Source organism: Solanum dulcamara, chromosome 10 (assembly GCF_947179165.1).
Source record: "Solanum dulcamara chromosome 10, daSolDulc1.2, whole genome shotgun sequence".
Classification (NCBI taxonomy): domain Eukaryota; kingdom Viridiplantae; phylum Streptophyta; class Magnoliopsida; order Solanales; family Solanaceae; genus Solanum; species Solanum dulcamara.
This window is the reverse complement of record NC_077246.1, coordinates 70,502,887-70,646,534: the sequence shown is the minus strand read 5'-3', so window position 1 is coordinate 70,646,534 and position 143,648 is coordinate 70,502,887. Positions and strand designations below refer to the sequence as shown.

General features: G+C 33.6%; 12 protein-coding genes, 2 long non-coding RNA genes, 5 other non-coding genes and 1 pseudogene across 21 annotated transcripts in view; 10 read left to right on the top strand and 10 right to left on the bottom strand.

The window, feature by feature from the left end:
• Positions 1–4,951: 4,951 nt before the first annotated feature.
• On the top strand, positions 4,952–7,654 carry LOC129870410 (uncharacterized). The gene is made up of 4 exons (XM_055945195.1): positions 4,952–5,040; positions 5,172–5,214; positions 5,323–5,372; positions 5,483–7,654. The coding sequence occupies exon 4, from the start codon at positions 5,939–5,941 to the stop codon at positions 7,463–7,465; it is 1,527 nt and encodes a 508-aa protein (XP_055801170.1). The 5' UTR covers positions 4,952–5,040; positions 5,172–5,214; positions 5,323–5,372; positions 5,483–5,938; the 3' UTR covers positions 7,466–7,654.
• A 1,313-nt stretch (positions 7,655–8,967) lies between these two features.
• Positions 8,968–11,970, bottom strand: LOC129870007 (heat shock cognate 70 kDa protein 2-like). Its single transcript, XM_055944570.1, has 2 exons — positions 11,664–11,970; positions 8,968–10,895 (listed from the first exon to the last, which is right to left on the bottom strand). Exons 1-2 carry the CDS (start codon positions 11,875–11,877, stop codon positions 9,151–9,153), a joined length of 1,959 nt encoding a protein of 652 aa, XP_055800545.1. The 5' UTR covers positions 11,878–11,970; the 3' UTR covers positions 8,968–9,150.
• Positions 11,971–17,959: 5,989 nt separating this feature from the next.
• Positions 17,960–22,606, bottom strand: LOC129871577 (uncharacterized). The gene is made up of 2 exons (XR_008762270.1): positions 22,409–22,606; positions 17,960–18,144 (listed from the first exon to the last, which is right to left on the bottom strand). It is a non-coding gene; the product is annotated as an uncharacterized LOC129871577 (long non-coding RNA).
• A 5,008-nt stretch (positions 22,607–27,614) lies between these two features.
• On the top strand, positions 27,615–31,856 carry LOC129870479 (ubiquitin-conjugating enzyme E2 7). Its single transcript, XM_055945284.1, has 6 exons — positions 27,615–27,788; positions 27,887–27,989; positions 29,005–29,102; positions 29,209–29,309; positions 30,740–30,817; positions 31,409–31,856. The coding sequence occupies exons 1-6, from the start codon at positions 27,734–27,736 to the stop codon at positions 31,484–31,486; spliced, it is 513 nt and encodes a 170-aa protein (XP_055801259.1). The 5' UTR covers positions 27,615–27,733; the 3' UTR covers positions 31,487–31,856.
• A 1,008-nt stretch (positions 31,857–32,864) lies between these two features.
• Positions 32,865–34,432, top strand: LOC129870540 (CASP-like protein 4C2). The gene is made up of 3 exons (XM_055945352.1): positions 32,865–33,253; positions 33,753–33,888; positions 34,156–34,432. Exons 1-3 carry the CDS (start codon positions 33,033–33,035, stop codon positions 34,381–34,383), a joined length of 585 nt encoding a protein of 194 aa, XP_055801327.1. The 5' UTR covers positions 32,865–33,032; the 3' UTR covers positions 34,384–34,432.
• Positions 34,433–35,532: 1,100 nt separating this feature from the next.
• Positions 35,533–35,632, bottom strand: LOC129871839 (U6 spliceosomal RNA). The gene has a single exon (XR_008762313.1). It is a non-coding gene; the product is annotated as a U6 spliceosomal RNA (small nuclear RNA).
• A 719-nt stretch (positions 35,633–36,351) lies between these two features.
• On the bottom strand, positions 36,352–38,752 carry LOC129871625 (uncharacterized). Its single transcript, XR_008762281.1, has 2 exons — positions 37,464–38,752; positions 36,352–36,500 (listed from the first exon to the last, which is right to left on the bottom strand). It is a non-coding gene; the product is annotated as an uncharacterized LOC129871625 (long non-coding RNA).
• TRNAR-CCG (transfer RNA arginine (anticodon CCG)) lies at positions 38,470–38,542 on the bottom strand. The gene has a single exon. It is a non-coding gene; the product is annotated as a tRNA-Arg (tRNA).
• Positions 38,753–39,089: 337 nt separating the features above from the next.
• TRNAH-GUG (transfer RNA histidin (anticodon GUG)) lies at positions 39,090–39,161 on the bottom strand. Its single transcript has one exon. It is a non-coding gene; the product is annotated as a tRNA-His (tRNA).
• Positions 39,162–43,636: 4,475 nt separating this feature from the next.
• LOC129870183 (UDP-glucuronic acid decarboxylase 6-like) lies at positions 43,637–48,311 on the top strand. Of its 2 annotated transcripts, none has more exons than XM_055944840.1 (13): positions 43,637–43,749; positions 45,276–45,375; positions 45,472–45,558; positions 45,871–45,958; positions 46,148–46,239; positions 46,376–46,440; positions 46,507–46,595; positions 47,015–47,092; positions 47,199–47,292; positions 47,390–47,456; positions 47,541–47,604; positions 47,702–47,742; positions 47,929–48,311. In XM_055944840.1, exons 2-13 carry the CDS (start codon positions 45,295–45,297, stop codon positions 48,112–48,114), a joined length of 1,032 nt encoding a protein of 343 aa, XP_055800815.1. In that variant the 5' UTR covers positions 43,637–43,749; positions 45,276–45,294; the 3' UTR covers positions 48,115–48,311. The 2 variants fall into 2 exon arrangements, with proteins under 2 accessions (XP_055800815.1, XP_055800816.1); XM_055944841.1 differs by lacking the exon at positions 43,637–43,749 and adding an exon at positions 43,829–43,921.
• Positions 48,312–48,478: 167 nt separating this feature from the next.
• Positions 48,479–48,551, top strand: TRNAK-CUU (transfer RNA lysine (anticodon CUU)). The gene has a single exon. It is a non-coding gene; the product is annotated as a tRNA-Lys (tRNA).
• Positions 48,552–51,572: 3,021 nt separating this feature from the next.
• On the top strand, positions 51,573–52,050 carry LOC129870184 (histone H4). The gene has a single exon (XM_055944842.1). It carries the CDS (start codon positions 51,636–51,638, stop codon positions 51,945–51,947), a length of 312 nt encoding a protein of 103 aa, XP_055800817.1. The 5' UTR covers positions 51,573–51,635; the 3' UTR covers positions 51,948–52,050.
• Positions 52,051–53,809: 1,759 nt separating this feature from the next.
• LOC129871596 (uncharacterized) lies at positions 53,810–68,557 on the top strand. The gene is made up of 11 exons (XM_055946551.1): positions 53,810–54,226; positions 55,032–55,140; positions 55,556–56,446; positions 56,533–56,612; positions 60,213–60,425; positions 60,543–61,515; positions 63,640–64,158; positions 64,305–64,633; positions 65,362–65,460; positions 65,543–65,668; positions 66,610–68,557. The coding sequence occupies exons 1-11, from the start codon at positions 54,068–54,070 to the stop codon at positions 68,365–68,367; spliced, it is 5,256 nt and encodes a 1,751-aa protein (XP_055802526.1). The 5' UTR covers positions 53,810–54,067; the 3' UTR covers positions 68,368–68,557.
• Positions 68,558–69,316: 759 nt separating this feature from the next.
• Positions 69,317–69,388, bottom strand: TRNAC-GCA (transfer RNA cysteine (anticodon GCA)). The gene has a single exon. It is a non-coding gene; the product is annotated as a tRNA-Cys (tRNA).
• Positions 69,389–70,304: 916 nt separating this feature from the next.
• Positions 70,305–72,686, bottom strand: LOC129869935 (actin-depolymerizing factor 2-like; annotated as a pseudogene).
• A 1,688-nt stretch (positions 72,687–74,374) lies between these two features.
• Positions 74,375–79,714, top strand: LOC129870531 (ras-related protein RABE1c-like). The gene is made up of 9 exons (XM_055945343.1): positions 74,375–74,521; positions 74,614–74,745; positions 76,970–77,042; positions 77,483–77,583; positions 78,326–78,391; positions 78,719–78,816; positions 78,946–79,008; positions 79,099–79,191; positions 79,331–79,714. Exons 2-9 carry the CDS (start codon positions 74,673–74,675, stop codon positions 79,412–79,414), a joined length of 651 nt encoding a protein of 216 aa, XP_055801318.1. The 5' UTR covers positions 74,375–74,521; positions 74,614–74,672; the 3' UTR covers positions 79,415–79,714.
• A 2,383-nt stretch (positions 79,715–82,097) lies between these two features.
• LOC129870110 (uncharacterized) lies at positions 82,098–90,249 on the top strand. Of its 2 annotated transcripts, none has more exons than XM_055944713.1 (9): positions 82,098–82,254; positions 84,496–86,137; positions 86,422–86,648; positions 86,733–87,065; positions 88,013–88,259; positions 88,839–88,967; positions 89,047–89,262; positions 89,524–89,647; positions 89,780–90,249. In XM_055944713.1, the coding sequence occupies exons 2-9, from the start codon at positions 84,590–84,592 to the stop codon at positions 90,019–90,021; spliced, it is 3,066 nt and encodes a 1,021-aa protein (XP_055800688.1). In that variant the 5' UTR covers positions 82,098–82,254; positions 84,496–84,589; the 3' UTR covers positions 90,022–90,249. The 2 variants fall into 2 exon arrangements, with proteins under 2 accessions (XP_055800688.1, XP_055800689.1); XM_055944714.1 differs by lacking the exon at positions 82,098–82,254 and adding an exon at positions 83,242–83,259.
• A 10,042-nt stretch (positions 90,250–100,291) lies between these two features.
• Positions 100,292–105,052, top strand: LOC129871005 (WAT1-related protein At2g39510-like). Its single transcript, XM_055945871.1, has 7 exons — positions 100,292–100,580; positions 101,704–101,766; positions 101,864–101,980; positions 102,772–103,018; positions 103,316–103,480; positions 104,018–104,169; positions 104,672–105,052. The coding sequence occupies exons 1-7, from the start codon at positions 100,372–100,374 to the stop codon at positions 104,847–104,849; spliced, it is 1,131 nt and encodes a 376-aa protein (XP_055801846.1). The 5' UTR covers positions 100,292–100,371; the 3' UTR covers positions 104,850–105,052.
• Positions 105,053–126,099: 21,047 nt separating this feature from the next.
• LOC129870673 (protein SOSEKI 5-like) lies at positions 126,100–127,556 on the bottom strand. Its single transcript, XM_055945510.1, has 3 exons — positions 127,018–127,556; positions 126,855–126,924; positions 126,100–126,763 (listed from the first exon to the last, which is right to left on the bottom strand). The coding sequence occupies exons 1-3, from the start codon at positions 127,256–127,258 to the stop codon at positions 126,196–126,198; spliced, it is 879 nt and encodes a 292-aa protein (XP_055801485.1). The 5' UTR covers positions 127,259–127,556; the 3' UTR covers positions 126,100–126,195.
• An 11,337-nt stretch (positions 127,557–138,893) lies between these two features.
• The window catches only part of LOC129871767 (ABC transporter B family member 6-like), a 15,716-nt gene continuing 10,961 nt past the window's right edge, over positions 138,894–143,648 (bottom strand). The window contains exons 5-11 of the mRNA XM_055946752.1: positions 143,479–143,648; positions 143,085–143,395; positions 142,773–142,993; positions 142,344–142,684; positions 141,404–142,197; positions 141,018–141,259; positions 138,894–140,676 (exon numbers count right to left, since the gene is read on the bottom strand). The exon at positions 143,479–143,648 is cut by the window's right edge and continues 90 nt beyond it. Coding sequence (XP_055802727.1) covers positions 139,447–140,676; positions 141,018–141,259; positions 141,404–142,197; positions 142,344–142,684; positions 142,773–142,993; positions 143,085–143,395; positions 143,479–143,648 — 3,309 coding nt within the window. The 3' untranslated portion in view covers positions 138,894–139,446. The remainder of the gene's footprint in view (positions 140,677–141,017; positions 141,260–141,403; positions 142,198–142,343; positions 142,685–142,772; positions 142,994–143,084; positions 143,396–143,478) is intronic.

Genomic DNA, 143,648 nt, shown 5'->3' with positions numbered 1-143,648 from the left:
GCCACCTTGAGTTCAGAGGGTTCATCTGAATCCCCTTCGACGAAAAATTACACTATTTATATATGGTTAAAATAATTTTTTACATATATATAGTAGATGTCAAACCTCTTTCGACTAATTTTTGTGTCTATTCTTTAAATTTTGAACCCCTTGATGAAAATCCTAACTCCGCCACTGGAAAGATCATGGGGTCAAACCCCGCTCAACGAAAAACACAACAACGTCACCTAGTGGGCTTTTGTAAGCTATGGGCGTCAGTTTTAAGCCCAATTCATTTTTCTATTTGGGCCAATAGCTGAAAGAGGCCCATTTGAACTCTTAGATCACTAATTGGAAAAATTATTAGGAAAAATATTTTTTAATAAATAATTACTGATTTTAGCGATACTTTTTATTTATTACCATTTATAGCAATATATAGCAATATTATGATATATCTGACATGTATTAAAAGTGAATTATGCATGCAATATAAATGTATTATAAGTGTTTTAAAATATATTATACTTGTTTGGTAAGAAATTGACACAATGTATTATATGTGTATTAAAGTATGTGATAAATATATTATTTATGAATAAAACTTGTATTATATGAATTTTATAAATTATTCTCACTAATATGTATTAAAATTGTATTGTAAGTGTTCAGTGAAAAAAATACTATTACTATAAATGATAAATATTTTCTTAATGTAGTACATGTATGTAAATTTTCCTCACTAATTCGTGGCAAATTAAGATGAGTTTGGTTTTCTAGTTTTTAAATCTCTCCTTAATTATTACATTTTATTATAAAAAAAACTTTAGTACAAATAACATTGAACATACTTATAATATGACTCGATTGCACATATGCCCCTTGTCTTTTATAACCAGACACTTAAACACCTTACACAAAAAAAGTCTTTTTTTTTTGTAAAAACAAATTATTTTATATATTTTGGGCATCAAGGGCCAACCCCAACTCACCTCGCGAGACCGCGGGCTTAAAGTCCCGTAAACATTCAAAGCCCAACTTCACCCTAGTAGATTGAATCTGCCTGAATTCATGGGTCAAACTCATTTTGACGGCTCGTGATTTGCATAGTATTCTTGATATATAGGAGAATTATATATTGAATTTTGAAATGTAGATGATTTACACGTCATTAAGTAAATTAAAATGAAAGTTCTTACCAGCTAAAATATTGGAAACTAGGATAAAAAAAAAAGTCACCCATTTTAAACAAATATTAGTTAATTTTTTTTAAAAAAAAATAATCAATTATTGAATCTCGATTTATTATTATAATATGTAAAAAATATATTTAAAAAGAATACAAATTATACCATACTTGTGTGTCACAAATGAATGGAACATATGTTAATGCTTTGATCTATTGAAGATCTCTTTGTTTCTTTTGATCCAACAAATAATAATATAAAATCAATGTGTTTTTACGCACACACAAACTATATATAGTCTCATGACAAATTTGATTGGTAGGTTCAAGGACAATGAGTACAGGATTTATTAGTTCTTAATGACACGGAGGAAACTATTATTTTTTCAAAATACGAAATAGGGAATTTCACTAAATTGAATTTTAGAAAATGCTGAATCAGATCATTTGTTTTATGATGAATTTGATTGACAGATTCAATGACAATGAGAAGAAGATTCATTAACTCTTAACAAAGATGAATTATTCTTTTTACTGATATACGATATACAGAATTTCACTAGGTTCATTATTAAAAATGTCGAATCAAACCATCTATCTTTATTTCGACAAAAGTAGATTTTTAAAACTTAAAAAAAACAAACATTTCATAAGAATTTATTGATATTTCCAATTCATTCTTCTTGTTACAATGTTACTAGCTTTTTTATAGGATAAATTATACAAAATTTTGTTATTAATTCTTCCATAAAGAAACTCTTTTTTTTAAGTCACACCATAAAATTCATTTATGATCTTTTTTAATTTCACACAAAAAAATAATTCTATCTAAATTATATATCTGTAGATTAAAATGTACATCTGCCCTTCCCTAACAGTGGAATGTTTATTTATTTTTTACTATATCAATAAGTATATTTTAATAATATTGTTTTAAAGAGTTATGTACTTTTTAAGTACTCCAATTATTAACAATATATAAAAGGAAATTTTGCTACCCATCATTGAACATGTGTAAAGCAAAGATGTAAGAAGCATTGCATAATTTGAGATCTGTTAGTGCATCAATATGATAAGTTAATTACATGTTTACAAATGGAGTAGGTTGTATCTAGGGTTTGTGTAGGCCACACTCTATTACTATTTTTTTATTATTATTTTAAATTAAAATCGAATACAAAATTTTGGAGTTTTAAAAGTTCTGAATTTTAGAAAAAATAGTTTATTGAATTTTGCATAAGTTATTTATATACATTAAATAAATTTCTTAACAGAATACAGATGTTTTATCAAAAATTTTGAGGTTTCTCAAATCTGTAACATAAAATGTAGCTTTCATCCCAACTATCAATAATAACTACGCGTATTAATTCAGTCACAATCGATTATATAAATTCTTATTTCTTTATTCAATTGGGCATATCACCTCATTATTATTCTAAAACATATTCTCAATGAATAGCTATTTCTTCAAACTATAATACACATCTAATTTACACATCACGTATTGTGCCGCGATAATATATTAAGTAATCACACAAAGTGGTTAGCTTATCAAATAACTCACCTCATACTTTATTTGAATTAGACAATTAAACAATTCAATTATCTCCAACTCCAAAGATTCTCTTCTTCTTTTCTCTTTTTCTAATTATTAGTTCTATATTTTATTTTTGTGAGCTGCCATAAAAATAGGAACATTTACAATAAAGTAATATAGGGGTTTAATAGTAGTATAAATTAAAGTGGAATATTTCATTATTCAAAGACCAAAACAGAAAGTGACTGAACTAGATATAAGCTGAGTCTCAATATACTTATATTCAGAGAGAGTCTGATAAGGAGTTTTTAATGAATTGCAATTATCTCATAATTAAGTCTCCCTAATAAACAATTGCTCGTTTCGTTTTACTTGTCCTCTGTTAATCTGATACACCTTTAAATTTATTTTATTAATGATATTTTGTAATTTTACATTTTACTATTATTACTATTTTATCTACTTATTTAAGAATAGTACGAGAAAAAAACTCTCTTGATTTGTTAAAATAAACAGTAAAAAAAATATCTATTTTTTTTTTATAAAAAACAAGTAAAATTAAATGTAAGGAGTCTTAAATACTCTTATTTGGTGCTACCAGGGGCGGAGGGAGAGTGTTGACATTTTACACTAATTATCTCTTCCTTGTCTCAATATACATCTATATACTTTTCTTCTTCTTCTTTTTTTCTGTTGTTTTTTCATCCGATGTTCGATATTCATATTAAATCTCAATTAAATCTAAATTTACTCTAAAAAAGTCTCATATTGAAGGGTAAAACACTTTCTAATAAAGGCAACTCCGTATCCAGGAAAATTTAAATCCAAAACTTTTGATTAAGGATAAAACAATACTTATCACTCCACCACACAATCCTTGTTGGTATCTATAGGCTCATCCCCACCACCCCCTTACCAAAATATAAGTACTACTTACAACAACAAAACGCTCAATGTGATTCTACAAATAAAATTTGAAAAAATTATAAAATATATACAAATATTATTCTTATTTTGTATGAAATAGAAATATTATCTTTGATAGAAATACAATATCACTATTTTATTTTAAAAAGTTGTAAAATAAATTTTCTTTTCTACCAAATACATCCTCAAACCTTATCCCAACCTAAGGAGAAAGAAAGAAAGAGAAGGGAAACTTTAACAGAGAAAAAAGAAAGGAAAGTGTACTTATTTAGACTAGTTGTATGAATATGATAAATCCCCCCATATAAATATAAATATCAACATAATGTGAATGTAATAAAGTTAGTTGGACCATATATGCCACTTTTACTTTAATTTACTCATGTTGAGCTGTCCCATTGAATTCTTGACTTTATTCATTCATTCATTCAAGTTAAGTCACCTTCTTATCTTGATAAGTTCAATTTCATCTCTATACCTCATATCTTAAAAAAATCTCCTCAACTTGTACCACCTACCATCACTTACATGTGTCAATATAAATATATTATTTATCATCCATCTCAATTTATGTGATATAGATATAATTTAATTTAAAAAATATGACATGAAAAAACTTTGAGGTGTTTTAACTTGTGGTTATACCTAAAAAGTATTTCGCCTTTATGAATTTTTTACTCTCTTTATTCACATTTATTTATCCACTATACTATTAATACACCCTATCAAATTACCTCAAAAAACTAAGCATTAATATGATGAAAAATACAAGTCTTCTCGTATTTATTATTTCTTCTGTCAATCTGATGAAAATATAAATTTCAAAATATTAATCAAAATTTATATAATTTGAGATAAACTAAAAATGTTACATAAATTAACAAAGGAAGTACGCCATGTAAAAATTCAATTTCTTATTTAATTGTTCCTTAGGTGATTACTTTTTCATCTGTTTTAACATTAATAGACATATTTACTTGAAATCTATCATTAATTGAAAGGTGATATACATTACACACAAAATAACCCAAACGCCACTATTACAATAGAAAAAATACCATGTTTTTGTAGAAAAAGGAAGATTTTTCAAAAAGCGTTACAACTTTACCCCCAAATATTTTATTCATTTATTATTGATTTTGCTGTTTCAATAATTTTAATTTGACAGGTTATAATAATTGATTTGCTTTATCTTTTTGCTAACACCGTCAACGTTTTCTAACGGCGTTTGCTCCCTTTGTTTAACGGTTGTAACTAGTGCAGGTCCTTTCTCATCAACCCTTATCAAAATTATCTTATTAAGAAGCTCTCAATCAAAGTCCGCTTTTCTCTTTCATTCTCTTTTTACGTCACCGCCCCCCATAACTTTTTTTTTTTTTTTTTTTGCAGATGCACAGCATTCTATAAGGTATTCTTGAAAAAAATTTGGATCTTTACTTATTTTTTTCTACTGAAATTTGTAATTTTTATGTGTTTTATGTGTTATTGCTTTATGGGGTTCTGTTTTTTTCTTATTTTTTGTGATGTTACATATTGTAGGTTTATTTGGAATCAAGAATTGGTGTTCTGGTTTTGGAATCAGGTATTCTTGAAAAAAATTCATTTTGGATCTTTACTGAAAAAATTGTACTTTTTATGTGTTATTCATTTGTGGGGTTCTGTGTTTACTTGAGTATTTTTAATGTTACAGATTGTAGGTTTGTTTGGAATCAAGAATTGGTGTTCTGGTTTTGGAATCAGGTATTCTTGAAAATTTTCATTTTGGATCTTTACTGAAATTTGTGCTTTTTATGTGCAGCTCATTTGTGGGGTTCTTTGTTTACTTGAGTTTTTTTTTTTTAATGATACAGATTGTAGGCTTTGTTTGGAATCAAGAAATGGTGTTTTGATCTTGGAAAGGTTGAATCTTTAATGGGTATTTGATGTATTGTTTGATAAAGTTTTGAATTTTGTGCTATGGGTGTGTTTGAAATGCATTGGGAAGTGGTTTATATGGTTCTTTGGTTATCTGTTTTGGCTGGAATTTGAAGGTTTTTGAATCTTGAGTTGTTTGATTCAAGGTTTTTGAATCTTGGGTTGTTTGATCCTTTGTGGATATGTGGATGAGGTGGTCATGTTTATGTTACTTGGTTGTGGTGGGAATTTTGTTCCGAATAGGCGGATCCCGGATTTAGAATCGATTAGTTGGGAGTGGATTCCTTATAGTATGTATATGCATTTTCAAGATCCTTTTTCACATGTGTACTTGGTTAGAACCCCGTGTTGAGGGCTAGAAGCACCTCTACGACCACCCTGAATAATAGGAAATGCTTGCAAAGGGGAAAATGGGTGAAGATCTTCTAACAACCTTAACCATTGAAAGCAATCATTTGTCCACCCTCTTGTCCATGGATTCCGGTTCATCTTCTCATGATGAAATGGAGAGGGAGTTGATCCGGACTGTTAACCATTTACAGCCGCCTGATATCAATCTCCCACTCGAGCCCAGCCCTCCTCCTCCGTCGTGGAATGATACGTGTGATATGCTAGATGTAGGTCTTGGTCCCCAACATTATGAGGTTGAGACGAATATTAGTGTCACAAAGGTTGGGAAGAAGTGTGCTAAACGGCTTGATAGTATTTGGGGCGCTTGGTTTTTCTTCACTTTTTACTTTAAGCCAGCTCTGAATGAGAAGTCGAAGGGTAAGATTATTCGCGAGAGTAATGGGGTTTCTCGGTATGATAAATCGGATTTGAAGCAGGATGTTTTCCTTGTTCAGCATGATATGGAGAATATGTACATGTGGGTTTTTAAGGACAGGCCTGAAAATGCTCTTGGCAAGATGCAATTGAGGAGTTACATGAACGGGCATTCACGCCAGGGAGAGAGTCCCTTTCCTTTCACTGCAGAGAAAGGTTTTGTTCGATCTCACAAAATGCAGAGGAAACATTACAGAGGTCTTTCCAACCCTCAGTGCCTTCATGGAATTGAAGTTGTTAGGTCGCCTAATCTTACAGGTCTTGATAAGGAGGAGCAAAAGAAGTGGATGGAGCTTACAGGCCGAGACATGAACTTTTCAATTCCTTCTGAAGCCAGTGACTTTGAGTCATGGAGGTGTCTTCCGAATACAGAATTTGAGCTTGAGCGAGCTCCTGCATTGAAGAGCAACTCAATTCTCCGTCCAGAAAGATTGTTGAATGGATCCAGTCTGAATCTATCTACTCGATCTGCAAACCATGTAAATGGAGAAGGACTAAACATTTTGGCTGTCTGCAACAAGAGGAAGAAAAATGGATTTTCTCGAGGAAACAATGATGATTGCTGTTTGCCTAATAGTCAACATCCTGAGAGGCTTCCGGATATCCATCCAATTAGCCCACCCTGGCTAAGAGATTTTTCTGGTGCTATGCAAGTGGCATCTGGTCCAGTTACAGCTGCAAAAACTATTTATGAAGATGACGCTGGGTTCTTGATACTCGTTAGCATGCCTTTTGTGGATCTAAAAAGTGTCAAAGTTACTTGGAGAAACACCATCTCTCACGGGATCGTGAAGATATCTTGTATCAGCACTGGATGTATCCCTATCATCAAAAGACAAAACAGGACTTTCAAGTTATCGGATCCAGCTCCTGAGCACTGCCCTTCAGGGGAATTTGTCAGGGAAATCCCTCTTAGGACTCGCATTCCAGAAGACGCTAAACTAGAAGCATATGGAGATGAAACCGGGACTATGCTTGAAATTCATGTGCCTAAGCAGCGCATAGGACCAGAAGAGCACGAGGTTCTAGTGTGCCTTCGCCCCTCGCCTTGGACCACACATGCATATGTTGATTTGACAGAAGCAATGGCTTGAAATCAGTGGGTGCTCACCTCTCTTAGGTAGTAGTTACTATTATTTACTGACCTCAATGGAAATGATATTTATATTTTCTTCTAATTCAATCAAGAAAGATTCTTTTTCTTTCCGCTCATCAACCAAATGTAGAACACAAGATGCTGAATTTTGCATGCCCTCAATGTCCACACCATTTTGTTCCTGCTACTCTTGATCTTTTATTCGTATCGTTAACAACTTCATACTGTTTTTCTTATCGTTGAATGGTATTTGTGCTTAGATCTCCTGTCTCAATTCTTAATGGCAGTGTGTTTTGTTTTCTGTATTACACATATCCAGCCTTTAAGCTTTTGTTTGGCACTATCGACCACTGTCTAATATGATACTGCATTGAGATTGTTCATTTTCTGATACATCCATCCCTCATATCCTGAGAGGAAGTTGTTCACTGGTTATCAAGATAATTCGAACTGCAGCAATGCACACCAACTTTTTGTGTTTAGGAGTCGTCGTGAGTTATAAGGTATAATAATACAAGACAAAATGCTTATCCTGCATTTAGTTGGAGGTATTAAGTAGTCCTTGAATTATTTATCCTACCATTTATACTATAGTGATGGAATAAGTTATTCCGAAATAACTTGTTTCCAACCAAACAATTACTGTATCAAAAAAAAGTTATTTTTATATGTTTAAGGTTTCTGTTCGAATTTTTTTTGCTATAGGCAACTATGTGCTCGAGTCGCCCATGCCTTTCTGTCAAACACTTCATAGAGCAACTCCTATCAGTTCTGGCACTCCTATTGATTTAGCATTTCCGATTTATTAGTTATCTGTGATAAGAAGGGTTTGATATCCTTGCAACTTTGGCTATTTTGTGGGATATCTCAAAATTAAATTTGAAATGAAATTTATATTGTATCATAATATAAATTTGATCTCAAGCCTAATCCTTGAAATTGTTTTATCCCCACTTCTCAAGTGATATAAATATAATTTCGAAATAATTTAATCAGTTAATCAAACAATTAAAGTCGAATTTGGGTGCTAGTTGTCGAATTTGGGTACTAGTGGTTTCGGTATGTAAAACTGATCGGTACAGGTGAGAAATTAATGGTAGGATTATAATCCGAAAATTATAATTTTATAATATAACATAATCTATTTGAAACAACTTCCTCGCTTATGTTTTAATTATTCTTTTATCCATTTGAATTTTTCTTAAAACTTTCAGATGTTGAATGATTGATATGAAATTTTTCTTAAATTTTTGTGTGTGTCAGCTTCTGCTAAAGGAAACTTCAAAAGCCACCTCCAACAGACAATGTTCATTCAATCGAGCACCATTCTCTCTTTCTCAACTTAAAAAGAGGGAAGATGACTTTTTAAGAATGTCCATTGAGTTTCAAGTCGTTTGTTTGTATTCAAAATTGGTCTAATACTTTCTGGCTGCAGTATATACGAAATTTAGAGACGTATGGAAGTCTTTAAAGAAAAGCTTAAAAGACATAAAATGATCAACATGATAGAGAAGTTGCATAAAATTCATGAACTGGCACAGAGCAAATGTAAAACACAAACTGAAAAAGACTTGACACGATGAAATATCAAGGATATAACAACACATACACAAAACAAGTTTACATAACTATACTATATCTTATTACTACTACTTAGAAATAGACTCCATCATAATGTGGAGCTTAATCGACTTCTTCAATCTTAGGGCCTGCACCAGTACTGCTAGCACCAGCTGAAGGGCCATCTTCATCCATGCCACCAGCCATGTCAGGACCACCAGCACCACCCTGGTACATCTTTGCGATAATGGGGTTGCATATGCTCTCAAGCTCCTTCATCTTGTCCTCAAACTCGTCAGCCTCCGCAAGTTGATTTCCATCAAGCCATTGAATTGCTTGCTCAACCGAATCCTCTATCTTCTTCTTCTCATCAGGAGAAAGTTTTGAAGCGATCTTCTCATCCTTGATGGTGTTCCTCATGTTGTAGGCATAATTTTCCAAGGCATTCTTGGCTTCCACTTTCTTCTTGTGCTCTTCATCTTCAGCTTTGTACTTTTCGGCTTCTTGAACCATTTTTTCAATCTCTTCCTTGGACAATCTTCCTTTGTCGTTTGTGATGGTAATCTTGTTTTTCTGTCCAGTTGTTTTATCCTCAGCAGAGACATTTAAAATACCATTCGCGTCAATGTCGAAGCATACAGTGATTTGGGGGACACCTCTTGGTGCTGGAGGAATGCCAGTGAGTTCAAATTTACCTAGCAAGTTGTTATCTCTAGTCCGAGCTCTTTCACCTTCATAAACTTGAATCAAGACACCAGGTTGATTGTCGGAGTACGTTGAAAACACCTGCTCTTTCTTAGTTGGGATTGTGGTGTTCCTCGGAATCAAGGTGGTCATAACTCCTCCAGCAGTCTCCAGACCAAGGGAGAGAGGGGTAACATCCAATAGCAATAGATCCTGAACTTTTTCATTCCCTTCACCACTCAAGATTGCAGCTTGCACAGCGGCACCATAGGCAACAGCCTCGTCCGGGTTGATGCTCTTACAGAGTTCCTTCCCATTAAAGAAGTCCTGCAACAATTGTTGCACCTTTGGAATTCTGGTAGAGCCACCAACAAGAACAATTTCATGAACACCACTCTTGTCCATTTTAGCATCCCTCAAACACTTCTCAACAGGCTCCATACACTTTCTGAAAAGATCCATGTTAAGCTCCTCAAATCGAGCACGAGTAATGGTTGTATAGAAATCAATTCCCTCATAAAGAGAATCAATCTCGATCGTAGTCTGAGCAGTTGATGAGAGTGTTCTTTTTGCCCTTTCACATGCAGTCCTTAATCTCCTAAGAGCTCTAGGATTCCCACTAATGTCCTTTTTGTGCTTCCTCTTGAATTCTTGAACAAAGTGATTAACCATCCTGTTGTCAAAATCTTCTCCACCAAGATGAGTATCACCAGCAGTAGCTTTCACTTCAAAAATACCTTCTTCAATGGTAAGAAGTGAGACATCAAATGTACCACCACCCAAGTCAAAAATAAGCACATTCTTCTCCCCTGTACTGCTTGATTTCTTATCAAGTCCATATGCAATTGCAGCAGCAGTAGGCTCATTGATAATACGCATAACGTTGAGGCCAGAAATAATTCCAGCATCCTTAGTAGCCTGACGTTGTGAGTCATTGAAGTAAGCAGGCACAGTAACAACAGCATTCTTTATTGTTGTTCCAAGAAAAGCCTCTGCAATCTCCTTCATCTTAATAAGAACCATGGAGGAGATCTCTTCAGCAGAGAATTGTTTCTCTTCACCTTTGTAATTGACAACAATCATAGGCTTGTCAGCAGGTCCTGGGATGACCTTAAAAGGCCAAAGCTTCATGTCACTTTGTACCGATGGGTCACTGAATCTCCTACCAATTAATCGCTTGGCATCTGCAATCAAATATTGAAGAGTTTTAGCATAAAGAATTGTAGCCATATATCCCTAAAAAACAATTCACCAAAAAGTAGATCTAAATTCCACAAACTACAACTATCTATGATCGACTTTAAATTAAGCAGTATAAGAATTGAACCAAGAACAATAAGATATTAGAGGGGAGACAGTTTTAAATTCGACAGATTCCACTTCTTCAAGCTAAGTTAAAACTCATAATTACTATGGTACTACTATGAACTAACAAAAACCAGGGGCGGAGCTACAAATACGAGATCAACAGACCGTAAGTTGATACTGCAGAGATACAAATCAGGAACAAAAATATAGCTAATCACCGATAATTTAAGCGTCATATGTACAAGGCTTGATGAATTTGTTAAATTCCACTTACTAGAGCTAAGTCACACTCTCAGTATAATGGTATTTATGATACAGGGGCGGAGTAGGTATGCTTTCAAAAATCTAGCTCAATGTGTATAAATGATTAATTGAGAAGTCAAAGCTACCTTCACTCAAATTCAAAATACATAAACTCAAATTTCTAGCTCGAATACTCATATAAACTCGAAATCTAGCTCGAATACTGCACATAAACTCAAATTCCTAACTCGAATACTGCATATAAACTCAGAATCCTAGCTCGAATAAACTCAAATTCCTAGTTCGAATACTGCACATAAACTCAAAATCCTATCTCGAAAACTAAACAAAAGAGAGAATCGTAAATATAAAATGCCAAATCATAAAATTGCAAGGCTTACCAAAAACAGTATTGGTAGGGTTCATTGCAACTTGATTCTTCGCAGCATCTCCTATCAGACGCTCCGTATCAGTAAACGCCACATACGACGGTGTAGTCCTGTTTCCTTGATCATTAGCTATAATCTCAACACGATCATGCTGCCATATACCTACACATGAATAGGTCGTTCCGAGATCAATTCCTATCGCCGGTCCTTCACCTTTTCCGGCCATTTCTAAACCTTTTTCGTTCACAACAACAAAAAAGAAAACACAGAGAGTGATTACAGATTGTTTGTATAATAATGTGAATAAAATTGAAAAAAGTGAGCAGATTATAAATAGTTGAAATCGGATTACTCTAGAAGTTTCTAGGTAACCGTAGATTGGACAACTAAGACGGTGAGTTTTTGTGTGACGAAAGTTTTTTGACCAATTAGTTTTAGCTTCTGGTAAGTTCAGGAGATTTCTCTAAACCTCTAGACGTGTTTCATAATGCTTGGCTCAAATTTAGTTAATTATTAACATTTTAAATCAAATAATTTTTAAACTTTATTTTAAATTTAAGGTGTTATTTTTATATTTATAATTATAGTAAAAAAATAAAAGTCGTGAGCTAATATGATTAAATTAATTATTCTAATATAATATATTTATGGATTTTAATTTTTTTAAAAAATATGTTGAATATGCCAACAAAATTCATATTGCTAGTTGAGATAGCTATTTTTGTCTCAAAGGAACAGCGAAAATTATCCTATTGCAAAAGAACGATCAACTCCATCAATATTATAAGATATATCTTAAAATAAATAATATCACATCTTATTAACATTATTTTTAGATTGTTCTAACCAATAATTTGAACTTCAAATGATGAGCTAAAGTTCAAAATGTCATTTTATTCTAAATACCAATTATTATTACTATGTATATATATAATATGTTTCGATTAATCAAATATAATTTTATTACCTTAGCTATGCAGGCTGAAAAATGGAATTGGGCTCAAAGCCCAAAAATTCAGCATCGTGGGCTTGTGTAACACTTGCATACCAAAAGTTGAAATTGAAGGGGCATTTCAAGAAGGAAAATTTACACAAATGTACTATATTAAAAAAAATTATTTATCATTTATAGTAATAATATTTTTTTACTGAACATTTATAATATAATTTTAATACATATTAGCGAAAATAATTTATAAAACTCATATAATTGATTACTCTAATTAATAATTGGCACCACTTGAAATATAATTAAGCAGTAGTTAATTTTTAAGATAAAGTAAATATCTGAATAATAATATTTTATCTAAAATACAAAAATAAAATAAAAATTGATTACTCTTTATCAGATCCAAAACTTTAATAAGTGAAACTTTAACATAATCATGTGATGGAGTTTAATAATTTGCTCAAGTCACAAACTCTGAGAACGAATCATGAAGTTCAACATAAAAAGTTGAAAAATTCAAACTTTCACGATCTAAATATGAAAATTAACAAAAAAAAAATTATGTGATTTAACTATCGATATTAAAACAATAGAGCATGTTAGGTGCTAGATAATTTTCAATCTTTTTGGAGTATTAAGTACAAATCCTAAAGTGCGGAAGAAAAGCATACGCATGTTGGCATGTATCTTATGTGCCATCATTTAGATTATTACTTTTTAAATACGATTCTTTTCTCGTTTGATATTCTGTATTTTATTATTGTATAACTTATATTTAAGGATGATGTTTTTTATTTAAAAAAACTTCATTCTCAAAAACTTAAACTTTACATATCTTATTAAAAATAAAAGAATTTGAAATTATCTCATCATAATTCATATACATGTTACTTAAAGTTAGACGGATTCAAAATTTTAAATTATTAATAGATATAAAGTATCAATACGGGTTACTTTTTTGGGGAATTTTCGTATATAGTCATTCAAAAATATCTTAATTATGCTTCATAGCTATAGTTTGTTAATTACAATTCGTAGCTATAGTTATAGCAGTGTTTGTATAATTCGCGCAGCATTTGTATACGTTTGTATAATTCGCTATACAATTCGTATTTTTTGTATAACGTTTGTATATTTCACTATACAATTCATGCACAACGTTTGTATAATTCGCTATACAATTTGTAGTGTTTGTATATTTCGCTATACAATTCCATTCGAGCACAACGTTTATATAAATCGCGCGAATTATACAAAACTCAAACTGTAATTACAGATGTTTGCCGCGAGCGATAATTAATTCAAAATATGACTACATAAGCTAATTAACTAGTATATATTTATTTATCCGGGTAATTTTTCCTACTTTTTTTTTGTGACAATAAATGTGTCCAGATCTACTTCTGCATGCCCATGAAAAAGTTGGTTAGCTCACTCAACCCCTTCCTTCCCAATTACTCTATGTACCATTTCTAAAGTGAATTAATATATATGTACTAATTCATCATTACTTACTTGGTTTTAGGTTACTATATATTAAATTTGTTATAAATATTTATTTGTTATTGTAGATCATTTTAACTTGGTGATGCAAAAGAAATTGTTATACTATTAATTAAGATACAAAAATTAAGCTACATTTTAAATGGTCAACTGATCATCATTTCATGTTTAATATTTTCTTCTCTTCTGTGAAATATATTTTTTTATTAGTTTTTGTCAAATATAGGTACTTATTTTGGGGCTAAATTAATTGATTTTATGTAGAAAAATCATTTTAGAGATAAAATATTATTCGTCAAAGATAGCTTTATTCTTAAGGGTTAGAGGTCAATTTAGAAGTTTTAGCTTATAGGTTCTAGATAAATTATTTTTATCCATTTTAAATAATTTACTCGTACAAACTATATTGAATTTATGTTAAAACTATTAAATTTTATCAAACTCATAACTATAACCATGTCTCTGTCTATGTTCAAGGCTCGAAATCGAAATTTGCAATCAAAAGGTATTTCATTTTATGTTTGATTTGGGGTATTAGTTAAAATTTGAAATTAATATATCCCATAATTATTATCTTTTTGGTATAAAATTCATCCCATAATTTATATTAAATAATTGAATTATCATATCATATAAAAAAATAAAAAAATTTTATTAAATATCTCGATTTATAAAATATTTTTATTTATTTTATTACGCGTATCAAACGAGCCTTTATAAGCACCAAAAGACACACCCTTTAGCCATCAATAATAAGAAGAAAGATGCACTTTACGTTCGTCAACTTCAAATGGGAACCAACGTCTTCGCACTTTTTTTTATTTGATATTTATATTAAAAATTAAATAAAATATTTTCTTATAAATGTAAATTTACATTCAGAACTTCAATTCAAATCTTCTGAATAAATAAATATAAAAAAAAATTACCACTCTACAACCGCACCCTTATTGATGCTCTTTAATTTGCACTTCAATTTCAATCTGTTAACTCATAAGACATATTACTTCTAATTTCTTTCTTTTAAATCTTTGTGGTGTTCATATTTCAAGCTAAAGTGGCAATATTCCTCAAAAGTTAAAAGCAAAAGAACCATTTTTTTTGTATACATATATAGTAACAAAAGAACTATATATATCAAGTCGAGATCATAAATTCCTCACTTTTTGACCATTAAAAATCAAAGAAAGGCCACTTGAAATAGTTTTTATTTCCTTTATTTATTTACATTTATAAAAGTTACTAGTATACTTTCTTGTTTCAAATGATGAAGTTAAAAATATTTGCTTGGCTATCATTATTATCAAAAACTTTATTATAAACTGATAAAATATTGAATCTCTGAATATTATTAAGTCTTTTTTCCTTCTAAAAAAAGAAGAAGTCTCCTTTATCCTTCCTTAATTTTTTCTCAATATATATGAGAATATTACTTGGACCTTCAAAATATTATCGAACGGATGTGTATTGATCAAAATTATAGTATGAGTGAAATAACATTTTGAAGAATTTGAGCAAGACAAAAGATAATTAAAGACAACATAATATGTGTACATTGTTGGAAATATAAAAAGGGAGGTGTGATAAAATACTTTCTATGGCTGCTGAAGAAGGTCCTAATTATGTTGGAGAAGACAGACAGAACAAGAAGACTAAAATACAAAAAATATTTCAGACATAACATAGTTGGATCATGAACACTACACGTTATTGGGCTCGTCTTGGGTCCCTAGTATATAAAACCGGACTACTTGTTCTTCAGCCTAGTAAATGTAGTACACAGTATAATTAAGATACACTCTAGCATACAGTATAAATGGCACTTGGATGAGAAAAAGTTGGTTAGGATAGTTTACAGATTTATTTTATTTATTTATATTCCTTGTAAGTATAGAATTTACATTTCCAGTCCTTGATCTATAGTATAAATAGATATAGCATTGTATACAAGAGATTTAGAGAAATATACAGGAGAATATTTTCAATCGTGTTTGTTTGATTTCTCTCATTCTTTCATCGGTATCAGAGAAACTCTAAATACAGATCTGTTTCTTCAAATTTTCTTTTCCTTCTTCTCTCAAGTTTAAGATGAAAATACAGATGTGAAAAAACAACATTTGATGTTGTTCTTCCTAATCACCTCTTTTATTTGAATCCCTCAGATTCACCTGGAATGATTTTGCTGAATCTGGCTCAAGTTACGATAACTGGAAAAAGAGAATGTTGATTTCACTCTCAGCTAAAAACAAATTGTACTTTATAAATAAGAAATTAGAAATTTCGAATGAAAACTCACCTCTCTTTGATCAGTGAAAAAGATGCAATGACACATTGCATGGTTGTTGAACTCTTTGTCGAAAGATATTTCAGAAAGTCTATTGTATTCACAAGCAGCTTCAGATTTGTGGAATGAATTGGAGGAGAGATATGAACAGCCAGATAGTTTAAAGTTATTTCAAATACAAAGAGATCTAAACAACATTACACAGGGTGCAAGTGATATTGCAAGTTATTTCAACAAATTAAAGAAGCTATGGGATCAGCAGAGAGTTCTCAACATATTTATGGGGTGTACTTGTGATTGCAAATGTGGAGCAAAGAAACATAATCACAAAATGAATGAAGTTACTAAGCTTATGTAGTTTCTCATGGGTTTGAATGAAGCATATTCAACAATTAGGACAAATATCCTCATGATGAAACCATTGCCTAATACAAGTCAAGCTTATTCAATCATGTTAAATCAGGAATCACAAAAGGAGGTGCATTTTGGGAATATGGCTATACCTAGGGGTGTTCATGGTTTGGTTTGGGTCGGTTATTGATTAAAATCATAACCAAATCAATTTAATAGATTTTTAAATGTCTAAAACCATAACCAAACCAAGTAAAATAATAACCACCGATTTGGTTATTGTCGGTTTGGTTCAGTTTGGTTCAATTTTACGATTTATGACTAGCTGGGATAATTTAAATATTATCTCTCTACATTTTTCAAATTTCTTATGAAACTCTTTTATCCTCACGGCCCACAAGGATGAACTTTGCTGCATATTGAGGGAAAGACATGCTAATGGCAAATCAGGTGGACCAAATTTGCAACGCAGTTTAGATTTAAAAAACAAGTCAAACAGAGGTTTCAAAATACAAACAACTTTGTCCATTAAAATGAAAAAATTACATATTTAAACTAAACTAACTAGAGAATCCATAATATAATCAAAAGTAATTCGACCATCTTAAATTAATAATTAAAAGGTATAAAATATCTTTAATTATTTATGAAAAGTTAATATTATACATATAAATAGTTATAAATTTTATGTATATAATTATCTGTTTGGTTCGGTTATTTATTCGATTATTTTTTACTATAACCATAACCAAACTCAATATTATCGGTTTTTCAAATTTAAAACCAAACCAAACCAAATATCGGTTTTTTATTCGATTTGGTTAAATTTTTGGTTTGGTTTTGATTTTAACCAAAACTATGAACAGCCCTAGCTACACCTAAATCATCTACCTTTAATGCCAGCAAATGGGATGATCCTAGGATCTTTAACTCCAAAAAGGAAAACCCATAATATCCTAGGAATTTTTAGAATAACAGCTCAGAAAAAACTTATTCTGCACTTATTGTAAAAAGACAAATCATACTAGGCAGGGATGTTATAGGTTAATAGGTGTCACGACTCAAAAATTGAAGTGATGACGGTATACATCCCAAATCTCATTCCGATGTGTAAGCCTCCCCCTCCTAAAAAAAAAATCATACGAGACTCCCAAAGAAAAGTCAGGCTACAATTAAACACAATAAATGGACAATAATAAAATGATCACAAAACCTGAGTCATAAGTATAAAGAGCATCTAATAAAAGGTTCGAGTTTGAAGATACAACATAAGTCTCTGAATGATACAAAAGACTGAGAATTAAAGATAGACTAATGACGATCCAAAATCTAAGACCTCACCACTAATCTGAGAATACACAATCCGCTAGAATATCAGCTGCCACGTGAGGTAACCTGACTAGTATCTGCATAAAAAAGGTACACAAAAGTAGGAGCGAGTACAATCCACATGTATTCAGTAGGTTTTAGCCGACTGAGTATATAGAATTAATCAAACCTATGAAATACACTAAGAAACGCTTCCACCTGCATATAGAAAAGTCCCGCTCTAACATCGGTATCGCCAATTTATATAGAATGACGCGAATAAATTAATCCCATAACAACAACTCGTAATCACAATTAACTAGATAATTCAAGCAGTAAAGATATCAATGCAATGCAATGTAATATAATGATGCAATAATGTAGTGGTACAGTGAAATTAAGACTGTCGCATAGCCTATCGTATACACCTGCCGAGCTGTGCTACCAAGCAGGACCAATGGGGGTCTCGCAGACTGTATACCTCAATCATAATATCTCATCATCCTTGCCACCTCTTCGTGGTTAAGGGATCACAATGTATCTACTACCCTTCCGTAAAATTGCCCTGGTCAGGAACTCAAGATACAAAGGTTTAAAACAGTTTCATTTTTTTCTCAAAAAGAATTTTTATATTTCTCAATTTCCCGTGTTTAATGACATGATGAATGAGGATGAATGCATCAAAACATGTATGGCATGAAAGTATTATTCAACTCACATGTAGTACAAGGTTTAAAGTTCTCAAAACTTAACCTACACATGATATTGAGCCTAAATAAATAGTAATGGGAAGGAAATACTTCAATTTAAATATTCACCCCTTTCTCAAAACCCCAACTCAACCCCTCAGGCGGGCACCACAAGTCAAATAATATCCTCAAGTCTCTTTTACAGGCAAATCATGAATCACGTGCTCTGAAAGCAAATAAGATAATAAATAAGGCCCCCACACGAGCTATGATACAAATAAGCCCCCACACGGCAACACATTAATATATAAGCCTCCACACGGACATCACGATATATATAACATTCTCAACTCATACTACAACTCCATACCAAAGTCCATAATATATGAATGACTAATTACCCCATCTTAGTCTCAAAGAAGGATAGCCAAACCTATCTCAATTGTCGAAATCGCACCCGAATACCTCCATCGAACAAGCAACTCTTGAATTCAACGCCCGAAATGACAAATCCATTATCAACAATGAAACATATACATCATAAGGAGTCCAATGAGACTCATATTGATAGATTTCAGAATCGGGGGTAAAATTGCCTAAATATTAATTATTTCCAAAAAGGCTCAAATTTGAAAATTTATTGGACAATCACATTCTATTGGTAATAAGAAACTCATGGTTGAAAAAATCATAAAAATAGAGCTAAAAAGAGTTAGAAATCACTAATTTCCTTAAATTTAGATTAGGGAAAAATAAAGATTTTTGGAGTTTGAAACTAAGATTTAGGAGTTAAAATAATCAAATACTTAATGAAAAAGGAACGTTTTAAATCAAAAATCACTTATCCAACACTTTGCCTCGAAAATCTCTTCTCAAATCGCCTCAAGGAGTTCAGAAACTCAAAACAAATGATGAAAAATATTGAGATGGAAAGAAAGGGACATTTTCTGCCAAAAAAATTATTGTTCATGCGTGTTACTTCACACGTGTTGACTATTGACCATGCATTGACCACAGTCTCTTACCCCACCACCCTTTAAAACATGTTTTCAACCCATAAAACTCATTCGAAACCCTATAAATATGAACCAATAGTGCAAATTGATCAAAAAACACGTTACGGAACCAATGGAACTAGCAAAATTACCATCCAACTCTCAAAATTTGATTTGTTAATCAAAGTCAAACTTAGCTCATTAAAATTAAATTTTCCAACTCAAGACCTCAAATCCATGTATTAACTCCAAATGTGATTCTGACAACTCTCCTAGACCGATTTCTATATTTCGTAGCTGATGGAACTGACGAAACCCCATTTCAAAACCCGTAGCTCTAGTTGGTATGAAAACCACTTTTTAACACTTAAAGCTTATGAAAACTCAAAAACTTACACAATTCACAACCTATTAAGATTTTAACAAAACCAACAACACAAACAAATCAAATAACACTCAATGACACTAAATATAGAGGTAAAATAGTAATTTTGCACAAATTTTCAAAAATATCCCTCAAGGTCATCACAATAGGGAACCCAACGGATTTTAAATTCACAAACAAAGAAAAGAAGCGTTTCAACAATGCCAGAGAAAATGTAGGTGTAATTGAGGACCTGAGTTCAGGACATGTTCCTACTTCACAAGATAGGAATGTTGTTATGAGTGATGCACAAGGAGCTAGGTTGAATGGGAACAACAAACCTTCTAGATTTAATATCAGAACTTCTCTAAGGACCAATGTGATAACTTATTCATATGTTCAGATCAGTACAAAATGGAACTATAAACAACACAGTGCAAATATGACTGGTATTTCTGCTTTCTTTACAGCATACACCTCCTATCTTATAAGATTTCTATCAAACCCGATAATAGACACAGATGCCTCACATCACATGACTTTTGACAAAACTCTTTTTCACAATTTCAGATTATTGCCTAATCCTATTTTTGTCACTTTACCAAATTCATACAAGCTCAAAGTCAAATATGTAGGAGATGTTATTCTAACATAATACATTACTTTGGTTAATATTTTCTATGTACTTTCTAAAATGGGGTGTTTCATACAGGCCCATACAATGCAGAGGAACAAGATTTTTGGTGAAACTATTGGAGGTCTATATTTGCTGAAGAATGACACATTTACATCCATTCCTTCAAAGTTTTTAGTTTCTTTAAATAGCAAGTCTAGTTATTTTTCTTCCAATAGTACTGTAGTTTTTAATGTTGAGTCTTTTCCTTGTTTACCAAACACTTTTTCTAGTGAGTGTACTCCTACTTTCATCAACTATGTGAATTTCAGTTTAGAAAACATTACTTCTAATAGACTTTGGCATCTTAGATTGGATCATTTGCCTTATGCTTCTTTGAAAAATACGCATGGTATTAAACTACAGCTGTCTAAATTCTATGAATTTCCATGTGATATATGTCCCATGGCTAGACAATCCAAGTTATATTTCCCTACCAGCAAGATTTCTTCAATGATTGTTTTGATATGATTCATATAGAAGCATGAAGACCCTACAAAACTCAAACTTATAAAGGGGAGAAGTACTTTCTTACTGTTGTTGATGATTTCTCTAGAACAACTTGGACATACCTGATGCTTACTAAATCAAATGCCTTCCCAATTTTGAAATCCTCTTTAGTCCATGTTGAAAGACAATTTGGAAAGAAAATCAAGATTGTGAGATCAGATAATGCATATGAATTGGGTCTGGAATTTTGCCTACTAAATTCTTTTCTTCTCAAGGGATTGTGCACCAAACATCCTGTGTTGCTACCCCATAGCAGAATGGGGTGTCTGAAAGGAAACACGAGCACCTTCTAGAGATATGTAGGGCACTTATGTATCAATCTCAGTTGAAACCAAGACACTAGGGAAGCACTATTAACAACCACCTACATTATTAACATTCTTCCTTTTAAGGCTCTTAACCACCTCACACCCTATGAAAAACTCTTCCACAAGCTTCCCAGTTACACACATTTAAAGACTTTTGGTTGCTTAGTTTTTGTGTCAACATTGTTTATAAATAGAGACAAATTATCTCCAAGAGCTATCCCTGGAATTTTTCTAGGGTATCCTTTCAGAAAAAAAGGTACAAAGTTCCCAGTCTTATTACCAAACAAGTCATTGTTTGTCGAGATGTAAATTTTTATGAATCCATCTTTCCTTTTGCCCATACTGTGCCTATGTCACAACTTTTTTCTGGTTCTTTTAAGTCTGATGTTTCCATCCCTTTTGATTCAGTAGTAAATTCTTCTACTTCACCTGCTGATTTGTCTAATTCTACTCACTCACCTGATTCTCCCAGGAATTCTTCCCCTCTACCAGCATCTAGTCCTCTACCTACAGCTTTCTCTTAGTTCAGTCCTTCTCAATATTCACCTCAAACTCTTGATACTTCCCTGCATCATTCTACCTCTATCTCGCCCTGTACTCCTACTCTTATAGTGGATATGTCATCTACAGTGCAAGACTTGCACAGAACAACCAGAAAATCCGTTTTCCCTTCTCATTTGTTTGATTTTGTATGTGATAATGCTTTTTCAGTCATTTCCCCTAACCCATCTATTTTATCCCTGCATTCTGTTTCTTTTGCTTTCATAAGCACAGACAACCAATAATACATTCCATTAAAAAGATCACGGAACTAGTTACTTACCAACAGGCCATGTGTCATCCTGGTTGGAGAATTGCATGGATGATGAAATCCAAGCTCTGATCTCTAATTTTACTTGGGAAGAGGTAGTCTTGCCAACAGGTAAGAAACCGTTACCCTGCAAATGGGTTTATAAGGTCGAATTGAAGTCAAATGGAGATTTGGAAAGATTGAAAGCTTATTTAGTTGTGTGAGGTGATATCCAACGTGAAGGGATCGATTTTACTGAAACATACTCACTTGTTGTTAAAATGACCACCATACGGTGCATTTTTACAGTTGCTGTCAAAAAATCTTGACCTCTATTTTAACTGGATGTGAACAACACCTTCTTACACAGCGATCTAGATGAAGAAGTATTCATGTGTTTTCCTTCTGGCATGACACCACCTTCCCCCTCACATGTGCCTCGTTTAAGAAAATCTCTTTATGGACTAAAACAAGAATTGTGCCAATGGTATGCAAGGTTGTCTTTCGCCATGGGATCTCGGAATTTCACTTTCTCATAGAATGATTATTCTCTTTCTTACAAGTATTCTGGCAATCTAGTTATTATACTTGCAGTATACATTGATGATATACTCTTGATTGGGGACAATCAACAAGAACTCAGTGAGCTTAAGCTTTTTCTCATCAATGAATTCAAAATCAAAGATATGGGGAGTGGTAGCTACTTTCTAGATATGGAATTATTGCACTTAACTCAAAGGAAATTTGCCATGGATATTCTTTTGGAGTATCCTGATCTCCCTTCCCACCCTGCTTCCACCCCCTTAGACCCTACTCTTAAACTCACCTTTACTTCCGGTGACCTTTTGCCAAACCCCACTGTTTACCATCGTTTGTTGGGTCAACTCAACTTCCTCACCCATACTCTCGCTTTTGCAGTTCAATCTCTCAGTCAATATATGCAAAACCCTCATACTGATCACCTTCAGGCAGTTTTCCACACCCTTCGCTATCTTCGTAAAAATACAGGCTTGGTTTTTTTTATGAACTTTTCTCCTTCTCTCCAATTCTTGGGTTCTGTGATGCCAATTGGGCCTCGTGCTCCTACACGAGATGCTTTATTATTTGCTTTTACATCAGTCTTGATGACTCAATGATATCTTGGAAGTCCAAGAAACAATTGGTTGTTTCTTTATCTTCAATGGAGTCTGAATACCGCTCTACGCGTCGTTTAGTTGCCGAGATTTCTTAGATTGTTCGTCTTCTCTCAGACTTTACCTCTCACCTTCTCTTCCTGTTCCTCTACATTGTGATATTAGATCCGCCATCCATATCTCCAAAAACCCTATTTTTCACAAACGAACCAAGCATATCGAGCTTGATTGTCACTTTGCTTGTGAAAAACTCCTTGGTGGTCTTATCTATCTTTCTTTACTTCCCTTTTCCTCTCAAATTGTTGATCTTTTCACTAGAGCCCTTGTCGGTCCTCTTCATCATCATTGTCTTGGCAAGTTGGGCATCTAATCACCGGACGCCAACTTGAGGGAGGCTGATGAAATACTTTCTATGGCTGCTGAAGAAGGTCCTAATTAAGTTGGAGAAGACGGACAAAACAAGAAGACAAAAATCAAAAATATTTTGGACATAACATAATTGGATCATGAATATTACATGTTATTGGGCTCATTCTGATCTTGGGCTCGTCTTGGGTCCCTAGTACATAAAATTAGACTACTTGTTCTTCAGCCTAGTAAATATGGTACACAGTATAATTAGGATATACTCTAGGATACAGTATAAATGACACTTGGATGAGAAAAAGTTGGTTAGGATAGTTTACAGATTTATTTTATTAATTTACATTCCTTGTAAAGTATAGAATTTATATTTCCAGTCCTTAGTCTAGTAGTATAAATATACCGGAGAAAATTTTTAATTGTGTTTATTTGATTTCTCTCATTCTTTCAAGGTAGGGCATGTTTATGTATATATATTCAATAATTGTTATGATCTATAATTTCTGATCATACTTCAATTCACATCAAATTCAAAAAAAAATTATGGATGTTCATTTAAGTAGTCCTACGACTTCTTGAAGAAGCTTGCAATCAGGCACACAATTTGCAAGTAGTTCAGATAGGCAACTTGCGATTTGCTTCCGAAAAAATCTCACAACAACTTTTTGAGCTTACAATCAAACAATAGCTTATAAGTAGTTCAGATAAACAACTTGCGATTTGCTTCTTGAAAAATTTCACAACAACTTTTTGAGCTTACAATCAAATAATAGCTTATAAGTAGCTTAAATAGTTAAGTGAAACATACTTGTGAAATGATGTGTCGATATGGCTAATGTCTAGGGTTATCCTTTTCCGCCTTTTTATTTGGTGTCCATAATTTATTTTAAAATTCCAACTAATTCAAACTCGCATCGTCTAAAAGGAAGCGATCTCTTCATTCTTATGATTTGAACTTAGGTTTTTGATTAAGAAATGGAGGAATCTTTTTTATGTCTCATCATAATCCTAAATATATTATTACAATCACACATTTAGTTGTTGTGTTCTTTTTATTTTTTTATTTGATGTTTTCAAATTTTGAATTATCACGACCCAAAAATCGAGGTCATGATGGCACACATCTCAAAACCCAATCTGATATGTAACCCTAAAAATAAAACTCAAACCAGATTCCCAAAGGGGAAAATAATGCCACAATTTAAATTAAAAAACAATAAAGAGAAAATTATCTCAAAACCTAGTGTCATAAGTATAAAGAGCATCTAATACAAGGTTCGAATCTGAAGATACAACATAAGTCTCTGAATGATACAAAAGACTGAAAAATAAGAATAGACTAGTGACGATCCGAATTCTGGGACCTCATCACTAATTGAGAATACACAATCCTCTAGAATATCAACTGCCACGTGAGGTACTCCGACTAGTATCTGCATCAAAAAGGGATACAGAAGTAGGGGTGAGTACAATTCACGTGTACTCAGTAGGTTTTAGCTGACTGAGTATAAGGAATTAATCAAACCTATGAAATAAACTAAGGAACGCTTCCACCTGCATACAGAAAAGTCCCACTTCGACATCGGTGTCGCCAGTTTATATATATAGTGGCGCGAGTAAAGTAGACCCATAATAACAGCTTATAATCACAATTAATCAGATAATTCAAGCAGCACAGATATGATATCAATGCAATGCAATGCAATATGATGATGCAATGATGTGGTGGTACGGTGGAATCAAGACTGTCGCACAGCCTGTCGTATACACCTGCCGAGCTGTGCTACAAAGCAGGACCCATAGGGGTCTCGCAGACCATATACCTCAATCACAATATCTCATTATCCTTGCCACCTCCTCGTGTTCAAGGGATCACAATGCATCCACTACCCTGTCGTAATACTGCCTCGGACAGGAACTCAAGATACAAAGGTTTAAAAGTGTTTCATTTTCTTTCTCAAAAAGAATTTCCATATTTCTTAACTTCTATGATGAATGAGGATGAATGCATCAAAACACATATGACATGGAAGTAATATTCAAATCACATGTGGTAGAAGGTTCAAAGTTCTCAAAACTTAACCTTCACATGATATTCACCCTCAATAAATAGTAATAGGAATATTCATTCCTTTCTTAACAATATTTCAATACTCAAGCATTCTCAAAACCACCAACTCAACCTCTCAGGCGAGCATCACAAGTAAAATAATATACTCAAGCCTCTCTCTTAGGCAAATCACGAATCACATGAGGCCTCCACACGGGCTATGTAATATAAATAAATCCCCACATGGCAATACATTAATAAATAAGCCCCCACACGGGCATCATAATATATATATAACATTCTCAACTCATACTACGACCTCATCCCAAAGTCTATAACATATTAATAACTAATTACCCCATCTCAATCTCGAAGAAGGATAGCCAAACCTACCTCAATTGCCGAAATCGCACTTGAACACTTCCACCGAACAAGCAACTCTCGAATTCAATGCCCGTACTGACAACCCACTATCAACAATAAAATATACACATCACAAGGAGTCCAATGACACCCATATTAATAGGTTTCGAAACCGGGGGTAAAATGGTCTAAAAAATAATTATTTCCGAAAAAGGTCAAATCTAAAAATTTATTGGACAATCACATTCTACTTGTAATAAGGAACTCGTGGTTGAAAAATTCATAAAAATAGAGCTCAAAACGAGTTAGAAATCACCATTTTCCTTAAATTCGAATTAGGGAAGAAACAAAGATTTTTGGGGTTTGAAACTAAACTTTAGGGGTTAAAATCATCAAAAACTTAATGAAAAGGAAAAGGTTTTAGGTCAAAAATCACTTACCCAACACTTTACCTTAAAAATCACTTCTCAAATCACCCCAAGGAGTTCAAGAACTCAAACAATTGATGAAAATATTGAAATGGAAAGAAAGGGGAATTTTCTACCCAAAAAGTTACTGTTCATGCGTGTTACTGTTCACGCGGGTTTTGTACAATTTTTTGAAAATCACCCTCAAGGTCATTACAGTCTAGGGTTATCCATTTCCTAAAATGTTTTCTTTCCTTTTTTTTTGTTTTTGTTTTTTGTTAATAGTTTCTATTTTTCCTTTTTCGCCTTTTTATTTGGTGTCCACAATTTATTTTAAAATTCCAACTAATTCAAACTCGCATCGTCTAAAAGGAATCGATCTCTTCATTCTTATGATTTGAACTTGGGTTTTTGATAAAGAAATGGAGGAATCTTTTCTATGTCTCATCATAACCTTAAATATATTATTACAATCACACATTTAGTTGTTGTGTTCTTTTAATTTTTTTATTTGATGTTTTCGAATTTTGAATTATTCAAAATCATATCATGTAAAGCTTATTAAAAGAAAACATTTTCTATCAAATTAGATGTAATATATTATAATTTTGTATCATACTGATATCTTATATGATAATTTTGTGTCCTACGTGACATGTTACATATATTATATTATATAAAACAAGTATGTCTACTTATTCAATTTTACACAAATTATACATATCTAAAATAAAATCAAATTAAATACCATATTTATATATTATTATGTCAAAATTAAATATTGAATCCGTAAAATTTAAATTCTACCAATTTTTAACCCTCCCCTTACTTTCAATCTTCCACAAATGGTTCCAACAGAGAGACTTTTTGACCCCCCAAAATTTATACTGCACCGCCCCTGTTTGTATAAATTCCATAAATCTCTGTTTCTCTTCCTCTTTGGCTGCCCTAGAACCTTCTTGAGAGAAACCCCTTTTTGTATTCCTTAGCTTTCTCTCTCTCTAGAAGAATTTCTCCCTTCTCTCTCTCTCTCTGAAGTCGTATGGCTTCAGGTTCACCTTCACAAGCCAGTCTTCTCCTTCAGAAACAACTTAAAGGTACCCCCCATTTTTTGGGTTCTTTGTAGTTTTTGCTGAATTGGGGTTGTTTTAGTTTTTGATTTGGTATTTAAAGATCTATTCTTTTTTCCTTGTAGATCTCTGTAAACATCCAGTTGATGGATTTTCGGCTGGATTGGTTGATGAAAGCAACTTGTTTGAATGGAGTGTCACCATTATTGGACCTCAAGATACTTTATAGTAAGGGGTCATCTTGTGTTTTCTTGATTTTGAATTTGGGTTGTAGTTAATTTTGTTTCTTGAATTTGTTGTTGTTCGGTGTGAATTTGTGCTTAAATGGCTGTGTGGTTGATTCAAGTAATTGGGTTCTGAACATTTTCAGGATTCTGTTGAGCTGTAATTCTATTGATATTTCTTGATTAGTGAGTGTAACAGCTTCTTTTATGATAGATGACAAGATTTACTCTAATTTTTTTCTTGAATTTTTTGTTGTTTGGTGTTAATTTGCCCTTGAAATGGCTGTGCAGTCGATTCGAGTAATTGGGTTCTGAACATTTTCAGGTTTCTGTTGAGCTGTATTCTATTGATATTTCATGATTTCATGAGTGTAACAGTTTCTTTTGTGGTGGATGATAAGGTTTAGTCAATGTTTGATTTAGTCCCGTTTTGGTTTTTTTTGAATTTCTGCTGAAGCTTTGAGCTAGAATACATGAATGCTATCTTGTAAAAGTGGTATCTTTCTATCGGGATTAAAGGGAATATAATTACAAGATTTTGGAAAAAGTTTCTGGGTTCCCGGGAAGCCATACGCCCGCTACTGTAGATCCGCCCCTGGACTGGGAGTTCTGCCTATCTCGATATAGTCTATGATTGTTATGAAGGACATCTTGAGAATTCAAGCAATTGCAGTAAATAGATTCGACATCTTGCCTGGGGAAAGGCTACATGGAGAGGATGTACAAATGAAGAATCTGGTTTTACATGAAATAGATAGTTTTCTTTTCCTAGACACTTGCTTAAAATAAGAATCGTAAAGTAATCTGTTTCCAGCTAACTTTGTGTCCTTGGTGTTCATGGTTTTGAGAACTCAATTTTCTAGAGTTTACATTCCTCATTGATTAACTTTCTTTTAATCTGTGATTGCTGTATTAACTTTTCCTCTGCTTCTTGGGTCGCATGACCTTGGATATGCTAAAATATGACAGGTTTCGTATTTTATTAAGATTATAACATTGTGTAATTGTTACAATTGCAGTGAAGGGGGTTTCTTTAATGCTATCATGAGCTTTCCTCAAAATTATCCCAACAGTCCTCCAACTGTAAGGTTTACCACAGAGATCTGGCATCCTAATGGTTTGTAGCTACATATCTATTTCGAGGCTTAATAAACTGGACGTTCTTCATTACCATCGTCGGCACTGATTTTAGTTTTTGCTTTGTATGTTGGTATGACATACAGTTTACTCTGATGGAAAGGTTTGCATCTCAATTCTTCACCCGCCAGGTGATGATCCAAATGGCTATGAGCTTGCTAGTGAACGTTGGTCTCCTGTCCACACGGTATGGCTATATCACAAACGTCATTGTGAATTGTGAATGCAGAATATCTGTCTTTCTTCCTATTTTTTCTAACCTCCCACCAACTGCATGGAGGAAAGTTTTGCTTTGTCTTTTCAATTTGCTTACTGCAAAAAAAAAAAAAAGAGCTTACTTAAAGTGTACACAAGGGGGCTAATGTCTCTCCAAGATTTGGCTACTATTTCTTGTTTTTGTTTCAACTCTCAAGATCTTCTGACTTTACCAAATCAATAAAAAAGGAAACAAAACAATTGAAAAGGTTTGAAGTTCTTCTGTGGTGCTTATCTTAAGTGTTACCAAAAAAACAAAATTAACGAGCTTTTGATTCATCACATTGCTCTCCTTCTTTTGAGAAGGCAATGTATCACCTCAAGAACCTGGATATTCTTGATCCCTTAGCCTTATATTAGTGATAACTTCAATTAATGCTTAATATCTCAAGACATCCTGGTACTTTGCAATTGTGTAGGTCGTGGAATTCAAAATGGCCTATGTCTTTAAATCCTTCATTCCTTTGTCAAATGCATCGAACTGTTTGCTGTCTTCATTCTCAAATGCACATGCATGAAAAGAATGCTCCAGGTTTCGTTGATTGAAGGATTTAGTCTCTTTCGAGGGTCCCCCCTAAAAAATAGGGGGGGGGGGGTGCTTTTATGTTCTCTGATCTAACTCCCTGCCTATTGGCTGATTATCGATTATATTGAGGTTGAATTATTTGGTTCTTGAACTTCAGTCAATTGATCAACTCATCTAATCAAAATGAAGAGTGTTCATAATGCCATGGGTTAACTAGACTAACATTTCTAAAAGCAATTCTGCAATGCAAAAAGAGAACAATCTCTGGCTCTTTGCTTTACGGTCTTTTAGTGTAACAGAAATAACTTCTTTTGGGGTACCAAAAGTTGTCCATCCAGAATTGGAGAGGAAGAGATAGTTCTCAGCAGGTTTTACTTGATCGGACCATTCGAACAGTTTGAAAATTGACCATTCAGCAGGGTTTTTTTTCTGTTCAAGAAAAAAGTTGTACTATATAATATGATTCAGTTTCTATTGATGTGTTAAATTTCTAATGCAGCCAACAGGGTTTTATATAGGGGGCTAGAACCGGTTGACCAATGCTTGATATAAGCATTGGCATTGCATTCCAACATGTTCTGTGTTCTGCTAGAATTAGAATTCTTTGTTTGACACTCGTGCTTGCCAACTTGAAGATGCATGTCAAAGTGAGGACGCCACCTTTGACAATTTTTTTCTTGTGGTTTCTGCATTATTCTGCTTTACTACCTCTGTGTAAATGCTTCAATTCTTATATTCTGTCCGGCTTCAGTGCTTCTTTATTTATTGCTTATTGACGTGTGCAATAGTTGAGATATCTCTATGGAATCACAATTGACTTTCGAGAGTCCTTGCAGGTGGAGAGTATAGTTTTAAGCATCATATCCATGCTTTCAAGCCCTAATGATGAGTCTCCTGCTAATGTGGAAGCTGCTGTAAGTAACTTGATTTCTGAATTCTTTCTCATTGATCCCCTGTAAATGAACTGCCTAACTTGGAGGTTGGAACCCCACGGACACCTCCTTGTGATTCATACTCCTTCACACATTCATTTTTTTTTTGGAGTTCTACGCATAGTAATATCCCCTCATCTATCTCTCTATAAAAACATAATGTCAGTAGATATCTCGACTTGTGGGAGTTAGCTTAAAATGCAGTTAAGTCTGTGTGATGATAATGATCAATCAGCCGGTGAAAGATATTTGAGTTTGTTAGAATGAAAGGTGCTGATAAAATCGAAAGCACAGGACATATGTAATTTTTCTTTATAGTTGAAGGAAGCTGTTTTGTACATTAAGGGTGAGCTATAGACATATTTCTGAATCACTCTTTTGTTTCTTTCACGCTTTTTAACCTTTCCATCGGTGGTTTCTCTCTTCGTTTCTTTGACACTTCTATTCGTTTCATTTGTTGCCCCTTTCAACTTCGTGGACGAACGACTCAATCTCGTTAAATCACTTGTTCTGCCCGGTACCCTGAAGCACCTTCTAGTATCTTATTAATGTCTCGCTTATGGTCTTTTGCAGAAAGAATGGAGGGAAAAAAGAGATGAGTTCAAGAAAAGGGTCAGTCGTTGTGTAAGACGGTCACAAGAATTGGACTAAACACAGAAATGTTCCAACCCATTTTATGATAGAGCTGAGGGAGTGCCTCGTCGTTCTTTTGGCTGGATGTTCATTGCTACAAAGTGCAGAATTTGTTGACCGTTGAACATTATGTATTGTGCCTTTCTGGTCTTGGGGGTTTTGACATTTTTGTTGATCTTACTTTGAAGGTTAATTGCCATTTATATTTGTTGGAAAAACTTTATAGGTTGCTGAACCCTGTGTTCTTTGGCCTTTTACTTTTTTGATGTTATATTAGCTTTATGTCCATTCCAGCCCTGTCCCAATCAAGAAATGAAGAATGCACATTAATGAAAGGAAAAAGTGGATGGGTTGATATTTGGTTGTAATATAAAGTTACATTTTCCCATTGTGTGTGTGTTGCATTTGTGTCAAGTTCAAATGATAATTTAGACTTTACAATCGTATAGGTAAGGTCTACGTACAATTTAAAATTGTATGCAGATTTCACAATAATTGCTAAGTATGCGGAGATTGAGGTTTCACAAGTGGTATTTCATCGGACTCTAATCGCTAGTTCATCCTTTTTCATAATTGTCATATCGAATTCTAACCGTTAGTTGATCTTTTTTCAATTAAGTTGTCGGACATTTTTCATCATACCCTTTTTAGACTTTTTTTGTGGGCTTAAAATTGTATTAAAATTTTACAAAGATAGAAGTAATATCTATATAGTTGATGAAAAAATTGTACCTATAAGACATGTTAAAGTTCTTTTTCCAAGCTTATTCAATTAAAGACAAAAGGATGTAGCACATGAAGAAAGCAAGGAGTGTATGTACTTTGAACATTGAATCTTTTTCAAAGTAAAGTGTCTAAAAAAAAAGGAAGAAACAAAGAAAGCACCACATATAACACGTAAAGAACTTGACTATGATCTTTTGTGTAAAAACATAAAATTCAAAAAATATTTCTTACTTTTGAATTTCTGCGACCTATTAAATTAAGATACGTAAATTAAAATGAAGGTAATATAAAATATTAATAATTATTTATCCCAAAATTAAAAATTCTAATTAAATATTGAATAAAGCCCACATATTCCCTCCTATTTCCCTGCCAGACAACCACTTATTAGTATTTTTTTTAAAAAAAATTGTATTTGAAATTAAGGTCCAATTAATTTTGAATTGAAACGATACAAAGTTTATTTCTGGGAATAGCTTTTATAGACTTAGACTTTTATTAATCATCGTGCAACACTCAATAATTTATTTACACAATAAAAGTGTAAGTTAAGTTTGACGCAAGGCTTTCAACAAAAAATTTTCAATTTCTAAAAATTCAAAGGTAAAGACTTGGGATAAAGAATTTCAACGATGCCGTCACAATCACGTTGTTTTTCCTTTTGTCTCACCTTTTCCTCACTTTATCTTAACAAATATATTCCTTCTTTTTCCCTCTCTCTATCCTGTAAGGGGAATTATGCCATGTAATTGTCCTGTAACTTCAAAACCCTACTCCATTGAGCCAAAACAGTATAAGCTTCGAAACGGCACCGTTGCCCTATTAATGAACCGTTGAGATGATGAGATCACCTCAGGTTCGAAACGGCGTCGTTGAGACTCCATCGCCGTCGCACTTCCATTCCAGCGTCTCCGTACACAAGCTCAGGCGGTTCAACATTTGGATTGTCGTCTTCCGGTTTGCTTCCTTCTGCTTTTCTCTTGCCTCCGCTATCTTCATGTTCACCAATTCTCATCGCGGCGCCGATTTGCCTCAGTGGCACCACTTCGATGCTTTCAGGTAATAGTAGTAGTTTTTCATGAAACGGCGTCGTTATGACGGATTTTTATCTTCCGGTCATCAGCAAACTCTTAGACGTGATTCAACTGGAAAATGAACACTCCAGAGTTGAAATTTGATGGATTGTTAGCTCATTAGAAGAAAACCAAACAAATTGGAATACTGATAAAGCGACATCGTTGTAGTACTCTGGAGTTCAAATCTGTTGATTTGTTTTGCTTTTACTGATAAACGCAACGATTTTAATGTACCGGAGTTGAAATTTGAGCAAAGAAATTTGGAATACTGAAGAAATGACGTCGTTTTAGTTCTCCGGAGTACAAATTTGCTCATATTTTTTTTGCTTTTACTGATAAGCTCAACGATTTTGATATTCCGGAGTTGAGATTTAATGGAGGTTTTTCCCCTTAGCAACAACAAAAAAAAGTTGAAATACTAATAAAGTAATGCCGTTTTAGTTCTCTGGCGTTCAAATTTGCTGATTCGTTTTACTGTATAGGTTTGTGGCTGTTGCTGGTGCAATTGTTGCATTATATTCACTCTTCGAAGTAGGAGCATCCGTTTGGGAGATTTCAAGAGGCGCTACTGTTTTCCCTGAAGTCGTTCAAGTTTGGTTCGATTTCGGCCACGATCAGGTTCGTAAATCCTTCACTTCAATGGCGGTCGTTCACCGTTTTTCTTCAGAAATTTGTGGAACTCGAAGCCAATACTGCATCATTTTGCGTGGGATTTCGATTTTTTGAGTTTCATAATTGAACTATTACGAGATAGTAATAAAACAATTTAATAATTTATTAGTGATAGTTCAATCAGTAAAGGGCTAACTTGATTGTTTAGATATGAAATTCGAAAAATTAAGTTATTTTAAATGTGTTTTTGATCATTAGCTTTTTTGGCCATAGGTTTTTGCATACCTGTTGCTGTCGGCGGGATCGGCGGGAACGTCGTTAGCTCGGACTTTGAGGGAGATGGACATGTGTACGGTTAGTAATGCATTCTGTGTGCAATCGGATATTTCAATAGCCTTTGGATTCGCCGGATTCATGTTCCTGGGCTTTTCTGCACTCTTGTCGGGTTTCCGGGTTGTAAGTTTTATTATCAAGGGCTCTCGATTTAATGTGCAAAATTAAAAATGTAAAATATATTAATATTTTAAAATGATTTTTTCCTTTTCGTTCACATCAATTACAGTTGATAATTCCTAAAATTTGACTAAAGATGCGTAAACAAAAAGTTGAACGATGTGGCTATAATATATATATTTTTCCTCATTCGGTATTTGATACCGTATTAAATCCCGATTAATTTAAATTTATGCTCTATAGCACTCATTCAGGGTATCACTCTTAATTAAAAAAAAAATCATATTCAAAACTCGAAATTGAGCACACGACATCTTTAGCAGTATGGGTCTAATATTTTTGCTACTGCTTTTCTTCCTTGTTTTGAGTGCAAATTATAGACTCTGCAATTCGGATCTACCAGCAGATAATAAAAGATGTAATAAATAGACGTTTCATAAATACCATTCATTTTGTTCTTTTTTTTTTTTTTGATTTTCCACGTAATGTCCGGAGTCCGTGGAGCCCTGATTAAATTCGGATCGCACACTGCAAGTCCCATTTGGGAGTGACGCTTTAAACAGGATTCATTTCTAGCGCTCGAATCCGAGACTTTTAGTTAAGGGTAAAATAGTCTCACCACTGCATCACAACTCATGTTGGTCATTTTGTTCTATATTAACTTACAATAGAGGTATATTATTCGTTACTTGTGTTGATGAAAGATAATTGATTATACAAGTTGGTTCGGACATCATAATTATTAAAAATACTTAAAGGTATATCTCAAATAATGATATTTAGACTTCTTAAATATATTTTTGGCATGACGTAAATATAAATACTACTACTATTTTATTTGTAGAAGTAATCATCTCTGGTTCATCGATGATAGTATGAGTTTTGGTAAATTGACAATAATTCTACGTTTGCATAAGTTGTTAAGTAAAGTCGTGTGGAATTTAGGAATCTTCTGGAAGTGTTGAAATTTCATTCATCTTCCAAGTCTTCAACCAACATTATTTCTGAGAAGTTCTCTGAGAATCAATTGGCTCCTCTGGTTGAAGTATCGAGTCTCTTTTTACGTAGCGGATAAATCATAATTCGTGAAAAAATACGCTTCGTCATGAATTAATTCATTTCAAATCCTTGGTACAATTTGAGGATTTGAAGCTTGTATTTGGTAGTCTACTTTTTAGAACACATGATATATGAAACAAAAATCCAGTTATTAGTTACATACTGAATTTGTTTGTCATCATTGTGCATGCTAATCTTCTCTGTATCCTTCCAATTTATCTGATGTCCCCGAAGGGACATTCGAATTTGATTTGCTGTGTAGGAGAGAGCCAATTGCTTCTAAGATTACAAAACCAAAAATATATGCAATCAAACAAAACCAATGAGAGAAGTATAGCCCATCAGATATAAAGGATTGGAAAAGTTGTTCAAGAAAATTATAATTTACATCTTTCAACCTAAACAATCAAATGAAACGAGTATTTCGGAGCGATAATAGCGGAAAAGGAACCACAAGTTAAAGGTGATTGTCGTTTAAGCTTATAAGCATTTGTGTTGTTCACCAAACACGTAGATAAGCCAAAAAGGAGCTTATAAGATAATTTGATGAGCTTATAAGCTTTCACTGAACATCCTCTAGGTTCAGACTCAACTACTACAACAACAACATACCTAGTAACATTCCACAAGTGATCTAAGAAGGGTGGAGTGTACACTACCTTACCCCTACCTATAAGGGTAGAGAGGTTATTTCCGCAAGTGATCTAAGAAGGGTGGAGTGTACACTACCTTACCCCTACCTATAAGGGTAGAGAGGTTATTTCCGATAGGTCTAGACCCAACTATCAGCACATTTTCTTCAGAATATTTGCATTAGATCAAATGCTATCAGGTTCACAAAATGCGAGAGATCAAGTAAAACTTCGACTCTCTCAGACCAACAATCCGATCTCATAATATTCAGGCAATAACTGGCTGGTGACAATAAACAATAAAAATGAAATTCATCTTGAGCTCATTAAAAGCTACTCACTATGGATGATCGGCATCAGTTAGTTGCCCAAGTACTTCGGATCAGCCACTACATAATGATAAGCAATAACAAATACGAAAATAAAGATGCCAAGAAAGTTGGCAAAGAATCCTAAATCTTGATCATCCATTATCTGCAAGAGAAAGTTGAAGAGCCAAATATTAGAACCAAATGAAAAACTATTACATTGGTTTAGTTATGCAACATTAAGTCTGCAAGAACAGCTTTATGATTTCAGAAACTAAATCAGAAATAAGGTGCAAGAAAGTTTAATAGATGCTAATTGAAAGCCCATTCAGGAAAGCTATTGAACTAAAACACAGAAGTTCAGTAACTGCGATAATCTTTACTTTTTTATCAGTCCCAGTTTCAAATTACTAGATATAGTTAATAAAATGTGAGTATCATGAAACAAGCAAAATTTGATTCTTTTTTTTTGGGGGGGGGGGGGGGGGGAGTCAGAATATTGGTATGGCACAAAACAAATACTAAGAATTTCAACCCGTCTATGCATCACTAGATGACCTTTTTATTTCTCTTTTGAGGACTAGCTCTCATGGAATACTCTCTTTCTTATTATTATTTTGATTTCCTATGCTACATAGTTTTTTTGTAAATCTTATTTGTTTGAAAATGAGTTCAATTGATTTGTTTATCGCCCTACATTCAAAGGTTGGGTTATTTTGCGGGGGGTCATCCACTGTACATCTTCTCTTTCAAACCTACACTTGACTTGGGGAGTGATCTCATTGCGCTCGCTCGCGCTCTCTGTCTCCTGCTCTCTCTGTATATTCAATACTCTGATGAGAGTACGTTGCTGACTATCACGGAGGATTACAAAGCCAAGTTATTGAAAAGCAATAAGTGAACAATTACGTCAATGTTCAATGACAATTTTAGAGTTATCCAATCATGAAACTACCTCTAGATAGTCCTCCTCTTTACCACTAGAGAAAAGACTCATTGGACAAGTTAGGTACCTATACCATCCACAACATTTTGTTCAGCTCAAAACTCTAAAGTTTCACATCCTCTTTACAAATGTTGCACAATCTAAAACCACTTTGATACCTTAAAATTCATTGTCTCAATGTACCTGATGCATCTTCCACAATCAGACGTCAATCCAACTGTAACAGCCCAACACTTCTGTGGGGAATGATTAAATCAAATTCACAAACCCAGGATCATGGTAAACATACTTACTGAAAATGTTGAGGTGAAGTTGTTCCTATTCCTACAAATACTCAAGTAACACCCTTGAGATTTTCATGTACCCCCCCCCCCCCAGATAAAGTAAGACTGTTGCAACATGTAACACAAACAAACGCTAAACCAATAAATCAAAAAAAAGGAAAACTTAGCCTCTTATTTCACTCCATAAACATATATCATGCCGAGGCAATGATTATAGGAATAAAACCATCAATCAAGTGAAAACCAACCTGCATTTGCAATAGAAATACCTTGGTCGCATACTTTACCCATGTCATTTAGTAAAACGCCCCCAATCAAGATGAAAATTACATAGCAGTTGCACCAAGTTCATAACTATTATGCATATGCAGTGGAGGCAGCTAGTAACAGTCTCAAACCAATTACCTCAAGCTTAATGAAACCAAGAAAAACAAACCCACAAACTTTAGATCGTGACACAAAAATATGAAACCAAGTAAAACAAAACAGGTGCAAAGGAAGGCATGAAGCGATCCCGGTGGGATACAAAACCACAAACTTTAGATCGTGAGTCTAACACAATATCCACTCCGCTGTGAGATCACTTGTTACCATCTTCTCCATTCCCTTATACATTTCAGTATTACTATTCCACTAACATTGAAAAGGACAAAAGAACAGATAACAAAAGCAAGGTTTCTGCAAGAATCTAACTAAGCTAGCGTTTAGCCATAAATTTAGTTGAAACTTCAAAAGAAACATTGGGCCTCCTTTTCAAAAACTGACCAAATTTCATGAACAAACAATGTTTTCAAAAACAAAGTTGAAAATCTATGGCCAAACAGGAGCTAAATCTATGTAAATTCAGATAATTAGGCAATCAATTTCCAAAACCAAAAACAAAATATGAAACATAAAAAAAGTAGTGATCACAGTGGGAATCGAACCCACGACCTTTAGATTCGGAGTCTAACGCGATATCCACTCCGCTATGTGATCACTTTGTTACCATCTTCTCCATTTCCTCTTACTAAACTAAATTTCCAGTAACATCGAAAGGGACAAAAAATTCATCAGAAATGGGTACCACTTCACCGATCAAAACTCCATTCACGTACGAAGCAAACAAAATCAAAATGAATAGCAAAACGACACCCAGAACAACAGACAGCAAAATCAATCTTTTCCAAAAATCTGAAATCATGTAAATCCAGATCTCTCTCTCTCTCTCTATATATATATATATATATATATATATATATTCACATGAACAAACACAAAGCTATACAGTTGTAAACATCAAAACTTTGTATAAACTCAATAGATCGAGATCTGTACCTTCGATTGAATAATACGTCGAATGAGATCGGATTTATTGGAAAACTTTAGTAGCCTTTCGATCGATCTGATGGCACAGAGAGAGAGAGGAGAAAAAAAATACTCAAATAATAATGGGATTTGAATTTTATATTAAGCATCCAAATTCTAAACTGAATTAAAAATACGAAACTGAAAGCGAAAAGGGAAAAAAAATATTAACAATAAGTGTGGCTGCTGGGATTCGAGCCCAGGTCTCCACGGCCACAACGTGGAATTCTTACCACTAAACTACAGCCACTTTATGTTACCCATGCAACAAGAAACAACATAACAATTATAGTCCTTGGTTTTAATTTATTTATCTTAATTTGTAACAATAATATACTTTGTGTAATTCCACAAGTGAACTCTAAGGAGGAAGTTGTCTACATAATCTTATCACTATCTTGTAATCAGTGGAGAATTCAGAATTTAACGGTCGTGATTGCTTATTTTCTTTAATATTATAATCACTTGCAATCACATAATATAAATGTATAGCTACTCGAACATGCAAAAATAAAAGTAAATGATAAAACAACGATTAATGTTATCATCACCAAAAATAATTTATAATCACAAGTCATAATGACCTACTAGTTATGATTTAGCAGGATTTGAACTTCAAAGTTCAAGACACGAAGAGTTACGAACGAAAGTTTAAGATGCCGTTTTTTCGTTTACATTTTTAGTATTATTTTGTTTACTTACCTTTTTATTTTAGTTTGTAATAATCTTGTAAACTCTACTCTGCATAATAATAAATAATTAGGGAATGCCTAAGGAGAGGGGAATCTATGTGCTACTTATATTTATTTTTAGGTTGTCCTGATCTATATGTATGTGTCGAATAAATATGGAATTAACTGATCGTAATTATTAAAGTCATGTTAATTCGCCATTTAGACTTAAATAATAATTTATATGTGATTTAATAGACATTGTTTATAAGCATTCACTTTACTGTCTATCGTGCATCTTTAAAATGGAATAAATCTAACTTTAAATGGCCTAAGCATATATTAATGAACTGTTAAATCCTTATATATTCTTCTTTGTTTTGCCTAATTCTATGTTTTGTTCCTAAAATGAGATAATAATTTGTAGTTACATTATTAGTTTTCACGTACATAAAATTGATAAATATTATTAATACATGAATTCATATAAAAGGTCAAGTCTTTAATATCTACTTACCTTAACATATGCATCATATTAAGCATATCAGTAAACAAATTTGTAGGAATTATTCAATATTTCGGTGTATCTTAGATAGAAGTCATGCTTATAGACTATTTATATAAATATTTCATTACGTGCTTGAAAATTAGATATCATGTCTATAGGGTTGACGCATTTCAGCATGCTAAGTAATTAGAAACCATACTTATAGGGTTGACATATTATATTATAATATATTAAACCACGCTTCCTTAAGTGTCATGTAATATTTTCAGCATGATAAAAAAAATTATTATCTTAATATGTTTCATCATATCGTTGAGGTATAGAAATTGTGTATGTAGGTTTAAACTAATACTTTGGTATATCATGTGAATAAAATGTCATATTCATAAAGTTCCTTAAATTTTAGCATGTTATCTTATAGAAATCATGCCTGTAAGATTTTCATAAATATATTTTTTAACATGTTACATTACCTAGAAACCATGTTCATAGGTTTTAATAATAATTTCAACATGTCATTTAGATATAAAAAATTATATTTAAGAATGTTGTTTTATGTTAGAAATCATGCTCGTAGATTAAAATTGACCTTGCCGGTTAAAATCATGTCCCATACAATGTGATGTTATATCAGTCTAGAAATCATGCCCATGGGTTTAATGATAATTTCTCAGCATGTTAAATTTTATAGAAATCATGCCTATATGATTTTAATAAATGTTTATCTTAATACAAGTCATGCTTATAGATTTTTAATTAGTTTTCATTTATTTATTTTTTTCGTTAGAGATTATACCTATAGAATTTTAATAGATTAATTATGGATCATGCCTATATTACTCGCTATAAATTTCAACATGTTATTAATTTGAAACCATGTTCATAGGATTTTATTAAGGTCTTTAGTTAATAAATCAATTTGCCAAGAATGTCTTTCTCTACTAGGACTAATCTAGTTTTTGCATTACTCTCTTACATTTGATTATTTGCACACACTTAATATTTATTTTAGCCTTCACAACTTGTATGTGTTTTCAAGCATGTTAATTAATTAATTTAGAGGCATGCTTGAGATTTTACGTGCTAAATATCGTCTTATTTGTTTTGTTTGACGACATGTCTAATTAAGAAACCTACATTTCCTTTTAGTCTAAAACCTATCCAATTAGTAAATTCAATGCCTCTTGAATATAAAGTTGGGACGATAGGCACGCTTTAGGATGTTAGTTTTTATTTTTTTTTAGATCGTTTTAGGATTATAATAACAAATGAACATAGGAGGGGTAGGGGTAGTTAGGCCCTTCGAAAATGATGGAAGTTGACCTGAGCAGAAAAACAGCGAAACTTTATATATTTTGTCTTCTTATTAATAAGCTGATGCTGATCCGAAGATGGTAAGAATGTAGATATTTTATTTCCTGTTAACTTTTAAATATTTTCGTTTGCATATATTTGGGGTAGTTTAATATTTCTAAAACTTGATAATTTTTAGGCATCATTAATTTTATTTTAAAGTTTCACCCAAATTATATATATTACATATCCATATATCTACACTTATCCATTATTTCATTTACTCATTTATTTTATTTTCTTTTATATCACATATACAAATAAAGTAATCAGTCCTAACACTCGACATTCATATTAGTTACCATAAATTTAGGTAAGCTTATTTACTCATGATTTTAAACATACGTTTGTATTTCAATACATAAAATTTTCATAGATTTCAAGTATATTTTGCTATTATTTATTTTTACCGTACGATAAATATATTACTATTAACTTTGCTCCATTCATATTATAGACGTATATATAGCATGCCTTGTATTTTCCTCTTTATTTCTCGAATCAATGAATATTTTCTTAACATCTTTTTCAAAAGCAAATAAATGAATAAATATTCCTAATCATTTTTCTAAAACTAAATTTAAGGATTATCTTTGGATAAGGCTCTGAGGGATGTCTAATACCTTCCCCTCGAGTAACTAAAATTCTTACCTAGAATCTCATCGGTTTCGCAAATCAAAACAGAGTTTACATTTATAATTTTCAAAAAATAGTTTTCCTAATATTTTTCTTAAAAATTAGGTGGCCACTCTAAACATTTTTCAACATCAGAGGCATAGCCATTTTATGTTGTGACTATTTCGACCAGTTCGAAAATAGGGTATGACACTTTGGGAACACATCATTTCATTTGTTGGAGCATTTTCTTAAATAATGCTTCAACCATCTTGATCAATATCTCCATACAATTGCAAAAGTTCAAGAAATATACCTCTATTTGAAGAAGATCGATTCTCATCATGGCCACAAAATGATAATTCTAGTCTCAAGAGAAGTCTTGTCACATCGATTGAAGCACACGTCGAGACTCACTTTTTTCTTTCTTGAATTGCTTGTCAAAGGAAGTGTGTATTGACAGTGATTGATTCATTAAATCAAGCATTCTGTTGAAACATTTGTTGTGGATGCATTTACATCTCCAACATGAGCTTTAAATCTTTCAAGAGCCTTGTTCCAATTTCTGAAGCCAGTTTTTGTAAAAGCAGCATCATTCATATTTTTATGACTTTCATATTCATTTTTAAATAAATAGTTGTTAAAAGAGATTATCCTCATTTGGACTGAAAGATAAAATTTAAGCAGTTCATAAAAAAAGAAAAAGAAGAAAGTATTCTGAAGCCACGACACAAACAAAATGCAGCATCTTTTGTTATGCTGTACTCCAACCACATACGACCTTTGAACCACTTAGGACAAAATTGATGCATTTCCTTTCCAAATTGAGTTTTATGAAAATCATGTTCCTAAGGTTAGCAAGGTTTTTTTAGGATATAATATCTTCTAATATCGTCACGTATATTAGGATTATATTCTGCAATGAGCTTTCTAATTCCTGGATCAGTTTCAAGAGATTCTAAATCAAACTTTAAAATAAATATTTTTCTTTGAATTTCTAGAGCAATAGATGAACCTGCAGATGAATGAGTAGAACTAAAACTTGGATGCCCAATTTTCAATCTTGTTACATATTTATCCATCTTGATTCATAAAGATAAATTCATACAAAACAAAATTCAATACTATTCAATTTTATCATAAATTTAACCTAATAAATCAAATAAGTTAGTGAAGAGATTTATATAATCCAAAATTTGGATTCATATATAATGTTTTACAGCCCTCTTTGGCAGTGTGTACAATCCCTTTCCAAACTCCTAAAACCTTCCACGTATTTCACAATTCATATAATTCAAAATTTGGATTCGTATATAATGTTGTTGTGTTGGCAGGACTGCTTCACTTTTAATCATAGTTTTTGGATTTGAGTCCTGAAATAAAAAAAATTATGTTGGAAATATTATCCTCAAAAATTTCTGTAATGTGCGATTTGAATTTAATCAGAATTTCATGGCTCCTGACATCAAATTGAAAAAAAATAAAAAATCGTACCAAAGAGTCCATAGTTACGCTTCTGACATGAAACCAACGTGGCAGAAAAATCATAAAATTAATTGTTTCATTAAATTTCACCACATTTATTTATTTATCTTCCTCCACCATCGACCCAATTTCTGTGGTTTTATATTCTATCTCTTCATTTTACACTAAGCTTCATCATTTTCCTCAAGATTTCAATATTCAACCAGGTAATGTATAATTTAAAATATTTCTGCCTAATTTGATTTATTTTTTTTGAGAAAAAATAGATTCAGATCTGTTGTGGGGTCTTTTTAGAGTTGCTCATAAGCTTTGATTTTTTTCACTTTTTTTTTTATGTTCAAAGATCACTTTTTTATTTCTCCCATCTCTCTCTAGCTAGTATGTGATTAGAGATCTTGAATCTTGATATACGTGTTTTTTACGTTATTTTGCTCTGAATCTGTATGATGTTTCTTCTATAAATTTATGCATTGAGCTTGGAGTTGTTATTATTTCTGTTTTACATAAGCATTTAGAGACGATCAGGTGATCCAAAAATTGTTTATTTTTGCTGAATATGGAGTCAAGTTGTTAGCTTTTTTAAAGTTTTGTTGATGAAATTTGATCTGGGTGTGTTCATTCTTTGGAAAGTTTGATCTTCTTTTTCTTCTTGATTTGGGTTTGTTGTTAATTTTATTGAGGTCGGGGTGGGGGGAGGAAGACATCTTCTTTCTGTTAGAAATTGTGATTGATTTATAAAGAGGATCCACCACCTTTGGTGAAGGGGTGAGATGGAATGAATGTCAAAGGTTCTTCCTTTTTAACTAGAGGTCGCGGGTTTTGAGTTGTTAATTTTATTGGGGGTGGGAGTAGGGAAGACATCTTCTTGCTATTAGAAATTGTGATTGATCTATAAAGAGGATCCACCACCTTTAGTGAAGGATGTGGTGGAAATGTTAAAGTTCTTCATTTTAACAAGAGCTCGTGTGTTTTGAGCTTGGAAATGGAGTCGTCTTAGGTAGAGAAACTTAATACCAATGTTGGGTTTTTTAGTGGGGCTAATCCGGATCAGTTGGACTAGAGGATCTTGAAGAGGAAAAGAAAGAGAATAAAAAGGATTAGTCGGAAATTGTATTTAATGGGAAAGACATCTTCTTAGAAATTGTGATAGATCTACAAAGAGGATCCACCACCTTTGGTGAAGGGGTGTGGTGCAATGTTAAAGGTTCTTCCTTTTTAACTAGAGGTCGCGGTTTTTGAGCCTGGAAAAGGAGTAGTCTTAAGGCAGGGAAACTTAATACCAATGTTGGGTCTTCAATGGGGCTAATCCGGATTAGTCGAAGTAGAGTTCTTGAAGAGGGAAAAAAGAATAAAGAGGATTCTTATAGTTGACATCAATAATCTGAACCCATCGCCGAAAACTTACAATGCGTCATATGGTCAATTTCTTGAGTGTATGTATTAGATGTTGAATCCTCGTAGGTTCTTTGCATGTTTACTTCTGTTATTGTTTGGATCCCCTTGGTGGAAGTCTTGCCTCCACATTATGGTGGTTCTATTGTTGATATGTTCTGGCTATTCGAAAAGCTGATGATGTTTATTCTTATAATATTTTGTATTTTTCTTTGTACACGAGTGTTAATTTTGTGGTAATCTTGGTTTGGCCTTAGTTGGCTCAGTTGTAGATTGCGACAGTTTGCTTGAATCTTATGTGATTTTTGGTTCTGAACTTTTGATTTGGTCTTGGGTTTAGAAATTGATTTGATCTAGAAATGGCTTCCAATGGAGACAACAATGCTTCTGCAAAACCTCCTCCAGAACCATCACCATTGCGGAAAGCAAAGTTTTTCCAGGTTCGGTAGAAATGGCTCTAATGAGTCTTTTAGTTTGCTGCTTATATCTTGATCTTATGTTTTACTGTTTGTCATCTTTGAACTTTCTGATTACAGGCTAACATGAGAATTTTGGTGACGGGTGGTGCTGGATTTATTGGCTCTCACCTCGTTGACAGATTGATGCAAAATGAGAAGAATGAGGTACATACTTTTTTTAAGTTTTAGGCCTGGCTTCACATCATATGTTTTACTTGACAAAGGCAAATCCATGATTTGAAGTTTATGTGTTTCTACTTAATATTAACTTGGTTCACAAACAATTTTTTATAGATATTTGTGGATTTCTTATTATATATACATGATCTGGTGGTAAAAGCTGCTAGGTTCACGTGAACCCATCAGCGACCATCTAGATTCACCTCTGCCACTAGATACTAGCACATTGATGCTATATAAAATGAGAAGGTTAGAAATATGATTGTGTTTACCCAGACTTGTTGTGTTTATGCTTAGGTGATTGTTGTGGATAACTACTTCACTGGATCAAAGGATAACCTAAAGCAATGGTTTGGCCATCCAAGATTTGAGTTAATCCGTCATGGTAAATCACTCTTCCTTATTTATCTACATTTCTGCTTCCGAAAGTTCTTATTTACCAGAATTATCTTGCAAGTATCTCGTGAGCAATTTCTACATAGGTCCCCTCCGCAAATTGCTTTCAAAGCTCTTCTCTGTTTGCTTCAACAAAGAGTTTCCATTGATTATCTTGTTTTATCTTTATAATATGCAGATGTTACTGAGCCATTATTGGTTGAAGTTGACCAAATTTATCATCTTGCTTGCCCTGCTTCCCCAATCTTTTACAAATACAATCCTGTTAAGGTCGGTAATGAAGATCCCCGTATTGCAAAGTTTTCATCTTTTCTTTATATTATCACTGTGTTCCTTTGAATCTAGATAGCCCCAAAAATGTCGTGTGGTTTCTCTTGATATTTTACTTGCTATATGGTAATTGCAGACGATTAAGACGAATGTCATTGGCACTTTGAATATGTTGGGACTTGCCAAGAGAGTTGGGGCAAGGTATGAATCTGCTTGTATCGTCAATTATTCTTGATAGATCTTCATTTAACTTCATTACTTGAGCAGGATTTTACTGACATCAACCTCTGAGGTTTATGGAGACCCTCTTATTCACCCTCAAGATGAGAGCTACTGGGGAAATGTTAACCCAATTGGTATGCATTTTTAGCTTTTTGAAATTGCAGTATCTGATGATATGGCACTAAACAAATCTTCGATAATGAAAAACAACTTGTCGAAGGTCATACAACTCTTGAGAACACATCTAACAAGATATGACTCACTTCTTTCATTAATAATCTCCTTTTAGAATTTGCAAGAATCGCAGCGAATTTTGGCTGCACTTGTGCCTTAGTTAAAATAATCTGGTCAACCATACTGTCTATGCAGAAACTGTGAATTCTATCATATGCTCTCGCAGAAATTTGTTTAATCTTTATCTTTGTTTTAACTGGAAACTACCTTCCATGAATATAGTGCGCTACTGGCAGTATCTGCCAGATATTTATTTTTCCTCACTTTTGTGAAATTCATCGTGCTAGATTCGTGGTATAATGGAGCTTGTGTATTTCAGGAGTTAGGAGTTGTTACGATGAGGGGAAAAGAGTGGCTGAGACTTTGATGTTTGATTATCACAGGCAGCATGGAATCGGTATAGCACTTCCTGCACATATGTGTTACTTTCAAACCTATTTAGTTTTCTTTTGTAAAATTCTGCATTCTGAAAAATTTGTTTTGCATATTTGAAATGGTGCCAGAAATACGAATTGCTAGAATCTTCAACACCTACGGTCCACGAATGAACATAGATGATGGTCGTGTTGTCAGCAATTTCATTGCCCAGGCAATTCGGTAATATTCTGAACCTCATTATCACTCTTACCCTTCCATAATTAATCGCATTGTGAGAATTACTAATGGCCAACCCCCTCTTTGTACATTTTCACAGTGACGAACCCTTGACTGTTCAGCTGCCTGGAACACAAACTCGCAGCTTTTGTTATGTTTCCGACATGGTATATTACAGTCTATGAGCCACTATATTTGAAGTTCATATTTTGTCTCAGCTTTTTTCTTACCTTCCTTTCTGAATGATGAAGGTTGATGGTCTTATTCGTCTGATGGAGGGAGATAATACTGGACCAATTAACATCGGGAATCCAGGTTAGCTTCCGTTGATTTTGGTTCTTGGCATATCCAATCAAAACCCGTTCTTCCAATTTATTACTTAACTAAAAACAAGTCATCTTCTTGCAATCAGGTGAATTCACAATGCTTGAACTTGCTGAGAATGTGAAGGAGGTAATCCGCTGAACTTGCCTCGACTATGTATTCACATAACATGTTTACAAGTTCAGCCAAATCCAGTATCTTCACGGAGCATGATATACACACACACGCATATGTATAATGAGTTCAATGTTGAGAACCTTATAGGTCGAAACCATCAAGTGAAATCCGCCTTTGACTATAGTAGTTGTTTTGCAGCTTATCAATCCAGGAGTGCAGATTATCACGGTGGAAAATACACCAGATGATCCTCGCCAGAGAAAGCCAGACATCACAAAGGCAAAAACACTACTCGGATGGGAACCAACGATCAAATTGAGCGATGGTATTCCCCTTATGGAGGACGATTTCCGTGGCAGGCTCGGTATCCCCAGAAAGAAATGAACTATTATTAGTCTTGAGTGATGTGGACACACTTGTTAAAAGAGATGTTTTCTTATGTTTCCCTTATGTGACAAGGGATGTTTACATGGTCCTGAGTTTTTCCACTCACTGTCTTATTGCATGGTAGGTATGACTTCGTACTATATATACACAATTATCTCAGTTTTAATATATGATTATCAAATATCTTTCGTATATATGTTTTTTTATCTTTATGGGTCGATACATAAAAATTGTGGACAACTTCTGGTACTAGAAAAGCTAATATAATGCTTGATTTAGACGGACTTAAAGAGAGTGACATCGCAACTTATGACGACAATAAATAAAACTTCTATCGATTATGTGGGGAAGAAGAACAATAGCCCGTCTTGCTCAGTTGGTATAGCGCAAGGCTCTTAACCTTGTGGTTGTGGGTTTGAGCCCCACGGTGGGCGTGTCTAGCTCAGTTGGTAGAGCGCAAGGCTCTTAACCTTCTGGTCGTGGGTTCGAGCCCTACGGTGGGCGTCTCTTGCCTTTTATCGAAAAATCGACATAAAATAGTTGTCCAGCAAATATATATTTTTGGTACATGTTAACATATGATATACATTTTTTTAATGCAAAATAGTCTAGATATTTTTGTATATTTGGCTAATTAATGTAATTATTTTGGGCCTTCAGTCAAATGTAACTTGACCACTTCGAATATTTGAAACATATGTATTGTTAATACAAAAATAAAATTTGAACAAACATGAAACAACGAGTAAGAGTATTGACATTTGACAGTGTGGTGTAATATTGAAGTTTCAAATTCCATGAATTTCAAAATTTTATCAGTTCAATTTCCAAAATCTATTTATTGTATTAGTAATACGAGAGTTTTTAATGCATGCATTAATATATTTGAAGATATAATCATTTCTCATAAAAATTTTCATATTTTTTCTATCGTATTTGTATAGAAAAAATTTATAAACAAACATTTAGTTTTAGAAATTCTGTGATGCATGTTATTTTCAATATACCAAATCAAGTAGTGCATAAAAATAATCTCAACGAGTTAGGAGCATTGATAGTGTGTTGTAATATTGCCGTTTCAAATTCCATAACGATCCATGAATTTCAAAACTTTATCAGTTCAATTTTCAAAATCGATTCATGGTATTAGCAATGTACGAATTTTTAATGCCTGCATAAACATATTTAAAGATACCATCGTCCCTCAAAAAAAATTATATCTTTTTCACCGTATTTGTATAGAGTTGTTTTGTAAGCAAAAAATTAGTTTTAGAAATTTTGTGACACATGTTATTTTCAATATACCAAATCAAATAGTGTATAAAAATAATCTCAATATAATTAAAGCCAAAATAACTAATATTAACTAATCGCAACATTACTAATACACCATATTCAACACTATTTTTATAGATCCACCAAGCAACCCTTCACTGTTTAATTTATTCCAGCTCATACAATATTGACAATGAAAATTAGATAATGCTCGACTATCTACTAATTAATCTCCTAATGCTAAATCTCGACCTACATAACATTAACCTCATATCTACGGGAATGTTCAACAAATATAATTTTTGCTCTTATATATCAGTAGTTGAGAATTATCATTTCTTCACAGTCGTTAACAATCACTTAAAGTATTGGAAAGAACAAAATATGTGGTTCCAAGTCCTTGGGTTGTTGAACACAATCCAACCACATCGAAATGGATGGTACAAAGTTATGTCTTATCTAATCACCTCTTCTCGATAATTCTTTCACATACCTCTAAATTTTCTCGTACTCATCATAGTCAACCTCTCACACCTCTTCACTGAAACATGTGTGCATCTCTTCTTCATATACTCGATCTATATCAAACTCGCTTCTTTCATCTTATCCATCATAGAGACAATTCCTATCTTATCCTGAATATCGTTATTTCTAATCTAATCTCTCTTCGTATACCTACACATCTATATTGACTTGCTCATATTTTTAATAATTTAACACCATACATTCATATTTTTATTCGTTAGAATGTTATCTCGAAAAAAAAATAATTTAAAATAAATAAATGTTTCTTTTCAAAAGAAAGAGAAAATGAATTACAATAACCTACTTTTTTCGTTCCTTTTTAGTTGTCATGTATACTAAAAATAGTTGTTCCAAAATATTCCATTCGTCCTATATTAGTTGTCATGTATACTAAAAATATTTGTCCCCAAAATAGTTGTCAATTTAAACAATCAAAAGATAATTATTTTTTTTTTAAATTTTTCCCTTAGCATTAATTATTTTAGAATTAAGAAACACATAAATAGATAAAGATTAAAGAATTAATAAAGGGTGTATTTAGGGGTGTTCATGGTTTGGGTAAAAAATGATCCAAACCGAAAAACCAAACCAAACCGATCAAATAAATTGATTTTTTATTTGATTTGGTTTTACATTTTTAAAAACCGAACCAATAAATTATATACATATTTTTGTATAATTATATAGATATAGTATATTATTTTTTATGCAAAAAATATAGCTTACTAATTTAAAATAATAAGATATGATATGTCTTTTAGTTGTGCATTCATATCATTAACTTATGTATTAATTAGTAAATTTATGTTGTTTAGTACATTGGATTAACTAACAATATAAAAAGAAAGTTAAACATAATTAAAGTTATGATATAAGAATTATAATATTCAAAAATGACACGAAAACAATTTATATTTTTTGAATGAATTATTATCTTTTCTTTTCTTTTAAATGAATTATTTTTTTTATATGGTTAATAACCGAACTAAGTTAAACCAAAATCGATAACAATCAAATCGATAGATGTATATTTGAATTGGTTTGGTTTGATTTTAATAATTTTAAAATCGATTAAATTGATTTGGTTTTGGTTTTGACCAATAACCGTCCCAAATCGACCCGTGAACACCTCTAGGTATATTAGTCAAATAACGCTTCTAATTAATATTTTTTAAGGATTGTGCACAATCTTATCATGACAACTAAAGTAAACTTAAACAATCAAGAGAGAATTAATTATCTTTTTTCAACTTTGCCTTTAATATTAATTATTTTAGAATTAAGAGGCATGTATATATATAAATATTAAATAATTTATAAGGAATATATTAGTCAAACAATACTTCTATTTTTTTTTTAAAGATTGTGCCAAAACTTATTACAACAATTAAAAAAAACGGAAGGAGTATTAAATTCGACTTATTATAAATTAGTTTGAGCTGGAAAGCACAATCCATGTCATCGATCCATATGAGAAGTATAAAACAATTACCATCCGTTGAATCCCACTCAATCAACGGTCCACAGTAACCAATAACCAATCACGCGGATCACAATCAGCAGCCGTCCATTTCAAAATTCGCAAAAATTCAATCAACCGCCAAAATTCAAAATCCCTCCAAAAAGTTTCCCCTTTATATAAACCCTAGCTCAGCTCACTTTACCATCATCAAAATTTCTCAAATTCCCTCTAATTCCATACACAAAGCTTCTCAAAAATGTCAGGCCGTGGAAAGGGAGGCAAGGGATTAGGAAAGGGTGGAGCAAAACGTCACCGTAAGGTGCTTCGGGACAACATTCAGGGAATCACCAAGCCTGCGATTAGGAGACTGGCGAGAAGAGGCGGAGTGAAGAGAATCAGTGGGTTAATTTATGAAGAAACAAGAGGGGTTCTTAAGATCTTCTTGGAGAATGTGATTCGTGATGCTGTGACTTATACTGAACATGCTAGGAGAAAGACTGTTACTGCTATGGATGTTGTTTATGCTTTGAAGAGACAGGGAAGGACTCTCTATGGGTTTGGTGGTTAAGTCTTTAAGATTTGGATTATTGGGTATCTTTTTAGTTTGTTTATGTAATTTACTATGTTTCTGAATCTATGAAATATCTTATTTCAGTTTCGATTTTCGCTCATTTCTGGCTCAATTTACTTGTTTATGTATTTCTTTAGCTTGAAGGTTAGTAATTTTTGGTATCTTTGATGATAAATTGTCTAATTATAGTCTGAAAATGAATTAAGTATATTTTTGTGATTTTCAAAGTACTGCCTTATGTTAATGTAGTTGGATCTGTTCTTGCATCCAGAAAATCTTTGTTTCAATTTCAATTTGGTCTTCAGTGACTCTGAATGCTGTGAATTGTTCTGTTTTGTTTGAAAAGTTATGATTCAAGTAATTTGTTTCAATTTTAGTCATTCTGAATGTGAAAAATGACTTTCTTTTTGTCCATCTCCATGAATTCTGCGTGAGAAATTTTAATTAATGGTCCTAATGTTTGGAATGTTTTCCATTTTATGAGCATAGTATTTGTTTGTTTGATGGGTTCTTTTATGGTATTGAAAATCTTATTCGGTTTGTGTTTGATCATAGATTTTGATAATTTGAATAGTTTTTCAATTTTTTTTGTTAAAAGAATATAAGCTTTTGGTATTGTGTTTCTATAGCTGGGTGTCTTTTTTATTTTGTTGAAAATCATTGCAGCCTTATCCACAATGGTGTTGTCCATAGGTCAAATATTTCGTGAATTGGATTTCACTTGATTGTTTACTGTTCCAGTGTGTGCTTTTGTGAGTAGATACTTTTTTCAGTATCTTTAAAGAGAAAGTATTTATTTAGAGTAATTTAATAATAGTGGTATTGAATTTCAATGTAAATATCGAACATTAGTTATATAATTAAAATTTGTCAAAAATTATTCTTTAGTATCTATGAGGATGTGGCAAGTTCATTTCAAACATTTGAATAAGTCATGTCCTTAGTAAGATTTACTTTGTTCAAAGTTTCAAAAATGCAAGGTCTCTTTTGCTAAAAGTAATAATTTTATAGCTTTAAAAGTTTAAATTTAAATATTTAAATAAAAAATCGTGTCAATTTCAAGTGTATTTGTATAATTTAATCTTTTTAGTGTATGATAGTAAAGCACATATCATCCAACTAATTAAATTGATCAATTTATAAAAAACCTAAATAAAATTGACCTTCATGCCAATAAAGATCAGAAACTTGGGGTCTATCACCACTTGAAGGGCTACACATCCTTTATTCTTAGACAATTTGGTTAAGTGATACTTTTACTTTGATTTCTTGCATAATTTTCAAGATTAATTATTTAGTTAGGTGAAAAGTGTAAATACTTACCATATACATCCTTCATTTCATTTTATGTATTTAGAGCATTCGATACTAATAAGTAATTTTCTTCTTTTTTATTTTCGGTTTTAATTTATTTGGACACAGAATTTAGAAAGTAACAAAAGCATTTCAATCATAAATATGATCTTAAATATAAAGTATCAAAATATCTTTTGAATATTATGATTTTAAACATATTAAATCAAATATGTGTTAAACTAAAATACTTACTAAATGTAAAAAGTACTTCCTTTCTTCCAATTTAACTGTTTTATTTTTTTGTTTTGATTTTTCATAAAAAGAGTTTCTCTTTCATATTTAGTAAGTTTTCCAATTTAAGCATTCTAAATAACAAGTTTAAAATTACAAGATTTAAAAAATTATAAATATCTTTTATTTAAGACAATAAAATTCAAAATTTATTATTTATTTCTTAAATTCCTTATCAGTTAAATTAAGTAAAATGATTGTATTTAATAATTAGCATAAATTACAATTAAGTGATAAATTTTATCTTAATTTATCACATTTGACAAATAAAATTAAACACGTATTTTTAATATAACAAATAAGTAAAAATAAATGGAGAAATTAGTTTTTTCTTTTATATTACTAGTGACCAAAATGGTCCAACCTGACACATTAAAGGACTATTTTGATAACTTTTTATTAAATACTTCAGAATTTTTCATCACCTAAATTCCCTTTTCAGAAGCCTTCAATTTCGTCAGCCAGAGTTTCCCCGTAACCGCCATTTCAACAGGAAGAGAGAGAAAGCTAGAGAGAGAGATTGTTCTCAAATGGCGATTCTCGACGAAGAGAAGGAGCAGATCGTAGAGCATTCGGTAAAAAGACCTACTGAAGAACTAGGAGGAAGAGGACAATCTTCGTTTCCGAGCAACAACAATAATTCCTCAGGAAGCAGAGAAGAAGGAGAACTTACTGCATCTGATAACGATGTAAACATCTCTCATTTACCTTTATATCTATTCATGACTATTGATTTAACTCCATTTTCTCGAAAACGCAGCTCATTTTTGCTTAGCTCTATGTTTAAACTTTAAATTCATCATTTGCAGATGTATACTTGCATATTTACATTTACTACTGTTTTTTGTTTGCCTTTTGAAGTCTTCCTAGAAGGTTAAATGCTGAGAAAATATACCTCAATTTCAATTTATTTTTTAATCCTCAATAATGTGTCTTATAAGATTAATTAGGGTTTATATCCGGTATGTGTGCTGGTAGGAGGTAGCAAATACCCGTGGAATTAGAAGGTGCTTGCAAGTGGTTATCGAAGAAGGATTACTTAGGGTTTATATCCGATACCTGTGCTGGTGCGAGGTAGCAAATACCTGTGGAATTAGTAGGTGCTTGCAAGTTGACACAAAAAATCTCTACATTTTCTATAAATCTCTAAACAAAAATGAAAAGATTCTAGAGAAGCATCAGGCTTAAAGTAAAGTTCAAAAGCAACCAAGTCTTAGATGTGAAGGTTTTCCCCCTATATTCTGTTCTTTCACAGTTTGTGTTGCCTTATTATCCTCCTGATTTTAGTTATTAGTATTGCCTAGGTGTGAAGTAAAAATTCTTTCCCCATGTCTCTTCTTTCACCTCTGTGTTGTCCTTGGTACCTCCTGAACTGTATTTGTTGTTGAGTTTCTACTATGGTGAGTGTATACGAATTTTATGGGGCAAATAGAAGCTATTGTGGGTTTATCAAGCTACAGTAGTATTGAGTTGATTGAGAATTGTTTTCGACAGGATCAAAATGTTTGCTCTGCCGATCAGCTTACGAGCAGTGTTGCTGCTCCAGAGGAGCAGCAGGTTCCCATTGATACAGTGAATGAGAATTCTCAGGATACCCTGGCAGGTATGTCGTAAAGTTCGAGTATTAAAACATTTTTTTGTATGTTGAACCTTCGGTTTCATCTACCTACTAGGAATGACTGGTGACAATTTTTTTGATCAAACCATTCATCAGCATATATGCAGATTGTTGTTAAGTTCATTTTCCATGCATGGCTGTTAATTGATTGACTAACGCTGGTGTTTTTTTTGTTCTTTTGGTACAACTCTTCTCCTTTCTTGATTCATAGTATTTTTTCCGTGTATGCATTAAGGAAAGGTAACTAGACAAGAGGTTATAACACATATTCTTCTAGTTCTATATTCTATTTAATCTGTGGAACTTACTACTTATTTTGTTAGGTCTGTAATTACATTCTTGCTTATCTGACTTTCCCGTGACTTATTTGCTATAATATTTTTTCCTGCGTGCTTTGCAGCAAAACTTACTTCTTCCAGCAAAATGGGTCACTCGATTGATCTGCCTTCTAGAACTCCTCAAGAATCAGATCATCTGAAGAGTTCTAAAAAGAATCGAGAGCATTTTGTACCATTTCTAATAAGTTTCTCAGATGACAGTGGCAGTGACTGTGAAAATTCTGAACAGAAAAAGATTTCAGCAAGTAAAAACAAAACATTGGCTGCGGATAAATTTATTAGACCACCAGCACCTGCTCCTCGAAGGCCTCAGAAATTGCAAAAGATTACTAGAAATGAGGCAAAGTTGATGCCAAACAAAGGGGCTGTAAGTCACAGAGTGTCTTCTTTATTGACCAAACCTAATAGAAGCACTTCTGGAAATGCTGGGCACTTGCATAGTTTGAGAAAAATCAACAACTCAAATAAGGTAGCCACCCTTGACCATGGGAAAAGAGCAAATGTTCATCTGAACTCTAGTAAACTTCATGACTTGCGCCAATTGATCGCGATTCGCGAAAATCAATTGAATCTTGAGAGATTACAGAATACCAAAAAGTTAAATTCAGCTTCGTGTAGGGATGTAAATCTTGTCAATAAAAGGAATATGGATGTGAGGGCATCTAGAGAAACTACTTATGATAATTTGCAAGAACTACAAGAACCAGATATGAAACGCCAAAAAGTTGTTTCGACGAATCCAAGTCGGGGTTTCTCAAACTCCCAAGATATTTTGTCTATGGTTATAGGATCAGAAAAGTGTGCATTAAAGGATTCCGATCAACTAGAACCAGCTAATCATAGAAGTTGTGGAGAAAAATATCCATCTTGCTCAGTCACTGCTGGACAACTGAAACAAAAAGAGTATCAGGGCTCTTCTTCTTCAACAAATCCATCTCTCACTCTCAAAGATGGTACGCGTACTCTGTTTTGTGTATATGAGCAGCTTTCTTTTAATGACATTAGTGGATGTCTGATTCAAATTAGCTTATTACCACAGGTATAAATGCCATAAGGAATCTCAATCAGAGTTCCAGCAATTCGTCAAAAGATGTTGCAAATAAAGCTGCCAATAAATTGGTAAATTTTTGAGTATATCATCATATCCCCATCTGGTTGTCTATATTTTAACATTAGCCATGAGAATGGGTATTGAATGACTGGTTCAGTATCGTTTTGGCTCATGGAGCCTTTGTTGAATATTTGAACTTAGTTTCACTAGCCTAAAAGTCCTTCATTTAGTAGAAGTTCTTCCTTCTATTACTGCAACTATTGCACTTAGAGGACGGTATTCTTCCAGAGGTACGATAGTGAAAATAAAATTTCTGTGCCAAGTGGATTGAAATAATAGTCTTGGTCTTTTGTCAAAAGATGCTTAATCTAAGTGTATATGCAGATATTATAAAGTATAAGGTGCTTGTTTCCATATCGGTTTAATACTTTAATAAACATTGATAGATCCTTATAATAGCCTTGGAATAAATATTAGTCAGCAGTTTGATTTTTTGGTTTGGCCCCTCAATGCAATAGTGTTTCCTTTTGGAACTGGAAGATGCATCTTGAAAATACTAAAAATAGAGGTTGTACTTTCTCCGTCTTGTTCTTCATTATCAGGTTCTCCTAATTAGTTTTCTTTTCTTGTTCTTCATTATCATAAATTGGTTGTATACGAACTACCTGGGGGCCTGTGATAAGGGGTTGATGGGTTAGAATGGTAAGGAAAGAAATAGAGATGGAATGGTGAATAAGGTACTGTCTTGACTTTTAAGTGTAGTCTCATTCAAAGCACTTAATCCCTAGGATCAAGCATTATAAGTTTATTGTTGACAGTTTCATTCAAAGCACTTAATCCCTAAGATCAAGCATGATAAGTTTTGATATTGTTGACATTCCTTCTTTGCTTATACCAGGAGTATGTGCCCATCCAGGACTGTATTACCTCATCCATGTTCTTATTTATTCCTGCCTATATTATCTGTTGTCATGACTTCAATTTTTTTTATAGTTAAGCTGCTCCATTGCCTCATTAGAAGAGAGGTGTTTTTTTTTTCAAAAGGGAGCCCACACAAATGATCTACCTAATTCATTTGGAGTGAAACTTTTAGCAAAGTTAAAGGTGCAATTCATTTGAAATAGGATGGATCGACAAGCTAAAAAGACGTGTCCTACCAATCAACCTTTCTTTAATTATGTAATTCCTAAATGATCGAGGTATATAATCTTGTCCTGTTAACTTTTGTTTCCTTCTTCCTGGCCACTACTACAATTTGCCTAGTAAGGGTCCATTTCGAAAATGAAGGATAATGACTATATGATGAGATTTGATGCTTTCCATTCCAAATTTGTCATTTAAGCCGAGGTTTTGTATTATTCATGGTTAAAGTTGTTTCCTAGATTTCCTCATCCAGGAGCTAGCATGCTTGTATATGCAACATTCAGATACATTGTATATAATATCACTTCCATTGTATCGATTCTGGTCAGGCATTTATGAAATCTTTCTTTCCCTTGATTTGTTTCTGACTTGTGAACTTGACCATTAAGCGATCATGTAGTTGAGTATAAACTACCTGATAACGCCAACTTCCTCTTGGATTCTGTAAGTGGACATATGAATTTACTCTTTTTGTTGTTGTTGTGAGAAGGTGGATATATGAAAGATCATTTTGTTTTCAACTTAGTTTCCACGGCATGATTCTGAGGTGCAAACTTGTCAAAAAAATTAAAGCTATCCTTCCCTTTTTCTAACAGGAAAGATAACACAGTAGGAAGGCTTGATTTTTGTAATTGTATTGTTTAAGCTGTATATAGTGGTGATAGCGTAGGGGCTTTTGTGAGTGTGTGGTGGGTGGGTGGGTGGGTTGTTAGTCAAAACATGCTTTCTGTATTGCATCTATATTGATTTTCGGGGAACTTAAGAACAAGGGAGACATTTAAAGCTGCAACAACTATAGAGGTATCAAGCTGCTAAGTCACACTATGAAAGTGTGGGAAAGGGTGATGGAAATGAGGGTGAGGAGAAGTGTGTCTATTTCAGAGAACCAGTTTGGATTTATGTCGGGGTGCTCGACTACAGAAGCCATTCATATTGTAAGGAGATTGGTGGAGCAGTATAGGGAGCGAAAGAGGGACTTACACATGATATTCATTGACCTAGAAAAGGCTTATGACAAAGTGCCAAGAGAGGTCCTATGGAGATGCTTGGAGGCGAAATGCATACCTGTGGCGTACATTAGAGCGATTAAAGACATGTACGTTGAAGCTAAGACCAGGGTAAGGACGTTAGGAGGGGACTCAGAGCACTTTCCTGTCACGATGGGGTTGCACCAGGGATCGACTCTTAGCCCGTTTCTATTCGCCCTGATGATGGATCAATTGACAAGACAAATACAAGGTGAGGTGCCTTGGTGTAAGTTGTTTGTGGATGACATTGTCCTGATTGACGAGACTCGCAACGGAGTTAACGACAAGCTGGAGGGCTGGAGACAGACGTTGGAGTCTAAAGGATTTAAATTGAGTAGGACCAAGACAGAATACTTGGAGTGCGGGTTCAGTGGCCTACCATGTGAGGCTGATGGGGAAGTGAGGCTTGTTACCCAGGCCATTCAAAAGGAAAGAAGCTTCAAGTATCTTGGGTCTATTATACAGGAAGATGGGGATATCGACGATGATGTTGCATACCGTATTGGTGCAGGGTGGATGAAATGGTGGCTCGCCTCCGGAGTGCTGTGTGACAAGAAAGTGTCATCAAAACTCAAAGGCAAGTTCTACAAAGTGGTGGTTAGACCGACTCTATTGTACGGGGCGGAGTGTTGGCCAATCAAGAAACTTCATGTCCAGAAGATGAAAGTCGCGGAAATGCGAATGCTGCGGTGGATGTGTGGTCACACTAGGATGGATAGAATTAGGAATGAAGATATCCGAGACAAGGTGAGAGTGACATTGGTGGAGGACAAGTTGCGGGAAGCGAGACTGAGATGGTTTGGACATGTGAAGAGGAGAGACACAGATGCTCCAGTGCGGAGGTGCGAGAGGTTGGCTATGGACGGTTTCAGGAGGGGCAAAGGGAGGCCGAAGAAGTATTGAGAAGAGGTGATTAGACATGATATGGCACAGTTACAGCTCACTGAGGACATGACCTTAGATAGGAGGCTGTGGAGGACTCAGACTAAGATAGTGGGCTAGGTGACTTATCTTTTCTCCATAGTAGTCGTAGTTTTGCTCATTTGTTTATTAACATTTGATTCCTGCTTATATTTGTTGGTCCGGTTTACTTTGGGTATCCTATTTATCTATAGTAGTTAATGCTCCTTTCTTTCCGGTCTTTCCTACCCTGACTTTCTCGCTCTCATTTCTCATATTTTTATATTGTTTTCGATATACTTGGCTCTACTGACCTATGTCTTGTTTTCCTTGTTTCTCCTCTCTTGTTCTTCTCTCTTAAGCCGAGGGTCTTTCGGAAACAACTGCCCTACCTTTCAAGGTGGGGGTTAGGTCTGCGTACACTCTACCCTCCCAGGCCCCACATGGTGGGACTATACTGGGCTTCTTGTTGTTGTTGTTATATTGCAGATATTCTGTTGTCTCTTGTCAACTCGTGTTAGCTTCATGTGCATTTGATTGTGATATTGTACTTTTTCATGGATTATTATTTTCTTTTCCCCTTTGTTTCATTCTAAGGACAAAGCAAAGTATGCAACTGAACTATGTAGTCAGTACAATCAGCCTCTTTTAAAGAAGAAAGTGAGTTCTGGGCTTGCTGGTGTTAATGTAGCTGAAAAGAGTGACAGCCATCTAGTCAGATCTAATGAAAACACACAGAAGCCATCTTACGATGGTAACATTATTGCAGCCTCTACCCATGGTGCAGGCAGCAATGCTGGGGCCAATGTTGTACGTTTCTGCCTTTTTCTATCTTCCTCTTTCATAAGTTTTTCTTTCCCCCTTCTTTTTCTAAAACCAAAGCTTCGAATTGCATATTTCTGATAGTTCTTTTTTCCCTTGTGAAAGACATCTTTGAACTTTCCGAGCTTCTGGAACTTCTGTGACAAGCCAAATATTAGTGGAAGCAACAGCATAGACTTGCAACCATTGTTGAATTTAGAAGAACTTCAAGATAAAGAACTGGAAGAAGCACAGGAATATCGCCACAAGTGCGAGATTGAAGAAAGAAATGCTCTGAAATCTTACCGAAAGGCTCAAAGGGCCTTGATTGAAGCAAATGCTAGATGCTCTCACCTATACAGTAGAAGAGAACAATATTCAGCCCAGCTTCGTGATCTTATGATGGGAAATCCAAATTTGTTACTGTCTTGTCGGTCTCCTGACGAAACTGGAATTGGGTTGGGATCCTTTCCTGCAATTTCTGATGTTAATTTGCATTTAATTCCTACCTCAAGTTGTGCAGTTCAGCCTACATTTGACTTTAACAATCAACATAGATCCAATTTAAATGTCCATCCAAATGATGTCGCTCTTCAAAATGTCTCCAGTGTTCAAGAGCATTACAATTTGGCATCTGATCCCTATAGTGAGCCTGATTGTATCACATTCAAGCCTCATAAGGAAGATAATGGTGCAAATAACATGTGCTCCCCTTCTGAGGATTTCAGTATGTCTCAAAATGAGGATGAAGGGACATTTCTGTTTGAAGATAAATCTCCAGAAAACCATCTGGACTATCAAGGAAAGGAAAAATCCAGAGTTGACATGGACAAGAAAATGAAGAATGCATCAGAGGGGCAATCAGCAATAGATGGTTCTCAGGATTCTTTACTCCTTGAAGCATCTTTGCGCTCTCAGCTTTTTGAAAGACTCAGGATGAGAACTTTGTGCCAGAAGGAGAGCCCACAAGAGAGCCTGGAAGCTGTAGCTGAAGGAAGAACAGAAAAAAATGACCTTGTGGGAAGGGTGGTAATAGACGATAGATTATGCTCCGATTCAGAGCGAGAGATTGAGCGACATCATGGCTCTGACTTGCAAGGTAGGGTTCCTTTATGGACGTCTTTCCCTGCAGTAGCTCATCTCTGTTGATCACAATTTGACCTATGCGTGCATATGATCTGTAAATCAGAATTTTTTTAAAAACTAAAATACCTTTTTTCGGCTATTTGGTAGTGCAATGCTTTTAGATAAACAACAAATACTTCTAATAGAATGTAATAAATGGATTTAGTAAGATGCACAATATCCTGTGTACAAGGACATATACAAGTACTACTCAATAGTTAATTGGATGTTGTAGCTGAAAAATGTCAAACAATCCATCAACCTCAATGCCAAACTAGTTGGGTTCAGCTATGTGAATCCTTTCTATTTATTGTGCTCTATTTGGGTCCATTTCATTTCAATGAGTACTTCGTTTTCTTAAATAATTTAAAGGTTTTCTAAAGCCAGAGGTTCTCTACATCCTCGAACTTATTCTGACACCGACATACAAATCTCTAAAAAGACTGTTGGCAAATAGCAGATCTAACGTAAGTGTAATAATAACCAAGTCGTTATCGTGAATTAGCTTGTATTGCCTATATGGATTCTTTATTTTATTGCGTTATGGTCTTTAGCTAAGTCTGCATTATTTACAAGAGATTGTATGTTTATGTGACAACATCCTTTCATGTTATTTTTTTTTTTGTGAGAAGGTAACAAGTTGTATGTATTAATACCAAAATAGTACATGAGTTGTACTGAGACCATATTTACAAGTGAGCAAAAAGAACAACAAAACCAATCTACAATTCGAACAAGAATCTAGTATGTCTAGGATAGATTTAGCATCTTCTGGATAAGTGATTGCACCAAAAACAAAAAGTAGAATACACTTATGTTTGATCTTTGATCTTCTTCACTTGTATTGCTACTATCCTCAAAACATCTAGAATTCCTTTCTCTCCACATCGTCCACCAAATGCAAGCAGGGGCAATCCTCCATCTAATATCTGTCACTTTCTCCAGCTCCAGCCACTTCCGAACTAAATGGAGCTTCAGTAATCTTGCTAGGCATTGTCTAAGCTATGCCTCTAAAATTAATAAAGATCTTCCACAACTGGTCAGTTAAAAAAATAGATGACTGACTGTCTCCACCTCCTTCTCACATAAATAACATCTTGAGCAAAGTGACATCCCTCTCTTGATTAGATTATTATGTGTGAGCACAGCTTCCTTTGCAAGTTACCATGAGAAGCATGCTAGGGATTTTAGTCTTCCAAATGTATTTCCAAGGTCAATTTTGGTGATCTGAGGTTCACGTTGATTTATATTTTGTTGCATTAACTCTGAACTTTCCACTGCCATCTTAGTGTGTCATCTCCGTTCTGTAGTCCTGTGAAGCATTCCAAATGTTTGTAGAATTCAATCATTCAAACCTCTTCTAAGTCTCAGCTCCCAGCCTTGAGGAGACCACATTTCAGCTATAGATTTCTGTTGATGTTGGAATAGAGCATAGATATGAGGGAATGATTCCTTCAGAGCTCCATTCCCCAACCAATTATCATTCCAGAAGGTCCTAATGCCATTTTGGCACTGATAGAAACTTGGTTTTTTAGAGCAGGCCATAGTACCCTGATACACCTGAAGGCTATAACACCACAGGTTGTGTTAACTTGTTTTATCATCCAGGTGTCTTCCTCATATTTAGTTCTGATCACCTTGCTCCATAAAAGTTGAGGGTCTTGAGTGTACCTCCATTGCCATTTCAACTTGAGAGATTTGCTGTGATTCTTCAATCTTCAGGTTTCTAATTCCAAATCCACCTTGAGCCTTGCTGAGAATTAAAGATTATGTGGTAAGCTTAGCTGTTTTTTCCCCCCCACTATATCCACTATTTGATGTAGTTTCCTGGACAAGCAAAATTCATTCTGTTGCATCACTTGTACGGTCGTACCAGTTATTAGGAGCAACTATATTCTATCTTATTTTTGTACACTTTTGGTGTCAATTGTCCAGAATGGTTATCACAAAGTCGTATTTTTGGAAGGTCATGATATCCATGCTCTTTTGGACATCATATAACAACGAGATGTCATAAATTATCATTTCTGAGATTGACACTCTTTATTCTGTTTGAGCCAACCTTTTGATTTCTCTTTCCTTTTGAACTTTTCATTAGGTCGTGACATGATGAGTACAATGTTTAAGATGCCTGCTGAGGTGGACCATCAGTGCAACAATGAGAAGTTTGGTTCTAATTCTGCATCCCCTTCATCTTATTTTTGTTTAGATGGTTGTATCACCACAGGCGATGACAAATCTCAGTTCGCGAGCTCGGTCACGTTTTCATATCCTATTTTGAAGAGTGCTATCTTAGACTTTAAGGCTTCAGATTCCATGGATTTACTCAAATTACAGATTAGAAATTCCATTGTACAAACTTCTCATGGTGAGGGGGAAGACAATTTTGGTAGCAGTACCATTCCAAGCCTTTCAAGTGCGGTCTCAGTTGAAGCTGGTTCAGTGGATTTATTTGACAGTAAGAGTGGGTCTTACTCTTGCAATCTTACCATTGACCCGCTTTGGCCACTTTGTATCTTTGAACTTCGGGGGAAATGCAATAATCCTGAGTGTTCTTGGCAACATGTTAGAGACTACTCTTCTGACATTAGCATGAAAGTGACATTGGATAACGATGGTATGGATCTTCTGTTTGGAATGCGTAAGATATCCTGTCAGGATATCTTTTTTATTATTATTATTTTTCAATTTCAAAAGGATATCCTGACAGTTCCTTCATGTGCAACATGTGGTGAAATTTTCATAACTTGTTTTCTTCTGTAGACAAGGTTGGATCACCAACTCAAGGACAGCTATCCTCTGCCAAAAGAACTCTTACCAAGTCACTTGACTGCCTTGGTTTGGCTCCCCCAACTTATTTGGTTGGCTTGGATGTTCTGAAAGCTGATCTACAGTCATGTAAATCCTTTCTAAGTCACGAGTACAGCCAACTGTGGGTGAAGTGCTTCAGTCATTCCTTTGTTCTCTCAAGTCAGCTGCCCACTGATCTGCCATTTGATGGGCCGTTATTTCATGGCGCTAATGCTCGTGTTGAGGTCCAGGGTGGTTGGAATAGGCAATCACTTTATTTTCAGAGCAGAAATGGATCATCGGTTTGTCGAATCATCCTATTCTTTTCTAATAATGCATGGGGGGTGGGGGAGGAAAAGAGGGAAGGAAAAAGGTTGAGTTTTAGCTACTTATATGACGCTTTTGGAAAAGCTGAATTTTTATTTTTATCAACTATTATAGAAGACTTGCCTTTGAAAAACCAGTGCATCTGTGGAAGTATTAATTTTAATTTTCAATCCATGAATCAAGAAAAATTATTTTGCATCTCCTTGCTGTTTACCAAAACACTGTCTGTATGAAGAATTTGGTGATTGTACAAACTCTGGAACTTGAATATATTTTAGTTTTTCTGGGTAATATTCTATTTCTATTTTTACAATGCTTTTATTTTTCTTTTGGGAACGTTTGCAATTACTTGTCGAGGCATCTGAATCTATCTAAAGAATGTAAATGCCGTGTTATTGGTTATGACCTTTTATATCATGCTACTAGGTCCTTCCTTGGGGGGAGGGGGGGGGGGGCGCTCTTTTACCTTCCCAATTCACTATAATGCTCCTTGCCTTCTTCCGCTATAGGAGTTTCATCACCTGGTTTTCTTAGTTATCAATGGTGGAATATTCCTTTTTGTTTCCTGTCATTGTATAGGCTCAAGTTTGCTATGCAGCAATCAAGGTTTGTTTCAACCTTCCGTTGAAGGCAGATAAATAGTTGCTGCCCTTCTTTGGAACATGCTGTCAGTGCTGTAACTTATCTTCTAATAACTTACCAGGGTCCATGCAAGGAACTATCTGCTGATGATGACCAGATTGTGGAGATGGCTCTTCTTAATCTCAGTCAGGAAGCTAATAAACTGAAGGGAAGGTTGCAGGTATGTTTCTTGGTGGTGATTATGGGTTAGATATTTGGATGGTCAGTAATCTCGTCCTTCTAATTTTTGCAAAAACATGTAGGCTCTTAAACTCCTTGCTCGAGCTTTGGAAGCTAATCCTCCATCAGAAGTTGTGTGGATTGTTTACTTGTTACTTTACTATAGCAGTCAGAATTCCATTGGAAAGGATGACATGTTCAAATATGCGGTAAGCAGTATTTCAACATTGAATTATACTACTGTTAAAATTGAATATTTTAGTTGGCTCAAGGTGTTCATACCATAGGAAATTTATGCGCTGAAAAACATTTGTAGTTTTGTACATTATAGGCATAGGAATATGGTAGCTAATTGGCTCTGATGGTGCGCGAATTATTTTTTTAATGGCATCAGAGACCAGTTTGTTTTACGCATTATTTGGTTAAAACCGAGAAAACCGACCAAACCCTTTTTTTGGGGGGGTTCAGTTTTTTGGTTTAAAGTTTCCAAAATTTTGGTTTTTCGGTTCGGATTCGGTAGAAAGTCCGATTAAACCGAATAACTGAACTTCTGCATACATATGCTATTTCTGATTTCGTTTGCCTCTCATCGTTGGAAATAATGTTTCTTTTGCAAAATGAGCAGTAAGTTTATTATCATGCCTAACTGTTTGTATTTTGCATTTTATATATCGTCATTTAATTTGCAATAATGTCTCACAAAAAAATATATATTTAAGTTTATATTTGAAAATATTCCTTTTCCAATGCCTATTTGACTTTAGATATATTGTTCTACTGCATTCTACTGTAGGAGTATCTTTTCCATTCTAGAAATCAAATGTAATTATCACATATCCTTCTCAAATTGATGTAATTTTCACATATTCAAAAACCCAATATAAAAGGTACAAACCGAAAAACACAAACCCAACCGAATTAACTTTGGTTCTGTTTCGGTTTTCCCTTTTACCAAACCGAACCAAGTGCCCTCCCCTAGTTTATTCCCCTTCTCCAAGTTATGTATTAGCCTTCATCCTAATAGCCAGGCTTCCTGAAAAATTGTCATAAATCCACTTCAGCGGAGGTTTTACTTTGACTTGTGAGTTTGTCTATGATTCACTTCATTATCCACATAGGTACTGATAACTCTTCTTATTCTGCATTCCAGGTTGAGCACACTGAAGGGTCTTACGAACTCTGGCTTTTATATATAAATAGTCGAACACAGCTGGATGAGAGGTTGGCTGCGTATGATGCTGCACTCTTGGCCCTGTGTCGCCATGCATCTGCATCTGACAGATATGCTCTTTTTGCTAGTGATGGCATATTGGATATACTTTTGCAGATGATGAATTGTCTGTGCATGTCTGGGAATATTGCTACAGCCATTGATAAAATCAATGAGCTACATCCCACAGGAGAGAAATCTGATAGCCCGTTCAGACCGTCTCTTCCTGATATCATTACATGCTTAACAATTTCTGATAAATGTGTTTTCTGGGTCTGTTGTGTCTACTTGGTTGTGTACAGGAGACTTCCTATTACCGTTTTGCAGCGATTTGAATATCAGAAAGAACTTTCTTCCATAGATTGGCCGTCTACTGACTTGACCTTTAATGAGAAGCAACGTGGTGTCTCTCTGATGGAATTAGCAGTAGATTCTCTAGCGTTATACATCGATAGAGAGTCTCTTGAAGATGAAGCAAATCTCAGGGCGGCACACCTGTTTTCGGTCAATCACGTTAGATGTGTAGTGGTGCTTAAGGGTTTAGAATGTAGTAAGAGTTTGTTAGAGAACTATGTCACGTTGTATCCGTCATGTCTAGAACTTGTTTTGATGTTAGCTCGGGCAGAGTATGATGTTGCTGATGGAAGTTTTGAAGGTTTTGAAGATGCTTTAGATAACTGGTTTGATGAAGTTCCTGGAGTGCAATGTATTTGGAACCAGTATGTCCAATGTGCACTCCAAGATAGGAAAAGAGATTTTGTTGAGGGATTAATGGCTCGATGGTTCCAGTTTTCATGGAAACACAGATGTTCTCAAGATAGTTGTCTGGACCCAGTAGATAGTGACAACTCCCTTTCTTTACCACAGTCTGCTTCAGTATCTGATATTGCTGCTCTCTTTTCCAATTCTAGCCCAAATGATTATGTATTTGGGATGCTGAACTGTTCCATCTATAAGCTATTACAAAATGACTACACTGAAGCTCAATTAGCCATTGATAGGGCATTGGAGGCTGCTTCTGCTGAGAGTTACAATCACTGTGTGAGAGAACGTCTCTTGTTCCCGCGTGCAGAGAATTTGGACAATGATGGGCAAGTATTGAGACTTCTGTCTGGTTATTTGGCTGATAAGCGTGCTTCCATCACATCTGAGCCATTGTCCAGACAATTCATACAAAAAATTAAGAAGCCTAGAGTCCGGCAGCTAGTTGGCAAATTGTTATGTCCAGTGTCATTGGAGCCTTCCATGGTCAACACAGTTCTGGAAGCATGGTATGGTCCATCTCTCTTACCTGAAAAGAAAGACGGACTCACCAACTTTGTCGACATGGTTGAGAGCTTAATGGGTATACTTCCTTCCAACTATTATCTGGCAATTTGTGTTTGCAAGCAGTTAACCAGAACCTCAAGTCCAGCTAATGCCTCTGGTGGCGTCCCTTTCTGGGGAAGCGCTCTCTTGATAAGTGCATTATTTCAAGCTGTTCCCGTTGCGCCAGAATATGTATGGGTAGAAGCTGCAGATATTTTGCATGATCTTACAAGCTCCCCGTCCCTATCCGTCAGCTTCCTGAAGAGAGCTCTGTCTATATATCCATTCTCTATAATGCTTTGGAAATCTTATCTCAATTTGTCTGAGGCTGAAGGTAATTCAGAATCCCTTAAAGAAGCAGCAATGGCAAAAGGTATTAAACTCCAGTGACTAATACACACCCCCCGAGGCAAATTTCGGGCCAGTTTTTTTGTGTGTAATGAGTTGTGTATTTTGTAGAGAACTAGGGAATTGTACATGTACAGGAAAATCATATAGGTTCATGTTGCCAAAGAGTTTTCTTTGAGAAAAACATTTTTATTCAGTAGCTTATGAATATTTAGAGTAAAATTACTGTAAATGGTACAACAAAAGATTACTTACATTTCTTGAACTATTATATTTTTGCTTATTACTGTTCTTTTTTCAATCATTGAATTCTATTCTTGAGTTGAGCGTCTATCCGAAGTAGCTTATCTTCCTTATACAAGGTGTTACACAAGGTAGGGGTAATATCTGCGTACTCTCCACCATCTCTAGTTCTCACTTATGAGATTATACTGGATATGTTGTTGAATCATCGAGCTCTTATCGTTTTTCGAAACTCATACACATACACTGTTGTCATTTTGTGGTTACCTATGAATAACACCCTAGTTTAGTATTAGCGACCACTTCACTGAGGGAAATTGGTGTATCAAGGTATCCTTTGGTTAATAAGGATTACATGAACATTAGTAATTTTTCAAACGTGATTAATCAACGATGAAGTTGAGTAACAATTGTTTTTCCATTATTAAGAACGTGTCTCTTTGGATTGTTTTTCTTGAGTTGGGGTCTATCGGGAGCAACTTATCTACCTTCGAGGCAGGGTAAAATCTGCATACATTTTATCTTCTCTAGACCTAACTTTGCGAAATTACATTGGATTCATTGTTATCGTTGTAATATTAAGAACCCATTAAGACAGATAGGCAGGGAAAGATCGTATTGATTTCATTTATAAATGTTCTCTATTTCTTTAAAAACGAAGATTATTTAAAAAAACATTTTACTGTTTAGATGATGTAGCATCAACGAAGCAAAAAACGATGAACACGAAAAAAAGTGATGAACGATAAGGGCCCAACCGGGTTCGAACCGGTGACCTCTTGATCTGCAGTCAAATGCTCTACCACTGAGCTATGGACCCCTTGGTGATCATATTGTCAAGAATTATTATATTAAAAGTTTATAATATTTTAGAAGCTATTCGCATATGTAAACAAACATAGAATGAGAATGACAGCGAACATGAAGAGTTACCCCACTCAATGGAGTTTAGTAAGGAACTTTGGCTTCGACTCTCGTTACCTCAGCCAATTCTACAGTGAGAATTTAGGTTGTGGTGTTGTAAATGAGTAAAGAAATACCTTTTGTAACCAAAATAATAATAATAAAAACATGATCCGTATAGGTATATTTTAAATTACGTCGTTTGATTGAGAATTTCACTTTCCTATTTGAGTAAGGAAATACATATCGGACCCTACTAACGTTCAATCAACGCCTGAGCCGCTTGCGACTTTTCCTATTTTAATTTGGATTGCAAATACAAGACATGAAAGAAAAACAAATTGTTCAACCTTTATCAAACCCTACTAAGTAAAATGAGATGCGTTGTTCTTACTTTTATAAAATTATGCATCAATCTCAAATAAATTGAAATTTGTTTAGATGAATCCCCCCTCCTCTAGTTATATGAAAAGAGACCATTTTTTTTGTTCAGACTCCCCCCAAACATAATCCAAACCCATCTTAATTTACACGAGTCCGCTTAAATTGAGAAACATGATTGGTGATAATTCATATAGCAATTCCAACTTTCTTGGGATTTAAACTTAATTGTATTGCACTAAATACTATGCAAAAGCATGGAGATTATACCATTTCAATTCCAAATCAGGTAACTACCGAGTTAGGAGCAACCTCAAAAAACTAAAAAGAATATATTATGCTCCTTATTCATTATTTTTTGTCCACAACAATTACTAGAACACCTCAATTTCAAGTCAATAGAATCAGCTACAAGAATCCTCACTGTTCATGTCGTTCAATTTCCTCTCTGCCTATTCATGTTCCCTTTCTTCATCTTGACCGAAGTACAACCAACTCTCATTCATCTGAATTAATCCAATTGCTAATACCAAATACTTTTTGAATGGGAGCCAAAATTTTCACCCCCTTGGGAATATAGACTCTTTTGAAAACCTCCATGTTCTGTAATTCTGTCATGCGGCTATTGACATATGTATAAAGACATTAACAATAACTACGCCTCAGTTTGAAACAAGTTAGAGTCAGATATATGAATCCCGACCCCACATAAAGCTCAACTCATGTCATCAGGATATCAATCAAATATCACATATATGGATCTTTTTCCTCAATTTTACCCTATCTTTAGAAAAATCTGCATGTATGTAAAAAGACATGGTTCAATAAAGAAAAACATGAAAGACCTACCTTTCGACGATCTTTCTTGTACTCTCTGTTACCACTCATCTCTCACCACATACTCATGAGCATATGTAGTAACATTAGGTTCAGCAAGTTTGCTCGTGCAACTTAAAACTCAGATCATTTGTTGCTTAAGTAAGTTCAAGCCTACTTGTTATAGATTCTCCAACCAAACACACAAGACGGGCATGCACAATACTATTTCCTAGAGCAAAGTAGTTTCAGTTAATAGGAATCTCCCATTAGCATGACAATACAGTTTAGTTACTTAAGCCACGACTGAAAAGACATATCGTGCAATAAGGCAACACAACCAAGGGAATGACGAGAAGTAGCTAAACATACTGTGTTTGTGTGTGTGCGCGTGTATACTTTGTACCTCAATCCAGGCAGTTTTTATTTTCTTTTGGGGGAAGGGTGGAGAAGGAAGCAACTCAAGTGTGCTATGGTAAAGAAATAATGATGCTCAAAATGACAAGATGTTCCTGAACTTCATGAGTAATAATAAGAATGAATTAAAGATTATTGAGGTTCTCCGAATAGATGAGACTTAGAAGAGAAAGATCAATTAAAAGAAAATACTGATGTTCAAAATAACAAGATAGCTCCTTGATTTCATGAGTAACAATATAACATAGATTAAAGAGTATTGAACCTGGATTCCATCAAGCTCTCTCTTGAACCTGTCTTTGGAACTTGCATATCTCATCCTTGCTGTGTCAGGTGACCTTCAACAAAATACAAAACAAAAGATCCTGATAACCAAGAGTATAAACCGATAAGATGAAAGTTTATATCATTAAGTTTAAGTAATACATACCAAGCAATGAAGAATATTCTGCTCTTCTGGGAGTTTTCTTCTGTCATGAAATCAAAGTCATAGAGAGCATACCGAAAGAGGCGTATCCAGGATTTTGATTCTGGACCGCGAGAGTTATTTCTTTCGATCTCCATCTTTTTACCCGTAATAGGTATTGGTATATACCCCGATTTCGTTCTTTCATTAGCAGTTGACAAGGTCGAAGTTATTCTATCTAATTTGTTTTATAGATAATTGGATGACTGAAAAAAAAACCTATGTTTGTTTTTAAAAACATTCTTGGCCAATGAAAAAACGTCTTCTTTCCAATGGACCACTTAGAATAGACCGAATCGAAGGCGGTAAGCATTCTGTAATCATTCCAAGTTTTTCAGGCTGCCCATTCTCTTTGTATAAAAAGTAGGAGTAGGAAATGTCGTAGGTAAAGCCGTCCAGTACTACATCCGTAAGCCTTCCATCTATTGCATTCGTTCGTCGGGGAATCCCTATGTTCACTCCCATCAAGGCTGGCATGACTTTGAGGTTCACTCAAGATCCGGATTCCCTCTGGGATTATTAATTACGTATACATAAGGTTCGAGAGTATGGGTGCACTATTACGAAAAAATGGATCTAAGATATAAATTTGATCCGTTCGATTTTTAAGTTCTTAACACTGCACTATCAAGAACAGATGACTCTAAGATAAAAATTTGATCCATTTGACTTTTAGGTTCTTAACATTGAACCTGTTACAGTGCTAAAAAATATTAGTAATATTTAATGTGACACACTTAAGGTTTTTGAAAGATTAAAACAAAAAAACAAAAGAAAAATTAATTGAAACGCCAAAAGTGTTACCGATTACCACCACTTGGAGAGGTGTTACTAAACTTTAGAAAGAGAAAAAACAAGATAGATATAACACTGCTATATATGATCTAAAATGGGGAGCATGGGTTAACGTGAACCCACGGAACACCCCTAGATACGCCCCTGCATACCGACACTCATCAACAGGGAGGCCTACAGCGAAATCCTCATAGCTTTCAGTTGGTTCACCAAGCTTTTCCACAACAACCTACTTTTGCTTCTCTTCAATCTTATAGATGATGAAACGGTAAGTTCTTTTTGCCTTCAACTCTAAAAACTTCAGCTTGCAATCATCTTGCACAGCCATCCCAGATGCTGCGCTAGCCTACAATTTTTTATGATATACAATATTACTACTATAAGGCGACAAATTTAAAATAAATACAGGGGAATAATAATGGGATAACTATCCTATCTAGATCAACAAGTTTGTCTTACACATATACAACATTAGGTTAAAATTATCCAATCAGTCTAATTACATTTCAGGATACTCCTCCTCCCCTAAAGAAAAAGAATCAACAAATAATCAAGGCCAGCGTCCTTCCATAAATTTCAAGTCAACCTCAATAAAATTCTAAGAATAGAATAAAGCACTGAAAGAACATAGTAGGTATTTCGACATACATAATTTGCAAAATAATGTGTGGTTTACAATTTGCCTATTATTTTAACTTCAACTTGAAATAACGTTCAACATCTGGTTTAGGAGTATTTCAAGTGAAAAAATGATTTCATTCCAGCTACAACTTCAAAAAAAAAAACAATTCCAACTTCAACTTCAAATATTCATTGTTCATTTGATTCTTTTTATTTATTTATTTATTTATTTATTATGTTTAAGATGTCTCCCCGTCTTTTAAATATAATAGAATTTCTTCACCATTAGGAGTGATGGGATAATAGACTTATTTTTTTTTACATCAAATATTTTTAGTAGAAAATACTTAATCGCTTGAATATATTTTTTTCAAAAATATGATCAATCTTATTTTAAAGTGTGTTATATTTTTATAAGATGCGAGATTTGAGTCTCATATCAATACTATAATATATTGATGTGAGGTTTATATAGCTTAAGGTTCTTTCATTTCAATAACTAATTATTTTTTTGTAATTTTTTCTAGACTGTATCAATGATAATTAGAGTTATCCTCCACCCTTTGTACCCAATGCATCATGGATGGTGACATCGATATTATAGTATGTTATATTTCGTTACAAGATGCGAGACTTGAGTTTCACGTCAATATTGCAATGTGTTGGTGTGGGATTTATATAGACTTAATTCTCCCATTTCAATAACTAGTTTTTATTGTGTAATTCTCGATTGCATCAAAGATATGCCATGGATGGTGACATCTATATTGTAGTCTTCCCTCAAGTTGAGTAATGTCTAATGCACAATCAATAATGAATATTTAACACTTGACTTAAAAATGATTATCAGGGAGAGATTTATCTATTCGTGGCATAGTAAAATTTTTTCAATGTGAAATTATCGAGGATGACGAATGTAGAACGTGATGATTTATTATGCTCTATTACAATATACGAGACTTGAGTTTCACATCAATATTTATGGCCAACTCCCACAGTGTGATAGGTGGTACATACAAAGCCCAAATACGAATTTACCATCGTACGATTGTTCGACGATTATTAGCAAATAGACTTTAGACAAGTTGCAGCCTACAATTCGAATTGATGACAAATTTTTAGGGTCAGAATCGCTACCCTTTATCTCGGCTAGCACCATGTCGTCCATTACATAGGGACATGATGACTTGACATCATCCTCACTTTCCTCAATGTACGCTGACATGAGGTTTATATATATATTTTGGACTCTCGTGCCTCAATAACTAATTTTTAAGACATGGTTCTCTTTTTGTTGTGTCAAAATGAATATCAAACACCAGATGAAAAATTAGAAAAAATATATATATATTTTTTTTAAAATAGATTTGTAGGAACAAATGGTCCACTTCCCCAAATAATACAAATACCAATACAAAGCTAAAGTTGCACCAATCCACGCTTGGGCTTGGTAGATTTTTTCTACCATTTCACAATAAATATTTTTTTCCCTTCAGCCCAATGTCGCCGGCGACTTTCTGATTGCTCGATAACCTCCATCTCTCTCTCCGTTCGGTGCGGTTTTGTTGAATTTTGTTGAATTTACGAATTTCATTCTTATTGTATACATACACAGGCTGATTCATATGCATTTTGTGTGTTTATAGAAACGAATTTTCTAGGGTTTTGGATTGTCGATTCAAATATTTATCATCGGAAAAAGAAGATGGCAGCTCCACCAGCTAGGGCTCGAGCAGATTATGATTATCTCATCAAGCTCCTCCTCATTGGCGATAGCGGTTAGTTTGCTTTTTTTGTTTTCTGTTTTTGATTTTGTTCCTTTTCTTAACACAAGTTAATCGACCCCATTTTCAGACAAATAGGATTCTAGAAAAGAAAGAAAACAAATTGGAGCTTAGGAATGAGGGAAAAATTGGATCTTTTCGTGAAATTGGTGAGATTTGGTTAAGATGTTATGATGGTTTTTGGGTAATATGTGGTAAACATATTTCTTCCCTTATGTCAAAGGCTCGGTGGACAGAGTTTCCCGGTGATTGTGTTGGTCGGAGGTAGCAAGTACCTGTGATGATTTAAGGTGTTTTTTGACATGTCACAATAGAAAAGAATATGTTAAATTGACTTATTTATCTATACTAATGAAAATGGAAGAGAATGTTAAAGTAATGGTTGTGAGGTTGATTTAATGGGCCAAACATTATATGTAAGTTCAAAATTTTTAGTAGTTTAATCTAATTTGAAATTTTGAAAGTTGTATGGAAATGGAGTTGCGTCACATATATTAAAATATTATGGAGTATGAAAAGTATCACATAAATTGGATCAGAGAGAGTAAGTTTTATCATTTGTTGTGAGGTGTTCTCTCATGGTCTGGAGCTCCTAAAGAGCACCATGTGTCATAGTGCTGCTCCAATTCAACAATTTTTCCGATCAAGTGCTAGTCCAATTTGGCATTCCTATGTTCCGTTGCTTTTGTAAGTTAAGCTCATGCTAAATAGTTCTAGTCTTTGCTTGTGGTTGAGAGGATGGTGTACTGATAACTGCATTTTCAGCAATCTCAGTTCATATGTCTCCATTTTCCTATTATCTCAAAAACAATGTCTCCATTTTCCCAGTGAAGCCCCTTAGCCTCAACTGCCCAGAGATGTGTACTGATTAGTTCATCATTCTTGGCTTACTTTTTCTTCTTTCTATGGCATCTGAGATTAATTTTGTTGTGTTCTCTTAGAAAAAAATTGAAATATGGTTTGGGATGGCATTCTGTGAAGTAAGTTCAAAAAGTTTATTTGGTATTTTTTAACTTTTTAAATCAAAATTTCAAAACTGTGTCTCATGGATGACGAGACTTATTATTTCTGAAAATTTATTGGAGGAAGAGGAACATGGGATATATTTCAAATTTAGCAGTCTTAGTGAAACATCAAGGATGCTGCATCTAGTTCTGAGTTCACCACCAGCCTCCTTACCTTTCTCCTTTTCCTTTTTCGGTTTCTGAGAAAAAATGGACAGGGATATGACAATCACTCAAATTTATAGTGATATTACATCTATAAATTTATACTGCCCACCTCAGTATCTTTGGACTTTTGTTCTTTCACCATACTTCGTGGATCACTTTGATAATATGATAAATGGATGTCTCACATCCATGTTTGGTTAGCTTGATCAGCTTCTACCAAAATGCTTGATTTGTTCATTGATTCAACATTAAGTGCATACTGCATAGAACACCATTTTCACTCCAGCCCTCATTTATGAACAGGAACACCTAAGAGATAAAAAGGTACTTGTAGGATTCTTCCTAGGCTGAACCTGGTCAAATGAACAATCCCCCGCTCCCCCAGAACACACACATTTCTTCTGCTATGCATTTCATTTTCTCCTTTCCTTATTTTAATGACACTATAACCACCATACCCCATACCACAACCTCTACCTCTTTATGCCTCATCTGTAACTGAATCTAGAATGTACAAATTTATTGTTGAACTTTTAGAGAGTTGCTGAAACATAAGCGTTCCCACTTAAAATAGTTGCGAAATTAATTGAAAATATAATTTCAGTAAGTTGTTACTATATTTCAGAAAGTAACTAGAGTACTATTAGTTACAGGTTGAACTTTAGGTACTTATCATTGTTAGGCAAGAGCTTCCGTGAACAGGCTTCTAGAAAGGATTTCTAGTTAAGATGCAAAATTTGAATATGAAGGTTAAGGCCACAACCTTTCTTTAAACTTATTTTAAAAACCTGAAATATATTCGCTAGAGGAGCGAGGATGGTTATTTTGTCCATATTTATAGAGGGGGATTGGGTATAAATATGGTCAAACTCTCAATCTAAGCACATGAGACTCATAGTTGAATTGGAAGGAAAATTTAACAGTTTCACTTCATTTCTTGACTCTGAGTAGGTTATTTATTTATTTATTATCAAAGAATAGAAGATATTTTTTATATATAACATCTATTATCAGTTCCTTACACTTTAGGATGGTTATATTTATAGGTGTGGGAAAGAGTTGTTTGCTTCTGAGATTCTCGGACGGTTCCTTCACAACAAGTTTCATCACAACTATTGGGTTTGTATCCTGGACTGTCCCTCACTCCTCTGGAGCTACTACTTAGATTGTGTTTTAGACATTAAAGTACATCTTTTGGAATTACTGCAATACTATGTCAGCAGTTAGTTCTTTTTCCTTCGGCAACACTATCGTTTTAGTCAAATGATGCAGAAATTTGAGGTGTAACTCTGATAATTGAAGAAGTTTTCAAGAAACTGAAAAAGTTATACGTCAGTGATCTTTGAATTGTAGCAGGAAAGATTGTGTTGGAAAAAAAGTAGAAAAAATGTGCTCTGTTGTGCAGGATGCTAGATGAACTGTCTAGTTTGGGATTGTCATTCTTGAAAAATCTTGTAAATTTATACCTCATCCCACTGTTTACTGCCTCCTCTCAACCTTTTTCTCGGCCTTTATATTTTATTCTCCTTCAAATTTACCAGATTGCTCTGCTTTTACAGAATTGATTTTAAGATAAGAACAATTGAACTTGATGGCAAGCGGATTAAGTTACAAATTTGGGATACAGCTGGTCAGGAGCGTTTCCGTACTATCACAACAGGTATATCCAAACCTAGTGTGTCAAGTGTTGTTGGATTGGAAAATTTTCCTGTCCTAGCTTTTTGCAAGGGTGAAATGAAACAAAGATTACTAGTTCTGGATCTGCAGATGTCCTAGGATGAAATGAAACAAAGACTCTTTTGTTGTGTAACTTTTGTCCTTAAAAAATAGAGTTTGTTAGTTAAGTGTTCCTCAAAAAAAAAAAGAGTTTGGAGCGACTACATGTAGTGGCCGTATTGATTTGAAGCTTGTCAGTAGTTAATGGTGAAAGTTGTGACATTTAATTAGTTCTAAGTTATGGCGCAAACTAGGAGTGGACCTAGGATTTTCATGAAAGGGGGTTTAAAATATCTGTACTGGGTATGTTATTGTTGGGGTTCAAAAATATCCAGGTAAATGGTGATAACAGGGTTGGAACACAAGATCTCATACAAATCTTGAACCTCCTTGAACATTGCTCTGAAAAGAATCATTTTATCAGGGGGATTGGATAACTTGTACAAGCACATACCTTTATATTTCAAAATGTACTTTACCGTATAATTGGGAAGTTCTCGACAATGGGGATTTAATTGATGCCTTTGGGCTACATTGGCCTGCCCCTGTGCAAGCTACTCTCAGCACTTTGAGGTCTTTGGAATAAAATTGCTAGGAGATTGAATTAAAAGGCCTCTTCAAATGTGAAATTATCTTTCATTTTCTATTTTCTTCTCTCAATCAAGTTTGAATTTGGTTGTTCACAGCGTATTATCGAGGAGCAATGGGCATTCTGCTGGTGTATGATGTCACGGACGAGTCTTCTTTCAATAGTAAATGCTCTCACTAGCTTGCTTTAGTGTCCTTTTTATTTTATTTTGTTTCTTTTCTTGTAACTTTGATTTTGTTCTCATTTGGAGCTCATTGATTTTTTTTCACCTACTTATATATGTAGATGTTCTATCCTTCAGCGCGATTTTTTGGGTTTTCTTTTGCTGAGAGATGTGATAATTTTGTTTCCCATTTCGAGGTTTAGCTGGTTTTATGGTCTTAATTTGCAGTTGCATGACCACCTTTTAAAAATTGCTGCTTGCATGACCACATTAAGCATTACAAGAGCAGATTTAGCTTATTGTTTAATGTTTAACTGAACCATTCAGACATCAGGAACTGGATTCGTAACATAGAGCAGCATGCTTCTGATAATGTCAACAAGATTTTGGTCGGGAACAAGGCTGATATGGACGAAAGCAAAAGGGTAGGTTATCATATATATCAAAATTGTTACCATTGGAATTTCTTGTCCTTACTTCTTTGATTAATTACTTCTATTCTGACTCACAGTTCCCATTAGATGCTATTAATATTATTCCTTTTTCTTATCCAGGCTGTGCCAACGTCCAAAGGTCAAGCTCTTGCTGATGAATATGGCATTAAGTTCTTTGAAACAGTAAGTTCAAGTCATTCTGATGTGGAAATTGAAAATTTTGTTGGATGGAGTAAAGTTTGGGTCACTGATAAATGATAATATCTACTGCAGAGTGCAAAGACAAACCTGAATGTGGAAGAAGTTTTCTTTTCAATTGGTAAGGATATCAAGCAAAGGCTTTCAGAATCTGATTCCAAGACTGAGGTATGCAGATACTTCCTCCGCCTTTCATTATTCTTTTGTTTCAATGAACTGGGGTTATCAATTTATACACACCTAGAGAACGTGTCTAATTTAGGATCACTTCATCTCGTGTATAAATATGTTCTCTCTGTTCGTGCAGCCTCAGACAATCAGGATCAACCAATCCGATCAGGCAGGAACTGCCGGTCAAGGTGCCCAAAAGTCATCTTGCTGTGGTTCGTGAGGCGAGTTGGTTTGATTGCACTTGGATGTACAAATTTGGTGGGGATGAAAAACTGTTCCTTGTGAACTTCATTACCATTTATCTGCCGTTGGATGGCAAGTTTGGTGTGTCAAAGGCTTTTCTACTTTATATTTGGAATCTATTATCATATACAGCTTAATAGAGCCTTTGTTTGGTCATTGTTCTTTGTTATCTATGTCCTCTTAGGATTTCATCTCCTTTTCTTTTAATCATGAAATTGTTAGCTTTTGCTTTGATGTAGAAGTTGAAAGAAAAATATAATGCATGAATTCTTACCTATTTTTTCTTCTCTTCCTCACTTGCATTTATGGTCCAGCAGTTTCAGAAATAAACTTGTTATTTTAAATGTATTTATGTGATGGAGTATCCATAGTTGTTAAAAGAGTCATTGCAAAGATTAATTCCTGTTCTTCAACAGTTATCTTTCTCTTCTATTTACCTCTCGTATTGTCAATTAAATCTTAAGACTAATAATAGCTACGCTTCAGTCCTGAGCAAGTTGGTTTCGCCTATATCAATTGTTAATATTTTATTTAAGCTCAACTCATATTATCATCACACCTAGTGTATGATGAAGGCAGCTAGCGTCAGCTTGTGATCTTGCTCACTTTGTTAGTCTCGAACCTAGATAAAAGAGGAGCGTTTGCAATAGGTTTATAGTTTGCGTAAAACTTGTCAATTCGTGATAAATTTAGACCTATATAGGAATTTACATCTATTATAGATAGAATTCTTTCACTCATAATTCATTTTTCAGTCTCGAAAATGGAAAAGCTTGATAAAAAACATTTATCTCTTTAATGGACCTATGAAGCGAATTGGATTAGTTGAGTTTCAAAGCAAGCGCCGGATATTGATAGAAAATAAAAAAATATTAAGTAATATTCGTAACTCTATAAATAAAATAGGAAAAAAGCAAATTGAAATAGAACTAATTTATCAAATAATAAAATAAAATGTGTGTACCTTTGACAAGTATTATTTTCCAGATCACTTTGTGGCTTAACACGCACAGGAAAAGACCATTTACATGGGGCAGTTTATTTTGAAAAAGATGGATATTGTATTAAAAAAAGAAAAATTAAATAGTTTTTGACTAATCAAAATAAATTTATAATACTTATATAAGAATAATATTCCAACCATAATAAATAAACAACACCCACACATTACATAAGTTTTCGGTCCCTACCTTTTAACTTAGTGCAACTTGAAATGGTAAAAACTTATTTTCAGTGTTTATATCAAATTAATAAATATATAATAAATTTACTAAATCACTTAATTATTAAAAATCATAGTAAATGAATAAGATTTTCCATCCTTATTCAATTTTTTCGAGCTAAAAGTTTAAATCTGTGATTTTTTAATTTTTTTTTATGATAGCAAGTAAGTGCAAGATATATACAAGGTTAAATGATTTACCATATTTTTTCTTAATATTTAATTATTAAAGTTAAAGTTATTCGGTTGGGAGTGTCACTCCCAAATGGGTCCTGCAGTGCGTGATTTGAATTTAATCGAAATTTCATTATCACCGAAAATCGAATAAAAAAAAATAAAAAAAAGGGTGAAGTTATTCGTGTAGATATGCCGTACGTGTAAATCTTTTAGTAGATATTTTATTTTATATTATGATAAAAAGTTTTAGTAGTAAACTATTAAAATTGTTATCTTTGTATAAAATCTAGTGAAAAGGGTTAAAAATGTCCTTAAACTATTTGAAATGAACAAAAAATGTCTTCCGTTTATAGTTTGGTCCAAAAATTGCCCTTGCCATCAATATTTTGGTCCAAAAATGTCCTTATTATTATTTAATGAATTAAAAATGCCTTTATTATTACAAAATGGGTCAAAAATGCCCTTTTCCGAATAAATATATTTTATTTTTTTAAAAAAACAAATCTTATTCCTTATAAAAATATCACTTTTAAGGAACTATATTCTTGTTTTCTTTATTTTTAAACCACTTTAAGTAATAAAAATGTAGGGAGTTATTTTATTCTTCGTAATCTAATTTTATCAATTAAAAAAGAATAATTTCATGTATTCTAAGTTTTAACGAATAATCTATGTCATATATATAAGATCATAATAAATTCATCATTAATTTTTATTCAAATAACGATAAAAATAATTATAATAAAATAAGAAATATTTTTAATTTTTTCTAATTGAAATAGAATAAAAATTTGTTAATAAAGAAATATTATTAGGAAAAAATGTGTTCAAAAAAATATATTTATTTGAAAAAGGGTATTTTTGACCCATTAAATAATAATAAATATATTTCTGGACTAAAGTATTGACGGCAAATATTTTTTTGGATCAACGTATAAACGGAGAATATTTTTGTTCATTTCAAATGGTTTAAGAGCATTTTTGATCCTTTTCCCTAAAGAAAAATTTATATATTTGACAAATTATATCTTTCTCAATTTATGCGACATTATTTTGAATTTAAGAGTCAAATTTTTTAGTTCTATGTTAATTCAAACATATAAGTCTTTAAGTTTTTTAAAATAGAATTCCTGTAGTTAAATCTTGTTATTTGTAAAATATTGAAATTAGACAAATAAAAAAGAAAGTTAAAATGGAGCAAGAGTATAAATTAGTGGTATAATATTATTTAATTCGGACAAGTAAGTAATTTTTGACTTCTTTTGCAAGGAATAATGGTGAGGGTGAGGTTCGAGAAGATGGGAAAAGTAGCTTAAAATATAAGTGCTGATTGCTCAACTTTGAACGTGGCTTCCTCCACTCTCTAGAAAGTCATCATATTCGCTATGCTCAATCCATAAACTTCTTCAATCTTCAAGGTATTTTTTTCGAATCTTCTACTTCTATATTTCTCATGTAAGTTTCATTTTTCATTCATCATTTTCAATGCTGCTCCTAATTTTTTACAATTCAGTGTAAGCTTTGTTCGATTTGAATTGTTTGATTGTGAATTTTTTTTACTGTAAAATATGCTTTGTCCAGTTAGTTTTTTTGTATTTTTTGGGAGATTATAGTTTTAGATCATTTTCAATGCTGCTCGCATTATTATTATTATTTTAAAAAGTAATTATGATTCACTGTGTTCGATTTGAATTATGAGATTTTGAATTTTTACTGGAAAATCTGCTTTTCCAGTTAGTTTTTTGTAATTATTATTTGGAGATTAGAGTTGTAGATCATTTTCAATGCTGCTCGTAAGTTTTTTTTATTTTTTTAACTATATATATATATATATTATGATTCACTGTGTTCGATTTGAATTATGAGATTTTTAATTTTTACTGGAAAATCTGCTTTTCCAGTTAGTTTTTTTGTATTTTTTTTGGAGATTAGAGTTTTAGATCATTTTCAATGCTGCTCGTATTATTATTATTTTAAAAAATAATTATGATTCACTGTGTTCGATTTGAATTATGAGATTTTGAATTTTTACTGGAAAATCTACTTTTCCAGTTAGTTTTTTTGTAATTTTTTTGGAGATTAAAGTTTTAGATCATTTTCAGTGCTGCTCGTAATTTTTTTTTTTTTAAAATTATGATTCAGTGTAAGCTCTGTTCAATTTGAATTATTTGATTGTGAAAATTTACTGTAGAATCTGCTTTTTCCAGTTAGTTTTGGTCTTTTTTGGAGATTAGAGTTTTAGATCCTGTTGCCTTTGAGTTACTGTTGCAGGGAGACTGCTGGATCGTAAAATTTTAACTTGGATTGGTGCTTAAAAGTTCATCTTACCGCATTCGTATTCTACATAGATTTTCTATGTTCTCATGTATTTTCATTTTCCGGTGATTATTTTCAATGCTGCTCGTAATTTTTTACAATTCAGTGTAAGCTCTGTTCGATTTGAATTATGAAATTTCGAAATTTTGCTGAAAATCTGCTTTTTCCAGTTAGTTTTGATCCTTACTGTAAAATCTGTTTTTTTTTTCCAGTTAGATTTGGTCGTTTGTAGAGATTAGGATTTTGGATCCTTCAGCATTTAAATTGCTTTTGCAGGAAGACTGCCGGATCGTAAAATTTTGCTTTTATAGGAGTAGTGCTTAAAACTTCAACTTACTGCACTCTAACGCTACATAGATTTACTATATTCTCATATAATTTTGTTTTCAGTTGATTATTTTCAATGCTGCTCCTAATTTTTTACAATTCTGTGTAAGCTCTATTCGATTTGAATTATAAGATTTAGAAATTTTACTGTAAAATCTGCTTTTCCGAGTTAGATTTGGTCGTTTTGGAGATTAGGATTTTGGATCCTGCAGCGTTTGAATTGTTTGTGCAGGAAGACTGCTGGATCGTAAAATTTGCTTTTATAGCTGTGGTGCTTAAAACTTTAAACGGTGAAGGGATCTGGTTTCTACCAAAACTAAAATTCAATCAATCAACTGTCTGAATCCTCTACAAAATTTTCTTTTTTGATAACCGTGGTTCTTGCATGCAAAGAGAATGGGCAGCCTGGAAAACTTGGAATGATTACAGAATGCTTACCGCCTTCCACAGTACCTGCTACCTCACAACTAGTACCTGTTCTATCCACAAATGCTTATACGAATGCGAAGAAATCATCTAGTAATTTTCTCTTTTAAGATTTGAACCTGGGATCTTATGGTTGTCAATCCACCTCTAAGCCACACCTTTGGGTGCTGAATCCTCTATAAAAATTGTGCTTCATTTGGGCAGATTTCATGCTGATACTTGAAGCTAAACTATTCAAATAATTCAACCAAGGATACCTCGATCCCGAACTAGTTGGATTGATTGTATGAATCCCCGGCTATCATTTTGCTCTATTCTGTCTCATTTCATTCTCTGAATGCCCGAAGCTATACTATTTTATCAACCAACCACACCTCAATACCAAACTAGTTGGGTTTGACTGTATGAATCCTCAATAACAATTTTGGGCTATGCGGCATTTATCCTAATACTGCAAACTAGACTGTTGAAATTACTTCAATTCTAGAAATTGATTTTGAATGTTGATTAGTTTCTGTCTGTTTGCTGCTGTTCCATTCGAATTATTGATTATTTTATTTTCCTGTTGTTCCTACTTGGTTATTTCTCAGGGTATAATGATTGTGTGTTGAAGTTTTGTTCGTTGAGGGTTCATTGATACTTTTGAAGACTTTTAAATTCGATTTGAGGGCTAGATTTACAGCAATGGCATGGTTTAGAGCTGGGTCTAGTGTGGCAAAGCTTGCCGTTAGAAGGGCTGTGTCTCAGGGTGGTTCTTATGTGCCAAGAACTCGCATTATTCCATCTCAAAGTAGATATTTTCATACCACAGTTGTCAGGCCAAAGGCGCAAGCTGCACCAGTCCCGAGGCCTGTACCACTTTCTAAGTTGACTGATAGCTTCTTAGATGGTACTAGCAGTGTCTACCTTGAAGAGCTTCAGCGGGCTTGGGAGCAAGATCCAAGTAGTGTAGATGAATCTTGGGACAACTTTTTCAGGAATTTTACTGGCCTAGCTGCTACATCTCCCGGGATTTCTGGCCAAACAATTCAAGAAAGCATGAATCTTCTGTTGCTTGTGAGAGCTTATCAGGTTAATGGTCATATGAAAGCCAAATTGGACCCATTGGGTTTGGAGGAGAGGGACATCCCAGATGTTTTGGATCCAGTATCATATGGGTTCACTGAAGCTGATCTGGACCGAGAGTTCTTCCTTGGTGTTTGGAGGATGGCTGGTTTCTTGTCTGAGAATCGCCCCGTGCAAACCTTGAGGGCAATTTTGACAAGGCTTGAGCAGGCTTATTGTGGCAGCATTGGTTTTGAGTACATGCACATTTCTGATCGTGATAAATGTAATTGGTTGAGAGAACGAATTGAGACTCCTACACCGAGGGAATACAACCGCGAACGACGTGAAGTTATTCTTGACCGGTTGATGTGGAGTACTCAGTTTGAAAACTTCTTGGCCACCAAGTGGGTGGCAGCCAAGAGATTTGGGCTTGAAGGTTGTGAGACCTTAATTCCTGGCATGAAGGAGATGTTTGACAGATCAGCAGATCTGGGAGTTGAGAGCATAGTGATTGGGATGCCACATAGAGGTAGATTAAATGTTTTAGGTAATGTTGTTCGAAAGCCACTAAGGCAAATTTTCAGTGAGTTCACCGGTGGTACAAAGCCTGTGGATGGAGCTGGTTATGTGGGAACTGGTGATGTCAAGTATCACTTGGGAACTTCTTATGATCGCCCTACTAGGGGTGGTAAGAGAATTCATCTATCATTGGTTGCAAATCCAAGCCACTTGGAAGCTGTGGACCCAGTCGTTGTTGGAAAAACTAGAGCAAAGCAATATTATTCTAATGATGTGGATAGAACAAAGAATATGGGTGTTTTGCTCCATGGTGATGGTAGCTTTGCTGGGCAAGGTGTTGTTTATGAGACATTGCATTTAAGTGCTCTTCCAAATTACACAACTGGTGGGACCATTCACATTGTAGTGAATAATCAAGTGGCCTTTACTACTGATCCAAAGGCTGGAAGATCTTCTCAATACTGCACTGATGTTGCCAAGGCTTTGAGTGCTCCAATTTTCCATGTCAATGGCGATGATGTCGAGGGCGTTGTTCATGCCTGTGAACTTGCTGCAGAATGGCGGCAGACGTTTCACTCAGATGTGGTGGTTGATATTGTCTGTTATCGTCGATTTGGTCACAATGAGATTGATGAACCATCCTTCACCCAGCCCAAGATGTATCAGGTTAGTTGCTCTTGAAGTCCCTTGTGCTTTATGAAGAATTATATTCTCTTCTGATTTTCGGGCTGAAGTTACTCTTTTACCTTCTTGGAGTTCCTTGTGCTTTATGCAGAATTATATTCTCTTCCGATTTTCGGGCTGACGTAACTCATTTACCTTCCAGTTTTCAGTTATAACTGATGCAATTGAACAGTATATATTTGTTTTTCTCTGGGATCAACTAGTCTTCTTCTGTTGCTTTTGACTGCAGTCATAGCATAATACTTTGTTCTCAATGGTTGTTATAGGTCATCAGAAGTCATCCTTCTGCATTGGAGATCTATCAAAACAAACTCCTACAATATGGTCAGTTGACAAAAGATGATGTGGAAAAGATACATAACAAGATCAATACGATCCTTAATGAGGAGTTTGTTGCTAGTAAAGACTATGTCCCTCAAAAAAGAGATTGGCTTTCAGCTTTTTGGTCTGGATTTAAGTCACCTGCACAGCTTTCACGTGTTCAAAACACTGGGTATGGCTTTTACTTACCATTTTTCTGTGAGTAATTTAATTTGAACCTTGAATTATGAGACTCAAGATAAAGACTGATTTGCAGTGTCAAACCTGAGATCTTAAAGGATGTCGGGAAAGCAATCACATCCTTTCCAGAGGATTTTAAGCCTCACAGAGCAGTAAAAAGGATTTTTGATGACCGTAAAAAAATGATTGAGACAGGGGAGGGCGTTGACTGGGCAGTGGGAGAAGCTCTTGCTTTTGCAACATTACTTGTGGAAGGAAATCATGTTAGGTTGAGTGGTCAGGATGTTGAGAGAGGTACTTTCAGTCACAGACATTCTGTTATTCATGATCAGGAGACAGGGGCAAAGTACTGTCCTCTTGATCATGTTATGATGAACCAAAATGAAGAGATGTTCACCGTGAGTAACAGGTATATTCTGATGGCTGTTTGTTTCATATCAGTGCTTGCAGTGTTTTATCTTCATATATGCCACTCTCTATCTGTATATTTGTCTATGAATTTGAATTTTGAGTTTCTATTTGATGCTGCTGAGTGTATCTAGTTGGGTTTACATTCATCCTGATTATCATCTGCTACTGTTAACCCATAGTCGTCCATGTAATCTCAAATAGTCAATTCGTTTATTTGCTTTGTATTGCACGCTCGAAGCATTTGTTATATAATACTTGAGTAATTAATGCAAAGTGCCTATGAATGATTGATTTCATTAAAGCAGCCGTTAGTGTCAACAATAGAAGGTGTCAAGGATGCATTTAAGATTGATCTTCCTTTAGGTAGTGGCACTTATTTAAGCTCTAGATCTTAATAGGATTGAACAGATAGTGCACTGAATCTGCGCTGTCTAGCATATTAGTAATTCCACTATACCTTTCTCAGCCTTTTGGCAAAATCAAGAGTATCTATGTGTATATTATATTACATTAGTATCAGAAAGGCCAGCACATAAATTATAAAGTAATTCCAATCAACATTTAGAAAGTAGAGCATGAAAGCACAGAGCATGGGAATGTAGACGTTTAAGAACATAGTCAATAGACCAACAGAACTAAAGACAGAACTGCCTAAAAACTAAACAGATCCTACAAAGCTTTTACATCAGCAAAATTCTCTTTGTACTTGGAATTCATTTTTTTTTGTACAACAGACAAAAATAAATAAGTAATAACATGTTAGAATAATTTCAACTTTGAAAAATAATAAGATTATTCTGAAATTATTCTATTATACATTTTGAATGCCGACCCCTATTAGTTTAGGACTGAGGCATAGTTGTTGTTTATACATTTTTTGGTTATGTCTTAAATTGCCTAATATAAGGGCTGTAATATATGACTCTCCCTTGTACTTTTGTGCAGTTCTCTTTCAGAATTTGGTGTTCTGGGATTTGAACTGGGGTATTCTATGGAAAATCCAAATTCTTTGGTTCTTTGGGAAGCTCAATTTGGTGATTTTGCCAATGGGGCTCAAGTAATATTTGACCAGTTCTTGAGCAGTGGAGAGGCCAAGTGGTTGCGCCAGAGTGGGTTGGTTGTGCTTCTACCACATGGTTATGATGGTCAGGGCCCTGAGCATTCCAGTGCACGTTTGGAACGTTTCCTCCAGGTACTGTAGCTAATTTCCATTTCCCTTTAGAGGAATCACTTCTTATCTAAAGACTTTCTCCTTCCTCTTTGGTTAAGGAGACTTAACCCAGTCATACGAAATAAATATGATTTGACATGCTAACGTTATGTGAAAGAAAAAAAATCAAGACACAATAGGTCAAGGGCATGTGAATCTGATGAAAGAAATCATTCCGTGATGTATGCTAGATAGTAATAAGGTCCAAATGGATACTACATCAAAGTTGATGCATTTGTATCCTATAATCCAAAACAGTTTTGAAGAGTATAGAGTTTTGGTCTTCCCTTCTTTATGTAGTTGCTGCATCTTGCATTGTTTGGTTACGAGATCTTTATCTGTCTTTTGCTAGTGATCAGCTACATGTTACTATGTTATTTAACCCTGTGATACAATTGCAATTAGCCACATGGTGGAAAATGATGCTTGGGTTCTATTTATCTTCTCCTCCAAAAGTGGGAAAGATCCAGGGCACCATGAACATGTGTTTCTTAGATGGTTCTAGAAAATGTTGTTAATTTCGTCCATTGCTCAATGTTATGCAATGATTTTTCATGGCAGATGAGTGATGATAACCCCTATGTCATTCCGGACATGGAACCTACATTAAGGAAACAAATCCAGGAATGTAACTGGCAGGTGGTGAATGTGACAACTCCTGCAAATTATTTCCATGTTCTCAGGCGTCAGGTATGTCTGATTGCAAGCTGTTTAATTTTTTGAGCTCATACATGTTTGTTTTTCTCATGTATTATCGCCACCTTCTCAGATTCACAGAGATTTCCGTAAACCTCTCATTGTAATGTCCCCAAAGAACTTACTTCGTCACAAGGACTGCAAGTCAAACCTATCTGAGTTTGATGATGTCCAAGGCCACCCAGGTTTTGACAAACAAGGTACCAGGTTTAAGCGCTTAATAAAAGATCAGAACGACCACTCAGATCTTGAAGAGGGTATCAGACGCCTGGTCCTTTGCTCCGGAAAGGTGGGTTACTTTGTTGTATACTTGTATTTCCTCTTTAAGTTTGTCGATGTTCATGTCGGACACAAATAGTTGATTCATTTAGCATGTTTAGATGCAGAGTGGATGACAGAAGTTCAATGGACAGTAGTTTTAAAGTTTATTTGACTTGTTTCACACTTTTATTGGATATCCCTGAAGGGACTGTTGTGCTTTTGTTTGAACACTGTTCATTTGTGCTCACAAGTTGCTAGCATTGAAGTATGCTTTCATGGCTTCTCCCAGGTCTACTATGAGCTTGGTGAAGAGAGAAAGAAAGTTGAGGGGAAAGACGTTGCAATCTGTCGGGTGGAACAACTCTGTCCTTTCCCATATGACCTCGTTCAACGTGAATTGAAGCGATATCCAAGTATGTTCTCTGAAATAGCCTTAAAACATTCAGAAATCGATTAGTGTTGTGATACATTCAAATTGTTAGTGCGATGTTACCTGTAATACTTGGTGAAACTAGTCCGACATCGTTTAATTTTCATGTTATCAGATGCGGAGATTGTTTGGTGCCAAGAAGAGCCAATGAACATGGGTGCATACCAGTACATTGCACCGCGTCTTTCTACCGCGATGAAAGCACTAGGTAGAGGTAACATAGATGACATAAAATATGTCGGCCGTGCTCCTGCTGCTGCCACAGCTACTGGTTTCTACCAGGTTCACGTGAAAGAACAAACCGAGCTTGTCCAGAAAGCCTTGCAACAGGATCGAATTATTAATTCTCCATTCTGAAGCTGAGGCAAATTGTATTCTTTGCACAAAGTACCAAGATTGATGCTCAAATAATTTTTTTAACTCCCCATTGTATTTTGAGGGTGGAGGTTTTGATTTTTTGGGAAATAGGGACATATTATTTGTCCTCCTTTTTTCTTCTTAGAACTGTACAAATAAAATGTCAGAAACAAGTCTCTGTTCCTCCCTTTTTAATTCTTCTGAGAGAATTAAGTCCATGATTGGTTTGCAACCTCTTTACCCTAGTTTATCGGAAACAATCTCTCTACCTCTCAAAGGGAGGGGTGAAGTTTGCGTACAACCTACTCTCTCCAGACTTTACTTGCGGGACTATACCGGGTATGTTGTTATTGTTGTGTTTTACTGTAGTTTATCATTGACCAATTTAAAAGAAAAAAAAAGAAGTAAGCTATTTTTGTTCTTCTATAATTTGTATCATCTTTTTTCAATTGTAACCTCTTTAGTTTATCGAAAACAACCTCTCTACCCTCAAAGGAAGGAATGAAGTTAGCGTATAACCTACTCTCTCCAGACCTCACTCGCGGGACTATACCGGGTGTGTTGTTGTTGAGTTTTACTCTAATTTATCATTGACCAATTTAAAAGAAAAAAAAGAATGAAAGCTGTGTTCTTCTATAATTTGTATTATCTTTTTTCAATTGCTTGTTAGTTGTTGTGTCTCCAATATTTGGGAAAAGCTTGTATAATAGTGTTTCTCATTACTCACTAGCATAAAAGATATTTTTCTCTTTTTTTCTTTTTGTCAGTTGAAGCATATGATGCGCAACAATAGTGTAAAAGAGTACTTTGAAAAAGAAACATAGAGATGTTAATCACCTTTCTCCAACTACAACATGGTGGAAAAAAAAGTGATAACTTCGGTGTTTGATACGGAAAAAAAATATTTTTTTAATTTTTTCATTTTTGGTTGGTAAATTTTTTTTAAAAATATTTTCTAAAAAAATTAGTTTCTTAAAAACGAGGAAAAATGACTTTTCTAATGAAGGTAGGAAAAAGAAGTTTCACAAATGTGTTGCCATTAATGATAGTTTCTTCACCCATTCCCGTAGCTCTCATTCCTACCACCCCATACTCCCTACTCCATCTCTTCACCTCACAAAACATTCATCTGGATTATACACAAATATTTTTAAGATAACGTTTCATACACCCTTAGTTTTCAAATAATTCCCTTTTTATTGATTTTTGAAATATTAATATCTATCAATACCATAGAAGATTAGACTTATAATTTATGATATTAATTTGAGAAATTTGATAAAAGTTTGGATCGAGCTTGTGGCACCGGGCTTGCCTAATGCAGGTTGCCTCTCCTCTCTTTTATGTGATTTGCGAGCTATTGCATAGAAATGAAGTTTTTACTTTGTGCGCATTCAAAAAATAGCGGATTTGAGATGCTCTTGTCATTAGTGTATAATTACTACATACATTTACATTGTCACCAATCACATAATAGGTAATTTAAGCACGGATATCATTACAAGTGTTCAACAAAGCTAAAGAGTTAAGAGGGATGTGAAACTTAGCTGAAATATGTTATTTATTTGTATGTCTTTTTTGAAAGAACCATTAAATTAAGTTCTAGTTAGATGCAAAAAAAAGTTCTAGTTAGGTGAAGGAATTATAATCATCTTATTAATAGTTGAAATTTAATCACAGATATTTTGGCTTATACCAATTATAAAATATTATCCTCGCCAGATTATTAAGGTAATTTTTTTTTCTTAGTATTTTCAAGAAAAATGAGTCATGCACGCTGAGTAAATCTGTTGTTTTTATGCAATAACTCATAAATCACATAAAAGAATGCAGACCGTATTAATAAATTCGGTGAGAAAAGTTCAATGAAGGATGAATCAATTCCTAACCTTTCTTATAGAATATATATCACATGCTGCATCAATTCAACTGCTTTTTACGAATTTTAGTAATTTTTTTTAATAAGCATTAATTTACATCAATAATGTAAATATTTTTTACCATTATTGTATATAACTTTTTTAAGTCCAAAAAGGAAGTAACTTAGTCACATCACACATGTATAACCTATGGAGGGAACAGATAGAATTGCATCTCTGCTCGCAGCGTCACTTATTAAGGATAAATAAATAAAATATAATGTCATGGTGTACACCATTTAGGCTAAAAATATATATCAAATTCACCTTTAATTTCTAGCCCTACGTTTTCTATTATTTTGTTGGATTCAATAATGGCAAAAGTGCTTTGTTTCTATACTCGTTTTGGACACGACTAATTTAAATTTACGTTGAAAAGTTTCTCTTTGAAAAGTAAAATAATTTTTATTAAAAGTGATTTGGTATTTAGAACTTAAATCAAACAGTTTTAATTAAAGATTAAGTAGTATTTATCATTTTATCATAATCTTTGATAACGTAGGTCTTTGCACATATTACTTTGTTTGAACTATACATAAAAGTGAACTTAGAATTTAGGAATTTGAGAGTTATTGTGATCTATATTCTGTGTATATTAGTTAAAAAAAGTAAATAGAGAATCCTACCGACCATTTGTTGTGTAGACATACATGCATATGCATATGATAAGTGAGTTCAGTTGAAGTCATTACATGTGGAAGGTTATATCCACCAAGAATTATACACATTAATTGTATATTTAATCACAAAAAGTTGTGTGTGGATTAGTAATTTCGATTCATTAGCTTTAAATCTTAAATTTATTCAAATATATAATTAAAATTTTGCATCATGAACAATATCAACCTATTGTCACATTTTAACTTGTTAGTGAATTTGAACTTTGAATCTAAGATTGTTATGGTTTAAAGATAGTGTTAAGCTATTAATTATATCTTTTTTTGTTTTTTGAATGTTCGATATTTATATTGGATTTTGATTAAATTTGAATAACATATTAATCATTTTCGGGGCAATGCTTTCAATAGAATTTTTTCTATCTTCGTGATTCGAACCTCTTATCTCAGATTAAAAATGAAGAGACCCCAGCTACCCATGTTGATGTTAGCCTATTATACACATGCATATTATTTTTGAGAAAATAGTGCTATTTATGCACATACATTTTTCTTTTGCCAAGCAGCATCGCATGATCGATAGCCTCACTAAAGGGGTAAAAACTTATTCGCATTGATTAGGTATTTATATTAAATCTTACTGAGAATATGTATCAACTAATCATGATTTAAAAGAAAAAAAAATCTATGCACAAGTATACGTCCGTCGTGTATTTATTGATTTGATATAAAACTTTGTACACATACATTTAAAAGTGTCTCCGCTTGGAGCGGAAATGAAAATTACATTACATATTAAAGGTTAATTATTTTTATTATGTTTATATATTAGATGTTGAGTTTCCTCAAATTTTTTATGTGTTTAATTTTGTTATTTTTTTAAAAATTTCTGCCTCCGTTACTGATCTCCACTAGACGCCTAGTGGTGCTTTTACTTTTTACCTTTTTTTTTTTTTGAGATTGTTTTACAGTGGAATATAGGCATCTGGTTTCAACAGAATCCAGCAAATGTCATTGCAGTGAGTGCATGCCAAAGTGAAAGGGATCTGACTAGGAACTCCAGCTAAAATGATGACTCAAAAATTATTTGTGTTTGCCCACAGCTATTGTATTCTCAAACTGTTGCATTAATTTGTGTGTTTGTTGGATGATGTCTGTCTATTGATGAATATATAAAATTATTCTTTTTTCTTTATTCAGATTTTGATACTAGTTTTTGAGATTTTAATTGATTTAAATTCGCTCTATATAAATTTATTAAAAGAGAAATGTTTCAATTAACAACAAGATTTTCTTTTTTATTTCAAGAGCTCGAACATGAGATTTTCATAAACCACTTAATTACATTTGGAGTTTGTTCCTAATGCTTCTACGACCTCGAAAGTTTTTGCATTTTTTCGTTTTCACCTGGTCAGAAACAGATCGAACATTTAAGTTTTATGAGTTTAATCCTTCTTAGCATTTGCCTATTTGTATTTCTAAAGTTATCATGAGCTCATACCTATAACGATTTGCAATTTAATTTAGTGCCCTTTTGTGCATAAATTTATGCTTTGTGTGAAAGTATTGAGTTTAGATGAACCCGTTACCACTACTTTGTCTCCACTACTGCACTTAATATTTGATACTCGTATAAAGATCCGACTAATTTGAATTTGTGTTGCATAAGATTCATCAAAAAAGAAAATACTCCATTTTACCTTCTTTTTTTATATTGAGAATTCTATTCCAAAACTTCTTATTAAAATTATATAAAAAAAATTACCCATCCTATCACAGTCGTACTACATTTTCCTCTTTTTTTCAACATGACAAGATAATATGAAAACTTGTACATCATATGTAAAAGCACTTACCTAATTATCTACGAATCGTTGTTCCTAACGAACTAATATAAGTCAACACATTAATTATTCCCCCCTCCCCCATTTTTTTTCTCTTACAAAAATTATAAAATGAAAAAGGGGGTTAAAATTTAAAATTTATAAGCTTGAGTTTGAAATTCTATTATAGTTCATTTGATTTAATTAAGTTTGAGACTGATTATTTGTACTCGTTTAATGAACTCCTTAACGAGTTAATTTTACGTATGATGACATAACTTTGTTTACTATATCATAGTTAATTAATTCACAAATTTATTTTTTGTTCTATTAAAATAATTAAACTTTATTTACTATAATAGTAGTAAAGTCACAAAAGTACTTCACCTACAATAACTTTAAAGTCACTAAACTATTTTTATCAAATTAAAGTAACTGAATTTTACTCAATATAATAACAAAATGACTAAATTTTAAATTTTATCCAATATAACAACAAAACCTCGAATGTGTGAAGTTTTGTAATTTTTATTTTAATAGTGGTTAAAATTTTGCGACTTAAATAAGTAAAGTTTAGTGATTTTATTATGACCAATTTTCTTTATATTTATTTATTTATTTATGATTTTACTATTATAATTGATAAAATATAGACAATAATTAAAGTTACCATCATATGATGAGTGGCATGATGAGCTCATGTCATAAAACAAGTTTGAGATATTGATACTTTACCTTTTGAAAAGAGTACAAGAAAGTTTATAATGAAGTTAGCCGAATACATCAATAACTTTTAAATTTATTGGTAAATTTTAATTAAATATCTAGATTATGATCCGTTTTGATTGCACATCTGAATATAAGTTGAATCGTTTTCATAATATCGACTAAAATTTTAAAAAACTTTCGTGCTTATGTGTTTTTTAGCATTTACTAATGTAAATAGGTTAATCATTTTTAATATGATTTGGTGGGCTCGTATTGATATATATATATATATATATATATTATGCATGTGTACTTTTATTCCTCCTTGAGTTAAACTTGAAATTACCTTCAGAAAGTAGCAAAAGGTCTCTTCAATAAATACGTCAATATTATTCACTTTTCTCATGTAAAATACAAGTACTACAAAAGAATCAACTTGATAATGACACAATCTTTTTAAACCTCCAATAAATATACTGGTTTTGATTTTAATAATCCATTTCAAATTAATAGTATTTTTTATTTTTCAGTTATTGATAAATTCTAATTTTAGTTCTTAAACTATCCGACTCAATATATTTACATTCAATTATTTAAAATATGCACTTTTGATTCATTTACTTATGAATATTCACAAGTTTCATAATTATTAAACGTTTCACAATTTAATTATGTGATACGATTTAAATTTCGAGAGTCGATCTTTTTATTTTGACTTTGATTTGGGACATGAAATCCTTAAATTTCTTTAAATAAAATTTATAAATTTGAAAATTATGTAAAAACTACTATTAAGTTTTAACAATTTACAACTCCATATTATAAGGAAAAAGATCACGATCAAGAAAAATTCTTCTGACTCTTGAAATTCAAAAGATTCCGCATAAATTATAATAGAGAGATAATATACTTCTAAAAATAGTCTAAATATAACATATTTTTTAATTAATAAATGTCACGCCCCGAGAGGGTACCCTAGGCGTGGCCGGTACTCAAAAACCATTTCTGGCTTCCGAGAGAACCACTTGGTCTCATTTCTTATTTATTCATCAGCGAAAGACTTAAGAATACTAATGTGGGCTAGTCATAATCAAAGGAAAAATAGATAATTTTTATAAGAAGTAGTTTCTAAGGAGAACTACTCCGATTACATCATCAGACTCTGTCTATGAAGCCTCTAATACTCTTAGATGGTGCCAATGACATGTCCATGGCTACCTCAAAAGAAACATCACACTCAACAATAATAAAAGGATAAGGAGTTCCTTCGAATACAAGAAGGACTCACCAAATAGCAAAAAAGAAATGATCTTCAACGACGCGCCTGTTGAGGATCTCTAATACCTGTATCTGCATCATAAAACGATGCAGGTCGAATGACGTCAGTACGTGGAATGTACGAGTATGTAAAATGGCAGGAAGGTAAGGATAGATATCAATAAACTCCTCTCAAGAAAACTCATCTCAAAACTCAACATCATCTCAACATGAATATGTAATGCAAGTTTAAAAATATAATAATAAAAATAATAGTAATAAGCAATGCTTACTCAGTTGGGAGTTTCTCTAACCGACAACCATCACTTATGAGCTAGCGATGATACAACGAAGCGATGTCGTTGCCACATCCATCCAATACCTTGCTAGGGTAAAGGACATCACCATCTTGGATCCACTCATCAAAGTCCTCTTTTTGGGACTTAAGAGGCATAGCCTCCATCCTACGCTGGCTACGTAGTTCTGGGGTTTGAGTAAATTAAACTCTTACCCAACTCGGTGCTCAATACTACTCCCAAAATATGTGCTCATATTAAACTCATCATCTAGTCTCATTGGACTTTAATTTAAATCATCAAACTCATCTCATTTCATGTTCATCAATCATTATACTTCCAAAAAAAACATCATTTACATCTCATCAAAACATCTTGCTCAAAATATCATTTTTCTCAAATTCATTCAAATTCAACTCTTTTGCTCTTTCAAAACTCAATAAAATACATATATAGTATTAATTCATATAACTTTCTTTTTATCAATGAAAATAATAAAAAGCCAACATCTTTACTCAAAACATATGTAAAAATATTCATGAACATCAAATCAATTAGGATTCATGAGAAAGTAGCCATGAACAATAATTCCAATAATATGAGAGATAACAATAATAATAATATTAATGCATAAATATATCAAACTCAATAGAAGAAGAATTAATTCATCTAGAATTCAAGATTTGGATAAAACTCAACTATAACTCAATTATAATAAATTTAAATATTGGGCGCATGGACGAACTCAATTCAATGCTATGAAAGCCTTACATTCCTTAAATCCGAAGGTTTACTCCGAATTGGAACACTCTTGGACCCCTAGCCTTTTCTTCTCGCCGGAGCGTTTTGTGTACTACCCGGAGTATAAGAATCACCGGAGTAGTATTTTTATACTACTAAAACTATATTTGAGAAGAAGTATATAGAGAGAAGAAATGCTTAAGAAAGCTTGATGAATAAAATGAGGAAATAAGGTGGGTATTTATAGGTGGGAAAGAGGGACCTAACAATAAATAAAATAATTTTAAAGAAAAATCTGAAAATTTAATGGAATATATTGATGTCATGGATGATGTTAAATGGAGGACAATTTATGTCATGCATGATGTCAAATGCATCTAGATGTTTCCATGGTAGGTAAGATGAGTTCTTTTTAACACAATACTCGTTTTCGAAGCTGCGTTTGAATAAGATAAATTCCTTATTAGGATTTGGTGTCTTCATAAGAATTGTAGATATGGAAGTCTAGTTTCATATCGTTCAAGAATCAACCAATTTGGAGCAACCTACAGTGAGATATGAATTTTCTTCTATCAACACTCAATTCCGTCACAGCACTATATCTTGCAAAGATTAATTTATTTGACCTACTTATACTCCGAATATGAAGTTATGTTCTTCATAAAAGTTGTAGGTAAGGATGTTGTGATGACTCAGAAATTTGAATCACCTAATTTGGACCAACCTATGAAAAGTTATGCCCAAAATACAGAGGCTGTATTATTTTCGTCGAGAATTGAAATACTGACATACAATATTTTAGGGGTTGTTATAATAAAATTAAAAACAAATATTTTATAAATTAATATAAGGTTAAATACGTGGAGTTATACATTAAAAGGATCAAAATCATAATTGAGAGTGACCAAAAGTGTGATCCATCGTCATTTTATTGATGATGCATATGACAAACCCCATAAAGCATTATTCTGATTTGCTATTTTCTATTATTCTAAATAATTTACATATTTAATCCCATCTGAGTGTCCACTTAAATGAACATGCTTGCTTAGTGCAATGTAATTAATGAAAGTATTTTTATGTTCTATTATATTTTATGTTGAAATTGCCACCTGTTTTTTTGGTTATTTTGCCCATTGTTTTTCAATAACAAAAAAATAGTTTTTTTTTACTCAGTGTCACATTTGCACGCACAAGAGAAAAGTGTCAACTGATCATGTAAAAACAAGAATCTAAAACATATTGTAAATTGTACTCTCTGTACATAAATGACATCTTATTAAAAATATTTATTTCATATTATTTGATCACTTATTAAATTAAGATATAATTAATTAAGTTTTTCTCATTTTACCCTTACAATTGATATGCTTTGGAAGTTTAAACAAATTTTGAAGATCCAATTTTTTTTGTCAAGAGGCTAATTAATATGAGCAAAGAGCAAATTACTAAAGTTCATTAATTTATTAATAATTTTTTAATCAACGTGTAAAATATAAAGTGTGTCCATCTAATATGAGACGAAGGGAAAAATAGGTACTATTGAATTTATGTGACACATTTTTTCTTTATCATCTTTCTTTTTTTTAAAGAAAAAAACTATTTGACAATCTTGGCATTCCTACTTTTACTCGTAATGACATGGCTTATTACGACCTAGCTACTTGAAATAAAAGATCATGTTACTTAAAAAAAATGAAAAATTCCATCGAACATTTTGAATGAGATTTTAGATGAAAAATGTTAAATTAAAGAAATGGACTTTAAGTCTAACTCAGCCTTAAAAGTTAGTTCAAGATGTGAGAACTACGTATCCGAGTCATATTAAAAACCATCCATCCCCTAAACAATCGATTTAGAACTCTTTACAAAAAGTCCATAAAAAATATTTCTGACAAGCAAATTTTCCATGATTTTTCAAAATTTTATTGAATATTCATGTTCTTTTTTAGTAGTCTCATATTTTTATAAGAAGAAAAAAAATTAAAGGACATGCAAAAGCATAATGCCAATACTTTACATATACTTAAGTGACATGTCGAAAGGTATTTTTAATTTCTTAAATTCCATATTCCAATCAAACACCTTCACAATTTATTAAAATAAAACGCAACAAATACTTGATTTCTTGAATATAAGCCCACATGCAGAATGTAAAAGAATATTGTCTTTCAACAAGTTCAAACTCTTAGAGAAATATATAGAAAATTGTTAGTTAACCTTTTCATAAAAACACCTTTTAATAGTGAAAAGTTTGTTAGAAGTGTTTAAATGAACACTCCCATTATACGTAATAAAGAAATAAGATAGTGGAATCCATAGGTAATTAAAGGGTGTGTTTAGTATGAAAGAAAACATTTCCAATTTTTAAAAATATTTTATTGGTCAAATTTTTAGAAAATAATACAAGTTATTCGAATATAAGAAAATTAACTTTTCGATTAGTGGCGAATCCAGATTTCACTAAAGAGATTCGAACAATAAAAATATAGTGCCTACAATTTGAACTTAAAACCTCAAGGTGAGTTTTGAAACCCATAGACCACTGAGCCATCCTCTAGTCTTATACTTAGGAGATTCAAATCTTTATATAATATATACGTAAACAATAAAGATATTATCTTATATATATAATATACATTTTTCGTTGAGGGGGTAGATCAGGTGAACATCCTTGTGCCCTCCTAGATCTGCCCCTGAATATATATATAAATACATATAGAATAATATTTTTTTACTTATTTATCAAACACAAAAAAATAAATGAACCCACTTATTTTTGTGGAAAATATTTCCTACCTACCTACCACACCTAAATTGGATGATACGTAGACGTGCTAAAATCACTTTAATTTTTCTTGTACCCTATAAATATGCTACTCAAGTGAGAAGTTTGTTATAAATTACACAAAACAATTAAAACAATATAAGCATTTGTTCATCAATCAATCAATCATATTGTTTTTTATTTTTATTTTTAATTTAAATAATGTCATCAAATACTAAGGAATGTTTATCGAAGTTTGTGAAGAGATCAAAGCCATATTTGGCTGTAATTTTCTTGCAATTTGGTTATGGAGGCTCAGCCATAATAGCTAAAACTGCATTGAATAATGGGATGAGCCATTATACTTTTTCTGTCTACAGAAATCTCTTTGCTGCTGTTGTATTTGCTCCTTTTGCTGCTGTCCTTGAAAGGTGATCATCTTTAATTTAATTACTATCCCCTCTTCAAACACCCCCCCCCCCCCCCCAAAAAAAAAAAAATTTTTTTTTTTTGGTTCACACATTTACAAACATGAATCAGTAAATTTAAATACTATGTTGGTAGGGTTAGGGGCAGATCGACGGAGCTACGTTTGGTTTGGTTATGTACCCGTACGAAAAGTGTGACTAGTGAAATATCTTTCGTCAAAAAATTATAATATATGTATAGGTCAATATATATGTATACTTAGAAGTATTCGGTTGAATAACACTATTCGCTGAAAAATTATAGTTTATGTATATAAGTTAAATATTACTTTTTTCATATATATTAAATCTTGAAAACCTCTTAGTAATTTTCTTGGCTTTGCCAAAGGTCTTGAGTTGAATGATCGCGTTTTAAAATATATATTTAATTATATTCAATGTTTTATTTTACACATATAGACATGTACTCACAAAAACAAACCATTGGTGGATCTAGAATTTAAATAGGAAAAATGACCTAAATACACATCTACTTTAACATAATTTCAAAAAATTTCTATCATTTAAAAAAAATTCAAAAATCCCTTCTCGAATACATCACTCCCCTCTCGCTGATACATTTCTATCTCCCTTCCGAATACATCCCTCGCCTATGTATCCGGATGTCCTAGTCCCTTTCTGATACATCTCTAGCTATACCCTCTCTGATACATCTCTCTCCTATGTATCCGGATATATGCTGATATATCCGAAAGTCCAGTGATGTATCCAAAATCCATAAATTTTAAGGAATTTTTGTAATTTGTAAAAAAGTATAGAAATAATGTAATTAGCTCTTAACATTATGTGATTTATGTAAATTACACATTTAAATATGATTGGGCTTTCCGAGAAAGGGGCCGGGCTACATACCCTTAGCGAAGGGCTTGCTAGAAAATAAATATATATATAAGTCAAATATTACTTTTTATATGTATATATTAAATCTTTAATAAGCTTAACGTTTTTTTCTGACTTCACCACTGATTTTAATTTAAGCATTGAAATATATATTAGTTTATTTAGATGAAGTATTTGGTTAGAAACTAATTAATCTCATCTTTTGTTGTTTTTAACATATATACAGGAAAATAAGGCCAAAAATGACACTATCCATTTTCTGGAAGATTATGTTGCTGGCTTTGTTGGAGTAAATATTCCTAATATATACTACACATATACATAATATTTTTTTTCTTGATTTAATTTAATATTTTAATCTAATTATTTTTCAATTTTTTTTGCAGGCCTGTTATAGACCAGAATTTATATTATGCAGGGATGAAATATACCACTGCTACTTTTGCAACAGCAATGTGTAATGTTCTACCAGCCATCACTTTTTTGTTAGCCTGGATACTAAGGTAATTAATTAATAGGCCATTTTTTCAAATTAATTAATTTGTCACGTGATAGATCAACAAAAAAAAAGAATTAAAAAGAAAGTACTTTGTCCCTATCAAATAATTATAAATAAAAAGAAAAGTGTGTATATATATATGCATGTTGGTGGATCAGGTCAATATTTCCAGTGTTATGGGATAATTTTTTTTAAAAAAAGTTGATAGTGTTAAGAGTTTTCTTTTTCTTCTCAATTATCAAGTCATTTAAAGTATAATGAAGCTAAAAATTTACATAAGAGAATTCAATATCTAGGTAGGATTTGAACTGTTTAATATATATAAAAAAACTTTTAAACTCTTTTGCCACTTCATTAGATTTTTTCCTCTTATGTCTTAGAAAATTCAATAACTTATACATAATTAGAGAAAACAAGTTTTAACCTTATTTGCATATATAGTATGATTTTTCAACAAAAGATGAATCAATTGATCCCCCTTTCTTTCTGCTAACACCAGTACCCTTATAGTAAGTGAAACTAATACTCGAAAGTTTTAACTCGATAGTATTAAACTACATTGAAAATAGATAAATAAAAATTCATTAGAATATCAATGAATATAAATAGTTAAAAGATTCAACAAGTTCAAGAAAAAATTCATTTTTTCCCCTTAAATTTTATGTTCAGTCAAACACTGTAACATAAACTAAAACAATGAAAATACACAAACTCACGTGCCGATCATAGTGTTAAATGTCATAATATTATACTGTAAGTCGATATAAGTTAATCCATTGAGTATTCTATGTGTAGGCTTGAGAATGTGAATGTATGGAAATCACCTAGCCAAGCAAAAATAATTGGGACAATAGTAACACTTGGAGGTGCAACAATTATGAGCCTTGTTGGAGGGCCAACAATTGGATTACCATGGACCAAACATCATAACAATGTTCCTAGTACTAGCAATGTTGTTTCTCCTAATGAGCTCAATCCTGTTAAAGGTGCCCTCTTCATTGCTGCTGGTTGTTTCTGTTGGGCTTGCTTCTATAATCTTCAGGTAATACTAGAGCTCGTAAAGTTACTGTCATGTGATCAGGAGGTTACATGTTTGAGCTGTGAAAATAGTACTGTCATGTGATCAGAAGGTCATATGTTTGAGCTATGAAAACAATATTGTCATGTGATCAGGAGGAGGTCACATGTTTGAGCTGTGAAAACCTTTTCTTATTGAAATATAATGCAGGGTTGTAAGACTGCGTACAATAGACGACCCTAGTGATTTGGCCCTTCTCCAGATCTCGTGCATAGCGAAAAATTCAATTCTTATTTTTTATTGATATTTTTATTTTAACAGGCAATCACATTGAAGAAATATCCAGCAGGAATGACACTTACTTCTTTAATATGTATGTCTGGGGCTCTACAAGGCACTGCACTAACACTTGTGGTTCAAAGGGGCAATTTTGGAATTTGGTCAATTCACTGGGGCACCAGTATATTCTATGCATCACTTTACTGTGTAAGCCTAAATAATTCTAAATTAATTTACTTTTCCTAATATTTTACTGAGTTTTAAGTTTTATATATCGTTAATGTAAGAAATGTTAATTTCATCGAGTAATATTACCAGCTCTACGTAATATAACAAGGTATATAATTAATAATATAACGTAAATCGTATATTGTATACATGTATAATAACGTAAAATATTTTTATTTCATCGATCATTTTTATATATTATAGTAGGTAATTAATGAGTTCCACATTTCAAAGAGACTTACCTATAGACATTCTATGACTTACCCTGATTATGTAGGAAAAATTCTTTATATTGACGGTTTATATAGATTAAAACTCGTACTATACCATTGTTGTTGTTATAAGATACATATGTCACTAATTACTCTATCATGCCAACTTCACTTGTTATAGTCGATAACTTGTATTTCAAGAAGATTTAACTTAATCTCTTTTGCATGACCTGATAATGCATGTAATTTATTTTTATACTAATAACGTATATAACTTAAGCTCATATTTGTATTATTAATGCAGGGAATTGTTAATTCTGGGATTGGTTATTATGTTTCTGGATTAATAATGAATGTTAAAGGACCAGTTTTTGTCACAGCTTTTAATCCTCTCAATATGGTTATTGTTGCAATTTTGGGTTCATTCATTTTATCTGAGCAGCTCAACTTGGGAAGGTAATTTAAATAATTATTTCCCTTTTTATTTTTTATTTTTTATGGATTTAAATTATGTATATTGATACAAAAATGTTTTTTTTTTTACTTTATCATTGGCATTTAATTGTGGTGATATGTTACTAGTTATTATTTCTATTAGGTTATTAACATATTTACCTATAATTATCTTTCTATATAAATGTCCTCATAGTGTAAGTATTCTTTTACCTGGTCCATAGATAAAACTTAAATTCAATTATTTATCATAAATATTTAACTATAATTATCTTACAAGTGTGTCTCAATTAGCTACAAAATCATTCAATAAAATGTCGTTGAATCGCTCGTACAAATATATATTTTTCATAATCCATCATTAAATAAGATTAATAATATTTTTTCCTATTACGCGATAAAAATTGATTTTTGTTATTTCTTATTTTCTTAATTAGTAAATTCAATTATTAGCACTAAGTTATTCTATTTAATTTATTTTTTTTGCTGATTTTAATCAATGTAGGGTTGTGGGAGCTGCTGTTATTGTTGTTGGATTATACCTTGTAATATGGGGTACCAGCAAGGACCAAAATTCATCAAAAATAGTGAGCACCAATGAAAATGTTGAATCAAATACTAATAAAGAATTATCAGAGATTAAATCTTCAAATCAGTCAGTGATTGGAGATGAATCTGTTTAATTAAGAAGAAATGAAAAAAAAAAGTTATGGTTATGCCTCAATTGATACAAGCTTGAGGGTTTAATGTTTATTGAGATTAATGTGTGTAATTAAATGAAGTGACATATTTTAAGCGTTTATTTAGCTATGTAATTGACGCTTGAAAATATGCAAGAAAAACTTTTTGCTAGATTTGAAATATCTATTAAGAGCATTTTATCCTATATTCATGTACTTAATCGAGTGTATTATAATTTGAATGTCTAAATAAAATTTATTGCAAAGTTAAGAGACTCTAAATAAAATTTATTTCAATGTTGAATCTAATAGTGATAAAGAATTTGATAATCCGATATTAATAATTCGTTATTTATAAAAATCTAAATCACTTTTAAATGATTACTTGAATAGTTCGATATCAATAATTCAATAATATTTTTCAACTTGAGCTATCGATTTATGCTTCAGTTTTGAACATAAATATCATTTTTTTTCTGAATCAACTTGCGCACACCTCAACCAATTTTACGAGATACCTGCTGCCTACTATTGTATTTCCTTATTAACTATTCTACCGGATATCTTCTACTTTTTAATATCAGCTAACTTTTCTCACCAATATTTAATTTCATTAGATCTCCATGGTTAAGATCCAATAAGATTTTAAGACATAAAACATCCATAAATGTATAGCTTATAGTGCTATTACCATGTTGTAAACAACTATTTGCCTTAATCTCAACTCATTTATATCACAAAAATTAGGAACAACTTTAAAAAGAATGTTCAAAACCAAAATACAAAGTTTTATAAAAGAAAATCAGTTTAAACATTATGTTTAGCATACACAAACATGAAAATACAATAAAATCACAACCCCATCAGCCGGGGTTGTCTATAAAATATAAAAACGAGCTTGCAGTTTCAAAAATAAGAGCGCACAATTCGAAGGCATCTGATTAAAATTTGACTTTAGATCACCAACTTCGTTGAACTATGGAGCACACATGATTGATCATCAGCATATCAAAATGGTTTTGTCACTTCATTTTTCTCGAGATGATATTCTCTAGCAACTTGTAAGACAAAAGAAATGAGTTTGTTAGAATACAAATAGTAATAATAGGGGCGGCAAAAACAGATTAATGAAGTGAAATAGTTAACAGAAATCCATTTTACTAAAAGGGGCATTCATGGAGAAACAAAGTATTTTACCTTTATAAGTTTGGAAATTTTTGGGGTTGATTGGAGAAACAACGATATATTGAATTTCTTCAATAAGCTTTTCTGGAGGGGTCTTCTTCAACTCCTCGACAACAGCATAAATTGTCTTCCCACTTTCAAAGTAAATATGATGATTAACATGACCGCTTTTGCAAGAAGCATGCCTTTTGAATTCCAAAGCACAAATTACTTTGGTCGAATGGCCATGATGAGATATACTGACAGATTGCACGACTTGTTTCTTATTGGACTTTTCTCAAGTATCCATAGAAGATTGATGAGCACGCTTCTTTTCAATCTTCAGGGAAGTCCTACTACCCATGTCATTTACCACCTCAGGCCCTTATTCTGGAAAGACTGAAAGATCATAAATGCTAAAAGAATTGTGTGGCGCGTAAATGCTAAAAGAATTGTGTGGATCATGGCGAGGCTATACTTACTGTTTCCCCAGGTCATTAAGGAGGTCCTGAAAAGGTTTTGGAAAAAAAGTATACGAAAACCAGTTCACCTAAAAATGGATTGACTAACATACGAAAAATTGAGAAAATCGCTTAATTCATGTTGAGTGGCCTCTAAATGCTAAAAATATGGCGTGGATCAGGGAGAGACTACATGTATTATTCCACCTGGTCATTACAAAGGGTTCTATAAAGATTTTGAAAAAAAAATTGTTTGAAAACCAGTTTACTAAACAATGTACTGACTAACACATGAAAAATAGAGAAAATTTCCTAATTCCTATTGAGTGACCCGTAAATGCTAAAAAAAATGGATTGGATCATGGAGAGGCTATACGTACTAATCCCCTAGGTCATTACGGAGGGTTCTGTAAAAGTTTTCGATAAAAAGTGCCCGAAAACCAACTCACCAAAAAATTCATTAACGAACACACAAAAACTGGGTAAATCATCTAATTTCGTTTAAGTTTCCCCTAAATGCTAAAAAATAGCATGGATCATGACGGGGTTATACGTATTATTCCCTTAGTTCATTACGGAGGTTCATGTAAAGGTTTTAAAGAAAGTATCTAAAAATCATATCACCAAAATATTCATTGACTAGTTAACACACGAAAAATTGAGAAAATCACTTAATTCCTATTGAATGGCCCTAACATGCTAAAATAATAGGTGGATCATGGTAAATCTATACGTACTATTCCCTAGGTTATTACTGAGGGTTCTGTAAAGGTTATGGAAAAAAGTGCCGAACACCACATCACAAAAAAATTCGTTGACTAATATACACAAAAATTAAAAACTCACCTAATTTCTGTTGAGTGCCCCCTAAATGTTAAACAAATAGCGTGGATCACGGTGGGACTATATGTATTTTTTCCCCAAATCATTACAGAGGGGCCTAGGTTTTGAAAAAAAGTGTTCAAAAATCATATTATCAAAAAATTCATTGACTAACTACTGAAAAAATGATGTGGATAATAGTGAGGTTATATGTATTGTTTTTTCAAGTCATTACGGAGGGACCTGTAGAGTTTTAGAAAAAAAGTGTCCAAAAACCATATCACCAAAATATTTATTGACTAACACACACGAAAAATTGAGAAAATCGTTTAATTCATGATGAGTGACCTCTAAATTCTAAATAAAATAGTGTGGATCATGGCGAGGCCATATGTTATGTTCTCTCAGGTTATTACAGAGGGTTCTATAGAGGTTTTTGAACAATAGTGTCCAAAAATTATATCACCAAATAATTTATCGACTAACATACACAAAAAACGGAGAAAATTGTCTAATTTCAATTGAGTGGCTCCTAAATACTAGAAAAATGGTGTGGATCATGATGAGACTATACATACGTTACCTCAGATCATCGCGGAGGGTTCTTTAAAGGTTTTGAAAAAAAAGTACCCGAAAATCCATAATAAAAACAGAACGTATAGCTTCGTCATGATCCACACCATGATTTTAGCATTTATGAGTCACTCAATAAGAATTAGGGGATTTTTCAATTTTCCGTGTGTGTTAGCCTATGAATTTTTTTATTGAATTGACTTTCGTGCATTTTTTTGCAAAACCTTAACAATACTCTCCGCACTAACATAAGGTAACAGTATGTGTAGACTCTCCATGATCCACACCTTTTTTTAGCATTTAGGTGCCACTCAAAATGGAACTAGGCGATTTTTTTCAATATTTCATATATGTTCGCTCGTGAATTTTTTGGGGAACTAACTTTGGGTATTTATTTGGAAATACTTTACAGGACCCTTAGTAATGACCTGGGTAATAGTATGTGTAGCCTGTCCATGATCCACACCAATGTTTTAGCAATAAGTGGTCACTCAATAGAAATTAAGCGATTTTCTCAATTTTTCGTGTGTTAGCCAATGATTTTTTTGGTAAACTGGCTTTGGGGCATTTTTTTTGCAAAAACTTTCCCTGTAATGACCTGTGGTAATAGTACGTGTAGATTCTCCATAATCCACGTCATTTTTGTACCATTTAGGGCCACTCAATAAAAATTAGGAGATTTTTTCAAATTTTCGTGTGTGTTAACCTATGAATTTTTTGGTGAACTGATTTTCCGGCATTTTTCCATAACTTTACAAGACCCTATGAAATTACATAGGGTAACAGTAAGTGTAGCCTTGCAATGATCTACACCAATTTTTAGCATTTAGGGGTCATTCCATAGGAATTAGGTTATTTTCTCAACTTTTTATGTATGTTAGCCCATAAATTTTTTGATGAACCCTCCGTATTTACCTTGGGTAATAGTACGTGTAGCCTCATCATGATCCATACAAGTTTTTAGCATTTAAGAGTCACTCAATAGTAATTAGGCAATTTTCTCAATTTTCGTTTGTATTAGCCCATGCATTTTTTGGTGAAATGGCTTTCAGACATTTTGTCACGTCCCGAGAGGGTACCCTAGGCGTGGACGGCACTCAGAAACCATCTCTGTCCTTCTATAGAACCACTTAGTCTCATTACTCATTCGTTCATCAACAGAAGACTTAAGTGAAAATAAGAATACTTATGTGGGCTCGCTATCATCAACATCAAATGAAAGAAATAATCATTAGAGGAAGTAGTTTCAAAGGAGAACTACTCCAATTACATCATCAAACTCTGTCTATGAATCGTCTAACACTATCATACGATGCCAATAAAATGTCTATGGCTACCTCAAAAGAAACATAAAACTCAACAATATTAAAAGGATAAATAGTTCCTCCGAATACAAGAAGGACTCACCAAATAGTTGGAAAGTAATGATCTTCAATGATGTGCCTGTTGAGGATCTCTAACACATTTATCTGCATCATAAAATAATGCAGGTCGAATGACGTCAGTGCATGGAATATATGAGTATGTAAAATGGCAGGAAAGTAAGGACAGATATCAAGAAACTCCTCTCAGGAAGACTCAGCAAAGAACTCAACATCATCTCAACATCAATATGTAATGCAGGTTTAAAAATAATAATAAGAAGAAATTCTTACTCAGTTGGAAGTTTCTCTAACCGACAATCATCATTTTTGAGTCAATGAAACTCTTACCCAATTCGGTGCTCAATACTACTCCCAAAATATGTGCTCATATTAACATCATCATGTAGTCTTACTAAAATTTTATTTAAAACATTAAACTCATCTCATTACCTCTTCATCAATCATTATATTTCAAAACATCATTTACATCTCATCAAAACATCTTGCTCAAAACATCATTTAATCAAATTCACTTAAACTCTATTCTTTTGCTCACTCAAAATTTAATAAAATACATATATAGTATTAATTCAAATCACTCTTTTAGTCAATGACTATTAAAAGCCAACATCTTTACTTAAAACACACGTAAAAATATTATTAAACATCAAATCAATTAGGGTTCATAGGAAAGTAACCACGAACAATAATTTCAATAGAAGAAGAATTAATTCAATTAGAATTCAAGATTAGGGTAAACTCAACTATAACTCAATTATGATGATTTTAAATATTGAGCGAATAGACGAACTCAATCAAATGCTATGAATAGCCTTACATATCTGGAATCCGAAGCTTTACTCTGAATTGAAGAACTCAATGAACACTCTTGAACCCTTAGTCTTTTCTCCTCGTTGGAGCATTTTCGTATACAACCCAGAGTATAAGAATCACCGGAATAGTATTTCCATACTACTAAAAACTAAAACTATATTTGAGAATGAGTAAAGAAGTGTATAGAGAGAAGAGATGCTTGAGAAAGCTTGATGAATAAAATTAGGAAATAAGGTGGGTATTTATAGGTGTAGAGGAGGGACCTAACAATAAATAAAAATAATTATAAAGGATGATCTTGAAAATTCAATTGAGGATTGTGATGTCATGGGTGATGTTAAATGGAGGACTATTGATGTAATGGGTGATGTCAAATGGATGTAGATCTTTCCATGGTTGGTAAGATGAACCTTTTCTTAACGGAATACCATTTTTTGGAGCTGCCTTTGAATAAGATATATTCCTAATTAGTATTTGGTGTCTCATATGAATTATAGCTCTAGAAGTCTACTTTCATGTCGTTCTAGAATCAACCGATTTGGAGCATCCTACCATGAGATATGATTTTGCTTCTACAAATACTCTATTTCATCACAACACCATGTCTTATAAAAATTAATTTATTTGACCTAATTATCCTTTTAATCTTAATATACGGTCTTCATAAAAGTTGTAGGTAATGATGTTGGGTTATTCAGAAATTTGAATTACCTAATTTGGACTATTCTATAAAAAGTTATGTCCAAAATACAGAAGCAGTATTATTTTCATCGAGAATTGAAACACCACATATAACATTTTAGGGGGTGTTACAATATCTCCTCCTTGGGATCATTCGTCCTCGAATGAAGATGAAACTAGGAGACATCATGAATGAATATCATCAAGATATTAATTTCTCAAAAACTCTGATATTTAAATGCTCAAACAACACATATTCAAATGGTCAATGATTCAAACTCAATAATACACATCGACTCAAAGGTTGAAGTAAGGAATATTACCTTGAACATCATCCTCGAAAGGCACGAATAGATGAGGATATTTAGACTTCATATCTTTTTCAGCTTCCCTTATAGCCTCTTTAACAAATTGATTTCGCCATAGGACTTTGATAGATGTCACTTTCTTAGTTCTTAATTTGCGAACTTGACGATCAAGAATTTGGACTAGAATCTCTTCATAACTTAAATTTTCTTTCACCCCAACGCTCTCAGTCAGGACAACAAGTGAAGGATCCCCCAAACACTTCTTAAGCATAGAGATGTGAAACACGGGATGAATAGCTGTTAATTCTTGGGGCAACTCCAATTGATAGGCAACGTTACCAACCCTCTTCACAATCTAATAAGGACCAATGTAGCAGGGACTAAGCTTCCCTTTCTTTCCAAATATCATCACATCCTTCATGGGTGAAACTTTCAAGTATACCCAATCATACACTTCGAATTCCAAATTTCTCCTCCTAACATCAGTGTAGGATTTCTAGCGACTCTGAGCAGTCCTCAATCTCTCTTGGATAGTTTTCACCTTCTCTATAGCTTGGTGAACCAGGTCTGGTCCAATCAACTCAGCTTCACCAACTTTGAACCAACCAATTGGTGATCTACATATCCTTCCATAAAGAGCTATTTGAATATTCGAATTGAAACTATAATTGTATGCAAACTCAATAAGAGGTAAATGATAATCCCTATTACCCTTGAAATTGATGACACAAGCTCTCAACATATCCTCCAAAGTCTGTATCGTACGCTTTGTTTGGCCGTTTGTCTGTGGATGAAAAGTAGTACTAGGGTTCATTCTTGAACCCATACCCTTCTAAAACGACTTCCAAAACTGAGCAGTGAATTAAGCTCCCTTACTAAGATAATAGACAAAGGAACTCCATGCAGTCTAACAATCTCTCTAAGATACATTTAGGCATAATCCTCTATGATTTCCATAGTTTTAACTGGCAAGAAATGGGCTGATTTGGTCATCCTATCCATAATCACTCGAATAGAGTCATGTTGTTTGTAGGTTCGCGGTAAACCGATAATGAAGTCCATGTTGATCATCTCTCACTTCCAATCCGGAATCTTTATATTTTGAGCCATTCCACAAGGTTTTTGGTGTTCAACTTTAAATTGTTGGTACTTTGGGAACTTGGACACAAATTCTACTATATCTCTTATCATTCCACTCTACCAGTATACTTCTCTTAAGTCGTGGTACATCTTTGTCGAACCTGAATGGATGGAATACCTGAAATTATGGGCTTCTGCCATGATTCTCTCTCGAATGCCATCAACACTTGGAACACATAATCTCCATTGATATCTCAACATATTACCTTCTGCTTGTGAACCTCATCTTTTAGTTGAAGGAGAATGGGGTCCTGATCTTGCTTTTCTTTCACCTCTGCAACTAGAGATGATTCAGCTCCAAAATGCGCAAGTCTATGCACTTCCTTTGCCAACTCTTTCTTTTTCTCTTCTACATGGGCCGTCCTCCCCACAGATAACCTGCTAAAAGTATCGGCAACTACGTTTTCTTTACCTCGGTGGTAGAGAATGCTCATGTCATAATTCTTGAGCAACTCTAACCGTCTACTCTGCCTCAAATTCAACTCTTTCTGACTGAATACATACTGCAAGCTTTTGTGGTCCTTAAATACATATATATGTACACCATAAAGATATTGATGACAGATCTTAAGAGCAAATACCGAAGCTGCCAACTCAAGTTCATGAGTGGGGTAGTTTCTCTCATGGGTCTTAAGCTGTCTGGAGGCATAGACAATGACCTTACCTTTCTACATTAACACACATCCCAACACAACTCTGGAAGCATCATAATAGATTACAAAACTATCCGTTCCCTTGGGTAGGGACAATACTGGAGTAGTAGTCAATCTAGATTTCAACTCTTAAAATCTTTTCTCACAAGAATCAGACCATTGAAACTTAGCCTTTTTCTGAGTCAGCTTAGTCAATGGTGAGGATATGGATGAAAATCCCTCACCAAAACTCCTGTAGTAGCCAGCCAAACCTAAGAAACTCTTTATGTTGGTTGGAGAGGTGGGTCTGGGCTAGTTCTTAACTGCCTCAATCTTTTAAGTATCAACTCGAATTCCATCACCAGATATAATATGGCCTAGGAATGATACAGACGCAAGTCAAAACTCACACTTCGAAAACTGCATGATCGGAATTAGTTGAATTTCTCATTTTTTATATGTGTTAGCCCATTAAATTTTTGTTGAACTGAATTCCGATCAATTTTTTTAAACCTATATGGGATCCTCCTAAGTCCCCGTGGGATTAGATTGTGTAACCTCGGTACGATCCATGATGCATTCATGACAATTATGAGCCGCACAAGCAAAATTAGATGATTTGTCATTTTTAGTGTGTTAGCCCTGGCTAATTTTGGTGAAATGACTTTTGATCAATTTTTTTCTAAAACCTATATGGGTCCCTCCGTAAGTAATAGGGAGATAAGTACGTGTTGCCTTGGCATGATCCACAATGCATTATAGCATTTAGCGGCCGCACAAGCGGAATTAGGCAATTTTATCATATTTTATGTGTTTAGCCCATGAATATTTTGGTGAATTAGTTTCCAAATACTTTTCTCCCAAAACCTATATAGGACCCTCCATAAGTACCCGTATTATTAGTACTGTAGCCTCAACATGATCCACGGAGCATTTATAACATTTAGGGGCCGCTCATGAGGCATTAGGCAATTTTCTCGTTTTTCATGTGTGTTAGCCTATCAATATTTTGGTAAATTGGCTTTCAGTCATTTTTTTTCTTAAACCTATATAGGACCCTCCGTAAGTAATGGGGGATTAATACATGCAGCCTCGATAGGATCCATGACACATTCATGGTATTTATTGGTCGCACAAGCGAAATTAAGCGATTATCTCATTTTTTGTATGTAACGCCCATGAATATTTTGGTGTACTAGTTTACAGTTAATTTTTTTTTGAAACCTATATAGAAACCTCCGTATGTAATGGGGGGATTAGTAAGTATATCCTCGGCACGATTCACGGTGCATTCATACCAAATTGGGGGCCATACAAGCAAAATTAGGCAATTTTCTCATTTTTCGTGTGTTAACTCATAAATATTTTGGTGAACTGACTTTTGGTCAAATATTTTCGAAATCTATATGGGACCTTCTGTAAATACCCGGGGGATCAGTATATGTAGTCTCAACATAATCCACGGTGCACTCATGGCATTTAGGGCCGCACAGGCAAAATTAGGGAATTTTATAATTTTTCAAGTGAGTTACCATATGAATATTTTGATGAACTGACTTTTGGTCAAATGTTTTCCTAAACCTATATAGGACCCTCCGTAAGTATCCAAGGGATTTGTGTGTTCAGTTTAGATACGATCCACGATGCATTCATAGAATTTAGGGATCGCACAAGTAAAATTAGGCGATTTTCTTATTTTTCATACGTATTAGCCAATGAATATTATGGTGAAAAGGCTTCCATTCAATTTTTTTCTAAACCTATATGAGACCCCTCATAAGTACTCGGGGGATCAGTACATATAGTTTTGGCATGATCCATAGCGCATTAATATCGTTTAGGGAACACACATGCAAAATTAGGTGATTTTTTCATTTTTCGTGTGTGTTAGCGCATGAATATTTTGGTAAATTATCTTTCGATCCATTTTTTTGCAAAAACAATATGGGACTCTTTGTAAGTATCCATAAAATCAGTAAGTGTAGCCTCAACATGATCCACGGCGCATTCGTAGCATTTAAGGGCAACACAAGTAAAATTAGGCGATTTTATCATTTTTCGTGCGTATTAGCCCATGCATATTTTGGTGAGCAACCTTCCAGTCATTTTTTTTCAAAACCGATATTAGATCCTCCGTAAGTACCTGGGGGATTAGTAAGTGTCGACACAATCCACGATGCATTCATAGAAATTTGTGGGCCCTCAAGTGGCATTAGGCGATTTTCTAATTTTTCTTATGTATTAGCCGATAAATCTTTTTTTGATTTGCCTTTTCTTCAATTTTTTTGAAACCTATATGGGACCCTCCGTAAGTATTCAGGGGATCAGTACATGTATTTTTGGTATGATCCACAGTTCATTCATGGTATATAGGGTCCGCACAAGCAGAATTTAGCAATTTTTCTCATTTTTTGTTTGTTTTACCCCATGGTTATAAAGGTGAACTGGTTTTTGGTCAATATTTTTTGAAATCTATATAGGAGCCTCCGTAATTACCCAAGGGATCGGTGCGTGTAGCTTTGAAATGATCAAGGGTGCATTCATGGAATTTAGGGATCGCACAAGCGGAATTAGATAATTTTCTTATTTTTTGCATGTATTAGCCCATGAATATTTTGATGAATTAACTTCTAATTAATTTTTTCCCGAAAAACTATATGGGATCCTCTATAAGTACTCATGGGATAAATACGTGTAGTCTCAGCACGATCCACGGTGCATTAATTGCATTTAGGGACCACACAAGCAAAATTATGTGATTTTCTCATTTTTTATATGTGTTAGCCTATGAATATTTTGGTGAATTTGCTTCTAGTCAATTTTTTCCAAAGCCTATATTTAACCCTTTATAAGTACCCGGGTAATCAGTACGAGTAGATTTGGTATGATCCATGATGCATTCATTGCATTTAGGGGCCGAGGAAGCAGAATAAGACGATTTTCTCATTTTTGTGTGTATAATAGTCCATGAATATTTTGATGAACTATCTTTCGATCAATTTTTCTTCAAAATCTATATAGGATCCTCTGTAAGTACCTGGGGTATTAGTACATGTATCCTCGTCATGATTCACTACACATTCATGATATTTAGGGTCCGACAAGCTGAATTAGGCGATTTTTTCTCATTTTTGTATGTATTGGCCCATGAATATTTTAGTAAATTGCTTTTTGATCAAATTTTTTATAATACCCTATATGGAACCCTCTGTAAGTACCCAATGGGTCTGTAAGTATAGCCTCTACACGATTCACGATGCATTCATGGTATTCAGGGGTTGCACAAGCAGAATTAGGCGATATTCTCATTTTTTGTGTGTATTAATCATGAATACTTTGGTGAACTAGCTCCCATTCAATTTTTTTCAGAAACATATATGAGACCCTCCGTAAGTATCCGGGGATCAGTACATGTATCCTTGGAATGATCCACGGTGTATTCTTTGCATTTAAAATCCGTACAAACAAAATTAGGCAATTTTCTCAATTTTCATGTGTGTTAGCCCATTAATATTTTCTTGAATTGACTTTCGGTTAGTTGTTTTTTTGAAACCTAAATGGGACCCTCTGGGGGAATAGTGAGTGTAGAATAAGCATGATCCATGGCTTATTCATGGAAATTAGGTGCTGCACAAGCAGAATCAGATGATTTTCTTAAATTTCGTGTATGTTTGCCCCTGAATATTTTGGTGAAATAATTTTTGATCAATTTTTTTTTGAAACCTATATGGAATCCTTCGTAAGTATTCAAGGGATCAGTACGTGTAGTCTCGGCATGATCAACATCGCATTCATGGAATTTATGGGTCGCAAAAGATGAATTAGGCAATTTTTTCTTTTTTCTTGTGTGTTCGCACATGCATATTTTGGTGAACTTGCTTCTGGTCAAAAAAAAAATTGAAACCTATATGGGACCCACCGTAAATAATCAGTAAATAAGTATGTGTAGCTTCGGCATGATCCATAACGCAGTTATAGCATTTAGTGGTCGTACAAGCAAAATTAAGTGATTTTTTCATGTTTCGTGTGTATTAGTCTAAGAATATTTTGGTGAAGTAGCTTTTGGTCAAATTTTTTTGAGAAATCTACATGTGACCCTCCTTTAACACCCAAGGGATCAGTACGTGTAGCATTATCACATCCACAGAGCATTCATAGCATTTAATGGCCGTGCAAGCTGAATTTGACAAATTTCTCATTTTTCGTGTATGTAATCCATTAATATTTTGGTGAACTGACTTTTGGTCAATTTTTTTCTAAATTCTATATGTAACCCTCCATAAGTGTACAGGATATTGTTACTTATAGCCTAAGAATGATCCACGGCGCATTGATGACATTAAGGGACCGCATATGCGGATTAAGCGATTTTCTTATTTTTAGTGTGATTTAGCCCACAAATATTTTGCTGGACTGATTTTTGATTGATTTTTTTCTGAAACTTATATGGGATCCTCCGTAATTACCCGAGGGATCAATACCCATAGCCTCAGCAAGATCACATCGCATTCAGTACATTTATGGGCCGCAAAAGCGAAATTGGGCAATTTTCTCATTTTTCATGAGTGTTAGCACATGCATATTTTGGTGAACTGACTTTCGGTAAATTTTTTACTGAAACCTACATGGGACCCTCCATAAGTACTCAGGTGATAAGTATGTGTAGCCTCGATATAGTTCACGGGGCATTTATAGTATTCAGCAGCAGCACAAGCGGAATTAGACTATTTTCTCATGTTTTATATGTGTTAGCCCATGAATGTATTGGTGAACTGGCTTCCAGTCTATTTTTTTAGAAACCTATATGGGACCCTCCATTAACACCAGGGAATCAATACATGTTGCCTTATCACGATTCACAAAGCATTCATAGCATTTAGAGGCTGCACAAGCTGAATTAAGCGATTTTCTCATTTTTCGTGTATGTTAGCCCATTAATATTTTGGCGAACTAGCTTTGTGTAATTTTTTTATGAAACCTATATGGGACCCTATGTAATACCCTAGGAATCAATACTTGTAGCTTTGGCATAATTCACGACGTATTCATAGCATTTAAAAGCCGCACAAACGCAATTAGGCGATTTTCTCATTTTTCGTGTGTGTTAGCAATGAATATTTTGATAAAACGGCTTTCGATAAAAAAAATTCTAACCTATATGGGACCTCCATAAGTAGCTGAGGTATAAGTATATGTAGCAGCGACATGATCCACGGCACATTCATAGTATTTAGGGTCACAAAAGCGGAATTAGGTGAATTTGTCATTTTTTATGTGTATTAGCCCATGAATATTTTATTGAAATCATGTTCGGTCAAGTTTTTCTTGAAACCTATATGGAACCCTCCGTAAGTACCTTGGGGATCAGTACGTATAACATCGGCACAATCCATGGAGCATTCATAACATTTAAAGGGTTTTACAAGCGGAATTAGGTGATTTTCTCATTTTTCGTGTGTGTTAGCCCATTAATATTTTGTTGAACTCATGTTTGGTCAAGTTTTTCTTGAAACCTATATGGGAACCTTCTAAGTATCCGGAGATCAGTACGTGTAGTATCAGCACGATTCACGATGCATTCATAATATTTAGGGGTTGTACAAGAGGAATTGGGCAATTTTCTTATTTTTATATGTTAGCCAATGAATATTTTAGTAAACTGCTTTTCAATCAAAAAAAAATTGATTTCCTATATAGAACCATTTGTAAGTACCCAGAAATCAGTACGTATATCCTAGGCAAGATCCACAACGTATTCATGGAATTCAGGTGTCGCACAAGCAGGATTAGGTGATATTTTCATTTTTCGTGTGTAAATGCCAATAAATACTTTGGTGAAATGGCTTTCATTTAATTTTTTTTCTGAAACCTATGTGGAACCCTCCGTAAGTACTCGAGAGATCAGTACGTGTAGCCTTAGAACGATCCACGGAGCATTCATGGGATTTAAGGGCCGTACAAACAGAATTAGATAATTTTATCAATTTTCGTGTGTGTTAGCCCATTAATATTTTAGTGAACTGACTTTCGAATAATTCTTTTTTATAACCTAAATGGGACCCTCCATAAATTTTGGGGGTATCATTAAGTGTAGTCTCAACATGATTCACGGCGCATGAATGGCAATTAGGGGCCGCACAAACGGAATTATGTGATTTTCTTATTTTTTGTGTGTTAGCCCATGTATATTTTGGTGAACTGGCTTACGATTAATTTTTTTTGAAACATACATTGGATCCTCTGTAAGTACCTGAGAGATCAATACATGCAGCCTCGTCATAATCAACGATGCATACATGGCATTTATGGGTGGCAAAAGCGAAATTAGGAAATTTTTCTCATTTTTCGTGTATGTTAGCACATGCATATTTTGATGAATTGTGTTTCGATTTATTTTTTTACTAAAACCATTATGGAATCCTCCATAAGTACTCAGGTAATAAGTATGTGTAGCCTCTGCATGATCCACGATTCATTCATAACATTTAGGGGTCACACAAGTAGAATTAGGCGATTTTTTCATTTTTGTGTATGTTAGCCCATTAATATTTTAGTAAACTAACTTTCGTTCAACTTTGATACCCTATATGGAACCCTCCATAAGTACCTGGGGGATCAGTATATGTAGCCTCGACATGATAAACGATATATTCATGGCATTCAGGGGCCACACATGCGAAATTAAGCGATTTTCTCATTTTTTGTGTGTGTTAGCCATGAATATTTTAGTAAACTGATTTTTTGTCAATTTTTTTCTGAAACCTATATGAATCCCTTTGTCAGTACCCGAGGTATCAGTACGTGTAGCCTCTGCGCGATGAACGAAGTATTCATGACATTTAGGGCCACACAAGCGGAATTAAGAGATTTTCTAATTTTTCGTGTGTGTTGGACCATAAATATTTCGGTGAACTGGCTTCCTATAAAAAAATTGAAACATATAAGAGACCCTACGTAAGTACTCGAGGGATTAGTACGTGTAGTCTCGGCACGATCCACAGTGCATTAAGGGCATTCAGTGGCCACACAAGCGGAATTAGGCGATATTATCATTTTTCGTGTGTGTTAGCCTATGAATACTTTAGTGAACTGGCTTTCGTTTAATTTTTTTTCTGACACGTGTATAGAACCCTCTGTAAGTATCCGGGGGATCAGTACGTGTAGTCTTGTAACAACTGACGACGCATTCATGGTACTTTAGGGCGGTACAAACAGAATTAGGGAATTTTTTTCAATTTTCATGTGTGCTAGCCCATTAATATTTTGGTGAACTGTCTTCTGATTAAAAACAAATTAACCTAAATAGAACCCTCCGTAAGTGTTGGGGGATTAGTAAATGTAGTCTAAGCATAATACACGACGATTCATGGCATTCATGGGCCGCAAAAATAGAATTAGGCAATTCTCTCATTTTTCATATGTTAGCCCATAAATATTTTGGTGAACTAGCTTTCGATCAATTTTTTTTGAAACCTATATGGAACCCTAAGTAACTACTCATTAGATCAGTATGTGTACCTTTGGCACGATCCACGTCGCATTCAAATTATTTAGGGACCGCAGAAGCGAAATTAGGTCATTTCTCATTTTTCGTCTGTATTAACCCATAAATATTTTGGTGAACTGACTTTCATTCAATTTTTTTTGAAATCTATATGGGACCCTCCGTAAGTACCCATAGATTCGGTATATATAGCCTCAGCACGATCCACTGTGCATTAATGGCAATTTGGGGCCGTAGAAGCGAAATTAGATGATTTTGTCAATTTTTGTGTGTATTAGCCCACGAATATTTTTGTGAACTAGTTTCTTATCAATATTTTTTCAAAACATGTATAGGATCCTCCGTAAGTACCTGGAGAATCAGTACGTTTAGTCTCATTACGATCCACGACGCATTCATGGTATTTAGGAACGCACAAGCGAAATTAGGGCCCGTTTGGATTGGCTTATAAGTTGCTGAAAATAACTTATTTTCACCTTTTTTGAGTGTTTAGCAAACTTAATATCATTTTGTGATTAAAAGAAGCCAAAAAAAATAAATGGGCCTGTTTGGCTTAGTTACCTAAAGCAGCTTATAAGCCAAATAAAATAAGTTGGGTAGCTGTTTTAGATAAGTTAAGTCAAATAAGCACTTAGCTCATGCATATTTTGGTGAATTGACTTTCGATCAATTTATTTTCGAAACCTATGTAGGACCCTCCATAATTACGAGGGATCTGTTCGGTATCCGATGCACTATCCACAATGCATTCATGACATTTAGGGGCCGCACAAATAGAATTAGGTGATTTTTTATTTTTCGTGTGTGTAAGCCTATTAATATTTTGGTGAACTGTCTTTTTATTAATTTTTTAAAAAACTTATATGGGACCATCTGTAAGTAATCGAGGAATCAGTACATGTAGCCACGATATGATCCGCGATGCATTCGTAGCATTTAGGAGTCACACAAATAGAATTAGGAGATTTTTTAATTTTTCGTGTGTGAACTGGATTTCGAATAATTTTTTGGTGTAGACTCGGCTTGATCCACAGTATGTTCATAGCATTTAGGGGTCAACAAAATTAGGTGATTTTCTCATTTTTCGTATGTGTTAGCCTATGAATATTTTGGTGAACTCGCTTATAGTCAAAAAATTTCAACACTTATATGGAACCCTTCTTAAGTATCAGGGGGATCATTACGTGTAACATCGGCACGATCCACGATATAATCATAGCATTTAAGGACCGTACAAGTGAAATTAAATGATTTTCTCATTTTTCGTGTATGTTAGCCCATGACTATTTTGGTGAACTGACTTTCTGTCAATTTTTTGTGAAACTTATATGGGACCCTCCTGTCACACTCCGAACATCAAGTGGCCAATCACTTACATTATCATCAAACTTTTAAAATACTCATTTAAAATATAAGTCAAATATCATAACTTAAATATTAAACGTCATAGTTTTATAAACAGATTCTAAAGGACTCAAGGTAGACTCCACATTACTCAGTCTATGAAGCCTCTACTAACTCTTAAGAATGTGCCGAGACAATCTCACGGCTACCTCAATGAAAGAAATAAAGTGACATAAAACTGGAAATGAAGGAGCTCTTCTGAATGTAAAAAGGTCTCACCAATGTTATGAAAGATAGATCCTCAACGGTGCGCCTGTTGATGATCTTTAACACCTGTATTTCCATCATGAAATGATACAGGTTGAATGATGTTAATACATGGAATGTACAAGTATGAAAATGGCAAAAAGGAAAATAACATCAAGATACTCAACTTAAGAAACTCAATTTTGAAAATAACTCAACTCAATAAAGCATACAATGTAATGAAATAGTGCTTAAAAGATATGTAATAATAAATGCAACTCAAATAATAAAAATAAAGTACTTTTACTTCATTATTAAGATTCTCTAACCGACCACCATCACTTATGAGATAGTACTGATACAACGAAGCGACGTTGTTGCCACATCCGTTCAACACTTTATCAAGGTAAAGGACATTTAGATAACTAGTTGGGGGTCTTCATCAACCCTGGAACCTATGAAGACCGGCAGATTCATTCTCAGAAAATCTCTAATCCTCGTGGCAGCAGACGGCTCTTGATAACTAAAGCTAGGAGTTATTGAACTCTGGCTACTATTTCGAGCAGCCACCAACTGGGTGGGCATAGCAATCGCTCCTCAAAAATCTTTCTCTGAAGTAGGAGTGGTCTGAACAGTAGGTATTTGGGGTACCTCAGTAGACCTTGCAGGTCGGCCCCTAGTTCTCTGTGGAGGCATCTCTGACTGTGGAACCTCAGTGCTGGCAGCATTTCTCTGACTGGTTGAACGTTTAGGAGGCATGTCTAAAACGTGTAAACGCACGAATTAGAAAGAAAGTTTTTTTTATAGAGTTAAACTCTATTGCATGAACTCAGATTATGAAAGAAGTGAAACAATTTCTAATGTCCTATACCTTCTTGATTATAAGTACGGTGCACTACACACCTATAAGTAAGACTCTACTAGACACGGCTTCATAGACACCCTAGGACTTTTAAACTATGTGCTATGATACCAAGTTTGTCACGCCCCGAGAGGGTACCCTAGGCGTGGCCGACACTCAGAAACCATCTCTGGCTTCCGAGAGAACCACTTGGTCTCATTACTCATTTGTTCATCAGCGGAAGACTTAAGAATACTAATGTGGGCTTGTCAATATCAAAGGAAAAATAGATAATTCTTAGAAGAAATAGTTTCTAAGGAGAACTACTCCGATTACATCATCAAACTCTGTCTATGAAGCCTCTAATACTCTTAGATGGTGCCAATGACATGTTCATGGCTACTTTAAAAGAAATATAATACTCAAAAATAATAAAAGGATAGAGAGTTCCTCTGAATACAAGAAGGACTCACCAAATAGCTGAAAAATAATGATCTTCAACGATGCGCCTATTGAGGATCTCTAACACCTGTATCTGCATCATAAAACGATGCAGGTCGAATGACGTCAGTACGAGGAATGTACGAGTATGTAAAATGACAGGAAGGTAAGGACATATATCAAGAAATTCCTCTCAGGAAAACTCAGCTCAGAACTCAACATCATCTCAACATTAATATGTAATGCAAATTTAAAATAATAATAAGAAATGCTTACTCAGTTGGGAGTTTTTCTAACCGACAACCATCACTTATGAGCTAGCGATGATACAACGAAGCGATGTCGTTGCCACATCCATACAATACCTTACCAGAGCAAATGACATCACTATCTTGGATCCACTCATCAAAGTCCTCTTTTTGGGACTTAAGAGGCATAGCCTCCATCCTACGCTGGCTACGTAGTTCTGGGTTTGAGTCAATTAAACTCTTACCCAACTCGATGTTCAATACTAATCCAAAAATATGTGCTCATATTAATCTCATCATCTAGTCTCATTGGACTTTAATTTAAATCATGAAACTCATCTTATTACCTCTTCATCAATCATTATATTTCAAAAACATCATTTACATCTCATCAAAACATCTTTCTCAAAACATCATTTACTCAAATTCATTTAAACTCAACTCTTTTGCTCTTTCAAAACTCAATAAAATACATATATAGTATTAATTCATATCACTCTTTTTATCAATGAAAATATTAAAAAGTCAATATCTTTACTCAAAATATGTGTAAAAATATTTATTAACATCAAATCAATTAGGATTCATGGGAAAGTAGCCATTAACAATAATTTCAATAATATGAAAGATAATAATAATAATAATAATAATAATAATAATAATAATAATAATAATAATAATAATAATAATAATAATAATAATAATATCAATGCATAAATATATCTAACTCAATAGAAGAAGAATTAATTTATTTAGAATTCAAGATTTGGATAAAACTCAACTATAACTCAATTATAATGAATTTAAATATTGGGCGCATGGACGAACACAATCCAATGCTATGAAAGTCTTACATACCTTAAATCCGAAACTTTACTCCGAATTGGAACACTCTTGGACCCCTAGTCTTTTCTTCTCGCCGGAGCATTTTGTGTACTACCCGGAGTATAAGAATCACCGGAGTAGTATTTTTATACTACTAAAACTAAATCTATATTTGAGAATGAGTAATGAAGTATATAGAGAGAAGAGTTGCTTAAGAAAGTTTGATGAATAAAATGAGAAAATAAGGTGGGTATTTATAGATGTGGAGCAGGGACTTAACAATAAATAAAATTAATTACAAAGGATGATCTTGAAAATTCAATGGAGGATTTTGATGTCATGGATGATGTCAAATGGTTCTAGATCTTTCTATGGTAGGTGAGATGAAATCTCTTTTAACGGAATATCTGTTTTCGAAGTTGCGTTTGAACAAGATAAATTCCTTATTAGAATTTGGTGTCTTCATAAGAATTGTAGATATAGAAGTCTAGTTTCATTTAGTTCAAGAATCATCCAATTTAGAGCATGCTACATCGAGATATGAATTTTATTCTACAAATATTCCATTTCGTCACAGCACTATGTCTTGCAAAGATTAATTTATTTGATCTACTTAAACTCCGAATCTTAAGATATATTCTTCATAAAAGTTGTAGGTAATGATGTTGTGGTTACTCAGAAATTTGAATCACCTAATTTGGATTATTCTATGAAAAGTTATGCCCAAAATACATAGGCTGTATCATTTTTATCGAGAATTGAAATACCGACATACAACGTTTTAGGGGTTGTTACACATTTAGAGGTCATTCAATAGAAATTAGGCGATTGTCTTTATTTTTAGTGTGTGTTAGCCAATAAATTTTTTGGTGAATTGACTTTTGGACATTTTTTTTTGCAAAAACTATATTGGATCCTCCGTAGTGACTTTGAGTAGCAGTACGCTGCTATGACAAATTAGTGCAACTTATTACTGTTGTTTATTTTACTGCATTTACCAGGTCAAAATTAACTATTCAGGTGAGGTTTGTTCACCTTAGAAAGTGGCCTGAGATTTAGGAGTAAGTTAAGGAATTTGTTTAGTGGAATAAAACACTATAACTTAGGAGTTATATTAGCAACAGGTATCTATTTTTTTTACAGAGAAAGAAAAAGTTACGCTCTGTTTTTTTCTTGTAATTCAGCAGCCATATTTTTCTATTCAAAGAAGAAAGCTTTGAGCAGTTTGATTCCTTCTTCACAATTCCTTTCTTCTAATCTTTTGTTATACGTCCAACTTGGCCATAATCCATGTCTAATCGACCTCTAACAACAACTATTGATTATCTAACGTATGGCTCACAAAGGTTCGCATTTGCAACATATGCATGACTCAATTGCTTGGTTGAAAAACACTACAATGTAACTATAACAAACTCGAATTCTCAACACAAATACTCAAACATTATATAATCACTAATAGCCAAATTATAATAACAACACATTAACTCTTGATTTAAAATGAAAGATACCGAATTAACAAGTAACTAAGAATAGAGATAAGAATGTAGATGAAAAATTTAGACTCAAAAAAGAAGATGAAATAATAAAATATGCATAAAAACTGATCTTTGTAACTCGTAAGTCCTTTTTAACCAGTTGTCAAATGAACCTAAATTCCAAATAAAACTTTTCAATATTTTACTCAGCCCAACAATCCGAACTGGATCAATCTTATTTACCGTTTCTTGCTCATAGGCCCTTGCAGGGTTCACAAGGATAACTGTTGTATCGATTGGTGAACAAAAAGCAAGAGTGAAGTCAGGTAAGGCTGAGGGGGAATGAAGAAAATTTACAATGTATACATAATAAAAATTACTTTTTATTAAATCACCTTCAATATCTTAGTGTATTTATATTTTTAACCTCCTTAATAAAATTTCTAACTTCGAACAGCTGAAGTGGACGATCCACAAGTGATAAGCTGCATCACAACTCGAGAAGCACTCATTCTACCACTGCTAAACTCATTCTCAGACGTTTGATCTCCAACACTAACCCCTTTCGATCCATCCCCACCGTCTATTCCGTCGGAGCTAGACATCGATGGTGGCGGCGGAGACAAATCTTCTCTGCTCAGCTCCGCAATCTTCTTCTCCTTCCGTTTCTCCTCCGTCTGAGTCGCGGCATCTGCCGCCGCTGCTGTCGACATGAATTTTCCGGCGATTTCTCGGCCTGATTCACACTTGTACATTAACCTGTACTCTTGTTGAGGATTCTCAAATGAACTCCACGACTGATTCCTCCTCCTTGTCGTAGTCGATGAAGAAGAAGAATCGCGATTTTCATCGGAAGATTTCTGCGATTCAGGTAACGAAATTTCACAAAATCGAGAACTGATTGAAGTTTCTAGAAGCTCCGATCCTTTCAGAACGTAATCCTGACCGTTCGTTGGATGAATCAAATCATTCTCCGATAAATCATGCCATACATATCCATTTTTATAACTCCTGTAGATCGAAATCATCAACACTTAAAACACAAATTGCATCCAAAAAGTTAAAAATCCTTCGTATATTTCATCAGAAAATAGAAATTTACCGCTTGCAGGACCAAGAGAACAAATAACCCATGCCTTTTCCTCTCAGAAAATTCAACCGATTTATCACATCTGACAATAAAACCAAAAAATCACAAATCAGCAACAAAAAAAATACTCTGTATTTGAAAATTATACGAATCATAGTGGATTTGGTGTTATTACCTCGGAGATACAGTCCGTTATCAGAGGAAGAGAAAGGAACTTGGATGAAATGCGGATGCTCAAGTTGTCCATTTCTGGAGATATAATAGATAACAGGAACACTTTTTAAAGCTTTATTAAGCTTTGGTTCAATCCAAATGATATTTCTCTCAGGAGAAGAAGAAGTCTCCTTGTGATTCCATTTCTTCGGGATCAAAACCTCAGTGCTTGTTCTGGCATTCGAACTCGTTGTTACTGCCATTGATCACTTATTGGATTCTCCGGAACTACAAGGATTTTTACTTTTTGTTGGGATGAGATTTTCTCTAAATTGCTCTTTAGTAGTATATGAAAAAGTTGTAAGTTGTGTTCCAGGGGAAGTTTTTGTTTGTAGTTTAGCGGGAACAAGTAATGTGTATATATATATACAAAGATTGAGGGTTGGCGGTTTTTAAAAAAAATTAAATTCGAGTCCGTGAGAGAGTGATCAAATCTAAAGAGTAGAAGTGGCGTAAATCAGGGGAGTTGGATTTGATGGGATTTGGCATGGAGTTCAGAACTCAATAACTAATACTCCATAGTTTAAAACAAATGATACATGGACAATTTTATATTACCCAGAATATAACTCTAGATAGAAAAAAGTGGAGGTTGGGCATTAGCATAGAAGGTTAGTAGGTGTAGAGTGTTGTTTTACCTTGGGACAATTTAGGTACATCTTTATAGTTTTTGCCATATGTTGTTTATTGTGTTTTGAGTATCACATTATTTTGATGTTGTTATTATTTCTTTCTCGTAAACTTAATGATATGTTTTCTTCATTATTTTTTTCTTCCTTTACTTGGGTTTGATGCACCTGAACTGATGGTATATCGAAAATTATTTTGATGTTGTTATTATTTCTTTCTCGTAAACTTAATGATATGTTTTCTTCATCATTTTATCCTTCCTAAATCTCGTTTAGTGGAATTTCACTAGGTATATTATTGTTGTTGTATTAATCGCCACATAACAATTAAAACATTACTATTCCTAACGTAAACAATTTTTATATTGCTAATTCCTACGTAACTTACTTTGAATAACCTCTAAACTCTCTTTATTTCAATTTATATGATCTAGTTTAACTCGATACAAAAATAGAATAATTGATTTAGCAAGAGACGATGTGTATGTAGGGCCAAACACCAACATGTCTTCCGGAAATACATTAAGCAAGTGAGTGAAAAAGAAGACCAAAAAGCTCACGGACCAAAGTTCACACCTGCCCACACAGACTGAATTTTGTGAAACTTCCAAAAGCTCCCCTTTTCCCATAAGTCAAAACCCACTCCCCTGAAATTAGGTTTACAAAGTCTATTTCACCACTTGTATCTTTTGGATCTTTTGGATTTTTCCTACAAAAAATTTCTTGATTATATGCTGAACAAATCAAAAAAAAAAAAAGTAGTACGTGTACAAAATATTCTGTATTTATTGTAATTCAAGAGAGTGTAATGTAATCAGGGAAGATACGTCCTTGAGATCTTTACACAAATTATCATGACGCAAGAATCAATTATTGATTTAACTAGGAAAATCCATAACCTATAAACACACAAAAGACACTGTAAATAAGTGGAAGTCAAAGGCCACTATAACCTACGTGTGACATTTTTTTTAATAATATAGAATCCATCTTCACGAGGTTGTATTATTTATTGGGCATATTAGTTTTAATTTTTTCTTATTTTACACAAGCTTTGTTTATCTTTCGAAAAGAATTATTAGTACGAGTGTTTAAGGACTTGAAATGTAATCCCTCCGTTTTTCTTTATATATCATTATTTTAGAGTTTACGTGCATTAAGAAATTAAGTAAGTTTACTATTTTAATCTTAATTAATGTTTTTTTGAAGTCTTTCAATCAATAAATATGAATTAATTTATTTTGATTAATTAATTTGATCAATGGACATAAATTATTTATTTAGTTTTTCTATGTTAGTCAAACAAGGCTAATAACTCACAAGGGTAAAATAGAAAAAATAGTGTCATTTATGCAGTAATTTTGTGAAATGACAAATATTAAGAACCATCTGTTTTTAGTAAGGACAACATATAAAAGGAACGAAGGGAGTAGAAAATTATGCTCTTTTAAATAGGGATGGCAATGGGGCGGGGCGGGACGGGTTGAGCTCAACCCGCAAATTTTTTAAACCGCCCCACCCTGCCCGCATAACAATTTTTTCCATTTTCAATCCGCCCCGCCCCGTATAAACCCGCCCCACATAACTTTTTATGTTTTTTTTCTTTTTTTAATTGAGTTTAATATGAAAAATAAAATTCATATTTTTTTTCATTTTTAGCTAATTAACATCTCAATAACTAATTAATTATTTCTAATTAATATTTCAATAATTGTTTCTTAATTGCTAATTAACTCTAATTAACATTTATCTAGTTTAAATTATTTTAAAAAAAAAGAATTTAAAATTAAAGTCAAAATTTTATATAAAAAGTTTATATATTTGATTTTTACTAATTACAAAGATATAATTCTCTTCGAATTCCTATTAGATACCTTAAACGCGCATAAACCCGCATTAATTTTGATAATAATTACTTCAATCCGCCCCACATCCGTCCCGTATAACTCTAAACCCGACCCGACCCGCCTCATTATCATCCCTACTTTTGAACTCCTTTTTGCGGAAAACTAAACTTATATCAAATGTAAATATTGAATTTCCTTAACTTTTATGTTTATTTACTTTTTTCATTTTAATTCTAAATCCTCTTAATAAAAACACTGATTCCGCTGCAAAATACTAATCAAAAAAATTAGTGGTGTTATTTTTATTTTTCCTTATTGAAAAGACAACATTTCTTAAAGAAAAATGGAAAAAAACATGCCTTGTTCGATATTTATGCAAATTAAAAGGATATATATAATCCTTACAATGTTTAGACATATATAACCTTTGTTACATGTATGTTACTTTCTTTCAATTTATTTGTCGTCACATTCTTAAATGCTGGGGTGAGAAAGCACCACATCTAAAGTTTGATATGACAAATAATATGAAAATAAATTGGACACGAGAATTTTACGTGGAAATCTCTCTAACTGATAGAAGGGAAAAACCACGGGGTAGAAGGATCTCACTATAAAATATAGATTACTGCTCTCAAATACAAGGAGAAAATAACACTTAACACTTCCCTCTTGTAAAAGGAACAACTACTAAAGAGAACACTCAAGACTACAATATTTATCTTGGTGTATAATTTTCTTTGTATTCTTACTCTCTCTTTCTAGGATGATTTAAATGAGGGCATGAGGCCCTCTATTTATAGGAGAAAGAAAATGCGTAAAAAATTTCTGAGCGTGAAAATTTTCTACGTGTTAATATTTTTTCTACGTGTTACTATTTTTTTCAACAAAAAACAGCTCTGCCTATAGCTGTGGCTTTTTGACATTAAAGAAAAGTAGTTGTGCCTTTTTGAATTTTCTTACTTTTCTTTTCATCAGCTTGCTCTTGTTCTTCGTGCTCTGGTGCTGCTTCAGAAGAAACTGGAACTTCTTCAATTTCTTCAACTTCAACTGTAGTAGTTTCTGATTTTTCTTTTGAAGTGCTACCTTCTTTTGCTTGTATCTTGTTTTCAACAAATACAACATCCCTGCTGATTACCACCTTGCGGGCTGTGGAATCCCACAAGCGATACCCCTTGACTCCATCAGCATACCCTAAGAAAATGCATTCCCTGGATTTTGGATCCAACTTTAATTTTTCTTGGGTGTTGTACATAACATAAGCAGGACTTCTGAATATATGTAAGCAAGAATAATCAGCTGGTTTTCCTTTCCACATCTCCATTAGCATTTTCAGATCAATTGCGGTTGATGGTGACTGATTGATCACATAACAGGCGGTTTTGACTGCTTTTACCCAGAATGGTTTTTCCAATCCTGCAGTTGCCAACATAGCTCTTGTTCGTTCCAACAAGGTTCTGTTCATCCGCTCTGCTACTCCATTTTGTTGTGGATTATATTCTACCGTGAACTACCATTTAATACCTTCTTGTTTACAAAAGTTATTAAATTCATCACCAGTGTATTCTCCTCCATTATCTGTCCTCAAACATTTGATCTTTTTCTCAGATTCAAGTTTCACCTGCGCTTTGAACTCTTTGAAAACTGGAAAAATATCTGCCTTTCTTTTAATTGGATACACCCAACTTCTCCTGGAGTAATTATCGATGAATGACACAAAATATTTCACTCCTCCTAGAGACTCCATCGGTGCTTGCCAGACATCAGAGTGGACCACATCTAATATTTTCTTGCTTTTAGCAGAGGAACTGCTAAACTTCAGTCTATTTTGCATACTGGTAACACAATGCTCACAAAAGGGTAGTGAAACCTTTTTGAGCCCCGAAAGAAGCTTTTGCTCAGCAAGAATCTTCAAACCTCATTTCGACATATGGCCAAGTTTACGATGTCATATCATCGTTGATTCTTCAAATGAACTTGCTAACGCGATTGATGCTTCTCCTTCTTGGTGTGTTTCACCTTTAAGCACATATAGATTTGCAGCAAGTTTTTCTGTTGTCATCACTACAAGCGCTCCTTTGGATATTCTCATGACTCCACCATGAGTCTTATACGAACATCCATTATCATCTAGTTGTCCTAAAGACAATAGATTCTTCTTCAAGTCTTTTACATGTTGTACCTCCTGGATGGTGCGAACCGTGCCATCATACATCTTTATTTTGATGGACCCAATACCAATAACATCCAAAGCATGATCGTTTCCCATAAATACAGACCCTCCTAAGATAGGGTTATATTGATGGAACCAGTTTTTTCGAGAAGTCATGTGCCATGTTGCTTCTGTGTCCATGATCCAGACATCAGCGAAACGTTTTCTGCCTTCATTATTTGATATTGCCTCACTACATAAAATATCGTCATCATCCGAGGTAATGCAACATTCCCTTGAGCATTTGATGGCTCAGGGTGTTCACTCTTCTTTTTGAACCGAAAATTTACTATTCACGAAAATTTACTATTCTCGAATAGTATCTTCGCATAAAACAGACAGAATAACCGAGGGCTCTGATACCACTGTTGGGGTGAGAAAGCACCACAACTAAAGTTTGATATGACAAATAATATGAAAATAAATTGGACACAAGATTTTTATATGGAAACCCCTCTAACTGATAGAGGGGGAAAACCACGGGGTAGAAGGATCTCACTATAAAATATAGAGTACACTGCTCTCAAATACAAGGAGAAAACAACACTTAACACTTCTCTCTTGTAAAAGGAACAACTACTAAAGAGGACACTCAAGACTACAATATTTATCTTGGTGTATAACTTTCTCTGTATTCTTACTCTCTCTTTCTGGGATGATTTAAATGAGGGCAGGAGGCCCTCTATTTATAGGAGAAAAAAAACGCGTGAAAATTTTCTACGCGTGAAAATTTTCTACGCGTTAATATTTTTTCTACGCATTATCATTTTTTCCAACAAAAAACAGCTCTGCCTATAGCTGTGGCTTTTTGACATTAAAGAAAAGTAGTTGTGCCTTTTTGACTTTTCTTACTTTTCTTTTCATCATTAACACAATAAAATTAATGCTGAACTCATTTGTGATCCCCTTAAAATTGACATCAACTTTCACTTAGATACTTCAACTAAGTTTTATTTATTTTAGACACTTTATGTTATGCACTGCTGTGTTATTTTGACAATTTTTTACAGTCAATAAAATATAATGTGTGTTTTACACTCGCGAATGACGTGTAAAATGTCAAATTAAATAATGATATTTGTCATTAATGTCCAAAATAATTTTTAAATAATAATTTTTTAGTTAAAAAAAAAGTAAACTATTTTAACAAAATTAATTTTTTTGGGTGCATTTTGCAAGAAGCTTTAATAGAGTCTTCAAATTTTCATCTCAAATACTTTAATTCAAAGTGATGAAACAATGTTTAAATCAAGAATTGCAACACAAATACATCATTATTGATCATTTCAATCAAAATTTAACACTCAAAAAAAATTTAACTTTTTTTTCAAGAACCAAAAAAATGAGAAACTTTATTGTTGAAAAGATTCATGAGCAAAGACGAAAAGCAAGGCATAAAAACACCTTCTTCAAAACTTGAAGATGAGAATTCTCTCGATCTTAACGAAAAAGGTCCCTTCTTCACAGATTTGAAGCGCAACTTATTCATTATCGTCAACTACTCCCTCGATCCGTACTTAATTTCTTTTCTATTTCTTATCATTGTATGCATTTTTGTGAGAACATTAAATAAAACATAAAAAAAATTACATAGCTTTTATTTAATAAGAATTTTCAAGTTGTGGATATATGAAAATGAATTCATTAAAAATTATTTTAGATTCAAATTTAATTTTTCGAATTGTTGTTACAGATGAATTAGAAGAGTGAAAATTTGATGGTTCTTGTGGTAGGGAAAAAAGTGAATGTTGGAAATGGATGTTTTCTATGGTAATAAAGAGAGGGTAGATGAAGAGAAATGGTGGATATGTGGTGGTAGAAGGTGGAGTTGATGGAAGAGAGAAAAATAAAATAAATTATATATAAAAAGGTACTTTTCACGAGTTCGAATGTCGTGCAATATACATTATGTGCCAAATCAGCAAAAAGTGTCAAAATTTTACATTGGGCATGACATAAGGTGTCTAAAATGAACAAAACTTAGTTAAATATAACGTGAAAATTGATGTCAACTTCAGAGGGCTACCGAATTCAACCTAAAATTAAAAAATATTTTAGTAGATGAGGATCGGTTTTGGCTATAAATACAGAAGCCATGACTGTCCCTTTTCTATCACTGCTTTCTCATAACCTTTTGAGTAGCCCAAAAACAAAATTCATCCCCTCCTCTGTCCCTTTAGAAGAATGGTCTAAAAAAAAATCTTGTGTCGTTTGGGCCATATTTCATTGTAAAATTTAAGGAAAAAAAAGTTTTTATTTTCAAAATAAAAAAATGATATTTGAAAATTAAAGATGTGTGTAATCATAAATATAAATTGAATTTATTTTTGAATTTTTGTGAGTCGGTTTATGCTTTGACAATGGTTATCTTATACTACCTCCGTTTTAAAAAGAACAATCTACTTTCTTTTTTGGTCTGTTTCAAAAAAAAATGACCTTCTTTTTGCAATATTTTAATTTCAGTTTTTCGCGTGACATGTTTAAGACCATAATATTAAAGGATATTTTGGTATATTTGATATAACTTTAATTTAGGACAATAAAATTAAAAAAAAATTCTTTATTTTTTTAAATTCCGTGTCAAATCAAACTAGATCATTTTTTTTAAAATAGATGAGTATTAATTAATGACATCCGAGTAAGATATTTAGTCAAGATGTCTATTTAATTGGATTCTTGAAGATCTAGTTAGGCCTGAACATAAATATCAAAAAACCTAACTAAATCAAATTAATTCGGTTCTTCAATTTTGCTGTAATGCCAATGGTTATCAAATTTTCGCAATTCTTCCTTCATGCTATCCAAAAGATTGGTTTTGAAAGTAGTTATTATAAAGTCTGCTTGATAATTGTTTTCAAAACCATTTTTTTATCGTTCATCCTAGGGCGTAAATGTAACTTGTTATGTGAAAGATTTTTTTCGCGATAAAGTTCATAGGGTTCGATTTAATACTCTTTTCAGTACTTTTTGTAAAATAAAAAATTCACCTTAGTTATTTGATATGATCATAAATTTATGATAAAATCTTCAATTTTACTTTTTTTAAAATATTAAAATTAATTCGGTACGATTCAGTTCCATTTGTTCAAATCGGTTTTTGAAAAACAATTGACACCACATAATTATAAGGATGCATAATTTGGACATATCATCTGTTACAACTTACATGTGAATTGTTACTTTTCTTTTAGAACAAAATTGATTGCCCTAGTTATTCTCATAATCTATTTCCTGTGTTTGAAGAGTCGTTTGGTAAGCGTATTAAATTATTCTGAGATTATAATTTTAGATTAATTTATTTCACTTGGCAGATGAAATAAAATGATTTCAAGTTAGATAAAATGAGATTGGATATCTCATGATTAAATTTGAAATAAAATTTATACAGTATTTGATGAAGGTATAAATTTATATCGTCAACTAAATATAATATAAATATTATTTCAAACTTAATTTCTGAAATATCTCATCTTATCCCGCAAACCAAACCATCCATAAAAACATCGCCATGTCTTATTTGTATGCAGATTATAAGGATGCATAATTTGGACTTACCCTCTATTACATGTGCAGTGTTACTTTTCTTTAGAACAAAATTGATTGTTTTGTTATTCTTATAATCTATGTTGCTCAGATTTTTTAAAATTATCAATGAATGCTTGTCTGATTCTTTAAAAATAGTATAAATTTGATAGATTTAATACAAATGTGATAACATTTTTTAAAAAATACAAGCAACATATAGCTCATAATTATACTCGACTACTAATCATCTTTATCGTGATTTCTTCTCAAGGTACGTTGCTATTGAAAGTACACCACTTAGGCATTAGCCGGGTGAATAGCACTAGTAGAAATAAAGATTTTTTTATCATGAATTAATGAAATAAAACATAATTATTATCGTTGAATCAGCTCATTGAAAAAACACATGATAGGAAACAGATTCTTACTGAAATAATGGGAAGCTTCTTAATTTTTCCTTGTGTAAACACATCGATTCAATCAAAATATATTTGTAGAAACAGTGATTGAACATTTTCAATGAACAAATTAGTTATTACAAAGATATAATTTTATAAAGAGTATATCGCTGTAATGAGTGTCACTATTTTTATAGGTAGAATGTTATTTATAAAAAAATAAAATATAACATGAAAAATCAATTTCGTAGAAAATTAGATCAATATATTAAAATAATATTATAATAAATACTTATTATAACGAGCTTTGATTATATATGATTCTAGACAAACCAAAGAACAATTGAAACACAACAAACTATTCGATGTACCCCAAAAAAAAAAACAATCAAACCAAAGAACAATTGAAACATAACAAATCATTAGGTGAACCCCCCCCCCCCCTCCCAAAAAAAAAACTATTCGAGACTTCCTCAGGTGGAATCAAGAACAATTGAAAACCCTAATAACTTTAGCTAAAATTATATATTTATATTAAGAAATTCACTTGGTACAAACAAATAATTAATTCAAAACTCAATAAGTTTTCTTTTTCATAATTTAAAACTTATAAACTCAAACTTCTGTATCGACTTTGCCTCAATGCACCCTTAACCAAATCGATCGTGTAAAAGTTACGAGTGTAGAAAAATTTCTGGCAAAAAGCACTTCTCCCTTTTAATGTGTCTAATGTGAAACAAATCTAGAGTTGAGCCTCATTTATTTGATTTTAATAAAGGTCTAAATCTTAATAATTCGCGATTCTTCCTTTTTCACCGACTATAAATTCCTATTTAAATTCTTTCCTTTGATCCGCTAAAATCTCAAAACTTTTTATAAGCTTTTTTGTTTATTCATTTGCCGGTTACATAGTAAAGTCTCATTGCTTGTTATTACCATGAACTAATAAAATTCTCACAATAAAGGTACTCTTCAAAATTTGGAGACATTAAAATTTTGTATGTGTGTTTGATCTAAGTTGCTTAGACTCTTTATTTTTGGTGCTACAAGGTCGACGCAACATGTTTGTGGATGTGGACTTTGTAGCGGATTTGGATTAATAATTTTGAATATTTTTTAATGATTCTAAATCGCAAAATTAAAATGTATATTTGCCCGTTTACCTTAAAAGAATCCTAGAAAAGTGTTTCATCCTAATTAATTTTTTCGAGGGTGAATCCCAAACCTATATACTTGTTGAAATTAACACGATGTTACGTTATAGCTCGAAGTCAGTGCCTTCAGAAAATCAATGATAAAAAGTCAGAATTTTGTTGGCAGAAAGGACAAGTGGTCACCCTTTGAACAGCAGAAAAACTTTTTTTTCAATGAAATAACTTGCCCATAACTCATTCTCTTGTTTACGTGATGTAGTTCATGATATTAAAAAAAGAGTTAAAATTTATTATCTAAAATAAATCATAAATATTTGTGTTATTATAAATTATTTCATTAAAAATTAAAAAAATTAAATTAAATTATTTCTAATTATAGTAATATGATATTTTTCTTTAAACTGCGTGAAAAAAACGGTGTAGGAAGCATAAATTAAGACAGAAAGTAATTCTTTCTTCTTTGTGACACAACCAAACATTCTCATTACTCTCATATTTCTGTTTAATTTCTTCTTCCCAAATTCCAAAACTAAGAAAAAACTTCCAGCAGGACCTTTTACATATCCATTTATTGGGAATTTACCATTATTGATAAATAAATCTTTAGATGATATTGAACTTATGTTACAAAATCTCATGTGGTACTATTATTACCCTCAAAATAGGTACTACAATTTCTATATTTATTAGTAGCCACTCTTTAGCCTACCAATCTTCCGTTTAAATTATGGACCAATCAAATTTTAAGTAGTGACGATCGAAGCATCAATAGTGTGGACCCACGTGGCGGTTCCTACGTCGGAACCTCAAAACCGAAATGTTACATACGTCCCGGTCAAAATCCCAAGCTGATTGGGGTATAAATGGAGCAGAACAAACTCATAGCCCGGACAAATGGCATCATTTTAATCTCTCTGTTTCCTGTTATATCAAATGGTTCGTCATCTCCGACAAGATGCGGGAAAGCGAGAGGAGATGCGCAGTGGAAAGTGTGAGAGGTTGGCAGTCGCAGCGTTAAGGGAAGAAGGTAGAGGTCGGTCGAAGAAGTATTGGACTAAGGTGATTAGATAAGACATGATGCACCTTCAAATTATCAAGGACATGACATTAGATAGGGGGTTATGGAGATCGAAGATTAGGGTAGAAGGTTATTAGGTAGTCGAGTGTTGTCTCCTTGCATTGTAGTAGCATTAGTACTAATCTCGTAGTTTTTTTGCCGTTTGATTACTGTTAATACATGTTCTTTGCTTCGGATATGGCATTTATTTTGATGTTGTAACTATTTCTTTTTTTCTGAATGTTATGTTATGGTTTCATTATTATTGTTTACAACATGGCCGAATTTGTGTGGATTTTTTCGAATTTTGAGCTAAGATTGTAGTTAGTGAGAAGATAGAGAGGCCTGGTGGAAGTTTTTTGTAATTATTGTGGAAGGAAGTGAATAATTTCATTGTCTTCATGTATTATGCCACTGGTGGAATAGTTCTATGTGACGTGAATCTGGATTAATAGATATAAAGAGACATCTTTTAGGTATATAATTCATACTTAAAGTTGATGGATAACCTTGAAATAAGTTCTTAAATCATTCTATTCGAGCACTTGAAAACGGTGAATATGTCTGGTTTTGATTATTATTTTTCACCAAAATATATAATCTTTGATTAAAAATTCCATTGGTGCTTAGTTCGTAGGAGTGCCAAAAATATGCAAAATGCACATTCAAATGTTATTGAGGGACATCATTTGACTGAATTTAGACAAATCTACATGAGCTAAAAGCAGATTGGACGAATAATGTTTTGATGTACTAATTTTGTCACCTCAAAATGTAATCAATGTAACAACCGACATACGAGAATGTCATTTACGGACATCTATGTAACTGAAATTTGTGAGATGACATACATTTTTGGTAAAAAAAAAAAACGAACAAAAATCTCTAGTTTTCTCCATAAGAGAAACATATTACCCCTGTGATTCTAAATTTACTAATTTACTTCATTCGGACATTGTTATACAACATTATGCATATTCCCATACCAAAACTTAAGTACTCCAAAAGACCAAATTTTTGTAACACCTTTATACAGGCAGAAAATGATGCTGAAATCATCTATATAGCTTCCATGTAAGAAAAATATACAGCAGAAAAGTGGAGGGGGGGATTTAGGCAGGAAAAAATTGAACAGCACTTGACTTGACTACAACACACACAACGCAACCCGAAAGGAAGAAAGAATACAGAAGAAAATGAAGAATCTCCACCTGATCAAAGCTATGGCTACTCATTCCACTCTATAATTAACAAATCAATATACCATCAGGAGACGGAGCATAATCCTGATCTACACAACCGGCCTGCCTCCAAAAGAATATGGTTCTAGTCCTGACATCCTATCATCCTCGATATCAATTTGAACATCAGTCTAATTACATCCGAAGTTTCACTACCCAAAGGTGATACTCAACGGCAAACAAAGTGTTAAGAATTCCATCATTCTTTCTTTGCTTGATCTTACCAGTTTGAAGCCGGCATCTTACACTAAGGATTAGGACACTTGAATCTGCTATTACTCCCAGCTTCATTGAAAATGCGAAGTATCTTCAGTTACATTGCTTCTATTTAAACAAGTCTATGTTGACGCAATCCCTTTCCAAAGTGAGGTTGCATCAGGCGGACATACAAACCATTTTTTGACATCAGTGTATCATGGGTACCTTCCTCAACAATCCTCCCTCCATTAAGTACAACTATGTTGTCAACATGCCTCATCATGGCAGCTCGGTGAGCAATTAAAATAGTTGTCTTGTTTCCCATGATCAGAGTATCAAGAGCCTCCTGTATCACTCGGCTCGACTCAGATTCAATAGAGGAGCTTGCTTCATCTAATAACAGAATAGGCGCATTCTTCAGAACAACACGAGCTATAGCAATTCTTTGCTTCTGCCCAGGAGTCAGATCTACCCCCCTCATCCCAACATGTGTGTCATAACCATGAGGCAAACTGCTAATGAAATGATGAGCATTTGCTATTCTAGCTGCTTCTTTCATCTCAGCTTCACTAGCATTGTGCCTTGCATAGATTATGTTTTCCCTAATGGTGGTTGAGAAGATAATCGGTTCCTGCTGAACAAGTCCTAAATGGTTCCTCAACCATCTCAAATTGTATGACTTTAAATCACGGCCATCAAGTAAAACCTGACCAGCAACAGGGTCATAAAACCTCTCTATTAGAGATATAATTGTGCTCTTTCCTGAGCCGGAAACCCCCACCACAGCTACAGTTTGCCCTCCGTTGACTTTGAGAGTAAAATTGCTCAATACCAGGACTTCTGGTCGAGATGGATATGAGAAATCAATATTTTTCAACTCAATGCTTCCATAGACATTTGGCGGTTTTAAGGCTGAGTTGTCATCTGGATCAATCTTTGGTGCTCGGTCAATTATTTCGAATACTGAGGTCAGAGATTTTCTTCTTTTGAGAATATATGGAGCCAACCCAAAAGGCTCAACAAGTGCAAAAGATGCAAATGAGAACACCATGAACTCCTTGAGCGCTGTAGTTAGATTCATGTGCTTATTCTTTACAGTGAGTGCAGTATACCAAAGGAGAAGAGCATTGCAACCAAAAAGAAGAAACTGTGAAAAGCCAAAAGCAAAACCAATTGCCACACCATGCAGGAAGCTTTTCGTAAATATCTTCTGTAGTTGCGACCTGTAGAGCTCCATTACCTTATCACCAGCACAGAATGCTACAACTGTATAGATATTTCTAACAGCATCCTCAAGGACCAATGATGCCTTCCTATGCATCTCCTGAATACCCTTTGACAACCCAGCAAGCCACAATTTCTGCAAATTAAGTTCAGATCTAAGTGAGTGCCTGGTAGAAAGGACTGCGAATATTGAATAGTTCTTAAAACTTTAGAGAACGAAGGGATGGTAATTTGAAAAATTGATTGCCATAAAGTAGACTCTACATTTTAACTAGCCTTTTTGCAGGACTGGAACTCTACAACACCAACTTTATTGTTTTATGGGAATAGGAGAGAAGACAAAAAGACAATCTGGTTTCTTCAAGGAAAGTCACCTCAGGATGTTTTAAGATAAGCTTGCTATAAAAATATGAAATACATTTTTCTGCTGTGTATGAATAAGTGACTAAGTTGTGACATTCTACAGCTGAAACAAACCTGTGCAACAGCAGACACGGTAAGAACAGGAAGAGTGGCTAATGCCACGAGTGCCAACCGCCACTGAAGTAGCATCCCAATAAGAATAGCCACAATAACAGCTGAAGTATCTTGTATGAATATGGACAGCCGATTGCTGAAAGCAGCACGCACAAATGTAGCATCATTTGCCAAGCGCATTGATAGATTATCAGCACTATTCTCCTCCTCGTCAAACCACCCGACTTCATTGCGAAGCATTGCTGTTGACGAACAAGAACATCAGAAAAAAGCATCAGTATTCATGAGACAACTAATTATGATCATTAAAAATACATATATTTACACTAGTACAAACCTAAAACAAACAATGTAAGGAACAGTAACTAATTGAAATTAGTCATTACCGGAAAACATCATCCTCCGAACTCGCTCAGTCATTTTCTCTCCCATTATACCAAAATAGAAGTGCTGCAGAAAATTGGCAAATACAGTCACTACACCCATACAGGCTATGATGAGGCACCACCTGTCAACATCTCGACGTAAGTGATGCTTATCATCTGTTCTGTAATATGCTGTTACAATTAATGCAATGACGTATGCCAGGAGGGGATTAAAGGAACCAAATATTGCAGCGCCCGTGCTCCCTAGTAGAGCATAAAGCCACTCTGCAAGGCTAAGCTCAACAAGTCTCCAGAAAGATGGTGGTTCTCGATTCTCTGTATCCTTTGTTTCTTCGGATGTAATAGGGAAGTCATCAAACTCACTGTTTGGACGACTAAAAGTTTGTGAGTGAGAACGCTCATTTTTGGGATCAGATGTCAAGAGTGGTGAGACAGGTGATTCGGGATCGGAATTGTTGGACATCTTCCGATTTGCAGATTGAACGTCAATCTTAGGAAGCTCTGGCAGTCTCATCTCAAAGCTATCCTGCCTTCTTATTGATGGTTCTTTATCAGCTGAATCCAAGGGAATACCATTCTCAACCATTTGCTCCGGTGGCGGGCTACGGTTGTGGGGAGATTCTTGAGAACTAAATGTAACATCTGCTGCCCAAAATGTATGGGCACCAGAAACCCTTTGAAGAGATGGTGATTTCATCATCTTTGGAGAAGAAGGTTCTTGGAAGCTATGACTAGCTGAAGAATCTTTTTCAACTTGAAACACTGCAGTCCCCTTGTGGTTTCTCATTGGCATCCTGAATGATGTGAGCAAAGGCATGTAACTAAGTATTGGTCATTAATCTAAAAACGGAAAACAAATTACAAGGATAATTTTCGGGAAAAAGGGGGACTTGTATATCACCAAGTAACCTTGTAATGCAAAGCTATAGCAAACACTCACCTGCGAGGGAGTTTTGCTGCCTCTTCACATTTAAGAAGCTCGGCATAGAGGCCATCCAGTGCTATCAGTTCATCATGTGTTCCCATTTCAACTAATTGACCTTCCTCCATCACGGCAATGTAATCAGCATTTCGGATAAGACTAAGTCTCCTTGCTATTATTATAGTTGATCTCCCCAACATGAGGAGATCCAGCGCTCCCTGAACAGATTTCTCAGCTTCAAAATCAAGTCCACCAGTAACCTCATCAAGAAGAAGGATAGAAGGATTCGAAAGAACGGCCCTAGCAACAGAAAGTTTAATTTTTTGCTCTTCGGTCAAAGTTAGACCAGTCCTACCCACCTACAAGAAATAGTAAGTAGGAAAAGTTAAGTATCACAAAAGGCGAAACAGTTGAACATATGAAAGAACTGTGACAACTGCAAGATACCTGAGTCTCATATCCTCCCTCCAGTGAGCTAATAAACGTATGGGCATGTGCTATTTTAGCAGCTTCTTCAATTTGATCTGAAGTAGCATCTCGTCCATAAGCAATGTTATCTCTGATGCTCAGACTTAGCAAGGCAGGTTCCTGGGTGACTAAGCCAATTCGGCTTCTTAGCCATTCCAGCTTCAGGTTTTTGATGTTTTCCCCATCTAACAGGACTTCCCCTGCAAGTAATATATCAGTAGAGAATATCATATTTTAGCTTGCTTCAAGGAATATGCAACTCACCGAAGAGAACTGAAATCGTAATATTACCTAATGTAGGATCATAAAACCGCTCCATAAGTGGTATAATACTACTTTTGCCGGAACCATTTCTGCCAACAAGGGCTACAGCCTTTTTAGCAGGTACAGTGAGATAAAATCCACTCAAGATAGGAATTTCAGGGCGAGAGAGGTAGCTGAAATATACATTTCGGAATTCAATGTTTCCTTGCACAGAAGGAAGGGTGGTTCCTTCATTATTAGCAACGGAGGACGAACGACTTATCATTTCAAAAAGCCTATACGCTGCGATTCTCCCTTGTTCAAAAGAGTAAAAGTTTGTCGCTGCTTGATTCAGCCCACTGTATCAAAGGAATTGGTGGATTGCATTACTTTAGTACGACATATGAGGGAGGAGAGTAAGATATGTGAAAGAGATACTCACAGGCCACTTAGAATTACAGCAAATAGAGCTGTAACAACTTCACCACCATGAGCTTTTCCATGTGTGACCAGGAATCTTCCAACCCACAGTTGCAAGGCACAGGAACAAATTGCAAGCCCGTATGTGAAGCCAAGTCCAAGTCCTTGCACAAGACTTATTAATATACCATA

Coding starts and splice junctions, on each gene's coding strand:
- LOC129870410 (XM_055945195.1), top strand. CDS start 5,939: ATGCTTGCAAAGGGGAAAATGGGTGAAGATCTTCTAACAACCTTAACC.
- LOC129870007 (XM_055944570.1), bottom strand. CDS start 11,877: ATGGCCGGAAAAGGTGAAGGACCGGCGATAGGAATTGATCTCGGAACG. Junction 10,896..11,663: donor CCCTACCAATACTGTTTTTG/GTAAGCCTTGCA, acceptor ATTTGATTGCAG/ATGCCAAGCGATTAATTGGT.
- LOC129870479 (XM_055945284.1), top strand. CDS start 27,734: ATGGCTTCAGGTTCACCTTCACAAGCCAGTCTTCTCCTTCAGAAACAA. Junction 29,103..29,208: donor AGAGATCTGGCATCCTAATG/GTTTGTAGCTAC, acceptor TATGACATACAG/TTTACTCTGATGGAAAGGTT. Junction 30,818..31,408: donor CTGCTAATGTGGAAGCTGCT/GTAAGTAACTTG, acceptor GGTCTTTTGCAG/AAAGAATGGAGGGAAAAAAG.
- LOC129870540 (XM_055945352.1), top strand. CDS start 33,033: ATGATGAGATCACCTCAGGTTCGAAACGGCGTCGTTGAGACTCCATCG. Junction 33,254..33,752: donor CACCACTTCGATGCTTTCAG/GTAATAGTAGTA, acceptor TTTACTGTATAG/GTTTGTGGCTGTTGCTGGTG. Junction 33,889..34,155: donor TCGATTTCGGCCACGATCAG/GTTCGTAAATCC, acceptor TTTTGGCCATAG/GTTTTTGCATACCTGTTGCT.
- LOC129870183 (XM_055944840.1), top strand. CDS start 45,295: ATGGCTTCCAATGGAGACAACAATGCTTCTGCAAAACCTCCTCCAGAA. Junction 45,376..45,471: donor GGAAAGCAAAGTTTTTCCAG/GTTCGGTAGAAA, acceptor TTCTGATTACAG/GCTAACATGAGAATTTTGGT. Junction 46,240..46,375: donor ACAAATACAATCCTGTTAAG/GTCGGTAATGAA, acceptor TGGTAATTGCAG/ACGATTAAGACGAATGTCAT.
- LOC129870184 (XM_055944842.1), top strand. CDS start 51,636: ATGTCAGGCCGTGGAAAGGGAGGCAAGGGATTAGGAAAGGGTGGAGCA.
- LOC129871596 (XM_055946551.1), top strand. CDS start 54,068: ATGGCGATTCTCGACGAAGAGAAGGAGCAGATCGTAGAGCATTCGGTA. Junction 54,227..55,031: donor TTACTGCATCTGATAACGAT/GTAAACATCTCT, acceptor TGTTTTCGACAG/GATCAAAATGTTTGCTCTGC. Junction 65,461..65,542: donor AACTGAAGGGAAGGTTGCAG/GTATGTTTCTTG, acceptor AAAAACATGTAG/GCTCTTAAACTCCTTGCTCG.
- LOC129870531 (XM_055945343.1), top strand. CDS start 74,673: ATGGCAGCTCCACCAGCTAGGGCTCGAGCAGATTATGATTATCTCATC. Junction 78,392..78,718: donor GGACGAGTCTTCTTTCAATA/GTAAATGCTCTC, acceptor TGAACCATTCAG/ACATCAGGAACTGGATTCGT. Junction 78,817..78,945: donor ATATGGACGAAAGCAAAAGG/GTAGGTTATCAT, acceptor TTTCTTATCCAG/GCTGTGCCAACGTCCAAAGG.
- LOC129870110 (XM_055944713.1), top strand. CDS start 84,590: ATGGCATGGTTTAGAGCTGGGTCTAGTGTGGCAAAGCTTGCCGTTAGA. Junction 88,260..88,838: donor GTTTGGAACGTTTCCTCCAG/GTACTGTAGCTA, acceptor TTTTCATGGCAG/ATGAGTGATGATAACCCCTA. Junction 89,648..89,779: donor TGAATTGAAGCGATATCCAA/GTATGTTCTCTG, acceptor TCATGTTATCAG/ATGCGGAGATTGTTTGGTGC.
- LOC129871005 (XM_055945871.1), top strand. CDS start 100,372: ATGTCATCAAATACTAAGGAATGTTTATCGAAGTTTGTGAAGAGATCA. Junction 100,581..101,703: donor TTTGCTGCTGTCCTTGAAAG/GTGATCATCTTT, acceptor ACATATATACAG/GAAAATAAGGCCAAAAATGA. Junction 104,170..104,671: donor GAGCAGCTCAACTTGGGAAG/GTAATTTAAATA, acceptor TAATCAATGTAG/GGTTGTGGGAGCTGCTGTTA.
- LOC129870673 (XM_055945510.1), bottom strand. CDS start 127,258: ATGGCAGTAACAACGAGTTCGAATGCCAGAACAAGCACTGAGGTTTTG. Junction 126,925..127,017: donor TAACGGACTGTATCTCCGAG/GTAATAACACCA, acceptor TTTTATTGTCAG/ATGTGATAAATCGGTTGAAT. Junction 126,764..126,854: donor TTCTCTTGGTCCTGCAAGCG/GTAAATTTCTAT, acceptor TTCGATCTACAG/GAGTTATAAAAATGGATATG.